This window comes from Homalodisca vitripennis, chromosome 4 (genome assembly GCF_021130785.1).
Source record: "Homalodisca vitripennis isolate AUS2020 chromosome 4, UT_GWSS_2.1, whole genome shotgun sequence".
NCBI classification, from domain to species: Eukaryota; Metazoa; Arthropoda; class Insecta; order Hemiptera; family Cicadellidae; genus Homalodisca; species Homalodisca vitripennis.
In genome coordinates this window covers 134,610,636-134,754,814 of record NC_060210.1, presented here as the reverse complement: position 1 = coordinate 134,754,814, position 144,179 = coordinate 134,610,636, and the positions used below count along the sequence as shown (strand labels likewise).

Below are 144,179 nucleotides of genomic sequence, written 5' to 3'. Positions count from 1 at the left end.
TTTTGTAAATATACTTCCTACACACTATATTCACATCCGTCGTAGCACTGTATCCTCATCAAGGTTAATTTTGTAAATATACTTCCTACACACTATATTCACATCCGTCGTAGCACTGTATCCTCATTAAGGTTAATTTTGTAAATATACTTCCTACACAATACATTAGCATCCGTTGTAGTACTGTATCCTCATTAAGGTTAATTTTGCAAATATACTTCCTACACAATAATAATTTTTACATCTGTTGTAACACAGTATCTTTAAGGTTAATTTTGTAAATATACTTCCTACACAATCGTATTCGCATCCGTTGTAGCACTTTATCCATATTCAGTCAATCATCACATCCTTTAAAGTTTCTAATTTATGTTATGGTTATGTTTGCAAATTTTATAATAATGTCTGCATGCAACGCAGTATGGAACACAACTAATATTCTAATACTGAATGTGGCAGGTAAACTGAGTCTATGGAGACAGGACTTGAAGAGACCTGGGCAAATTGCACGACGTACAGCAATTGAGTTTGTTGGTACCACATTCCTCATGTACTTCGCCGCTACAACCTGTACAGGGTTCCCAGATAACGCCAATGTCCTCCACAAATCCCTGACCATGACATGTACATACGCTACCCTCATCCAGGTAATCAGTGGCAAAATGTGTAAATTAATCTGTACGTTTATCAAAGTAGATTTAAAACCTAAAGATAAATATGGAAAGGGCTCTAATACAGTAAGCCCAACATGATTATGCAACAGCACTGATCATCTATGCACTATTTCAGGCTCTGTCTTTTACTGGAGGATGCCACCTGAACCCGATGGTTACTATCGCATTTGCAGTGCTGGGGAAGATCTCTTGGGTTCGAATAATGGCCTACACTAACGCTCATTATGTAGCTGCGGTTCTGGGTACTTACATTTACAAGGTAGATCAATTTAAAATGTACTCTTTAAGTTCGTATTAATTATTGTGAAGGTAACAAGCTTTTACATTGGTGCTCAGTCGTACCATATAGTGCAGATATATTCTTACATGAATTCATTAGTTAAGATTTAATAATTTATGTTAAGTTAGTGTCTTACAGACTGGGATCATGGAGTAGACACAAGACCTGTTTATTGTAATTCTTGACTAACGCATGTCGCAACGGTTTGTCAATCTCCAGTCAAATCTCCTTCAATCCTTATTATGCTCGTCCTCATGGGCAATACAGTAAGGGGTTATTTACCCACAACTATTACTAGGAACGTCATAGAGATGTTTTTTCATGCCATTGTGTTTATATTAAATATACCTTTAAAATGATATGTCACAAGATAAGGGTAGCAGTTTAAAAATTTAAAGTTACTCCTTCTATCTCCCCTTTGAAAAGGGGGAGATGTTTTTATCCTCGATATATTATATTGTACATCGATATCTTAATTCGCTTGGAATATATCCAGGCGTATCAGGACTTAATTTACACTATAAAATGTAAAGGATTATTTGCTTATAACTCTTGCTAGGAACGTCGTAGAGATGTTTTCTCTTGTGATTTTGTTTATATTAAATAGACTTTTAAAATGACACGTCACATGATAGGGGTTGCAGTTTAAAAATTTAAAGTTACTCCTTCTACCCCCCTTTGAAGTGTGGGGGGATGTTTTTATCCTCCAATAATCCATAAAATTATTTTAATAAGTATGGTGAAAATTGTACATTCATATCTTAAACAGTTTTGAATATGTCCAGGCGTATCGGACTTAATTTATACCCTGTATACAGACAGTATCATGTCGCGCTCCGTGTATTTCATTCCATACGTTAACATTTATTTGATAATTTGACGTCGATTAGCATCACATCACATCGCGAGTGCGTTGCTGTTTGTGTATATGCTCCCTTACACAGCTCAGGCCATTAGAACTCCTAAATCCTGTACCTTCATAAAATTTACTATAAGTAGATTTGTTTTAAACTATTACTGCTCATTTAAATATTTAAACTATCTGTATAATGCAATATGTAAATTCTCTTTTTATTACTTCGAAATCATAAATCGAGCTATAGGATGACGTGTTGACAGATAACTACACCGGAGGATATGCAGGGGTTTGCCTTGTGTGCAAACAGACTGAACGAGGACGCGGGGGTGACCTGGTGGCAAGGGCTGATTATAGAAGCTGTCGTGACCGCTGCCATGACCTTGGTCGTGCTCACGGTCACAGACGAGCGGGGAAGGCTACTGCCCGGCGGCTCCGTGGTCATAGGACTGGCCTACGGTGCAGGACATCTCATGGCGGTGAGTGAGAACTAAGATTAACCACTCTTACAAAAACTGTTTACAGGGAACATATTTTATACATCAAGCATGGTGCTTCAAACTGCAGAGACTTTCTTTATTGCGCATAATACAGTTGTATCTTTACCTTTAAACGTAGGATAAACGTTTAGGGAATCACTCTGTGAGAAAATCACTTTGAGCATTAAAAATATTGAGTTTCGTAAAAGGATTGAATCTTGTATTGAATTTTGGGTATAATATTAGTGTTTCCAGATATTTTACACACCCTGTATAATGTATATTCTCCCAAGTAGTTTTATTGCTCTTGCTATATGTACACTCATGCACACATTTTTTTCTTACACGATATTTATTGAGAATAGTTCCTGGTATTTGGATTTGAGGACTTCTCCTACGGATGGCCGGAAAGACTTCGTCCTCATTACTGGTAGGTTTGTGTTAGTGTGGAGTGGTTTTATTAATATTTAATTTCTCGAAAAAAAAAAATTAATCCAGTTTCTACATTTGCTATTTTTGATAATGCCATACAATGAATACTCATGTAATTCAGTTCAGATTGTGTAGGAAAAACTATTTGTCTTCTACACGCACGTACTATACCTGTTGAAATAACAAATTTTAATTTAATTTACAAAGTTTAATATTTTTAGAAATGATCTTATTTTTCAACATTTTTAACTGTTCAAGGAATCCATACTGTAAATGAAAGGATATTTCTTTAGTTCTGCTGTTCTGAGTAGTACAATAACCCTGCAGCAACAACTAATTTTGTTTGTATTGCAGATTCCATACACAAGTGCAGGCATGAATCCCGCACGTTCCCTGGGTCCTGCTATTCTGGCGAAATACTGGATACACAACTGGGTAACTCTCCTTTAGAGCTTTATATAGAACCAGCTGTTTCCCACACCTTTCTAGTCAATTTACTGCTGAGTAACACAGGTGTCCCATATATATGTCCATATATATCCATTCTAAATGCCATACGAACCACTCTTGAGATAATTTATTGTTTTGGGAGGATATTACCAACTCTTAATCCATTTTAGAATAATTTTTCCCTAAGGAAACAGTAAATCGGAGAATGAAGCGGGTTCTTAAAAATAGTGAGAATATTTATGAACATTCCAGTATATTTAATGTAATAGCTCTAACGATTTGAAGACCACCTAACTAGTTCAGATAGTGAGGAAGAATGCTACAGTACGAGTAGCATTCAGAGGGGGGGGTCAGAGAGTTTTTACCCTTTACTTTTCGTTCTTGGAAAGTATTAATATCTGTATAATACATTGTACGCTTTTGCTTTCCGATCTCTGTTCACTATATTATTCTACTTTCTTGGTTTTGTTACCTTTCAAAATAAAATGTGTTGCAATCATAATTTAGTAAGTAAGAAGTCTCCATAACCCAAAATTGGGAAACTAAAGAGTTCATGCAGCGAATTTAGGTTGGTCAAAAAGTGGGCTAGGTATCTACTAGTTGCTTTAAGAGACCTTCTCTAAGAATATCTTTGTACTGAGGCAGAAGTACGACACACCACGTGTCACATAACAGGCTTCGCTGATGTTGTATGCGAAACTTCAAGTCAGTTGCTTATTTCATTAGGCTACGTGTGTTACTATAGCACATGTTATATGATTGTACTTAGTTTACTTACAAATGTATTTCTTCTGAAATTTTCTCTTTTACCATCATCTAACTCAATGTTGTTTTTAAATAAATGAAGCTTCATTAAAGCTTCATCAAGCCTTTTAGTTAAAGGCTTCATTAACGACCACTTAATAAATTTTAATATACTTCAAATATGCATTTATTATGATTCGTCAAATCGAGTTTCTGTGTTCCAGGTATTCGCTTTTGGTCCACAGATCGGTATCAAATTTGCAGCTCTTGCCTACTGGCTGTTGAACAAACGAGCGGAGACCCCTGCGCCTACCGCCGCCGACCAGCCCGTCAAGGGGGACGAGCAACTGTGATCCCTGTAATAGTGATGTTAAAAAGGCGATCGTTCACAAAAATTGTGTGAGAATTGTGTATCACAATAATGTCCTTAACCAAGAACATGACTTTACAGCTATGATTTTGACATGTATTTATGAGTTTATATCTGAAATCTACTGAGGAAAATTTTAAATATTGTTTTCCGAGCTCAGTTGAATAACAGTTGATCAAGACCTAATGAGGATAATGAAATAAAGCGAAGGACAGAAAATCCGAAAAGTACAGATTAAGGATCTAAGTGTTGCTAAACTACATATTATACGAACATCGTGATATGGTAATCTTTTATAACATAATTTATACATACATATTTCATTATTTGACATGGTGTATACATAACGTTGTATTTTTTGGATGTTATAATATCCAGAGTTCTAGTGTTCGTTATGTATATGGTATTCGGGATTAAATTAAATTTTGGTAGATTTTTTATATTGATAAACTTAAAAATGTTCTGACTTTTACTGAAAGTGTTGAAGGAACAAATAATAACAATTTCTCTTTATGGTTAATGAAGTTATGTAATGATTAATGAAACCCCTACACTAAGAATTTAGAACCAGTCTTCTGAAAAATGCGTTTAGGCTAATATTTTTAGTTTTGCGACTAGATAAGAACAAATATTTCTTTTAGGTTTGGCATGGTCAAAATATGCAAAATTTAATATTATTTGGATTTATGAAAAATAAATTAACAAGAGAAACTGTTGTATCATAAAAGTCTTAATGTTTTGCCGACGTACAAATACGTTTTACTTAAAATTTAATCTACTGTTGGATAATGTTCTTTAACCTTATATTTCTTTGGTATTAAATACAAATGGATAATTAAAAGTAATCGTGAATGTAAGGCAAGGTACTATACAAATCTGTAATAAAGCTAGTAGCCGAAACAAAATATTAGTACTAAAGGATTTCTTTATTGAGAACATAATACGAATAACTTGTGCAATACATTTTTAAGAGGAGTTTTAATTTACGACAAAGTGAGGAAAAATGCACATTATATGAACCTATTGTTTTGTTATTTTGAGAGTTAGTATATTAACATGCATACAATTACTCATATTATTTGTTCAATAAGCAAATAAGGTAACATGTGTATCGATTGATAGTCACAAGATTTTAAACATTTCAGTACCCTTTATATTAGTTTATCTAATACATGTAGTTTGACTTGACTTGTTAATGTGTCATGCAAGCTATAGTGTTTTTATAAAGAAATACATTTTTTATTATTTTACTTGTGTTCTTATTTTACATTCCTATATTTGCTCGAATGTTTTACATTTAAAGTATAACATTAAACTGTGTAGAATCGTCATGCATAAAAATATCTAAATTCCATTTTTAATATAGTTTGCATTGTTTTATCTAGTTTATTTATGGTCTTTCTATATAATTGCAACGAAATGTTAAGGATTTATAGATAAATATATATATATATATATATATATATATATATATATATATATATATATAACAAAATAAAGGTTCCAGACACACATTCAAAGTTCTAACATAGATACTTTTTAAAACACCATAAAAGGTTTAGAAAACCATACATGTTTCTATGACTTTTTCAGAAAAATCTAAAAATAAATGTAAAATTAAATAATATTAAATGTGGTAAAAGATAATCTTAAAAACCAAACAGAAAACGTTACAAAAGTATTCGAAAATCTAAAAAAATGTATTATTAAAGTAAAAATAAATCTAAAAAATAAAAATAAAATCTATTCTTTATTTTTTTAATCAGAGATTAAAGATCATCCCAAAATAGTTGTTCAATTACGACATTTTTAGAATAAATTTACGTAAATCTCGAAATATACATACATATATATATATATATATATATATATATTATATATATATATATATATATATATAATTTCCAAGTGGATTAAATTTGAGGTGACTTAGTCAACAAAGTGAATTTATAAAATTAAATCATATGTTTACCATTCTACATAATTCATTCTTAATTTTCATTTTCTGTGTTGATGTTTTGTTTTATTTTTATTATGTTCTTATAGCCCTATTTATATGTTTGTAATTTCCTGAAGACGGCTTAAGCCGAAATATAGGAACTGTTAATACATTTGAAGATTTCTTATTGAAGAATTAATATATATATTAATCTTATATATTAGTCTATATATATATATATATATATATATAAATCTTATATATATCTTTTATATATATAGAGAGAGAGACTTGCAATTGCCCGCGACTTCACTCGCAATTTCCTGTTGAAAAACAGTACACTATATATTCACGTATTCTTTTCCTATCACATTCTAAATACTCCTGACATAATTGATAGTCGTTCCTTAGTGAGCCTCTTGGCACATTATGAAGGTAGGTACCATATTTCCTGCCTCTATCTTTCGTGGTTTTTGTTAGGTGTTGATAAGTTATTCAGTACAATTAATTTAATTTATATAGATGCATTTCGATAAACAATCAGGTTATAAAAAATCTAATTAGGCCTGTTAAAATTAATTTTCTGTCTAAGATATTTCCAGTATTATTGCGGTGTTTGCCTTGTGCTCTGATCAAGAAAATGTATCAACGAAAACCAATTTAGATCATAAAGCGTCTTATTTCGGCTCTTTTCATTTACCTTCGGTACTAACCAAATTCAATTACGTTATGAACAGACATTTACGGCTTTTTGAGGTGGTTTTTATAACATCTTTTAATAGTATTTTCATTGCATTAGATAGTTTATTGATCATTAGTGCAATCTAAATTTAAAATTAGCCAATGATTTCGTCTATGCAATCTGCATTGCACTACTGATCAAGCACTTTACAGTCATAATTTTCTAAATTTTAAATGTAAACACATGTTTTTGCCTTTTGATGAACTTCAGCTGAAAGTATTAACAGCTTTTAAGTATCAGTTCACTTTGTATTACGTGTTGTAGCGCAGTCTGCCGGATCGAAGGTAAAACAAAATCAACAACAATTTATAAATAACAAAATAATTAAATAAAATATTTAAATAGGACCAAATCATGAATCTAAACCATTCTCGAATCCCCTTCAACACACATACAAAATTTCATCAAAATCGTTCCAGTCGTTTAGGAGGAGTTCAGTCACATACACACGAACACAATATATATATATATATATTCTAAATTTATGTCCTTTAATTAAATATTATCTTGTATATAAAACAAGAAGATAAATATCGTAATGTTTTCTTAACAGTCTTAAACAAACTCCTATTTTCTCAGTTGCTTAGGAATACAAATTAAAAAAAATCATGTGTAGAAGATGTTTAAGCCATGTGTACAAAGCAGAGGATAAGATTAGATCATTTAGAATGTTTTAAAACATGACGTTTGTAAATTCAAACTCCAACAAAATAAAAATACTCCTATAAAAAAACCACTAAAATTCCAAAACATACTCCTATGATATTAAATTATATCTAGTTTCAATAATGTCAGAAATAAAAAAAAAGAGTAACATCTATAGAAGATTTACCGAAGAAAATTATTGGAAGAACTCAATTAATTATAAAAAAAACAAAAATATAATTCTAAAAACAAAATACGTATGAAATTAACTGAAGAAGAGGAAAATATACATACAAATTCAGACATTTTTAAATTTGCGATTAAATAATTATTGAAAATATTAAAATTGTCATTTAATGTGGTACATTTAGAGGAGTAGCTCACTTATCTTGTGTAATTTAAATTTAAACCTTAAGTTTACTCAAACTATTCCTGTTTTCTGTCATATTTTGAACTAAAAAACTCATTTACATATAAAATAATTAACAAAACAATATAGAGATATTGATCTATTTGCAAACAATGATGAATAAATTATTTTATAAATTCTGATTTATGAATATGAGTGATAAACCGAGAAAATTTATAAACTTTTTTTCATTAATACATTCAGCAACAATAGTTATATAACATTATTTTAAATATTGATAACATTTTAAATGGTATACTAGACGATCGAATTCTTTCAGGTAAAGGAAGTTTGCCCTATGAAGTTATCGATAGTATTGAGACCTTTATAATAAAAATAATTCAAAATTCAAAACTTCTATTTAATTTTAACGGATTGAAGCATTATGAGAAAAGATTACCAACATCATTTAAGTGTATTGAACAAAATAAAAGTTAAAACTATAGGAAATTATTATAATTTATACAAGATTTAAGTTCTATTGTTTTCAGATTGCATGTACATTTGAGAAATTTAGATAAATTTGCTTCAATTGACACAATTTGGATCCAATAAATTATTTCATTACTAATTATATCTTGCGACGCAATGTTAAATTTAATGAAAATCATACTAGAATTTATTGATTTATGATTACATTATGTATTTAATGATTGAAAAATGCATTATAGGTAGAATTTCTCAATGTATTAAACAGTATGTTGTAAGCAAATAATAAATATTTAAAAGATTCTGATGAAACACAGTCAGAGAATGTCTTATTGTACGCGATAAAAATAATCTTTATGGTTAGGTGCATTTGAATAATATACCTTATGATGATGTAAAATGGATGAATTAAAACAATACAATTGCCTACTTATAAAATATCTATAACTTGATTAGAACATTAAATTAACTAAAAATAAATTATGTACATTATGTAATTATGTCTTCTTAATAAAAATGTATATTATATACAACTTGTAAATATATATACAACTTTATATTTTTTGTGTTAAATGCTGGTATTTGCCTTCACAACATTGTCAGACCAACAGGTTGCGGTAGTGTAGAGCAATAGTGGAAAATAAAATGAAGGATTATTCGCAACGTGGTGTGAACTAAATTATTATATTATACAACTACTACAGTACTACGTTATAATAAGAACAGAAAAACTGGTATATGGCACGTAAAATACTTTATTAATAAGTTTAAATGCCATTATTAAAGCGTATATTCACGATTGATTCGTATATTATATTTTGAGATAATAATACGAAATATTTTATTATGCATAATATTATTACATATAAACTAAGTAACATAATCATCTAAACCATTTTTGTGTATTGATTGCTGATATCTTACTTTCAAAATTATTTTATTTAATGCTGTATTTATATATTTAAATTTCACTACGTTTTGCATAAAACAGTCTTTTAAAAGGGCAGGTATATGTTTAAAGTAACTCGTACAATTTAGTTACTAGTTAGTTAAATTTATAGATTTTAATTAAAAACAAATATTATATATCTAGTGACCCTCATCACTGGAATGTACAAATATTATATATCTAGTAACCCTCATCACTGGAATGTACAAATATTATATATCTAGTAACCTCGTCACTGGAATGTACAAATTATTATATATCTAGTAACCCTCGTCACTGGAATGTACAAATACAGGTTGGTTATAAATTATTGTACACATTTTAAGATTGAATAAATTAAATAACCAATCAACTTAAAAAACATGGAAATTGTTTTATTAAATAGCAAATTTTTTAAAACAGTTTTATTACCAATGAAGGACAAAAAAGATTACTGTTACTCATACTTTTACAAGGAAAACTAAACTAATTTCACGTGCTCTCCGAGGTTTGCACGCAAAGTTTGTAGTCTAAATTCAACCTCACACCATGTGTTTCTGAGAGCATTGCTGGAGTTATGCTTCCAATAACCTCTCGAACTCTATTCTTGAGTTCCTCAATATCTTGAACTTTTTTGGCGAAGACTCTGTCCTTGACATAGCCCCACAAAAAAAAGTCTAAAGTGTGTAATGTCTGGGGAACGTGGAGGCCAAGGAATTGGACCATCCCGTCCAATCCAACGACCAGGAAACGTGTCATTTAGGTAGTCACGTACTATCTTACCCCACTGTGGAGGGGCACCATCTTGCTGCCAGTAAACATTTGGTTGCCTAATGCTCAATTTGCGGTATTGCAAAAAGTTCAAGCATGTTCAAGTTGCAAGTTCAAGCATACCTCTTTAGTTACTGTCGGTTCTGCGAAGAAAGAAAAAGGGTTCCTATCACTTCATCTATAGCCAATGCACCCAAAAACGTTTATTTTAGGGCTGTCTCTTTCTTGTTTCTCGAACATTATGAGGATTTTCAGTACCCCAAATCCTACAATTGTGTCTATTCACCTTACCAGAAACATGAAAGGTTGCTTCATCAGAAAAAATTACTTTTTTTCTAGAAATTGCTTTCTCCAATGTTTATTGTTTGTTCTTCGAGGTCAAGTAATCTAACAACAAAATCGTAGGTAGCGTCGAGGTTTATCGTTAGGTTTTAGTTCATGTAATAAACTGAATTTTGTATGGATGGAGCTTAAGGTGTTTGTGCAAAATTTTTAAGACTGTTGATCGAGGTAATCCTAATTCCAAAACTTGCACGCCGAGTAGACTTACCAGGGCTCCTCGTAAACAATTCTCTTACTTGATCAACAATAGCTTCAGAAAATGGAGGTCTACCAGCACCTTTTCTAGGTTGGGACACTTCCCGTCTGTTCAAACTGCCTATACCAGCGTTTTATAGAATTGTTACTCGGAGGATTGCGGCCATACTCTAAACGAAACCTTCTTTGAACAGTTATTACAGATCCGCTTTCATGAAACCAAAGAAACACACCTTGCTTTTTCTTGCACACTAGCCATTTTGACACTGAGGTTTGTTTAGTCAACTGTAATTAACAACTGGGGTGGAAAGATCCATTGTTGACCAGCTGACTATGACACAAACACAAGTCATTAAGAAGAATCATACCTTACACCCACAGTTTAAGTGACATTTTTACTTTCTTTTAAAAACTACTTTTTATAATTATGTAATGTGTACAATTATTAATTTTAAGTCAGTATATAAAACTGTTTTAAATTTACAATTTAATAAAACAATTACCATGTTTTTAAGTTGATTGGTTATTTATTTATTCAATCTTAAAATGTGTACAATAATTTATAACCACCTGCATTTATATATCTAGTAACCTCATCACTGGAATGTACAAATATTATATATCTAGTAACCTCGTCACTGGAATGTACAAATATCATATATCTAGTAACCTCGTCACTGGAATGTACAAATATTATATATCTAGTAACCCTCGTCATTGGAATGTATACAAATACTATATATCTAATAACCCTCGTCACTGGAATGTACAAATAGTTTATATCTAGTAACCCTCGTCACTGGAATGTACAAATATTATATATCTAGTAACCCTCGTCACTGGAATGTACAAATACTATATATCTAGTAACCCCTCGTTCACTGGAATGTACAAATACTATATATCTAGTAACCCTCGTCACTGGAATGTACAAATACTATATATCTAGTAACCCTCGTCACTGGGAATGTACAAATAGTATATATCTAGTAACCCTCGTCACTGGAATGTACAAATATTATATATCTAGTAACCCTCGTCACTGGAATGTACAAATATAATATAATTAGTAACCCTCGTCACTGGAATGTACAAATATTATATATCTAGTAACCCTCGTCACTGGAATGTACAAATATTATATATCTAGTAACCCTCATCACTGGAATGTAAAAATTTTCTCATAAACTGCTCAATAAATTGAAAGCTTATTGGTAAGCTTTCTTACAATAAGTTGAAACCACGATACAAGGATAAAAAACTTTTTGTAACAAAAGGAGTATGTATGCAAATTGACAAAATTCTAATAGGCACACATGTAGGCTATCACACATGATTAAAATATTAGATAGTTGAATAGAAAATAGATTTTCCTGGTGACTATGTTCTTACTCTAAATCCTGAGCTGTATAAATAGGTACAATGTAAACTGTTTTAAGGTGGTGCAATCGGCTTTTGGTTGGAAACAATTGTAATACAAAGTCATATATCATTTTGCTGAAAAAGCATAAAGACGATAATTTTATTACAAGACCAAAATAAAATAATAAAACAATAAAAAAATCTCCTACATGAAGTGTTGTTTCATGTTGTCACGCGTTTTCAATGAGTTGTGGATTAAAGAAAAATTACATTTTATTACAGACATTTAACTAAACAAATTAAACTGTTTCAACGGTTTTTTAATAAAATTAAATTTTAGTGTAAATAAAAAATATATAACTCCTTCCAGTGATATATTATGTATATACTGTAAAAATGTTTGAATTACATTTTTAGGGAGAACCCGTAGTGGAGACGTAGACGTGTCAGTAGACTGCAGGTTTTGTATCCGCAACAAAAACAGTTATAGCGGTCTGATTATGCGTTACTGACATAAATATCATTCAATCGATCAGGGATTCTATCCGGTTGTAGGATAGGATGAAATTAAATAACGGAAGTAAGCACTCATAAACCAATATTTATGTTTTAATTTGATGTTCAGGACTAAACATTGATGAAATATGGTATTTGATTTTGTTTTAAAGTTATTTAACAAAAATGTTTACTATTATTCACGCTATATATCCTTTTCGATTATCCATATTAATTATCCATACCATTCCTTAACTACATATTCAGGGAACGTAATAGAAGTTTATCATATAAACTACTATAAGTATCATGTCATAATGTTCTGTTAGGTTTGAATAGGCAATTAGGAAAAGGTAGGAGTACGCCACATCGCTTATTGGGTAATAGGCTTCGCTCAGCTCTATTACTCATTTCATCCTGCGGACAGACAGACCATCGAACAGAAAATACATTTTACAGCCCGCAAGCAGACAAAAGCGAAATATCGATTGATACACTTCAATAACACTCAGTGAAATCTCATGGATAGAGATGTACCTTCACTGAACTAATTCTTGTCTATGTAAGAAAAGAATGTACAAACTTAACCCCACAGATGAACTCGTTCTCGAGGTATCCTGCAGGTAGTTAGGCCCACTCACTTGCCCGTCATTAAACACGACGCTGCTTACGTAGAAATAAAACAAGAATCAAATGAAACATTGTTTGCAGCTTCACTAGTTTTTAAGATGTCCATCGAAGAAACAGCACATAAGCAGATATATATTATACGTACAGAAAAGGGATTTTGCCAGAAGCCTCAGTGATAGCCAAGAGGCAAAGAAAAGTATAAAACATTTTCAAGTTTACAACTGAATGCAATCTTGAGATATCATCATTAAACTGTCTACTTCGTACAGAAATTTGTAAACATATCAAGACTAATTGTATGTTCGTTTTCTAAATATAAATATGGAACAACAGGCAGTAATGAAACTTGTCCAGACCCTCGAGTGCCAACCAATAAAAAAAACGTATATAACGTACAAGGTGCAACACACTGATATGAATTACGTAGTTCCTATACATTACTCAAAGCCTCGTCATCTGCCGTCATTAGAGAAGTAACCTGAGTTTTTGTACTGTTATGACTTTTTAAATGATCTCATTATACTCCCAGGAAACCTTTAAATGAACACTCTGGAAAAACTTGATGTATCACGTGATTACCTTTTTTTCAAACTACTTAAAACCAGCCTGTACTCAGTTCTGATTTGGCATGAACAAATAAGTCTGAAACGAAAGTGAAAATTGGCATTTCTGCATTTAAGAGAGTGTGTACTCACATTCATTAAGAATTGTTACTGTTACAAGAAGAGAAAATATCCTAAAATAAATGTAATACAAGAGAATAAGCTGTTAGTATCAAAATTTGTGGTGATTCCATGAAAACTAAATGCCCTAATATATTGTATTTATTTGTTTATTTATTGGATGAGCATTAGCAAAGTTTAATTATCAAGAGCTGCAAAATTTGATTTATCTGTCTGTCTGCACGATAAGTTGTGAAAGAACTGACCTACAGACCTGATATTTTGCATGAAAGTTCATTTCTATATAGAAAACATCGAGTTCGATGGTGGTACATGTCACACCATGGGATTTGACTGTGTTAGCGAACATTTTCAAACTGGCCTTAAGGTTAACCATGATGGCAACGCGAAATATGCAGAATAAATTAATTGGCAGACAAAGTGATTAAAATCATATGTCATTTTAACATATGCCGTAGTGACACATGTAGTCTATTGGAATGAGTGCAACAGTGGAAGTGAAGTACTCCTGCCTTGTTTTAAATTAACAAAATTAAACAGGAGAATGCTTACAAACATTTCCAGAAAAAAGTGAAACAAGTAAGAGTAAGAGCCCCCCCCCCACACACACATGTATATATATATATATATATATATATATATATAATTATAAATGTCACCGTTGTTTGTTTTATTTACACACACACACACACACACACACACACACACACACACACACACACACACACACACACACACACACACACACACACACACACACACACACACACACACACACACACACACACACATATATATTTATACGTAATAAAGTTTTAAAATTTGAACTTTGGTACAAGGACGGACGTTGTAACTGAGCTTATGTAACAGGCATTACGAATACATGTGAGTAATGCATGTTTTGCTTCAACAAGTTTGAAGGCGTCTGCTAGAAATAATAACACGCTTTATTTCATTTATGTTATTATCTAAACAAATTATTACAAATACATTACACACACACACACACACACACACACACACACACACCACACACACACACACACACACACACACACACACACACACACACACACATACAAATATATATATATATATATATATATATATATATATATATATATATATATATATATAAAATAAACAACGGTGACATTTATAATTAGCAGAAGATCCTTTCAAGCTATATATTGTTTGTTAATAATAAAATAGTACGGCCCTAAGGCATTATTAATACAAGACAAGCTGCAGTCAAGCGTCTTCAGTACTAGTATTAAATCTTGTTAGACAACATTCTGTTCCGATAGGTCGATAACTGGTTTCAATAATTCTCAAGTTGTCTATAGTCTGTGATAACTAATCATACCCGTTATATGTCATGTATACCTCTACAAAATATTTAAGATTAATGACTAAAACTCGTGTAGTGCTCCAGAAACTTGCCGTGCTATACTGGGTCTGTATTATAAAACTCATTTTTTTGAAACTATTAATACTATTTCTTTTTATTCATCTTAACATTAAAAATGATATTTTACTCACACGATACTTATTAGGCATTATTTATTTTTTCAAGAACTTCTTTTCTTGTTGTCTCTATATTAACTTGTCATTTCGAAAGTTCACTTTTACGTAGGAAATGCCGTGCTCAATGATGGAAGCGTCCTTCTGAGGAATCTGGTCTAACGTTTGCATCCGCAGGATATGTAGAGAACGATTTAGTATACTTTAAATCTAGACGACCTGTATACTCTAAATGGTGGATTAAGTTAATTTCTCCATATACAAGAATAAGTTCGATGATGGTGCACGTCTATCCATGGGATGTAGCTGAGAAGCATTGAAGCCTATCACTCAGTATACGGATAAAATATCTTCTCTCTGCCTTGGGACTGTAAAAATGTCTTTTCTATCTTAAGGATGAAATGAGCTATAGATATGAAATTTTGCATGCACACTTCAGCGAAGCTCGTTTTACATGTGGTCTGGTGTACTCCTACATTTAAGTGTTGTTGAATGATCCTTTCACTACCAAGTGTTACTTAGTATATACATGAAAATTACAAAGCTTATTGGGCTATGGATCAGAGTGCTGGGAAGAGTTATTTCTTAAATGTACATACCATTACATAGAAGCTATATTAATGTATGACAGAATAAAAAAAAACGTTCTTTAAAAGTACAACCTAAAATACCAACAACATTGAAAAGAAAAGATTACAACTAATAAAAACAACTTGTCTAACAAAAAAAAGCAGGCCTACGTATTAAAATTAATTGCTACATATTTAAATTGACAGGTGCGAAGTTTATGCAAAAATTTAAAAAATAACTAAGTAATAAAACAATCCATTAACAGAGTTGTTATATTTAATTGACTAAGTTACAAAATATGTTCTAACTTATGAGTGAGGTATTGTAAAACTAACACAGAGTATGTTCGGAATTACGGTTGTATTTTAATTGTAGCCTACATACGGTTGTTTTTTTCATACAACAGAAAAGTTTATTTTGAAAAATTACTGTAATATGTACTAATTATGATCCTCTCAATGTACTCTACAAAATATGCATTGTTCACTCATGCTTATATGGTATATTAAGTTCATACTCAAAACATAAATACACAACATATAATACACTTTTACTTTGTAGAAAATAATTGCAGTCATTCGGTTCAGTTATCAATCATACAATTTCATATAGTAGTAAATAACATTAGGAAATTTTTAATTTGCAAATGCAACTTCTCTTAAATACCAACAATATGTTACATAATTAACATAAGTTATTAATAATATGTATGTGTTAGTTACAACATATACAGTTTGATATAGCTTTCACTAACTGAACTTGTTAACAATCCATGAATGAAGTTAATTCCTCAATAATTGGACTTATTCAATGGCTACTGCTGACCCTGAACTCCTTGCATGTTTGCGTTGTCCTACTGCTGCTCCAGTCTTCTTGTTTTTTATTGGTGTAGGGAGGGGGAGCAGCTAGATACAGTTGGCCAGAGAGTAAACCTTCACCTCTCAGACTGGCTTGGGTGATCGCGGACCAGCTAGGTAATTTGTAGTTTAGAATTTCTCTCCTATCACGTTAGAACTGCGCAGGACATTTTAACACCAAAGCATTTAAATTTTATTTTATATTTCCACTTAGAAAATATAATCAAGTGAGTCGCAAAGACTGATTCCTGAGGTGTATCTTGTCCGACTCCACAAATATATATTTATTTAAACAGCACAAAGCCAAGTAAATTGGTACAAATAAATTAATAAATAAAAAACTAACAATAAAAATAATACATAAATATAACAACAAAAATAATGTAATAACAACATAAGTTAATGTAACAACAACGTAAGTTAATATAGCATGAAAATAATGTAACGACAATATATATATATATATATATATATATATATATATATATATATACTTATATATATATATATATATATATATATATATATATATATATATATATATATATATATATATATATACTTATATATATATATATATAAGTGATATAAGCTATAATAACTATTTCATAGGTAACAAATTACACTAGAAAGCAGCTCCAATACCATTAAATAAATTCAGGTCAGCTGGGATAGTTTAACTGTGCCTCTGAATCCTGCTGATGGCTGTGATTATCGCGTAGGTTGTAGTAGCGGTTGTTCTTGCCCTGAACTGGTACACATGGAATCTGAAATTGACCCTCTGAAACAGATCTGGACAGTCAAGCTCTGATGTGACGAGACGGCGAAGAAACAAAACATCCGGAATGAAGCGTCTTGTCTCAAGAGATGGTAAGTTCAAGAGGTCAGGAACATCAGCAAGTGGAACATCCATATATCTATACCCCAGGAAGGCCCAGCTAGACGAAGGGAGCTACGCTGAAAGCTAATTAATTCGCTTTATAATTGCGAAAGGATTTATTTATTGCTATACATGTTATGCGGCTTAGACTAAGAGAACGCTTATGTTTTAAGGTTAGACAATTCGGAGGCCATTTTGTTGGTACTCCATATGGTCAATTATGAAATGTATTTTATGGAAAACTTACATAAAAGAAGTTATGAGTCTGTTTCGTTTGGAAGATGTTCAAATTATAAATACTGAAAGATTGCATACAGATGATATGTCTAAAACGACAATGAAATGTTTCGACATAAATTATTCTTTTACTGAAAGACTTATCTGCCATAGTAAACAACGTTTTAACATTCACAAAATAGTAATAGTTAAATTCCAAATATAGACTGATAATTTATAGTAACGATATTCATTGGAATATAATTCACTGCCAAATGTAATTGTCTATTAGAACACCAATACAAGTACAATGCGTGTAATCATACCGGATGCTAGCAGAGTCTGGTGTTATTATATGATGCAGAAATGTCCAACATAAGTAGGCGATTATCAAAGTCTGAAAGGTAATAAGGTATGCAAGTTGATAGTTGAAGATATATAACGTCCGATTTGTGGAGACAGACGAGGTACACGCCAGGAATACGTCTTTGGAACTCGCTTGTTATAAACTATGTGTGCTGATATATAATACTCGCCTTCGGCGCCCCAGGCCCCCATGATGTACGCTTGCAAATTCGGGGATGAGCGGTTAAATTCACGCTTGCAAATTCGGGGATAAGAAAGATTTGGTGATTGTTAAAAATTCGGACATGAGGTCATGCCAGGAAATTCCCTGGGGGGGTTTAATGTTACTGGGGGGTTAAGACATCAGGGGGTTATCTGGTTATACCAGGAACTTCCCAAGGGGGGTTAAGAGATATGGTGATTGTTAGAATTCGGACATGAGGTCATGCCAGGAAATTCCCTAGGGGGGGGTTAATGTTACCAGGGTGGTTAAACACATCGGGGGGTTTAATTTACTCAGGAGATTATATGGTCATACAAGGAAATTCCAGGGGTGTTTAATGTAACCTGGGCTAACGCTCAGCCAATTTCACGATGTGCTCCAGTAGACGTATACTAGTCAGTCGTTTTACTAATTTTAACCAAAGTTTTGATTTAAAGAGCATTTTACGGCTTAACCGTTAGAGATACGACAAAAAGTGACTGGACCTTTCTTGTCGGGAAATTGTGACCTCAGATTTGATCTACGACCTATGGTTTAGTCGGTACAACGCTTGGGATAAAAGTCTGCACCGGTCAGCTGCTGTGTAAACAGATTTAGTGTAAATAAATTTAAAACTGCCTTTATTAGATTATTAAGTTGATCAGGGGGTTTGCTTTAATCAGGAGTGCACAACCAAGAAATTCCCGGGAGGGGGGTTAATGTTATCGGGGAGTTATTAGAACGCGTGGTATTTTTCTGGAAAATATGTGTCTGTGCTACGAGAATATGTGTACAGTAATTTTTATCAAATAAAACGTTGATGAGGGGGTTTATATTACTTCGGAAATGTTCATTCCATACCAGAGTGTTGATAAGGAATCACTATTTCATTTTTAAAAAGCACTCTGTCCCTATCTACTATTGAAGCTTCACTAACGCTCAGCCAACTCCCGATGTGGAGGGGGGGGGTTATAGTCACTCGTTAACGGAGTAAGTAATACAAGTCCAATCTGGAACCAGCATGATTCGCACTAGTTATAGTTGCAAAATTTAAAACACCTAAAATTGACGACAAAGAATTAGCCATTTAGAGCATTTATCAGGCTTACGGAAAGATAAACGATAGAAAGCTACTGGACCTTTTTTGTAGATCCTATGAATAGCTACTTACAAAAAGTTTTACATTTAAGCTAGGACCAACAGTTCGGCCACTATTCGAGCACGAAAAGTAAGTTTTTTTTTTAAGTGAAATTTACAATATAATTACGTTTTACGGCTAAATCATGGAAGATAGAGTAAAAGGTTACTGGACCTTTTGTGTAGATCGCATTATTTTGTATTAAAATCAAATTTTTACTCTGGGCTAGAACTAATGTTTTGTCTGAAATAGAGCCCAGAAAAACAAAAATCTCACAAAACTCAAAAAAATCAAAAAACTTTAAAACGCGTTATGCGGCAAACCGTTAAGAATAGGGCAAAATGTTACTGAACGTTTTTTTGTAGATCACGTGATTTTATAAATCCACATGAAAATCTGATTTGAGCTACGACCAAACCGTTTAGCCGCTATCAAGCCCGGAATGTAAATTTGTAGGCGAAAAATTTCCAAATATTTTCACTTAATCGCGTTTTGCGGTCAAACTAATGGAGATATAGTAAAAAGTCATTAGGACCTTTTTTGTAGATCATATTATTTCCTAAAATCTAACCTTTGTTTTATTTTGACCTCCGACCAACTGTTTCGCCGCTATCGACCCCAAAAACAAAGTTTTCACGTGAAAATTACAAAAAAATTGCACATAATCACGTTTTTAGACCAAAATAATGGAGATAGAGCAAACAGTTACTGGACCTTTTCTGTAGATCGCAAAATTTGCTAATTTGATGGGTCAATCAGATTTGAGCTACAACCTACCGTTCGGCCGCTATCGAGCTCGAAACTTTATTTTTAGCGAAAAAATCTCTGGAATGTCAAATGTTCAAGCGTTTTGTCGCTTAACCATGGAAGATAGAGCAAAAAGTCACTGGCCCTTTTTTGTAGTTCACTTCATTCCTGACCATGAATTTTTCGTCAGATCCGAGCTAGCTCAAACGGTTCGCCCGCTATCGGGCTTACAAAAATGCCTGCAGGGGTGAAGAATGCGCGATTTTTTGGGAATTTTTTTTGAGGGGTTTAAAAGTAAAAAAAGTCCGGTTTTCAGACTTTTCCTCCGGGTCATATTGCAAAAAGGTACCTGCATGCCAAATTTCAAGTTTCCAGCACTGCTAGAACTATGTTAGAATTTGTATCTATATATCAGTGAGTGAGTCAGTCAGTCAGTTTCACATGCGGCTGTATAAGTATTTAGATAGATATGTTTGATATATTTATTTGAAAATATATATCAAATATAAATGATATTTTTTTAAAATATATATTTGATATATAATATTAAACTCACTCCTTAGATTGTTTCACATCAACGATAGTGTGGTAGACAAAGCTATTCCACAACTGCAGGTTAGACAAATAAAAATGGACTGACACAAATGAATAAGACTAACGGTAATAAAAACTATAGTAAACTCACTAAATTTAATTAATTTCATCATGCTGTATGTTTCTGTTTACTAGTCTTGAAAACTACCTTAACCCTCCAGTTTCCATTACATTTATTTATGGACTCGGCTCAGTTATCAGATAGTAAATGTGCTTTAATTTCCTGTTATAACCAAGAATAATAAGTTTAAAAATTTATCACATTTTAAACAAGTGATAGTAAATGTTTGATGAATAAGAATCAAAGCAAGTTACACTTTTATAATGTCATTTTACATGCTTTTCTTTGCCTGTATTTGTTTTTTTTTTGTTTCATATTTTAATCAAGGACAGTAAAATGCGATAACTTATTACATCATAACTGTGTTAACCGGAAAGCTCAGAGCTTTGACTTTATAGCCTCCTTTTAGACTTAGAATTTTTACACACTGTCATAAATAGTTTAGTTCTTACTGAAATCGTTAAAAATATTCAATGAAATATCATTATTGGAGAAAAATTTAAGAAATTCCAGATGTACTTGTAAATAAAACGGTTCTCTCTCAAACCTCAGGGCACACTTTTAAAATTAAATCTAAAATTGATCTAAGAGAGATATATTATATATAATAATTATATATAAATATATTTCAGTGACTACAATTTATCTTAGGTTTGTTTGGCATGCTATTTAAAAAGAATTTGCTCATGGTGTTACAAAATGAAATTTCATGCACAGCTATGGCTAATTGCTAGTTTATTTATATTTATGTGTTGATATTTGTTTTGTTTAGTATTATGATAGCCCTATTTAATATTTGAGCCAATTAGTTACACTATTCTAATGACCGTTCAAAATATGGAAATCTTTTCGCAACTTCTCACAGTACTTACTAAATTTATGTATATCTCTGATCACTATTCTATTGGTGTTATTATGGAGTGTGTTATAAAAATGAACTGGAAATAAAATCAATTATGGACACAAAACTAGATGAGTTAATATTTGAACTAGAGGGCATTGACTAGGAAATGTTTCTCAGTGATAAAGAATGAAGCCTTTACTATATAATAAACAAATTCAAAATATCAAATGAAAAATGTAGGATTAGTTCCAAACAAATCCAGTTTGAAAAAAAAAAAAAAAAAAAAAAAAAAAAAAAAAAAACTGTTTGAATAGAAGAGTTAATAAGGATTGGATGAGTAACGAATTAAGAGATCTTACGAAAAAAGAGCTAGGTTATTTAGCAATTGGAAATCGAACCCTACCAATTTAGCCTACAGTAGCAATATGCAAACTTTAGAAATAGAGTAAATAGAGAAAAAAATAAAGCCAAGAAATAATTACTACAATGTGTATTTTATGAATGCGCATAAAGATACTGGAAAGCTTTAGAATAAATTAATAGAAGGGTTTTAAATAAGACTGTGGATACTCAAATTGTAAATTCCCTAAGATCCTAAACTGGTGACATAGTTAATGGTTTCGCCAATAAATTATACAGGTATTAAAATTATAAAACGTATATGCACTAATAAAAAACGTATACTGACACAAAGAAGTTTATGTACAACCCAAATATTTTATATTCCTAAAGCCACAGACAATGAAATGAAACTATTATTGACAGCTGTGTTGTAAAAAAGGCACCAGGTATGGATAAAATTAGGTATACTGACCTAAAATAGTTTCAGGACATCTGGCTCCATTTTTAGCAAAAGTCGTTATAAATTCACGTCTCCAAAGTAAGTAATTAAAATAGAACATCTGTAAAAATCCCTTAGTGCCAGGTTGTTAGCCATTCTAAATATGTGTAACCCACAGTTGGTTTTACTAAAATCCAAGTTATGGATAAAAATAATGTCTATATACTATATATATATATATATATATATATATATATATATATATATATATATATATATATATATATATGTGTGTGTGTGTGTGTGTGTGTGTGTGTGTGTGTGTGTGTGTGTGTGTGTGTGTGTGTGTCTTTGAGACCTGAAAGACTACCTGGCCTCTAACAGCCTCAATTAGCTAAAACAAATCTCACAGACGTTGCAATATTTGTTTTGACATTTTAGTTATGACTATAGAAGTTGTCACTTACTAAACTTCTCCTACACCGGAGAGTCCTAGATATAATCCTCCTAATCTGCTAGATCATCTAATTTATACTAACCAAGGGCTCCGCATTCTGAGTCGACTATAAAACCACACAAAGTTATCATTTTCGACACTGAATAATGTATTTTCAATCCGGTTGGTTTTAATGGACGATACTTGTCCACCTTTACAGCGTGGATCAAATGAATCTTCTTCTTATACACATCATATCGGCAAGCCCAGCCAGCTGGCGTGGTGCAAGCAAAGATACTCACTTTTTATGATAATACCATGGCTATCGTGTGTATTTTTTTAAGGTAAAACTCGATTCAAATCAATACGAACTCAATATGATCCGCACACGGAGTCCCAAGGGAAGGAGGAGTATCCCAAACCATGGGAAGTTGAGGCAGTGTAATTGGAACCTAAGTTCAAAATGTTTGTTAATTTCTTACACTGAAGAGTGCGGTGAATCTCCAATTCTGAGACTTAGATTATTCTATGCTCAATGAACCAATAAAACTTAAAACTTTCCATGATATTGAACTATGCTCACTTTATTATCGTTTTATAGGAATGCCAAGAGATGGAGGAAAAGTTTGAATTATCAACATTTTAGAATTAAAAATTTTAAATTGTCCAAATTCTTAACAAAATTCTCAACAATCGTGAACGTGGACTGCTAAAAACCCAAGCATCACACCCCCGAATACTTACAATGAACCAGTGTTATAACGAGAGGGTGCAATGAATTGATTGATTATACGTGCAATTTGTGATGTCTGTCTAGCATCAATCAGGGATAGTGAAAGAGAGGGTTCGTACAAGACAGCGTGGAAAATCACATTCTTCGACAATCGTAACCATTATCAATCCGACGCACGTACAGAGAGATTAGGTAATCTTAGCTTTCCCATGGATACTTTGAAGCAAGCATAAAGCTGTAGTAAGGATTAAATGAGCGCAAAATCATCAAGCGCTGTGGAGGTTTCAAGTGAGCCTTCACTATCCCCGTTAGATAGACAAGTGAATGTCTCCATCCATCTCGTTCGGTCCCGACTAGGCCTTGAAATCATCGTTAGGTTAACGCATTTCCCAGAATCAACCGTCTTAGAAATAAGTTCATCCACTGTAATAGTGAAAGTGCGAGTTGTAACTACTTTAGTCCTGTTAACGAGAGGCAAACTATCGCACTTTACCGACTAAGGCAGTCCCCACCTTGAATTGTGGTTGACGCCGACTGCCCTACTTCCAGTCAGCAAACAAGAGAAGGTCTTCATGGAAAATAGATAATTGGCCCGTTAGCTCCCAGTCTCTTCACAAAATCTATGACTCTACGGTATGGCTTTGATATGCCTGTGTTATTAAGTGATCTCGGAATAACGATCTAAAGTATTTAATCTCTTCTATGCAATATGGCTGTAATGAAATATGGGTAAAATTGTAAGAAATATAAACTAATATTCTGTTGTAAAAACTAAAAAATAAAAGTATGTCAAATTGATCAAAACTCACTTTAAATGTTGATTTTTCATCATAAATCTTGAAATGTGTGATTTAAAAATGGATTTGTATTAATTCTTAGACCAATAAATTCTAATTTTGTACTTTGGTTTGCTTACATGCCATTATTCTTTAAAGTTTGTGGCAAGTTCTTGTTATAAGATTGGATGTATATCTGTTCCCTATTTAAGTATGGACCAATTAGCCCACGTTATAACTGTTTCACGTTCATGCAGCTATTGACAAGACAAGACGGATGACTACAGAATTTAAAGCAAAATTGGTTTGTATATTTTAATAAAGCAATGCATTTTGTATACCAAAACTGTTGAAACTCTTTAGAAACAACAACTGTATTTATACAGGGACACAAACACTTTTCCAACATTAGCAAATTGGACTGCAGCATTTTGTTATTTTTAGACACATATTTCTATTCGAGATTTCAAGCGATTTGATCATTCTCGTCTGCGTCCAAATAAACTGTACCATTGCTTCACCCGCCACTGTCGGGTGTAAATAAAATAAAAATGTTGCTTTACAAAAATGTTATAAGTTGATATGTTTTAAACGATTTCGGTTATATGATAAACGGTTAAATACAAGGACATTGAACATTTGTACAGTATAAACATGATTACTTATGGGTAAATGTTCTCTATTAATTATTTAAATTATTAAATAATTAAATATCCTCATGACAAAATTCAAGATTAAAAAGTATTTTAAATTATAAATATAACTTACTCAAGTAATAAATTAATAAAAGGATATTTCATTCCTTTATAGCACATATACGTACTGTAAACATTTCAAATTTTTATTTACGCCCGATTAAAAACTGTTTTAATGTCTGAAATTCCTCGTGGTGCGCTCAGAAAGTTTTTCTATCTTTAGAAAGGTTACTTTAAAGACTAGGAAGTTGAAAATAACACATTGTCCGACATAACATTAATTTTTAGAGACATCCGTAATATCTATATTAACAACCCTATTTACCTCTAGTAAAGAGCGAAAGTTACTCATTCGTTCAGTCACGAACCGATAAGGTTAAGCTTGAACAACAAGAGTTCCCAGACTTCTGGGTTTGAGACAGTGGCGTAGCTACCTTGGGTGGCACCCGGTGCGGTAGTTTGTGTTGTCAAGCCCATCGAAAGCAAAAAGCAATAAACTTTATATGATAAGGGTCGTGGATAATTTATTATTTATAATATCGCCAACCAAACACAACAAAGTCATGAAGCAAATGAGAAATGTTGCAACTGAGACGTCAAAGATCGCGAGTATGGGACGGGGAATCTCCCACAACAGCGTCAGGCTCTTTTGCGGGAATCCCCGAATTATACATAGAGCTGAGCTAGTGCCAGTGGAGGAATCCCCGAAAAAGAAATTTTTGTGCTAGCGATTTTTTTTGTACATTGTTCTTAAAGTTGAGAGACCGGGTGGGTGTCACCCCAAAAAAAGGTGACACCCGGTGCGGCTCGCCCCCGCCTCCCCTTTGCTACGCCACTGGTTTGAGATTCTAGGTAAAGGTCAGGGAAAGATTAACCAATGGTTTCACAGTTCAGAACAGCCAATGAATGAGTAAGCCATCTAGCGGCGGATGTGTGAACTATGTGGACCACTGGCAGATTACAGAGCTCGTGTTACAGTTACAGAGGTGCACGACTCCTGGTGCGGTGCCTAACTAACCGACTTGTTTAATTTGATAAACTGCTCTGCCTGCCCTCCTCATCATACTGCGTGACCTAAATAGTCCACGCCAGTAAGGAGACGGGTTAATATTTGTAAAGGTTAACGTGTCAAAATTAAATTGAAATAAACCTGTAACTCGGATGGACACATACATAAGTATTCATCGTTTTCTTTTACGGTAGCTCACTATGTAACTGGATTGTAAATGCTATTAAAATGTAATTAAAAACGTAGAGTAATCATTTTTAACATCTTTCTGGCATTAATCTTTGTCATTAATTAGCTGAGCGTTAGCAAAAGCTTGAGGGGCTAGATAAATTTAATGTCTATCTGTCTCTGTCTCGAGAAAGAACTGACCAATAGATTTAACATTTCGCACGAAGCTTCAATTCTGTATGAGAAACAGCGAGTTTCATGATTATGAATGTCTTTTGATGGGATTTGGTTGAGAGTTAGTGAACATTCTTCCATTGGTTTTTATAAGGGTAAACATGATGGGTGAACAGCCTACAATCATATGTCATGTTAACATGTGACATAGTAACATATGTAATCTAATGAAATGAGCTATACACTTGAAACATTGCACTCAAACTTAGTGAAGCCTGATATGCGACACTTGGTGGTTATAATTCCATCTTATATTTTGTGAGATATATTCTGAGAGAAGGCCTTTCATTAAATTTCAGATTTGGAAAAAAAAATGTAGTATTAATATGCCTAGTAGATACTCAGACCGCTTCGTTGGCCATCCAAAATTCGCTGCAAAATGATTTCAACTTTCCCACCCACGGGTTAAAAAAACTCGCTTAGAATTGTTAGACATTTCACTTTGAAAGGGCGCGTACAATGTATTATATCAGAATTACATATTTATCCTGTTACGTAACACGTAGTTGGTGTACTCCTACCTTGTAAAATGTACGTTGTATATTTAAAACATACAATTTGCCTCCATATGGAAACTTATTTTACATAAACATAAACCTTGTTAATGTAACAAGGGTGATATGTTTATGTAACAAGGATGTAACATAATGTGTGTTATGTACGAAAAGGACCAAAGAGTTCGAAGACTTTTGGAATAAATGGTTTAACACAGTACTAATTTGAACTATTTCAATGATGCGGACATGTAATTTATCAAACAATGAACAATTATTAAGGTAAGCTAAACCAATTTTCTTAAGTGTAAGATACATTGTACACATTGTTTTGCTTTGCATGCGTGCGTATGTGTTTTTTTCCTTGTGAAGGAATGCATTAATTTCGATATAGTGTAGGTTCCAGAAATAGACAACAAAAAAAAACGATTAGTTTCTGTCTATCCTTTTTTTCTATTCTTTTCCATTTTTATACCTCTTAAAATAATGTTTCTTGCCCACTCTTTAAGCTCATCCCGTATGTTGTCTTTACACATATAGCCATATAACTTCATATAACAGAATTTGTTGCAACTTTGTCATGTAGTTTCTATGTCAAACTCATCAAATTATTAATTTTTACACTGCTTGTAGTTAACATGCATCCAAACAGAGTATGTTACAAATAGCTATTTTTAGTTATCTTTAAATCATACAATTTTAATTTTGTTCAAAAATTTACATTGTATATTAGTACTATTTGTAATTGCAAACTCGAGTGAAGATGGACTCGGTTCTCATACACAGGCTTTTGCCCATGTGGGTACCTTCTCGTGTATATTATTATCACTATATTTGTATTATATGTAAATGAGATAAATAAATGAAAATGTAATGAAGTGAAATAAAAAGCCCCAAAACTTGCAATTTACATCACATAGCTTCCCTGTCAAGGTCCTTAATATCTAAAATTCTCACCTTAATTAACCTCACAGCAACATCGAATTTTGTCTATTGAAGCTTATTAGTAATGCATATAAAATATTAATTACCAACGTCCATTAAGGCTTTCTACACAAATATATGTATTGCTTTTGATTTACATTGTTTTTGAACAATTTTAACATGTTGTAACATGCCACTGCGGTAAACAAACGCTTTATGTATGGCACATGGTCAGAGTGAGAGTACAGCAAATCACTCTCTATAAGTATACAGCCGCAGTGAACGTCGTAACTACGTAGCCTATTATAACTACACAGTTATTGTACAGTAGTTTAAATTATATTCATAACTCAATAATAGGCGGACGCCATCTTCCTCCTGCAGCAGCTTGGATTAGAAAAAGGATTCCATATTATTCACCCGAAATTTATAATTGACTGACCTGAATTATTCCTAATTAAATAATTCCTTACTATATAAAATTATTCTTTTTCCCATATTTGGTTTGCTACAAATCATTATTTATTCTATACGTATTGGTTTTAAATAAAAATAAAATCCATTTCAAGTAAATAGTAAGGCGAATTTAAAACAAAATGTGCAAATAACCCCTGCTTCTGACATATTCCATTCACCACACTAGGAACACAACAGAGGAATGTCATAGACGACTTTCTTAACAGTTCTATAATATTTACTTACGTTATTTCACATCAGATAAAAGTAGTTATAGACGTGCAACATTTATAGTTAATGATTAATGGTTATTAATTAATATTCTAATATAGGTTGATCTGTAGTCTTAAAGTTATGTTATATCATTCAGTCATGCTGTAGAAAATGTAATCACAAACGACCTTACAATCCTATTAAGTTATCTCAGAACCTGGATGCTGAATCCCAAGCTCTTTGAAGGCAGAGGTAGCCTGTTAAAATAAGCCTCAATGGAGTAACTACCTTAGAGTCACTTCGAACTGATCTTTCACACTTAATTCCACTTAAAAAAGCAGCAGAAGTGACAAAAATTCGATACACCATCGTGATGATTAGTACTCCCGGTACACACTCACTATATACTATATGCTACATATTGTACTCCTTTGTGACTGAACAGTTATCATGTACGAAAGGTTAACGTATAGCTTAATAAAGTCGTGAGGATAATGAGTAACTCCCTCATGGAAACTCCCCTTCCTTGGCTGTATAATGAAGCAACACCCGAGGTTACTAATATATTACCTGCCCTAGGTCTCACCACGGCTCAAAATTTTACACCTCGCGAAAGTCGACAAAACACTCTATTTATATTCCAACAAATTTCATCTTGTACCAACTACTGTACGAACTCGATTCAGAAACGTCCACTCTTTCTGAGGAAGGTTTTCTACCGCGTTTCTTTGGCCGAAAACTATGCAATTATTAAAAGCCTCGAAGCTTTCCTAGGATGTCTTCCACCTGGTTTCAGATACAAACTCATTTTCATTAAACCGGGAAGCTGAGGTCAGCAATGGTGGGCAAATGAAACTTATGGGACCATACATGGATATTGTGAGAAGACACAACATGTGATTGTGATTATATAAAACATATTTAACTGCCCTTAATGCTTCATCCGGAGATATTGGGTGGTTTGCATAAGTTGAGAGAAGTAGGGTTAATGGTTGAAGGTGTAGTGTTAGCTTTGTGAGGGAGATCAGGCCAACATCGCTACCATTTAGACATTATTCAGGTACTTTGAGTACTGATGTTATTTTAGTATTAGTTTTAATCCTATTTTGTATTGTTACTGGACAAAAAAGGCACTCATAGAGAAGCCTTATGATATTCATCGAAAACACACATCATTATGGATGATTTTCCTAAAAGGAATAAAAGTCCTCTTTCCACTATATTCATCTTTATTTTATACTCTGAATGTTTCTATAGTCATGGCGAGGCACTTAAAGAAAGTTAAAAAAAATAAATCGTTAGTTAAATTGCAATTATAAATTACAGTGCAAGGTAGGACGGTATTCAGATTGTAACCAAACATTTCATAAGCATTCTGTTGGTGCAATAAAGTATACGCGTATGAGAGTTATTAAACTACTTAGTATACACTATAGAGTTACGTAAGCAGGATAGCAGTTCAGGAACTAGGCTGAAGATGTTAACACATAATATCGAATACGTATTTTCCTCTAATATCTAGGCTTTCATAGTCTTATCTTGAAACAACCGTTCCCTAGATGTATTCTCAAAGTAATTCACGCCAGTGGAGTGGAATGGTCCTATAGTGTCGAATATAATAGAATAGCGTCGAAAACATCTGTGTTCAATTTAGTTTGAGAATAGCTTTTTCTTGTTTTAAAAACATGTTATCATTGTAAATCATTGTGCTGGAATAAATTGAAAATGCACAGTCTGAATAGTGTAGGAAGTTCACTCTGCGGACAAGAATTTACTTGGTACTCTGATTAACTAATACATTTAGCAAGCTTTTGTATAACCCACAACGGAACGTCTCACAGTGTCGAATACATCAGTCTGAAACTTATATTCTGTTTGTGTTTTTGTGTTTACGAACAGTAACCCTCGCTCTGCTATCACTCGTTTGATATCCTCAGTTGAAGTAGCTCATGATTGGCAGACACATTTCTTCTGGTAATTAGATTTCTATCACCGGTTCCCGTAGAGATGGGAGGCCTACTAACTGTCTACTGTTTAAACTGAGGCGCGTGGGCCGAGGGTGCGTAGATTCCTTAAGGTGATGAAGGTGATGTAATTGCTTTTCTGTTAAATACTTTTTTATTTTTTAAAAGAAACTCTGGCCACAACCCTTAAGGAATTACTAACATAACTTTTTTTTACAAAAAACATACCATTCACCAATTTAGAAATTACATTAACAAAATCAAAATTTAAACATTTTAAACTAACAATCAGCTGATAATAAAACATTTGATTTGACACTAATAGCACTCCTATACTTTCCTCCCCTTCTTAATAAGTGTCATCGACTGGATGACATATTGGATCGTTGCCTGTTTTCATCCATGGCACCCACACGTTTTCTCGATTGGTTTGAATGCTTCCTTTTTACAAGTCCACCAGCAAGAACTTCGTACGAGTGTAATTCATTTTGTTTCTCCACAACTCCAGTCGGCCAACCACTGCCATGTTCTTATTTGTCCACACTTCTTGTGGTATTCCTAGTTTGATCTCTCCAAAGGTTTGCTTCAATTTTTCTCTAAGATTAGGTATCATATTGTCAAATATCGTGGGCAATTCTGGTCCAAAAAACATTTCAGATAGAGCCTTTCCAGTGGTTTTTTTCTGGGGAATTTCTGTAGCTAAAGAGTACATTTTGGAGAACTATTGTACTATCTCCTATTTCCTTTTTCGTCGAGTAGTATCTCCTCTTCAAGGTTCTGATAAGACAAGCTAAAAATGTAAACATTCTCAACTAACAATTTGAGGCGGCATGGGATTTCCCGAAGCCTATTAGCCTAGAGCAAAACAATTATAGAAGAAACAAAAACTAATAATCAGCCGATAAAAAACACGTGATTTGAGATTAATAGCAATTCTACAACCCTATAAAATAATTGTTCTACAGAATATATATTCTTGCAATTATTCTACGAGAAGTGTAAGGCATTTACGCAGCATTTGGCAGAGGAATTGAATAATTAAGCCCAACACACGGTTGAGTAGAAATGTGTGATCTTTTACAGTATGCATATGAAAGATAGCTGGAGGGAATTACGTGTTTTTTATTTATAAAAAACAATTTCATAAGAACAATATTATTAAAAAATTTGGCATTGAGTAACATTTTAATACAAATAACTACCCTCAAGGCATAAATTATTGAAGACCATGTGACTCACTGGAGCTATAACTAACTTACATACCAAAGTATTCCCACATTTTGGAATTCAGCAGTTTTTACTTAGGCCTGGTTGCAAAATTGTCTAAGTCCCTACTTTGAATTTCTGTTATTCCTTGCGGAGAGATCAGAACAACATTTCTAAAAACAATAACTGATAATGCACCGTCTTAACAACTGTTTAGAAGAGGAGGGCATGACATACTATGTGATAGTTATGATATAATATTTAGATAAAAATTAGATGCCAAAAGTCATATAGGAAAGATATTTGGGATATATTCTTGATAACTATAAATATAAACATTTCCAATCCAAACTTATTTTCTTAATGGAACCAACATTCTTATTTGTCTTAGTGACTAAAAAAATGCTATGTGATAGTTATGTTATAGTATTTAGTTAAAAATTAGAGGTCAAAATTTGTATAGGAAAGACATGAGTAGAGTTTGTGGGGTATGTGCTTGATAATTATAAATACAAAAAATTTCAATCTAAAATTATTTTTTAATGGAACCTACATTTTTATTCGGATTAGTGACTAAAATATATTTGTTAACTCCGATGTTGTTACCATATTACAAAATATAATAAGGTACGTTTTTCAATAAAATACAAAGTTTCTGGACAAAATGTTTTGTTCACTTAAGAAACCATATGAGGAAACAGCTCATTGTACTTAGTTCAGAAAGAGCCTTGGTGCTTGCTTCCCGATTGACCAGACTTTACTGATGGGTAAGATTGGGGGTACTGGCCGCCCCCCTGTCGAGATCCTAAAAGAAGGGTTAGCGGGTATTATATCTCAGTCATGTTAACTTAGAAGAAGGGAAGGCAGCACTGTCCAGTCTCTTCGAACCACAGCGGATAGGGAATGATACTTCTCATTTTTAGGCTTGCAACAACCATTAATAGTATGGAAGCTCCATCCATCCTGATAGTCGTCCTCTACATGAAACTAAACCTATCGAACAACCCTTTCACCCAAATAACTTGACACAATAACGGTTCGTGATGTACCACTCCAGGACGTCCTTGTGGTTGTCCATATGTGAGTACCCAGTGTAGGAAGTATCAGACCAGCAAGAAGTGAAACCTCCTGGGTTTTCTGGACAGCATGGTATAATATTGCATCATGTTACTTGCATTTTTTACACTGTCTAATTGAACTATGATGTATTTATTTGAATTTCAAGCTTCGGGAAGATTTCGTTTAATGTATTTAGGAGAAAGATGAGTAAAAAGACTAATCGAAATCAAAATATTTTGTCCAAGTATAGCCATTTTCTAGACGATAACAGACGATGCAGAATGTAAAATGTTGTCTTTTATTACTATACATAATTTATGATCCAGATTTGATAGATAGTTTTCAGTTATGCCCTGATCCAATACTTCCTGTTAAAGATTACTATGACTGAGTGAAGCCCGGAGTGTGGTCTATTGTGGTGTGCAACACAAGGGCCATAATTGGAGGCGAAATGTCGTGCCGGGCTGCCAAGAGAGATCATGTGGTTATTGGAGTTGCATTTACAACAGGTGATTAACGGCCGATGCAGCCTAGACCTAGTGACACCGGCCCGCGCTGCGCTAGAGGCTAGGGCGTGGGAATCGAACCCGAACCTACCGCCCAGCTGTTCGTGTCGACATCGATATCGGGAGCACCGCCGGGCGAGAGTTCTAGTGCTCATTGTCGTCAATTGTGTGGGTGGTGAGCCGAGATGTGTGATCTGGCCCACGGCTACTGCCAGTCTCTCGTTTTCTCTTCCTTATTCATATATAGTATCATCGTATTACCATCATAAATGTGAAAATTTGTGAAGATGGATGTTCGATACTCAGTCACGCACAATATAGTGGATGGAAATGGATGGATGAAGGTTTTCTCCCGCGTTTGTTTGGCCGAAAACTATGTAATTGTTAAAAGCATCGAAGCTTTCTCAGGATGTCTTCCAGCTGGTTTCAGATACAAACTCATTTTCATTAAACTGGGAAGCTGAGGTCAGCAATGGTGAGCAGATGAAACTTATGGGACCAAACATGGATATTTTGAGAAGACACAACATGTGATTGTGATTATATAAAACATATTTAACTGCCCGGGGTTAATGCTTCATCCGGAGAGGTTGGGTGGTTTGCATAGTTGAGAGAAGTAGGGTTGGAATGGTTGAAGGTGTAGCCTTAGCTTTGTGAAGGAGATCAGGCCAACATCTCTACCATTTAGACATTATGCAGGTACTTTGTGTACTGATGCTATTATTTTTAATATTAATTTAAATTTTATTTTGCACTGTTTTCTGGACAAAAAGGTACTTATAGAAAAGCCTTACGATATTCATCCAAAAAAACATCAATTTGAATGTTTTTCCTAAAAGGAATACAATTCCTCTTCCCACTATATTCATCTTTATTTTACCCTCTGAATGTTTCTACAGTCATGGCGAGGCACTTATAGAAAGTTAAAAATTAAATCGAATTTGACATACGTTTTGGATATAAGAATGTTACATGTGGTGATGAACATTTGTGTTAATTTGTACAAATCATTTATTTATTTTGTGTCTTCCGAGTCCCGTCTTGCCTTTTTGGAATTTCACAATCTGTAACATGTCAATTCCTACTGTTCAAATCCGTGTTATAATATTTCCAATTAATTATTTCTATGGCGTTTTTATGGAGATCACAATCTTCAGATTTTTAGTCAGGCAGGGATGTATATGAGATTTGAAATACAATGACCACTTCTGACTCAGTGATGTGTCACCATCTATGCAAGAATGTTCGATAATGTCATTCCTTAAGCTCTATTTTTACGTCAGTTTAATATTTTATATATAAACATAAAAAATGGAGGATATAAATTCTGTTAGGGAAAAGAATGACACTCTTTTTACCATTAATACTGTTCCAATAGTTAGTCTACTATGGAGGAATGGTAGAATAACTAATCGGGTTCAGAATAGAAACTAATTCTCGGGATTAAATTAGATTCATCAAGCATTACCATTATATTTTGTGGCTAAGAAATGCTTGCGATCGTTGGAGGAGGTGATGTTTGCTACGGAAAGAGATATCTCGGATTCTACCATGATTTTCACGAAATCTTTGTTTCTGACAGATTGAGCTCTTTATTTCACTAGAATTTGAACCCAAAAAAGGAACAACTCAGATTTTATTTGGAATATTTTTTATTCAATGAAAACTGCTTATCCTAGCAGTGATTTGGATAACGTTTCAAAAAGGGCCTGAAGCTTCCTGCTATACAATGGAAGATTTTGCATACAATTCTTGTGTAACAAATTTTGAAATTACTCATAAACAAGTTTTAGACAATTCAATTCCTAAAAAAGAAAGTAAATACATAAAACACCTTGAAATGAAGGAATTTGTATATAATTTTGTAATATTATGTATTATGTACCACAATAAATATGGTATAATATTTATTTAAACTGTTAATAGAAACAATTACGCCAAAAAAGGTATCGATTTGTAACGCCTGAATTATGGAACCTTCTACCAGTACAATAGTCAACTGTCTGTCCTAATCAAAAGTAGCCCAAACCCAAACGTGCTGCTGAACTTAATAACTAGAACCAGTCATAAGAATTCGTTAGTACCGTCAATTATAATACTAGACAAGGCCGTCGGATTGTGCCATGACTGTTCCAATAGAAGCTGTTTTAAAAGAACAAGAGAAAGTAAATCATTCAGACAACAGTATTAAAGTACGTACAACTTACGAGTAGAGGTGATTGAAGAATCGTCTCAATCGACTTACATGTATATATATATATATATTTTACACAGGTAACGACTAGAATAGTACATTAATTAGTAAGTCAGTATGAGTGTACTCAAAATTACATGATACATGTACATTTAAAAATACCGATAAGTTTCCATGTAGAGTGGCATTGTCTTAGTGAAATTGGTATTATCTTAAAAAATGTATTATTTTTTATTTGATATTGCAGACAAAGTATCTTTGCAAAACGCACAATTTGTAAAGGTTCAGTATAGAGTTAAAACTAGATGTATTTTATAAAACCTCATGATAGGTTTAATTCATTTCTGTGGAATAATGTATGAATCAGTTGTAATGGTTTATTAATTAAATTTAAATGTCACTTATCTTCCACAAGATAAGTGACCCACATATTTGAAGATTAGAAATTGCAACATTTTAAAAGTCTAACGAGGTGAAAAGCAAATTTAGTCCCGAACAAAATTAAGATTATTGTTTGTAATTGTTTTTTTTTTCAATTTAAATATATTATTTTAAGGTGTTCATAACCCTTGGTTACGTCTAAGAAGCTTGACATAATTTGTCTTGTCTATACTATCGTATTGAAACGCATACCACACCATCTTAAAAAGGTAAATATTCGCATATAATTAACTATAATCACAAGTAGTTGGAGTTATTTTTATACCAGTTACAGGTTCATGCTTAATTACATTACTATGCCATTACAAATATCAGTAGTCTCGTTCATAAAAATAGTGGGCTAATTATTTAATATTGGAAATGAAAAGATTAATGTTAAGTCTTGGTAGGCCTATTAAAATGTATTGGTAGTATTTGTAAAGTATTGTATTTATAATTTTTTACCATTTAATTACTATTAGAATCAAACAATAAGGAAAAACACAAAACCTAACCTACCTTAGTCCTTGTCCACCTCGTCATCAAAATAGCATTAAGAAATTAATTAAACATTAAGCGTTTGGAGCAGAAGAAGTTAATATAGAGAGTTAAAATTGTTTCTTAAGTATCTACAATTTAAATGCTGGCTTTACTGTTAACCTTCAAGCACTTATACAATATTAGTTTTAGTCGTAGAAGTATGGGATGTGTATCATGTTATATAAATATATAATTAACACGCGTTAAAACATGATTTATATTATTATAATTTTATTTTTTATTAAATAATATTTCAACTGTTTTGTATTTCGTGTTTAAATATTAAGAAGTTTACACCTTACACGAAAAACCAAATGTGTTTGGATTCATATTAAGATTATCTTGAAAACGAGGCTTTTCTTATAATTCCACAAACTAAAATAAATAAAGGTAGATGACCTTAAGTTATCACGATTACTCGTAAATTAGCTATCATCAATATACTCATTTACTTCATTGTTACCCGTCCAAATAAGGAGAGAAGGAGAATACTAGTTTATTTTATATAGTTATTATGTCCTATAAAACTTTTATATCTCTGTTTTATGATATATTTTATAAGTAGAAGTCACTTTCACTTTAACAATAGTCTCTTTTAGATGTCAATGTTAAATTATCAACGCATCATGACAATTGGAATCTATAATTACAATATTACATGGTTTTGTGATATTTTAGGGCTTCGGGGAGCGCAATACAATTTTTACGTAACTTGCAATTTTGAAAAGAATTTGGAAAAATTATTAAAATTCATACAATTAATTTTTAATACAATACAATAAAAATCTTTAAACATACCTTTTTTAATGAGATCCCTCATATACATTTTAAATCAAACCTCTTAACAGCGCCAAGAAGCATAACAAAAATTATCTCCCGAATAGATCTCAGTGTTTAGTTTACGTTACTTGCTCATTTCAACACACATTTTAAACTGAGTACTAGATATCTTCTTTGAAACACGTGTTATGTACTATAAAGCATACAAGAAAACAATTATTGCGTATCTGTAATAGCTATTATGATGTAGTATTACATCTAACTTCTGAACAGCCGATTTTATCTCACAGCGGTTTTATTCAAAATAATAGGACTTAGCTTAACCTTTGATCCTCTTTACAATTAACATTAAAATATTATGTACCTAATATATGACTATTTCCATTTAAAGATCTCAAACGTTTTCTTCATTCAACGTGCGCTACATTCTTTAAGGAGCGCATAATGGTTTTTAATAATTGAGTGAGAAATGAGCAAGCAATAGAATATCAAACGTGTATAAACCTCTTCGTGGTACTTTAATAATTTGTGTTAATAAAGTACAATAATAAGTATAGGATACTGAATTTGACCACGGGGATTCTTGTCACATTGGTGATCCATCGTTTCTAAGTTCTCCATGAGATCACCTGCGAGAAGAGAGCGCGACCGTCAACACACAGTAACCAAAGTGCAATGTAAACGTATAGTAACAGCATCAAGGCTACTGAGGAAGATCCATCCCAAGGCCGGCAACCATTTCACCGATGTTATCAGATGTTAACCTGTGACCGGGATATCGGAGTTGGGCAACCTCGCACCGCCGCAGGCCTTGTCGCTGAGTCACTCTCACTTCGCCTTATAGACGTCTGGCACTTATCTCACACTCTGCCGGGGGATCATGTTCTTGGTGAGAAGAATTACTGCAAATTTCGACCTATTTCTGTCTTGAAATTAAAAATAAATTATTTTAAAAACTTGTAGACAATTTCAACGATATTTAATACAAATACCCACTCAGTAAAGCCCCTCTTCAATCTGTAAATCATTGTGAAATCGATAGTGAATAACCATCGAACTAACCGACCAATTTCACATGGATTACACAGTTGAGAACATTAGGTTAGGACCAAGAATTCTCGCAGATTAAAAGTTTTGAGTATTCCAAAGCTCAGACTGAAGTTAAGAAGGGAAAAGCCTCCTTAAAATGATAAGGTTTAAACTTTTTTTAGGAATTAATACAGCACATTTATTTAACAAACACTAATCAAAATCCACGAATATGATTAAATTTAACCCAGAGAGTTGATGTAGTTACGAATTTGAGAGACTTTTAGAACTGAGATAAGTTTCACAAAGGTTTGATGGTGGTATACCTTACCCAACTGGAGCACAGTTAGAGAGGTCTGGTGCCTCTGAGGTGGCCACATACGTCATACTCCAGCAAGCCTCAAATAGAGCGTGGGCTCTATCAATTAGTGTGACATAAAACTTTAACTGTCTTTGATATTGTGGTCAGTCCAGGGATCAGTTAACTAATTAAGACATTGCACTGGGTGCTCGCACTTATTGCACACGTTATTCATACCATATAAAGGGTTGATGCTGCTTACGTTAAACATTTTCGTGATTTTGGCAAAAAAACAGTATATAAGAAAATTTATATGAGAAATTGAATAGGTGTATCAAGAGGATTTAGTAAGTTCAAATTAATTTTAATACTTTTAAATTAACGCAGTATATGCGTGGTAAATGTGTGGCGGAACTTCTTTATGAAGTTCGATTTATCAACGTTCTGTAGTTGTGCTTTTAAAATGTACAAAAAGGCAAACGTGTACGTAATTAGTTTTCTCAGACTGAAAGCACGACCCGATCCTAAACGTTAACGAAAGGCGTTGAAAGAAGAGCCGTACTTGTCTAAATGACCAAACTAGTTCAGGTCGTTTTCAATAAAGCTATGACCGTACAACACTCGTGCGGAACAATACTAATCGCTTGTTTTGTTCAACTGATGTTACCAAAGATTGTACTTTACATGAATACAAAACTGGGTATATCCGAGGAAAAATCATTTGAATCTCTTCTGTGTGATCTCTCACATGTGTTATCCTGGCAGGGATAAGCTCTATTTACGTACTTCAAATATATGTAAGGAATTGGAAATAACAGGTCTTAATTTGAAAGTTTAAATTAAAATTCTATGTTCTGGTGTTCAAAACAGTAATTTATTCTGTTAAAACGTCCATGATACACTTATATTGTAAATGAAACATGTTAATATTACATCCTACCTTCCTTGTTTTTATTTTGGTACGTTCCTAATGGTATAACATTTAAAATTAACAACTTTCAGAATGCTTTAAACAATAATTACTCCCATACTACTACATGGCCTCACTCTTGAATCTGGTAACCTATTGTTTGCAAGTACGTTTCGTTCTGTAACATTTGGTCACAAATGTCAACTAGAGATCTTTGGCAACAACAGCAATTGTCAAGAACGGATAGGTCAGGTCAGGTCGAATGGGATCCACAGTATCGACACACGAGTGGGCGACACTTTCACTCCCTTTGTTGTCGGCTTTATTGTCCAGTGATTAGTCAGAGATAGTCTGCTTCTGTAGGGCAACGTCAAGTAACTTTCCGGCTGGACAATGCTCTAGTTGATTAAATTCTAAATCTTCAAACAATTACAGTAGCTATTGAAAAAAAGAACATGCAATCTCTTAGATTAGAGGTGCACTGAAGAACTAATCTAAAATCTGATGCCTGTGCCACAAAGAATACGTTATACTACATGCGTGTATTACACTACGGAAGAAGCTATATTGCTATTCCATGACCTGTCTATTAGACGTGTAACCAGCGATAAACTGCTATGAGGTACATTATCTAGATTACATTACACTACCCAGTACTCAGGAGGTTATATTGCTATGCCATGACCTGTCTATTGGACGTGTAACCAGCGATAAACTGCTATGAGGTACATTATCTAGATTACATTACACTACCCAGTACTCAGGAGGTTATATTGCTATGCCATGACCTGTCTATTGGACGTGTAACCAGCGATAAACTGCTATGAGGTACATTATCTAGATTACATTACACTACCCAGTACTCAGGAGGTTATATTGCTATGCCATGACCTGTCTATTGGACGTGTAACCAGCGATAAACTGCTATGAGGTACATTATCTAGATTACATTACACTACCCAGTACTCAGGAGGTTATATTGCTATGCCATGACCTGTCTATTGGACGTGTAACCAGCGATAAACTGCTATGAGGTACATTATCTAGATTACATTACACTACCCAGTACTCAGGAGGTTATATTGCTATGCCATGACCTGTCTATTGGACGTGTAACCAGCGATAAACTGCTATGAGGTACATTATCTAGATTACATTACACTACCCAGTACTCAGGAGGTTATATTGCTATGCCATGACCTGTCTATTGGACGTGTAACCAGCGATAAACTGCTATGAGGTACATTATCTAGATTACATTACACTACCCAGTACTCAGGAGGCTATATTGCTATTCCATGACTTGTCTATTGGACGTGTAACCAGCGACCTTTACGTACTCAGTACCCATTGAGAGCAGGTGTTGACTGGACCCACAGCCCACATAGCGACAATGTGCCTTCACAGACACGCACTGCGCACTTGTTATGCTAATGTCTCGGGCTGCCGTGGCAGTGCAAGGAACGTGTTTATAGCCTAGAGCTCAGCTTCGTTTCTCACGCGCATGCGAGCATTGCTCCATAATTGACTCTTAATTCACCTCTGAAGCTGTATCTGAAATAAGGTGCCGAGTTCAGATACAGCTGTTTTATGAATTCAATTTATAAATCGTTAAAACCTTTCAACACCTTTAAAATCAAGTATTATTTATATTTACATTAGGCAATGGGTGGTTTTTTAAAACGTATTTTTTATAAAACATAGATGCATTTTCAACCCAGAAATGATAGGCAAAGTAATAGTTAAAATACTAATATTAAGCAAAAATGAAAGTACACTATTTACTCAGATAAAAATAAAAATCTAATATCTCTAACCATCATTCCGTGTTTGAATGTAAAAAAATGTTGCTTATACGAGTACATAATCCAACTATAAAAAATATTAAGGAACAGGAACAGGAACGTGGTGCAACAGGAATATAGCTAATACGGATTGAGATACAAAACACCATGTCCTATCAGCTATCATTTAAGCTGTAATTTCTATTATTAGTGTAAAAAATGTATTGTATGAGCAAAAAATGAATCTTCGCCACAAAAAAAATAGGTTCAAGAATATGTTCAATTCGTGTACCTCTCAGTTCTTACACTTAGCTGCAAAGTTTTCATTTGGTAGCAACAACTTAAATGTAATGTCCTCAATTTATATTCCATAAAATATTCCAGGCGGTACATGTGCATGTACATGTTTCCTAATAAATTGACTTGAGATTATTTGGAGGTTTGGTTATGTTATCTTCAACCCGTTTGACCGATTCTTGAGAATTCCTTCCATAACCAATAAGACATCCCATAATAACCAACACCAGATCCCCATTCACTGTCTTTATGTAAAATTGTTTTACTCCTGCCCACACTCCATTTAAAACAATCGCACGGAAACATATTTGTTCTATTGAGTAAATTTGTTTATCTAGAAAATAAAATAAATTCATCCCAAACTCACAAAAATTGACTTATATACACCGTGCGCATGTTTAATACAATGTAGCAAACTGTAGGAAATTTTATATTACGTAATCACTTCCGTAAGAAGAACCGAATGACTTCTTTTATAATTGGATCACGATCGAGCAGGAGAGCGATACGATGCCTGATATAAAAAAACAAAGGCTTATCAGCTGTGATTTCTATATTTAGTGTAATATTTAAAAATTGTAGTTTCGTCATAGAAACAATACGTTCAATTCATACTTCTTAGTTCAGTTAGCTTCTTTAGCTGCAAAGTTTTCATTTGGTAGCAGTTACTTGAATGTAATATCCACAATTATACCATGAACTTTTTCAGGCGGTAGTACATGTTCCCTAATAAAACAGCTTGATATTATTTAGAGTATCGGTTATGTTATCTTCAACCCGTTTTACCGATTCTCGAGAAATCCTTCCATAACCGATAAGAGATCCCGTAACAAACACCAGGCTTTTCCCATTCAATGTGTCTTTTTGTAAAATTTTCATGCTCCTGCCCATACTCTATTTAAAACAAACGCACTGAAACATTGATTATTCTATTGAGTAAATTTGTTTATCTAGAAAATAAAATAAATTTATCCCAAACTCACAAAAATTGACTTATATACACCCTGCGCTAAAGATGCGCTTAAGATACACTGTAGCAATTGGAAATTTTTATATCACCTAATCACTTCCGTAAGAGGAACTGAATGACTTCTTTTATAATTGGATCACGATGGAGCAGGAGAGCGATACGCTGCCTCAGGGACTTACCTTGGCCTGGCATAGGAGCTCTCGGCCTCTCGGCGTTCACTGACCTTTACCGATGTGTGAGCGATCCACGAAAAACCAAGGTCTGAATGTCGCATTAAAATGGCCGATATTTATTCGGTATTTAACGACATCACGACGCCTGACTAACACATTCCACGTAATTGCAAACTGAACGATGTTTAGCAACGTCGGTGTTGTTGTGGGAATCGATTTGGTTACATTACCTTTCTGTTTCCTTATAGGCACTATTTGTTTGGCTAAAGTTACATTCTATCACTCTTGCCGATATAGTCTGTTTAATCATATGAGTGATTTGTGTGACTGGAGTTAAACGAAAAAAATAAATTATTAGTCGAACAAACTTGGTTATTTTAACACCATTTTAATTGGAATTTATCAAATGTCTTGTCCCTTTGCATTAGTTTACTTAGAGAGGAGTGGTGTGTGTTGCTCTTGGACTTGTGTCTTCATCATACCAATAAACTAAATAATAATAATTAAGTGATGTTTGAGACTTAGAGGTAACAACAATAAATGTAAGTATCAATGTAGGTTTGACTAACTAACAATACATGGATCACTTCTGGCTGTTTCATACTCGCCAATAAAATCTACACTAGGTACAGTGAAAACCAAAATGATCTGGGAAACCTATGAATTTTTCAGGAATAGCATAACCACATATATCGAGATACTGAGGTAAAAGGGTAATTTATTAATCCCTTGGTTAGTTTGGTCGCGACTTCTTTAAGGTGATTGAATCGATTTTGGGTTTGGAAAATATTTTTGAGATAATCTCATATTCCTCTAAGATAATTTGTCTTAATAAAAAAGTATCAATACCTCTTTAAGATATAGCTGTGAAATATTTACAATATTTAAATGAGATCTAGCTTTAGATATTACAATTTTTATTTACTGAACTTACTGTAATTAAAAAATAGTATATTTAATAAAATAGATTATTTTTTAACAGTTTTCATTTTTATTATCAGCAGTTTTTATTAGAGCTAATTAAAAAATTACCTACTTTAAATGCCTGTAATTTCACAAGGAGGGATCAATAAATCTTTTATACTTATTCCATATTCAGTGAAGTTACTAAAAAGAACTCTTGAATTTAATATCAAAACATATTTTCTAAACACAAAATTGATTGCACGATCTTCAGAGGTTTTAGCAAGCTTTACATTAAGAGAGAACCTTGCTCTGCTAGGATGATCACTTCCGGTAGAGACTAAAGTAGGGTCTCCGTTTTCCAAAGTGACACCGCTTAGACAGTGAGTATATTACGGGTTCTCGGCAGGAGACGGATCCAAACCCGTCCCGAATAACCGGAAACTGCACAGATATTTCATGTATAGTGCAATAATTGTTCACTCAGCATATGTACGAGCTGTTTATGTATATAAGCTAAAATCTCTTCTTTAGTGTAGTAGTTTGTCAGAAAATTAGACATCAAAATTAATGCAAATTCCTAATTTATACAAGAAACCTGCCACTTATGAGAACCATATGCTGGGCGATGACGTATTGTATTACGCACAAGGTCCTGGTCTGTATGAATCCGTAATGCTGAATTGAGAATCTGCAGTACCAGGAGCTGTGCACTTAGCATGTGCTCAGAACGTTCCTCAGGGGTAGTCGGCTTTCGACTACACGGGAGGCCTCCCCCTTTCTTCGTGGAGGCTGGCGCCCCCGGGGCTACCTGAGCCTAGCTGTGAGAATCTCCTCACAGTCCTTCTAGAGCTAAGGTCTTTCTTCTCTCTTTTGGATCTTAGCTCGACATCTTTTATCTTTTCTGGGCAAAATCTCGCCCACCTCTTCTTTTCTTCGACCCGACGTGGGTGTCACTTCCTCCTTCTTTTCGACCGGCGCATACCGGAGAACTCGGGGGAGTGTCCCTGAATTGTCGCAGGGACTGATGTGTGCTTTGCACTGCCGATGGTGTTTTCTCTGGTATGACGCCAGGACCAGCCCCTTCGGGCCCTAGTCAGGAAGTGCGCCATGGATGCAGAGGTCGGACTCTGCATTGCTACGGTCGGCCCCCGGCACGTCTGGTTTCCCGGTGCTGGGAGTACGGAGGTCGGGCCCCAGGGAACTGGGCTCAGTCCTCGAGGGTACACCCGTTCCCGATTTTTCCGGGCCGCCCTTGTCGCACGATGCGCTGGTAAACTTAAACTATGGAATCGCAAAAACCCATCGACAACGATACAGAGAGGTTGGAGAAGGAATTCCCCCACTCTCCCTTCGTGTACTGCAGACCGTTTGCTAAGAGTAGTCGTTTATTGAGGTCCCCTCCTTCGCGACCTCATAGCGAGACTCCGCCTTCGGCATCTGTGCAGGCCATGGCTTCCTGTGCCTCACAAGAGACGGGTACACCGGTTGTCTCTGATGAGTTTCAGTCTGAGGAGACACCAGTCAGAAGTTCAGGAAATATCTTTTCCCTCTTGGTTTCCCCCGATGGGAAGAACATGGAGTATGCGGCGGACACCATCTTCACGGAGGTAAAGAGGATGAAAGACGTTCTTCTCGACATGCGTGCAGCTACGTCGAGACAGAAGAGCCTAAGCACGGCAGTCAGGAACGGCATGATCTCTCTGGAGTCGTCTCTAGATCTGATCGATACATTTTGGCAGGTCTGGAAGATATCGATGGAGAGACTGCAGAGAGAAAGTTGCGAAAAAAGAGACTCAGGCCCCATCACCATCTATGGTGGCAGCAGCCCTCTACCACGGCTGGGAAAAGAGCGGCCGGAAGTCCCCCTGAACATCCAAGGAGGAAAAGCGGCAGAGAGACGCCGGAGAGCCTGCTTCTGTCAACGCGACAGAAGAGAGCGAGTTTCACCCGGTAGTCTCAAAAAAAGAAACAAAGGAAAGCGAACGCCGTAGATAAGAGCGGGAAGAGGCAAGAACCAACCTCCACTCCTCCCCCACAAGTAAAGAAGCCGGAGAAACTCCCGCGTTCCAGGCCTGGGAGCAGGTGGTGATTGTCAAGCCTAAAGCTGGCAAGTCATACGCCGAGATTCTTGGTGCAATGAGGGCTGGAGTTTACTCCCGAAAGAGTCGGGCACCGTGGTACGCCACATAATAAAGACTGTCACTGGAGGATTATTACTGGAAATCGCAAAATGCGACGACAGAAGGAAACTCCAGGAGGCGATACAGAAGGCGGGTGGGCGACAGGGGCGATGTTCGCTCCATTGTTCCTAAGGCAAGGCTAGAGATCCTAGATCTGGACGCCTTAACCACCGAAGCCGACATCTCGGACGCCCTAAGCAGGGAGTTTCCTGTCCTTGGTGGCGAAATTAGGGTTACCCTCTTCAAGCCTAACCGGCAAGAACAGAGGAAGGCCGTGGTTGAGCTGCTCGAGAGCGACTCCTTGACAGTACTCCGAAAAGGGAAGATCAAGGTCGGGTGGGTCGTCTGCCGGATTCGAAGCCGTGTGGAGGTGGACAGATGCTTCCGCTGTCTCGGCTACGGTCACACTAGAAGGAACTGTTCCGGACCGGATAGGAGCAGTAACTGTTGGAAATGCGGCAGCGCCGAACACAAGGCGGCGGTTTGCACGGGGGCTCCTTCTTGCGTCTTATGTACCGGAAACCCTGGAGCAAAGACAGATCATGTTCCAGGATCAGGTGCCTGCGGGGTTTTCAAGAAAGCCCTGGATGACAGGAAAGCCCGTGCTAGGCCACGAAAATGATCCGGTTTATCCAGGCCAATCTGCAGAGATGTCACGCTGCGGACGCAATCCTTGAACAGCTGGCCTGTGAGACCAAAGCCCAGATAGTGATTGTCAGTGAACCCGTCCGAACCAAAACCAGCTCATCTTGGTTTTATGATGGACTCGGCACTGCGGCAGTTTGGATCGCAGACAGTCGTGGGGTCCGCGTACTGAATCATGGTTCCGGTGACGGTTATGCCTGGGTTAAGTTGAACAGCGTTACCATTTACAGTGTGTACCTCTCCCCCAATTACTCTCCGCGCGAGAGTACCTGGAAAGATTGGAAGCGCTGGAAGACAGTCTCCGAAGCGTCCCTGGGCGTGTGATAGTGGCGGGTGACTTCAACGCCCGTGCGGTCGAATGGGGGTATGCCCGTGACTAACGTGAGGGGAAGACATATTTTGGAGATGGTCTCGAGACTCGATTTGGAAGTCGCGAATAGAGGGACAAGGCCGACCTTCCGAAGCACTCTCGGTGAGTCAATACCAGATATTACGATGGTATCGGCCGATTTGCTTCTTTTAGTAGCGGAATGGCGAGTGATGGACGTCTACACTGCTAGTGACCACGAGTTCATCGCTTTCCATCTTATCGATAATCGGCTGCCGCGGCTAGCGAATACCCGAAACACTCTTGGCTGGAATCTGGCTAAGCTGGGACAGGGGAAAACTTCTCGAGCAGCTAGATCGTTAGTATCGAGGCTGGTGTTCCGGGGTTTCCCGATTCCACTGAAACAGCTAAGGTTGAGGCTTATATCGGACTCTTCCATGAAACTGATAGAACACACGCTTGCAATTCGTCAATGCCTCGGAAACGACCTTACCGGGGCCGTCGCCAAGCCTTCTGGTGGACGGACGAAATCGGCGAGCTCAGGAGAAACTGCACTAATGTGCAGACGTAGAGCGCAGCGAGCTCGAAACCGGCCTGAAGCTATAACTAAGGGTCGGCAGAGCACCAAGGCTGCTAAGAAAGCTCTGAGTGCAGCAATTCGTTTGAGCAAAGCACGATGCTGGCGTGAGCTCTGCCAGGAAGTGGACTCGGACCCTTGGGGGAAGAGGATACAAAATTGTGCGAAAAAAAGCTCGGAGGAATAGGGAAAAGCACGGAAATGCCTGCTGGAATGATTTCGACAATCGTGGAAGCTCTCTTCCCCAAGTCATCCTGTAAGGCGGGAGGGAGAGAGTAACGAGACCGGTACCAGACGTTCCCCATTTTTACGGAGCAGGAGCTTGTAGCGGCGGTGTCTACCATGCGCAACAAGAAGGCTCCTGGACCTGATGGCATTCCAGCTGAGGTTTTGAAGATTGTAGCGGCGAGTTATCCACTCTTGCTGCTGAACATGTTTAAATGCATGTTTGGGTAGCGGGTGTGTTCCCGTCGCGCTGGAAGGTTGCTAGGTTGGCGCTGATCAGCAAAGGCAAAGGTGATCCGAACTCCCCGTCGGCATACAGGCCACTTTGTATGCTTGACACCGCGGGGAAGCTCTATGAAAGGTTGCTGAAAACCCAGGTTGCAGTCGTCCATCGAAGCCGCCGGAGATCTCTCTCCCCGGCAGCATGGCTTTCGAAAGCGACACTCAACTCTGAACGCCATTACAGAGGTGATCAGTGCCGTCCAGCAGGCCGAAACAGCTTGTCACCAGGCTCGGCCGATTGTGCTGTTGGTTACACTTGACGTAAAGAACGCGTTTTAACTCTGCTCGGTGGAGGACATGCTAGAGGCGTTGCAGCGGGACTTCAGCGTGCCCGACTATCTCCTGGTCATTGTGCAGGACTACCTGAAGAACCGACGGCTATTGTATGAAATCAAAGACGGAAGGAGAACAAAAGAGGTCACTGCCGGTGCGGCTCAAGGGTCTATTCTCGGGCCCAGACCTATGGAATGTTTCATACGATGGTTTGCTTCGCCTCGAGATGCCCCCACGACGTCTACCTCGTGGGTTATGCTGATGACGTGGCTGCAGTCATCACGGCGAGGACGCCGGACTTGGCACAGTTACGCCTTAATCAGGTAATGATTCGGGTCAATGCCTGGATGGCGAGCCATGGACTTGAGCTGGCGGTCGCCAAGACCGAAATCGTAATTCTCACTCGACGGAGAATCCCCACTCTGATCTCTATGAATGTGGGGGGTGTCGAGGTGCGGACAAGAACTGCGGCGAAGTACCTGGGTGTGTTACTCGACTGCCGTCTTCGGTATTGGGAGCACATTCAGGCGGTGTGTGACAAAGCCTCTAAGGTGGTTATGTCTCTCGGCAGGCTGATGGCTAACGTAGGAAGCCCTAGGTCAAGTAAGAGACGCCTCCTCATGTCTACTGTAAACTCAAACCCTTCTGTATGGCGCAGAGGTTTGGGCGGGTGTCATGAGGATAAGGCGATACAGTCAAAAGCTGTTATCGGTACAGAGAAGGAGCGGCACTTAGGGTCGCCTGCGCCTATCGCACCGTTTCCGGTTCGGCCGTGGCGGTCATGGCTGGGGTGATTCCTATTGACCTGCTGGCCATCGAGAGACAGACCGTCTTCCGGGAGGCTGCCGAGCGGGGTAGAGAGGATGCCTTGGCTGCTGCCAGGGCGGAGACTCTGCAGGTTTGGCAGAGGAGGTGGACGGAAGGATCGGACGGTCGCTGGACCTTCCGTCTCATTCGAGAGCTTCAATCCTGGATAGATCGTGGCCACGGGGAGATAGATTTCTACCTGTGTCAGTTTCCTGACGGGGCACGGTTACTTTAGGAAGTACCTCTACAGGATGGGAAAAGTCAGGTCGCCTCGGTGTGCTTACTGCCCGGAGGAAGATGATGATGTTTCATCACACCTTCTTCGCTTGCGGGCGCTTCACCGAGGCCAGGCAAACGCTCGCCACCACAGTTGGTGATGTTACGGCAGAGACCATTGTGGAGATGATGCTGCAGAATGAGGACGCCTGGAATGCAGTTACCACTCATGTACATGCGATCCTTCATCAGAAGCGTGAAGACGGATGTCTGGCTGACCCCTAGCTTCCGAAACAAGTAGTTTTGTCGGCAAGATGTCATCCGAAAGGGTTCCGGCCTGGGCTCTCCGTGGCCCGTAGGGGGTTTAGTGGGTAGTCCGCAAGGGAGTCCCCACACTCCGTGCGCAAATGCATTCCCCCTACGTAAAAAAAAAAAAAAAAAAAATGTGCTCAGAACAGGATGTTTCCCGTCTGTGGCGAGAAGTTACTGTTATATTGGTATACAATTATCTACAACAGCCTCCCTCGTTATATTAGAGTAGGTTATACATTTGTTAGTTTTAAACCTGTATAGAAAGCTTTTTATAGCCTAATAGTTATAGTTATTCGCCTTTGTTAATATTGAAATTTTATTATACTTTGTATTAATATCAGATTATTTATTTGGTTTTCCATACACAAGGGTTATTTAAAAATCAAAGATCAAATAATTATATTTTTATTTTTTAGTTTGTAAGGAAAACCTCATCAGACCACTATAAGTGTGTCATAAAAAATAGAAGGAGGTAAATTTTAATAAATAAGGGATGTATGTCTAACATGTATGTGGAAAATAAAAGCAATATTTAATTAGATCCAAAAAGGTTATGGTAAAACATGTTCTTCAAAGTAGAAACTGCTTTTCAAACGTACAGTTATTAATGGAAATCCAAAATAAAAAATCCTCAATGTTATAAAACTATTGTTATAACAAATGAATAATATAGTAATAAATCAGGACCTTTCAAAAATTCACCGTAACTGTTTTTATCTAATTAAATATTTACTTTTTTACATTAGGCATACATTTTTTAAGTTTTACCCCTTGTAGTTATTTTAATGGCGTGTTTTTCTCTAAGCAAACATTTGATAATATTCATACTGTAACCACTTTGTTTTCATTTAAGTAGATCATATGTTTTCCTTGAAAAAATACCTTACAAAATAATTATTTGAGTGTTTGACGTTGTACTTAACGAATAATTAAAATGCAATAGTTATCAACAACTTACAAGAGTTGTTTTAAACATCAAATTCAACTGTAAAACGTTTGAAACACACACACACACACACACACACACACACACACACACACACACACACACACACACACATATATATAATTTTTTAACTACTATTTTTACAACTTATTTAGTATTGCTATACCTACTAAACTCGACGGACTTATCTCCGTCATGATTGTTTTTGGACCACCCTGGTCTAAAGGACTTCAGAGACAACAAAAATTTCGAGTATTTTATTTGGGGTAATTATTTTGATTGTTAACATTTCTGGGGTACTTGAACGTCCTTTATGACATGTGTTTATGTCAATTGACACCAGGGCAATGTCAGCGGGTATATCGACACTTAACCGTGACATACCGGCGTGCCTGACGACTGTCGCAACACGGTATAGTTCAAGTACGAGGCTAATACACTAGTTTTTCTTGGGTTTACATTCACACAATTTCCTTTGACATTTGCTCCGATGGAACCATTTCATTTCAGATTTGACGCAATCACTCGTTCAAATAACCCTAATACACTAATGATACCGGTAACCGTTGAAGTGCAACTGCTCGGCAGAAAATTATTGGCATTACATCCACGTCTCTCATTCGTGTCCGATTGGTAACAAGGGTGTTAACTGGAAAATATAATTTTTGTGTGGTGGTACTGGATATAACCAGATCCGGATTTGTAACCATATGTTACCATACAAATTATCGGGATAAAAGCAATACACATCAGCCGTGTCAATTTCGCCACCGATACTTAAATTGTCTTTCTAACGACCTGTGAGTGAAACTCGTGTTGCGTTATATCACACCACAAAAACGACCTTTTACAAGTTATTGAGGATCAAAAAGTACTTCATGAAATCGTGTCATCAGTTGGACCATGCGACAATTGTGATGAAAAAGGTTCCAGAGAATAAGATGTGGTGCATGAGTCCCTCTTACCTAGGAAGAACGCTGGTTTTGGAGTACAAAAATCTAAACAATTCTAAAGTATATACTTTGTACTTACGGGTAACTGTGCGAAGGAGAAAACCGCTACATTATATTTATTAAATATACCTTCAAATAATATCAACTACGTGTGCGTTAGAAATAACAAGCAATGTGTTCGTTTAGGGCACTATTTAGAGCTGAATATATTATGGAATGCGTTGAGGAATAACGTTTACTTCCTAATAACCCTTCACCCAGGGTGGTACACTTCTGGATGGCTTATGGAAGTATCAGAAATTAACTTACATTGGGTACGCCAAAATCGATGCGTCACTTTTATCTGGGCAACCCCATGAAGAAGGAGAGTCATATCACTAACCAAAAATGTCGAGATATACAGGTAAAGGAGTGAATCCATTAAACACTATATTGCGGATGATGACTATCGGATTGAGTAAAAGTCTTATAATTCCTTAGCACCTTATCTATTCAATAAAATTCCTTTGAAAATCAGTTTCTTATTTTCTAAGGGCAGTGTAGACAATTTCTTGAATTGGCAAACAAGCACGGCATGAGTTTTTTAAACCTTGTAATGTATTCTTATATGTATTTTGTATTTTTAATTCTGATTGTATTCATTGTTTTAAGACACTTTGTATGTAGGCCTAGTGGCTCTTTGTTAATGACAAATAAATTAATGAGTATTTTAATTTAAATTTCAATATATTTAAATAATGTTTGGGATTTGTTTTCTTTTGTTTTCATGATAAAATCGTCTTATAAGTGTGTTACTATTTAAGCCTATTTCAAATCTTTTACATTTAAATTGCTCCTCCACACAGGCTTGGCCTTGGAGGTACATCTTTATTTTCTCTTCAATCTTTTTTATGTGATTTTATATCGTTGTTATATTAGTATACTCGGCTACATTGTACTGGTCAGACTTGGCATTTAGGTTAAGTTTGTACTATAGTAATTGTTATGTACTATTATAATGCTTGATTGAGAAAATAAATATGTTATTATTATATTTAGTTTTGTACATAGATGACCTAAACATAACGGAGCAAAAGTTCACATTTTTATATTCAGCAGTTTTTATTTGGACCTAATTACAAAATGGCCCTCCAACTTTAAATGCCTTTAGTTTCACGAGGAGGGATCAAAAAATCTTTCTACTTATGCTATATACAGGTTTTTAAAGACCTACGGATTTAAAATTAAAAATATTTTTAAAGCTCAAAATCAATTGCACCTCCTTTAGCAAGCCCCCAAAGTGAGGGAGACACTTCCTCTGCTAAGAAGATCACTTCCGGTATAGGCTCGAACAGAGTTAGTTTCCCATTTTTCCAAGGGACTGAGATAATATAGAGGTGTGAGATGACGACAACAAGCGGTCCCTACATCAACCTTACTAATGGAGGTTTTCTCAGATTATTGTCCTAAAAAATGTATTTAACATTTGAATACAACGTTTCGTTGTCTAAACAAACTATACCTTTTATTAGATTCGCAGTTTTGAAAAACAGTTCATAAATAAATCCATTTGTTTGAAAAGAATAAAATAATTATGATACAAGAGATAATTAATTTTTTTTTGTCTCTTTACAATGTGAATTATTATATTTCGCTCCAAACCAAATGCATTAATAAATTCAAACGTTACAACCTCATTGAATTTCCCCTTTTGAGTTTTAAGAGTAATATATTGAAGGTATAAATTTTTAAACTGACATTTTGTATGTTAAGTGGCACAAGTACCCCTAGTTCTTTCGCAAATGTTGAAGTGAATGCGTTAGTTACAATAGAATTACTAGTTATTGAACACTTCTAATATATTACGATAATTGAAAGAGCAATTTAGTCGGAATTAGAGATCAGCTTGGCTATGAAATTGATTGGAAAACGCATAAACCTCTGAATTAATTCAGAGATGAACAGTTTTGGAAAGTATAGAAAACACCGGATAATACATTCTAACTTATTGTAATTTGTATTCAGTAAACGTTATTAGACTGTTAGGTATTATATAGGCTACATAGGAGAGAAAATTAAAAGACACAGTTTTATTTACAGTTTATTTAAGACACCAAGTGTACCGTTATTGTACAAAGGCACCTCAATAACTACTTCTAAAGGACAATGTAGATAGTATACAGAGAAAACAGCCGAAAGAGTGAATTAAATTAAAGACATATTTACAAGTAAATATAAATTCAGCCTCGTTGATTTCTTGAGTTTTGAAAAAAATTGGTGTGAAAATATTAATTTTTCACATAAACTGGTGTGAATAATCATGGGTTGAACCACGTTTGGCGCAGGCACCTTCCTGTTATCTTTGGTACTTAATTAAACTAAAACTTGTCTTTATTCTAGTGTTTCAGGAATGTTGCAATCTGCCAACACAGTTCAATTTCTGCAAAAGTGATTACAAAGTTGGGGGTGTTCAATATTAAAGAGTGACGTGAGAGCTTGAACATTCTAGATATAATTTACAGGCACATTTTAAATTAAGATAAACCCTCCTTATCAGCACCAGTTGCACCCTTCTTGGAATCAGTTACGTAATAGTACATAGCAGAGATAAGAGCATTCTTCACAAATTTGTTTGATAAAAGTTCTAAATACCAAGCTAGTGTCAATACAAACAGTTTTAAGGCTGGCACATCTTGTTTAAATATGATAATAATGGACTTATCTTGAAACTATCTATAAATATTGAATCTTCCATGTTTGATTCTTTGCTATGACAAAATAATATGTATTTACTACTATTTACAAGCTATTACAAATTTACTTAATTTCCACTTTCAATTTGTTATCATACAGCAATATAATTAAAGATTTAACATTATCTGAACTTTACAGAATTAAATTAGTATTAGCAAAGACAGTATTTTTGCTTTGACAATTTCGTTCGATACTTTACACAGTGATAAAAGTTTTGTAACTGGAAATAATTTAATTTACAAATTTCGTAAAATTTAAAAACAAAACTTTAAAGTGGCCATAATGTTGCAAGTTTACAGTGGACGTAGGTCGGCCAGGCACAGGTAACTGATCATAGTCCATGCACTACAGTCTGGAGCTTGCTGCTGGTGGGTCTGAAGGAACGTCTTGTGTGGTTTAGAAGTCGTAGGAACTGGCCTCCTCATCTGGCTTCCTGGCTCTGAAGAGGGCACGGTACGCGATGCCAGCAACCACTCCCCCCACGATGGGGCCCACCCAGTACACCTGTGGTAAGAAACTTATTACCTTCAAGAAATATTCACAAACAGTTGAACGGCATAGTATTGTATGAAAGAAAGTATATAAATGCACTGAATTTTTGTTGTTTAGAAAAGTTTAACATTACTAAAATTGATGTTCATAATGATAACCATGAATGGTTATTATAATCATATAAGTGTGAATGGTATAAACCTTCACTTGTTCAAATTAAGTTCCACACATTAAAAATAACTCATATACTCGTGTACCCTATGTTATGTTTCAGGTTCCTGTTTTCAACACACTTTCCCAAATATCACATAGAAACTCTGATCCGTGACAAGTGGATCTCAAATTAATTGAAAGAAGGGGCAACAACGAGTAACGTGAATAAATATTAACTATCAGCTGTAGATTTTAAAACAAATCATGATGGAAAGGTTTATAATTTTTATCATATTTTAACTTTGTGAAAAAAATAACTGCAAAATTAAATCTGAACATTGTGGTTCACATGCATGTAAACATTAGGAAACTCGCATATGAACTTGGATAGTAAATCAAGATGTTTTATGATGGTTGGTTGATGTTCTTTTGACACAATAACAGCATTGACAAATGCCGAAAATATATTTTAACTGCATAACTTGCAAATTGCTAAAGGTTTTGAGGATTATGGGTATTTATTTTTATATTTATTTATGTTATTTTATTATTTATATATTTATTTTTGCAAAAATATTGTACCACAGTGTATTATTACATGTCAGAAAAAAGTAAGGTTTCCATCTTTGGTTGATATAGGAATAACATTTCATCACAACGTACATACAAGTAAATATTGCTTCTTTCATTTGATTGAGATTATGAATTAATTTACATTTTAAGCATTATGTTGACTTACCCAGTGATTGTCCCAGTTGTTGTCACCAATGACTGCGGGCCCGAAAGACCTGGCGGGGTTCATGCTTGATCCAGTGTATTTTATCTGAAAATCAAAATGTATTATCATACTATTTCACGTCCTTGAGAAATTCAAGGTCTGTAAAAGTCTATTATAAATGAATCAGCCCGGATACATCATTTTAATATATCATAGAATTACAGAACAGGGATGGATGAATTTAAAACGTACATGGCAAGAAATGGTGCAATTATGTTGCTTAATATTGTATATTGTTTATTGCATTTTGCGGAACGTGTGAAGCACTGTATAACATGATGCATTTGTAGGCATACAGTGGGAGGTCTTTAAGCAAGTGATATTTTCGTGTTTTAAAAATCTTACTTAAAAAATCTTTGTCAGCTATCTACTAGTAGTTTGTTTTGGAAGAAAATTCCATTGTATAAGCAATAATGTAATGTACATATTTAAGTTTTTATGTGCCAGTTAAAGACTTTCATGAATACGTTTTCTGTGTAACTTAGTTCTAAACTACTGATAACTTTACGTATTTTGCTTGTCAAACAAAATCATGACTGCACACCTCAGAGTATGTAAATATATATATCTTACAGTAAACTGCTAAACTAGTTTAAAATCGATACCACGTATGCAATGACAAAAACGATGTCCTAATAAAACGTAGCCTCTCATGTCTGTTGCTCAACCAAAGGGGTCAAGAAATGAACTATGATAATAATTAAAAGGACTTGACCTTTTTGCAATGAATTATTAATGAAATATTAATCTTCGGTTTATCACAAGATTTATTACGGCACTTTTAAAGGGGAAGTTTTATTGATAATTTCAAATGATAATCTGTGTCTATTATAGTCAAACATAGGCAAAAATTTTAAGATGTCTTGATTAAAAGCTCTGAATTTTAGGCTTAAGGCTTAAAGTGCACCTCGGTTATTTGAGGCTAAGACAATTATCAAGTATTTTAGTTTCCAAAAATGTCTTACTGCGGCGAGATGGCAACAGGTGATGGCGAGACCGACGGCCACGGGGGCGGCGTTACCCAAGTCCTTCCGGCGGTCATCACAGACACTCTGGACCAGCAGGACCAGGACGAAGGTGATGCAGGCTTCCACCAAGAATCCCATCATAGGAGTGACGCCAGTGCTCAGAGTAGTCATGCAGAGGTTACCCCTCAGCCCCTCAGGAGTGATGATCTACGGAAATAGATTAAAACGTTATTTTAGTAAAATGGTCAATGGAGCCGTCCAACCTGTATTTTTTGACGAAAAACATGAAGGTGTTAGCTGGACAAATGTTGGTCTTACCATTCCTAACATTTTATAATCATATTATTGTAATTCAAGGGACGTTAAAGTCGCCAGCACTATAAAGTAATTCTAATAATTTTTACTATTTCTGTGGGCCAGTTTAAAAAGAAAACTAAATATCAACGTCAGTTTGCTTTCTGATGCTGGTACAAACTATTTTTGTAACTCGATAAATTTAATTAATAAAAAATATAAAATTATATAATGTTAATATTGTAATTTAAGGCAATAAGTAGCATCTACAAACACAGAGCAGTTAGAAATGTTGTGGCTCCTTTCAACTGACTCGTTAGAGAGAGTTGAAATCTTAACTCGTACTACTCCATCGGTAACAGTCACTAATACTATTGTCTATTGCTAGCCACTAAAGTATAATACAAAGTATGGTCAGTATTAAATCTCAGTTCATTTGAAATCTACAGGGACTCCTGTTTGGTATGCCCCCACTTATGATGAGGGAAACGATCACGTAGCTGTCAACTGCCCGAGGACGTTAACACGTTCCTGGGTCTATAGGGTGGCGCCCTCTATCCACCCCGACACGATCCAACCCAACATCGCAGTCCTGCGTTATTCTTCTTCAGTGGGCGTAAGTGATATTAAGAACCTTTCTAGAGATATCTTTGCTAACCTTGAGTATGGCAGAGCCGCCGATGGCACCTATGCACTGGACGATGACGTAGAAGATAGCCTTGAGGATGCTGATATGGCCGGTAACCAGGAGTCCGCAGGTGACAGCAGGGTTGATGTGGCACCCGGATACGTGGCCGATACACTGAAACAAACCGACCTTTGTCAGAGAACAGCTGAGGTGGGAAATCCATATTATGTCTGTGGTAAACGTTCGTGCGGACGAATTTTCCCATGTAGAAAGTGCGGTTTGTAAATTATATTTCTGAAATACAGTGGGAGAAAGGGCAAATATAATAAACAAATTTATTGTAAAACAGAAAGCAAGTGGACACGCGACACACGCTTGACTTAGCCAACCGTGAACAATTATACGAGTGGGTAACATTATGTCTTTCGAAAGATTTCTGAAAATTCATATTGGGGAAGTATGTAAACAGTGCAACAAAATATTCGGGATGCAATGGCATCGAACAAATAACTGAGTGTGGTTGTCAAATCGATTATTCAATATATTAAAGTATCTGGTAGTTCATTGTACTTGTCCTCGCTAGCAGCAACATCAGTTACTCCTGCAATGAAACATGTAGTTCAAAGTCCACCACTGGGTTCATCTGGTTATAACTGGTTGCCATAATTTGTGTCTGTAAATCTTATAAGACACCAATATATTCAATATTATAACTATAATTTAAATATATTTCATTCATGTAAAATGTGTTGCTATCGGAAAACAACAGTTCTGGATATTAAAAGAAAAAGATAATTTATACAGAAGGTTAATTAATTTGGATTGCATTTGTATTCGGTATAGACTATACAACAACAAGTAAGAAAAATATTCTTCTTTTCAGTTTCTTATATCAAAGGTACTAAATTTAAGAACAGCTATTTTATTCCTTATTCAAATCAGCCATTGTCAATAATTACGCATATTGTCAAAATACTGTTTTTAAAAACAGTATTTTGTTTTTCTGTTCTATAAAACAATAATAGAAAACAAAAAATAGTTAGGGACAATAAATTTAATGTTAAACTTATTAATAAAATAATATTACTAAGAATATTCCGAGTCCATTTGTAATTTTAGACTAACAAGCTTAACGATAGGTTACAAGCACGTAATACCTGTTATTTTTATCGCCGAGTATTTCTCACTGTTTTCAACTACTTTATCTAACTTAATTTACTTTAACAACGTTTACTTTTACTGTCTGTATTATCTTTCTGTAAAGTGTGTACACGTTGTCTAGATACATTTAGTATCGTGTTTTCTACCACTATCCTTTCTTATAGCCTTGCTATGTTCATTTGTTTTAACAATAACGTTAAAATTAAAACTTGTTTATCCAGAAAATATAAGATATATTAGTTTATGGACACCAAGTAAATTAGGCTGATTAGTATATTTTGATAGGTTACATAACATACATTTCATTTTGGATATTGTATTACAAAGTATTTAACTGAAGATTAAAAATTAAAATTAAACCCTTTATGTACATAGGAAAATTTAATACTCGAGGGGAGCTCTTAAAATTCATTTGCGGCATACATTGAAATTAGTAACGTGCAACAAGGTGTGTAACAGGTAATATAATCCAAGTACTGTGCGTACAAACCTATAAGGTTTTTCTTGTTGACGTATGTATAATTTGAGTGAAAATTATGATATTGCCCCGATCCCCAAGTAGGTGCTTCTCAAATATACTTATTCTATTTTAGACATTATCAATTTTGCCATTAAACACGAACAGGTTACATTTCCACTTAAGTGTAACATAAAACACAATTTGATAATATAGAATGTTTTATTATTTACGGCTTAAATACTACGAAAGACAGGAAAGTTATTTAAAAAGAAATACAAATGTCTTTTTATTATCAGTGTCACGTGAGTCTGCGATTAGTCGGTGTCAAAATACAGCTGTCAATGACAAATCTTATCAATGACCGGTTAGCCAAGACAGCATTTGCGTGAAAGCAGCCGAACAAAAGTTGGGCAACGCGACCACGACAATTTCATGCTGATAGCTACGGACTGTAATTAATGCCGTTATGTATCAGCAATTAGTGAATCCAGTATCTATTGAAAATTAGCTGTCAGTGGTGGTTAATGTATGGGTGCCAAAATTTAGCAAGGTGAAGCGAGATGGGGTCCGTGGGCCGCCCACGTGGCTCTAATTATTACCCCGTGCAACTCATTTGGCATTCTGTGCACACGCTGAATCATTCGCTGCACCTTGCGACACGGACCCGTCCCTCAGGAGGCCCACCTCTCAGCAAAGTGGCCAACACTTGCATAGGTAAAATTAGTTAAATCTTTGAAAATATTGGAAGAAATGCGATAGGACGGCAGTTTTATAAACGACAGTGGAACCGGTAGATGTATGAATCACTGGTGAAACTAGGGCAGGAAAGGCCTGGGGACTCAACCGCGATCAAAGAGTTGTTTCACCTGCGAAGGACACAAGTTCAAGCACCTGTTAATGGGATTACGTATTATCCCTCGCTCTATGTCTTTCTCTCATATGTGTTAGAATAATGTAATAACTAGAGATAATTTGTGTTATGAATTACTCATGTAAAAAGACTCATTATTCATTTTATATCTTTAAATAAATGTTTTATAGAAGTAATACAGATCTATTAGCATCGATATAATAGTGTTTTGATCACCATTCAGTAATTTTTTTTGACTTTTTAGTTCGTTATCGTTACTCCCAGTAATATCATATTCTCAGTCGGAATATTCCTCAAATTTCAGTTAGTGCAGTAATACCCAGTCTATTTAAATATGCTCCTTCCTAAAGACCTTACTAAATTAATAACAAATAGGAAACCTAAAACTAAAAAACGATAATGTATACAAAACATGTCTTAATTTAAGAGTGAACATTGATAATAAGAAGAAGATTGTTATGAACTTGTTATAAATTCCTGACTTGAATATATTGTACTACGTTATAAAAAACAGTTATACAGACAAAAGTTAAAACAATGCAAAGAAGTAGCCTGTCAAATAAAGAGACAAGTACATTAAAAAGTAGCAATTTAATTTTAGTGAACACGCCTATTTTCAGACGCACACTAATAAATACTGACTTTGTGTTTATCTTTGCTGAAGTGAAAATCTCCATCATGACAAGTGTTTGATGTGATATCTCATTCTTGTACATGAGCTTCTGCCTTAGTTACTATAACTCTTAATCATCAGAAGTTTGTGAATCATGCAGCATTTTATATTTTGCAAGATGTAAATCAGTAGAAGTTTAAGAATTGTTCCTGACACGCCAGTCAGGAAGTGGTGGATTCTGTTAGAATATTTCCTAGAGATGCTGTTTCCGTCGGCAAGGAAGAGTTGTAAATGATGGCAGGACTAACAACTGCATAAGTTGAACCACATAATTTGGAGATGTCATTAAAAATTCGTATATACCCCTCAATTTGCCAAAACACCCCGAATAACGTGAATTATATTAATGGTAAACGCGTATTCGAGGCCTGATAGGTCATTGAGTCTTTTCACACTGCCATGCATGGATAAAGGAGCCCTCATACGGAACTATATGTAACGTCCTTTTAAGGTACCTATTTTTTTAAATAAGGTTATGAAAGCCAAATTTCGCAAGCGCTTGTAACTGAAAGACTGACATATCCACCCATGGAGAAAGATAAACTTGCATTATACTTTAGTAACCTGGGGCCAGTGAGGGGAACAGCTTAGAACTGACGTTTTGCAGTATCCTTGTACCCAAGAGACTATGCACCTGCAGTAGATAAATCATAGTTACGGTCTGCTCACTAAAGGTTTATGCCAGTGAATGCGAGCCTCGCGAGAGTGGCGTCTGTAATAGTCCAGGCTCTGAGAGATTGCCTGCGCTCAAAGCGATTGAGAACGTTTGAGATCGCCATATTTGGGATTAATCATTGTAACAATTTTAAGTTCAGAACATAGCTTTTCAATATTTGTAATATTAAGAGTGTTTTATGATTTTTGTTCTGTGATTTTAAGCGTTTACTGTGGTTAATTATGGTGAAAACTTTTTAAATTCTCTTAGTGTTTTTCTGGTATAAGTTAAGATGCATGGATTTGGTCTATAGACTTCTCTATATTATTAAATTCCTTAAGTTTTGTGCGGTTAATTTAGGTATTATTTTAGAAACTATTATTTTATATGCATACATTTTAAATCCCAAACAATTTAAATCTCGATTAAAAGACCTCCTGATGCCAAAGGAGTTTCACTCAGGAAGAAAATACATGAAAACTGTAATTGATAGTCAATTGATAAAACCCCGGGCATGGACAGAACCAAAACTGAACCTGAATGAAAATTTAAGACAAATTATAAATTGGATATTGAGAATAAACCTAATTGTCTTGAAACTGCAATTTACAAGTTAAAGTGTACATGTCCTTTGCATTATATTGTAAGATTAGCCAGGTTTGGCCATTCTGCTAAATATCCTGTGAATAACGAGAGCGGAATGCCTCACTCCAAATGTTTGACAGGATGCAGACGTTGTGCTAAGTATCCAGACTATTCAGACACCTACGTAAGTAGGATCCTCTGACTACCGAGAGGGAAATGCCTCACTCCACATGTTTGACAGGATGCAGAAGTAGAGCTAAGTATCCAGACCATCCAGACACCCACGTAAGTAGGATCCTCTGGCTACCGAGAGCGGAATGCCTCACTGCTCACTCCACATGTTTGACAGGATGCAGAAGTAAAGCTAAGTATCCAGACCATCCAGACACCCACGTAAGTAGGATCCTCTGGCTACCGAGAGCGGAATGCCTCACTCCACATGTTTGACAGGATGCAGAAGTAAAGCTAAGTATCCAGACCATCCAGACACCCACGTAAGTAGGATCCTCTGGCTACCGAGAGCGGAATGCCTCACTGCTCACTCCACATGTTTGACAGGATGCAGAAGTAAAGCTAAGTATCCAGACCATCCAGACACCCACGTAAGTAGGATCCTCTGGCTACCGAGAGGGAAATGCCTCACTCCACATGTTTGACAGGATGCGGAAGTAAAGCTAAGTATCCAGACTATCCAGACACCCACGTAAGTAGGATCCTCTGGCTACCGAGAGCGGAATTCCTCACTGCTCACTCCACATGTTTGACAGGATGCAGAAGTAAAGCTAAGTATCCAGACCATCCAGACACCTACGTAAGTAGGATCCTCTGGCTACCGAGAGGGAAATGCCTCACTCCACATGTTTGACAGGATGCAGAAGTAAAGCTAAGTATCCAGACCATCCAGACACCCACGTAAGTAGGATCCTCTGGCTACCGAGAGCGGAATTCCTCACTGCTCATTCCACATGTTTGACAGGATGCGGAAGTAAAGCTAAGTATCCAGACTATCCAGACACCCACGTAAGTAGGATCCTCTGGCTACCGAGAGGGAAATGCCTCACTCCACATGTTTGACAGGATGCAGAAGTAAAGCTAAGTATCCAGACCATCCAGACACCTACGTAAGTAGGATCCTCTGGCTACCGAGAGCGGAATGCCTCACTGCTCACTCCACATGTTTGACAGGATGCAGAAGTTGAGCAAAGTATCCAGACCATCCAGACACCCACGTAAGTAGGATCCTCTGGCTACCGAGAGCGGAATGCCTCACTCCACATGTTTGACAGGATGCAGAAGTAAAGCTAAGTATCCAGACCATCCAGACACCCACGTAAGTAGGATCCTCTGGCTACCGAGAGCGGAATGCCTCACTGCTCACTCCACATGTTTGACAGGATGCAGAAGTAAAGCTAAGTATCCAGACCATCCAGACACCCACGTAAGTAGGATCCTCTGGCTACCGAGAGGGAAATGCCTCACTCCACATGTTTGACAGGATGCGGAAGTAAAGCTAAGTATCCAGACCATCCAGACACCTACGTAAGTAGGATCCTCTGGCTACCGAGAGCGGAATGCCTCACTCCACATGTTTGACAGGATGCAGAAGTTGAGCTAATTATCCAGACCATCCAGACACCCACGTAAGTAGGATCCTCTGGCTACCGAGAGGGAAATGCCTCACTCCACATGTTTGACAGGATGCAGAAGTTGAGCTAATTATCCAGACCATCCAGACATCCACGTAGGTAGGATCCTCTGGCTACCGAGAGGGAAATGCCTCACTCCACATGTTTGACAGGATGCAGAAGTAAAGCTAAGTATCCAGACCATCCAGACACCCACGTAAGTAGGATCCTCTGGCTACCGAGAGCGGAATTCCTCACTGCTCATTCCACATGTTTTACAGGATGCAGAAGTTGTGCTAAGTATCCAGACCATCTACCCACGTAAGTAGGATCCTCTGGCTACAGAGAGCGGAATGTCTCACTCCACATTTTTGACAGGATGCAGAAGTTCAGCTAAGTATCCAGGCCATCCAGACACCTACGTAAGTAGGATCCTCTGGCTACAGAGAGCGGAATGCCTCACTGCTCACTCCACATGTTTGACAGGATGCAGAAGTTGAGCAAGTGTGGGCCAGGTCAGACCTTGACACCGATAACCCGGAATAAAGACGTTTGTTCAGCGACGAGAGGTGAGCCATTACCCAACTAAGGGTACATAACCCTTCATTGTCCATATGCTCTGCCGCACCATGCGGTTTCCATTGTTAGCAGAAAAAAATTAAAGGGATGAAATTTAATTATAGTCCCTTTACACGTAGTTGCATAAAATGTAACAATAACGAGATACCATGTTCAATCTCCATCACTTTTATGGAAATTGCTAACACAAAGGTTCTCTGTGATTAAATATTTAAATCTGGTACGTTCACTTTAATAGTGGAACTTAAAAAAATATAGTTCTAACATTTTAACAATATTATTCTTTTAAAACGTAAATCAAGAAAATAAATGCATTTTTTTATACAAGTTTATTCAAACAATGTATTATTACAAACAATGTCCAGAATTAACTCAAAATCTCCATAAACTCTTCCTATCTAACTTTTGCAAAATTTAATAGTTTGGTTACATATATTTCAGACTGTTAATATTCCAATTTTATAATATTGAGCCACCTTGTGTGAAAAATTAAGCATAGGTTCTCAATTTATAAAAATTCCATTTATCGTGAAATATCGTATCGTATTTTAAAAGGACGAAAAGATGCCAAAATATTTACAGTGTTACATAATTTTACAAGTTAGGTAATTGTAATTAACTTATCGAATAAATAATCTCAAATAGTATTACCTTTTTTCTGATCTATTTCTAATTCGCTAATTTAAGTTATGTTAAACCTATTCATAAATTGATCACAAGAGTTAATTTTTTGTTTCTTTGAATTAATTCTACTATCTTATTTATATTAATTTATTCTTTATGGTTGCTATATTTGTTTAGTAGACTTTTAGAGCTCGTTCCCAGCAGACAGACATATGCCTTTGCTGGGAACATATTTCACTTACAAATATGTACGTATATATATTGTTTACTGTGTGAAATAAAGTTTCTCATTTCTCTCTCTTTCTCAAAAAATGTCATTTAAAAATACGTAATGTGTATAATCTCGTATTTAACATACTGTTCCTTCCTTAGAAGAGACTAAACAATTTTTTGTTTATATATACTTTTAACATACAAACACACAAACAAATATGCACATTTTTTACATTTATTATTACATTTACGGTAACTCAGCAACAAGTATACCGTGTTTTGAGGAAGAGAGATTCCCAAATAAAACGATGGTTGGTATCACCTAGATGTATTACATGACCGAACCTCTGTCTGTCAAATCCGTGGCCTTCGGAGACGAAAGTTCACGTACTCGCCGATTACGGCAGAGGGAATTACTTGGCAGATGAGTGAAAGATTAATTAAAATGTTTTACATCACGTATTCTTTTCAGTCACGATCAGTGGATGCTGAAGCCAGGGATCTAGGCTTGTTAGACTCTGCAGCACCGCCACGCCCTCTGACCCGCTTCCTCTGCACTAAACCTGTTCCCGTGTATCGCACCTCCTCGCTTGCTCCGCTCTCAATGTCAGCTATTGCCAAATCTCGTCAAGGCAATCACCGTTGCTCAGTCTATGGTACGGCTTCTTTGATCTCTTGGGGAGCAATTTCGCGCAAACAATGTGGCAAGCTTGATCGTAGAGTTCTGCTGCTTATTTACTGAAAATATGTGTCCGTAAGACGATAATTTGATGACTCTTTTTGTCTTTCTCATGGAATGCAAACTTTGTGTGGTAATACTACGAAACAACTAATAAATAGAATTCCCTCTGTGATCTGGCAAGCCGAGACATAGGTCCTCACTTTTTCACCATTTATTGTCAAATTTAGTATTTTAAAATTACATTCGTAATCAAATTAACAACAAAACTTCTGGTTATAGTGTTATATGCTTCTGTTATATTTGTATACAGTTTCTTGGCTATTACAAATATTTAATTTACGTTATATTGTTGACTAATTGTACATCTTGCAACTATTAAAATGTAAATGAATTAAAAGCACAATAATTTTCCTTAAAAATTTATTTTGGGCTTGCGCAATGGAGAAAACGATCACTACAATTGTGCCAATTTTGGTTCAAAGGCACAAAGTACAGAGTTTACATCCTAGAATTGAGCCAATAACCATGCTAGTTTTCAACTTCTTAAGCAAAGTTTCCACAAAGAAAGGTGACCGAAATGATCAGTAATGTGTGAGCGGATATTAGGCAACTCGAACTGCTTTCGTCCCGATGATGGATGTCACCTGTGTAGTCTACTGGCAGCTCTAACAGATGTGACGTCATCTGAGGTGAAACAATGGGCTCAATGGCCCTGCAGTCCACCTGTACAATACACCTTCGGTTCTACAAGGTCCATCTATCAACTGAGTCACCAGCAGCTTGACAGGTAGAATGCTACAAACAGCGATTGTAGAGAAAAATTAGGCTGAAATTGTCATTCTTTGTCTGCATTAGATAATCATTTATTGTTGTTGTTCTCTTACTACTGCTGCACGATTATAGTTATTTCTAAATTTCTGATTGCATTATCAACATTACTCGTAATGTGCAAAAAATTGTTTACTGAAGTACTTTTAGCACAACACAAAATAATATATTAAAAATATTCTAGATAGAATAGATAGTGTCAACTATTTATCCTTGGATGTCAGACTATCTTGAAAACCTTAACCATTCAAAATATAATAGTAGCTAATTGGATTTTAACCTAACTGAACCGGAAAATATTAGAATAGATTACTACGAAATTCAGCTGTAATTTTCAATTTCATTTAGTCTTAAGAGGTTTTCATTTGACAACTGTCGTACAAATAAATAGCATAGTGTCGTAATGTTACAGTTCCATATCTTGCTCAACTGTGCTACTGGACCAACTTGTCCTGGAAATCCGCAGGGGTGTTTACTTGCGATGCTGCAAAGCCACATAATGCCGATGCCCCACTTGATCTCAAATCTTGTGATCAGCCGTTCCACCTTGGCACCGTTTAAAGCCAGATTAGCATATAATACCTTCCACCTCGGGTATTCCACGCAGTATTACACAGAACTACTTCGAGCTAAACTGAGCGATGAACTGACCAATTTCGTACCCTTGAAGCAACCACGTTTAGTATATTTAAGAACAAGATATACGTCTGAGCAGTCATAAAATCGAGATGTTTGAGCTTAGGATCAATCAGTCGAAAATTAAGGTGATGTAAACGATTTTGTGTTTGAAAAGTATATTTCTGTGTTAAATTCAGCGCTGTTTACGTTAACTTTCCTGAATACATAAAAAAGGAATAAAAACAATTTGGATCTCTCCAAAGTAAAATTACAGCATTTTGAACATCATGTAACTGGTGTAGTTTAAAAACTGCTGAAGAAAATGTAAAATTTTTACATAAGTAGATTCAGGGATTGACATTTATGATTTAATAATACTTGTTTTAATTAAATGCACATTTTTAGAAAATTTCATGCTATTTTGTTTCTTAAAGAAATTTTGTCACAAATAAAAAACATGTCAACCCCTAAAGTTAAAGTTTATGTACATGGTGTAAGAAATGAACATTTTTAACGTCAGCAGTGATTATTAGGGCTTGATTTTCAATTTACAACTTGAAATCAACAGGATAGTTTCAGGACAGTTATCTTAAAGAACTGAATCACACACAGTAAACTATAATCGATAACAGAACAACATACAGCCTTTATTTTCACATCAAACTTGCAAATTGCAAAGATTTGCAAATAAATTTTAAGTCGATAAAAGCGGTCTTACACTAGGTGGCTAGTACAGGTTTCATCACCGGTAGTGGTGGTAATACTCGAGATCCCAAATAAGGGATAAGTACTTCACCTATGAATTGGAACAGTGACTGCCTGAGCCAGGAGTCCAGGACAGTACAATAACTGATGGCGCATCTCGCCCCTAGAAGGATAACGGAGCCAAGGCGAGAGATGATGGCTGATTACTACAATTGCCACTGCAACTAAAACAGCTGAGGGCTGGTGCCAGCGGTCATCCAGCTCTTCAAGATGTTCAAGGACGGAATGATGAGGAGTGTGTACTTAGTGGCAAATACGGCTCATCAAATATTTGTCATAAAATTGTTGTCAATACCGATAATTTGAATTGATCTTAGAAGAAAATTCTGGTGACAAATTAACTCCATAGAACTGTTACGCATAAAGAAAAATCCAATCAATGTAATTTAACCTTAAATAGGTATACGTAATGTGTTTAGTTAAAAAATGGACTAATAAGAATATACTGAGTACTAATAGTTTGTCTAAAATTTAGTTTCCCATTTTTAAGATTGTAAGCAAATTTTAGTTTGATTGGTTTTCTTGAAAACTGAAATAAGATTTAAAAATATAGGCAAGAACCCTACTTCCTCTCCCTCTGGCACGACTGTATGGGCATCAGACTCTCAAATGATTAAAAACGGACAGCTGATGCTGGACAGGGAAGGAATTAAATGTGCTATACATAGAACAGCTGCCACTGTATGATAATTCAACAAATTTTAAAATCGGTTTGTCCAACTAAACCGTGTGTTCGGAAATTCGCTTCGGTCACTTTTCTTTATTCACGGTTTTGTTTACCAAACAAATTCGTTTTGCAGCCCATAAAACGCAGTACAATCTGTATTATCTGATGATAAAAGATAGATTGTAGTTCAAGTCCATACTCAGGGGTGATTGTGGCATTACCTGTCACAACAGAAGTATCCTGGAAATTCCGTGCTCTCTAGTAATTACTACGATTTCTACAGCGACATTAATCAATGAAGGGTTCTTTCAGTGCCAACCGTTCCCAGAGTGACTGACACTCGATGGGACTCTGAAAGGACATCGAGTCGTGATGTTTATGTGGAGGTTGACATCTCCCGAGTATGCTGTTGGCATTTACTGCGATCAACAAAGATATCTGCCAGCCAGCTACTACCTTCATTACACGCCCGGCGCTGCGCGAGCGCGGATGTTACGTGCCCGAGACCCTGGCATTGATGTGCAGATAATCGTTTGTTTACAAGGTCCTGTCGGCGTGCGAGCCGCAGCGGTCAACCGTGACGGCGCAACCTGCCTATCGTCATGACACAACCTGCTGACCACTGGCAATTAGATGAGAACGAAGGTCCTTGACCGAAACAGAAATCTATCAATGCGCAGTTGTATAGAAGGCTTAACAATCTCGATCAGAACAAATAAAATTGATTAAATAAATAATTGATTAAAATAAGAGTCCCTTAACCATGGATCCTATAGAACTAACTCCAACTTTTAGACTTCGTTTAGAATGTGTCCATTCATTTTAGATACCCTTAATAAAAACTAACTTCAAAATAATTACCTTAAAAGTTATACATATTGAAGGATAATATAGTAGTATGTACAAAAGTAGGTTTTAGAGGATATTTACTTTTTTCCTCTCAGTTTTTTTCCGATGTCGTACTATTGTCAATTCCAAAAAAGTTAAGCGTCTAAAAATAATTTATTATTAAAGACCCGGCAGGTTAACTGTTTTACGCATAACTGTGCGATAACAATTAATATGAAAATCCTAGAGAATTGAAAACTGCTGTACAGTGTGTTGTCTTGATTCAAGAAAGAGTCATATCGACTTGAGGGTCAAGAGGTCAAAGGGCAGTAAAGTGGTAATAATCCGGGAAAAAAGCTACAATCAGTTCAGTAAAATCGGTTATGTTTTGACGGATCTTTAAAATCTTTCCTTTGCATAGGCGTAGGAACTTTTAAATAAAAAAAGTTGTAGAATTAGATGAATTTATCATTTAGGGAACTACTGGATTTTATATACATATTTATGCAATTGAAAAATTCTTAGTAAGCTGTAATGTATCGGACAGGTGATGCAGTAACCCTATGTCACCAACGCTGCCAACAAGAAGGAGCTACGCGATCGACGACCGGCGACTCCTCACACTACTGACCATCCGCTCGGTCCCGCTGGGAACCAGTTCAGCACAGTAAGTAGCGGACGATGCAGACGACTGTGCCACATTTGTTGGCCGCAAGTTGTCCAGAAGTAGGCTGAGAACATCCGCTTGTCCTTCAACTAAGTGTTCCACTTTAATCCCTAATTAAAATTTCTAGCGGAAGAGGAAACCAAGGGGTTATTTAAACAATTCTCGCTCATAATTATTACACGAGTACAGTATTCATATTGCGGTTATTCAACTCAGAACTCAAAATACTTTAAACAATAACTAAGACATTTAAATATTTCGTTACCTCCTAATAATTATTAGGAAGCATTGCTTTAAGCAGTTCTCTTTAAATTTGTTATTTTTACTGTATATCCTTAAAAATCGCCCCTTTGATTGCATAACACAATGGAAGTCAGTTATAACTCGTTATATGTACAATTGAATATAGTAAAACATATTTCCAGCAAGAAATAGACTTTGCTCATTTTAGTTTAAGCATTTAAATAAATCAAATCTAATGAAATTCAATCGCCAGTCAGTCACATTAAGTTCCTTTCCTACCCAAATTTCTATACCATTCTCTGGTTATAGTAGTAATAAAGACAGAAAAATGGGGATTTCATAGGTTATAACTAAATAGTGTGAACGAAACTTCGGAAAAAACCTAAATAAACCATATTTTTCATAAATGTCATTCCCTAACTAATCAGCACCGTGCAATTTTGGAGGAAGTTGGATCTAGTTGATAAAGTCATTGTTATTAGTCTTTTACGCGGTTCTTCCTAAGTTTGTTATTAAAAATCACCCCTTACGTAAAGTTACACAATAGCAGTAAGTTATGACTCGTAATATAAAAAAGGCAATTGAAATAATCCTTAAAAAAAATATTTTAATTTTGGTTGAAAGCGATCAAATTTAACGAAATTCAAGCGCCAGTCAATTAAATTACAGGTAAATTACTCTCCTACTTAATTTTCCACACCTTTCTCTGGTTATAGTAGAAATAAAGATAAAAAAGAGATATAACCTCATAAGAGAAAACAAAAAAAAAATACGTAGATAAACCGTATTTTTAATAAATGTCTTTTTTTAACATCGTGTCTTTTTAGAGAGAATTCGGAAGTGATTGAGCAAGTAGGCAGGTTTAACCCTTGTAACCCCTCTATATAAGTACAAGTGAAAGATTTCCTCAAGCAGCGGCGTGGCACCGGTAAAGTGTGAGCTAAGACACAACCTTGTGGTATCACCTGAGAGACAAGACGCCCCCGCAGACCCTGAGCTGTCTGCAGTCATATCTTATTCAGTCAGTAGTTCAAACACACCGGCGCACTGATAGGCCTAATTGTTTACTGTGTCAAACATGCGACGTGCCGCATGCCGGCTGTTCTACAAGTAGGTGAGACTACTAGAGGTGATACATCAAGTGGTGTCTTGTATTACATCTTATTGCACTAATTCACTAATATCGTTCAGATACACACCAATAGAATACAGTTTAATTTCCTTCTAATTATTATAAGGACACGTTATTTTCAGTAATTACTGTAGCAATTTCAAATTGTAATTGTATGAAAGACAAGATTTTTCATTAACAGTTTATGGAGTCGGTAAATACAGCCGTATCTCACTGTTAAGTCAAAATTTTGATGTAAAGTCCACAGCAAGGAAAGTATTTAAATTAGGTATTTATTTAATTTTTAAATAACAAATTTGAGTCTCCTTACTCTTAAATTTTTGAACATTGAATTTTATACTGAATGAAAGGAAATAGAAAACTAGGAATCCATGAAAAACAATGACGTAAATTAAACACATAGTCTACGCAATAATTATTTGGTTGTATTGTTAGTTTCAAAATACAATTACTAAAGTACAGGTACATAATGAATAGGTTCTTCAAGACTAGAGAAGTCCGTGTATGTCGTTTCGGTGTATGTCTGTCCGTCTGTGCGATAGCTGGTGACAGAAAGGTCATTGAGACTTTGGACTTGGGTTTGTCTTTGGTTTTCTTAGTCCAAAGACAAACCCCATTGAGTTGGGTCAAAAAATGAAAAAGGCAAAGTACCAATAATAAGGAAAATGGTTACATTCAGTTCCGTAGTTTCGTAAATTATGTCGGTCCCTTCGATACTGCGTTATGTAGGTATATTTAATAATTCTTTAAAGCTGGACCAACCAGAAGCATTATGTTACCAATATGTACCTTGTACTGACTATCTTAACAGCTTCTCTATTAAAGGTTTTAACATTATTTTATATGTTAATTTGCAAACATTTTAATGATTAGTCAATTTTTTCAGTTGGGTTCTCCCGACTGAGCTATTTACTTGTGGCTGTAAAATCTTAAGGCATTACTAATCAAATTCGGTTTGGAGATAAAAGATCTCCTCTTCTACAAAAATGGTCTTTTTCGTAAAAAACACTGTTAAAAACTACTACACAGTTGATTACGTACATATTGTGTAGTTTTACTGATGACTACAGATTTTTACTTGAACGAATGACGAAATAAAGAGTAGCATTTTATTCAGATCTTTACCGTAAACATAGCTTCTAATAAAGCTTCGATTCTCTAACCGAGAGATTGTGAGTTCAATTCCCTTAGAAGTAAATACAAATTACAAATGGGTTTACACAGGTACTTTAAAAACGTTTAATGTAATTAATTAAAAAGCCATTGGCACAAAAACCCCTTTATAAAGTGGATCGTTCGTACGAAGCAAAATGGTTATTCAATATCCACTATTAACCATTCTATGCACTGAAAGAATTTTTTGTCAGTATTGCGGTTAGAATAACCCAGAGGTGTCGAAGTCCGTGTATCAATTGCCGGTATTTAGTTCAGCGGTTGTATCAATGGAAGAACGTGACCCCCCCCCCCTCCAAAATACTCACCATCCACACATTACAACACTGCAGTCGTATAGAGAGTTCGATGAGGGTTACTTTCAGCAATAAACAACTGGAACATGAATTGACGTAATAAAATATTTTATACGTTTGGACATATGATTTATGAGGTGAGATAAAACTACTGCTGACTATTACACATTGACGTACGCTGGTAAACTTATATAATAAAATCACTGATTCCGTCAACTTCCACACACACCCAACCACCGTTACCTTAAGGTGGACCACAAGTGTCTCAGACCAGTGTCTGTCACAAGTGTATGACGTGATAACATATTTTATACGTTTGTACATATGATTTATGAGGCGAGATAAAACAATTACTACATTAGTACAAAATGGTGTGCGGATCTCTTTACTTTATAAAGACTTTATGGCATCTGCTTAAAATCGCGTAGTTGCCTATCCCTCCTTGCGATAGCTCTAGTGAGACAGACTCTAGAGACTTGTATGTAGCTTCTGGACCAAGGAAGAACGCTACTGATTTTAGGATCAAAAGGTCAAAATTAATTTATAAATAAATAAATTGAAGGTAAAAATAATATTTTACAATATTCTGTTCTAATAGTTAACTAAGATGATTACAAGAAAATTGCAAAGTAAATAAATTAGTAAACCAACCGAATATAATCATATTATATTACCGTATGATATTTAAACACATGTAATGAAGGTACTTTTGTGGATACATCCTGAGACCTTCGTTACGTTCCGATCGATTAATTGTATCGCAAAAATACAATTTTCCCATTCGATTACACTTAAATTTCTATATTTTACTCTTTACGAACCAAACAGCAACATTACAAGTGTTCTTTACCTACAGAACGTATTGGAATAGTAAAAATTTTTGTGAATTTCGTTCCTGGACTGAAGATAAATTATTATTATAATTAAGGTTTAATTTACTAACAAATAAATGTCATACAAGAGCTCGATCTGTGTTCGACGCTCGATCTCTACCCTAAGGCCATTTATGGTTGTATGCGGCGTTATATTTTATTACATTTCATTTTGGTACATTTAAATTAGTTTTTATAATTGTAAATGAGTCTGAAAATGTTTAAATTTATGAAAACATGTTTATGTCCCCGTAAACTAAAAATTATATTCGCACAACTATAATTCTCAAGAATCTAAAAAATTGTAAAGTTATTGAAACAAAAAACCTTCACAGCCATTATTTATAAAACTTACATGCAATTTTTAAAATACTTCTGAAATTATAGCATTGCGGTTACAGTGTGTGAAAAATGTCAACTCAATCTGTAAAATGTTCATATAATTTGTCTTTTTCTAACGCTGAATAGAATGTAAATGTGTGGCAAGTCCAATGTATTAATCAAATAAAACTAATTTAAATGCGCCTGCGTGGCAACAGTTTTAGAAGAGATGTGTTCACGAATTGGTGTTATGATCTCAGTAGCGACATCTCAGGATAAACAATCTCCCCTAAAACAATTCAGTTTATACTTCGTATTATTCGTAGATTATAAAAATAGTGACGGATGATTGCATTATACTTTATAATTTGCTTGTAAACACTAATCTTGTTTTTGACTGAGACCGAATAAAAGTTCTACTTCAAACTGGGGTACGCCCTGAAACGGTCAGAAAGGTGGTCTTGTTTAGCCAAGCCTAACAACAAGCGCGGTTAGCCAATTGACCATTGTGTGGTCTGATATGTGTTCTAATTACCAACACCGCACCTTCCGTGGCCCGGGTCGACTCTCGCGCTCCCAGTGTGGGTAGGAGGGTGCGGCAACACGCCCCGCGCGCACTCGCGCACTTGACACAAGCGATCCATTATAACAGAAAAACTATTCACAGTTCATAAATAATACAGCGTTCACAACAATGAGACCTCGCAATTATAATAGTTACAACTAATAAGTATTGAACGTTTACATAAGTAATGGGGTCGGTTGCCTAACGCCCAGTGAAGGAAGAATTATGAAACATTTGATGAGGGTTCACAATCGTCTTTCAATTGAAGAGTGGTCATACGTCCTGGATCAAGTGAACTTATGGATGACTCATGACGTGAGAGTGGACTTTATCTTTTCACCGATCTCTCGCACAACACTCGCGATGGCAACTGATAAGGGCTGGCCGCAACTGAAGAAAGTTGGTCGCGTAGGTGTATTTCATTTTCAGAGACGATTATCTGGTCTGCACAATGAAGTCGTTACTGCAGGCCCCCATCAATCCGCCTGTCGGGGTATAATCACAGCTATTGTCTCACGAAAGGTTACAACTCTACAGATTACGGACGTGGAGAATACACTGATGCCGGCCGACCAGAATGTCAGGAATCGCTCATACGAGTAGTACATTTCAAGATCATCGTTACGAGAAGAACGAGGGGCAGGAAGAGTAGAGGATTCTTTACCTGGACCATGGTGGCGATGATGAAGCCGAAGGTAAGAGCGATCCTGACGACGGGATCTCCGGTATTGCTGACCTGCACGCCGGTACAGGATCCCGTGCCGACCAGCACCAACAAGAGGGTGCCGATTAACTCGGCTGCCAGACACCGCCATATGGTCTTGGTGTCGGTGATGTCATCGATGCCGATGATTTTCTTGGTGTCTGAAACAATACATAATGCTCGTCAGTAGTGGAGACGGTGAATGCAAGAAATCGAATAAAACTGCATTATTTGGAATCCATTGTAGCTTTCTACTGGGGTACACTTCAGCTACCTCACCGATAATTTTAATATGGGTGGAAAAATATTCCCACATTATACTATAGGGCTCTTGGATTTTAAAGTTCAATTATCTTGTATGAAAAATATTTGTACTTGAATAAAAAATAAGTTTGAAAAAAATTGTGTAAATAAAACAATTTGGTATACAGCAGATTAAATATTAAATTTGGTATACAATAAGAAAAAATGTCAAACGAGTATTAATGTATCACTTTACTACAAACCCTTTCTCGCTGAAGTCATCAAAAGCAATTTTTAGATCATATTTTGTAAAATATAGTTTTAATATAATATAGTAACTGATATAACGCATAATTATTATTGAATATTAAAAAGATATGTTTGTTACTATTTATATTTTTCCTATAAAATTAATAAAATATTGACTCTGAATCTGTTAATATGACTCATTTAACTACGTGAATTTTATACAATTGAAAGAAGCAAAAGAAACTTTCATTATGGCTTAATTCCAATTAGAGCTATTACGCTATTTTAAATTGGCAGAAAGAAGACCTCAGGAGAAGTAAGAATAATAAAATAATATTGATTTACAGTGTAGGTTTCCCTCCCCCCAAACATATATTTTTTTGTAACTAACACACGATATACCTCACATTTAAGTTTAAATTTCTGTAATATATTATTTAATACAGAAGTTAAAAACACTATATAAAATAACTCGCTAAACGCATAGAGGTAGGAAAACCTCCACTTGTCGAAAATAAGACAACTAGGTTACTGCAATTGTGCTGTAATGTAATGAATGGATGGATGGAATCTCCAACGCCAATCCACCCAAATTGAGGGGCGATGTAATCTTCGTTCAATCCAATTTGGTAATGGTGGAAAGTAATAAAATAAAGAGCTCTTCACTTTTAGATAATGGCACAGATAACGATTCCAGCACGATCGCTGTTGCCTTATCATCTCGTCCATCTCCCTTCCGGCTCTCCAGATCAGCTGATTGCCCTCCGCCTATAGTCTAATTGAATGTGGCTGTTTGCAAATTTTGAATTTGATTCCTGGAATCAGTATTACCTTTTGCATGTATTGTATGATCCATTGCTATTTATAAAGCTGAGAGTAGAAAAAAATACAAGGGCAACTAGAGATCGCGATGTATGAAATCTGTTGTGAAGTTAAATTAATATTCGTTCGACAAAAGAGTGTTGCGCATAAATATAATAGATAATTTTACCACAATATTCCAAGTAGAAACAATGCTGTACTAAAGCTATACTAAACGACCTTACTTTGTACGAGAGGGATCGCAACACATTGGAGCACAAAGGTTATTTAAAGGTATTCCTATTAACCAGAGAAGTGTAGTATGTGGAAGTACACAAATGATTCTGGAAAAATATTGCTACTCAATATTTGAATTTGTATAAGATTAAATAAATAAAAAAGTTTACAAATAGATTTAATTTTGAATGTATTTTTATCTTTGTGATTTATTTTAATAATATAAATGCTAAAGTGCCTTTGTTTGTTTGTTTTGCTTTCACGCGTAAACTATTCAACCGATTGTTCTGAACTTTTAACATGAACGCTTATATATAAATATTATATATATATATATATATTATATTATATTATATATATATTATATATATATATATATATATTTAATATTATATATATATATATATATATATATATATATATAATATGTGTATATAATATATATATATTATTGGCCAGGAAATAAGGCAAAATTAAGCATGGAAAATAAACATATTAATAACAAAGTAAATTACAATGGCCATAAATATAATCTTATTTACGTATTTTCTCAACAACAAGATTCACTCAACATTTGCGTCGGAAATATAATTCACTCGTACCAACAGTGGTCATACACGTGCAACCATACTAAATTGCGTGCAAAGGAGCGGGTCACTGCTAGCAGTGCAGATACAAGGGACTTTTAACTTTACATCAAAAGACTGTTACAAAAATGAAATTAGTTGTCCTTTAACAAAAGTAGTCTTCTATGTCTGTATATATTTTCTTAATCAGGGAAGAGGAAAAATTAGCTATGGAAAACATCGAAGTAAATTACAGTTACCATAAATATACATATTTGACACATTTTCTTGATCGTGGGAATAAGCCAAACTAAACATTGATGTCGGAAATATAATTCACTCGGACCAGAAGTGCTCACACAGGTGTAAAACCTACGGAATTGCGTGCGAAACCGCGGGTAAATGGTAGTAAATAATGTTTGGCATATTTGTGTTTCGATTTACATATTACCAAATTTACAAACAAAATATACTCTAGACTTCGATTCCAAATTCCCTCTTCGCACATTTTGAGACATTAATTTATTAATTGCTATTATTTTTAGCAGATATACGGATAAAAAGTTAATTCACTGATGGGTGATAAAGTCTCTCTAAAGGGAAAAAAATACATACTCATTGATTTAACCATTTAGAATTATTAAACTAAACCACATATTATCTACGGTATTCGCATAATCAAAATCTGACATTTAATTTTGTAGTTTTTAACACAAAGAAACAATTTACTCTGAATTAACACAACACGAAATAAAGACATTTTAGTTAGTTTTTTTTTGGAAACATTGTACGTGTTTATATTCGGGGCACGATTAGCTACCAAATCCTTGTTACAGAACATCCAATCTCGCTATTATATAGCCAATTTCCATAATGAAATTTGAGGCTAAATTATCTGCAAACAAGATAAAACTGCTTGTTAAAGCCATTACAAAACCCGAGTGGGTAGCCAATTTTTGAGTGAGCCAAAAGTGGCAAACGTGTGCCATTTAGCGAGATAGCGGTGTAGAAACAGCGGCAGCAGCAATAAATCTGGCTGGGAGATACGAGATAAGGTACCCTGAGGGCCCGGCCGACTGTCGACTACCGAGGGCTTTCATGTGACCGCGGCCTCCGGCAACCAGCACTCCGATAGTGATTTACTCGAATATAAACGCTATTGGCTGAAAATTAATAAAGTTATGGGTTACTAATTTCTCATACCACTTGGAGAAACAACAGTTTGTTATATGTGTATTATGAAGCGTACATAGGTTGTTACCTTCCTACTACATTACATTTCTATACAAAGCTTGTATTTTGAACCGGAAGTTTCTGTAAAATAAAAGTGAGTATATTAATTTCGTATATATTTATGCAAGGTTCATAGGTAAGACAAATTTATGCAGGGCCGGACTCATGTCCCGCCACCCCCTCGTCACACCGCTTCACCCCCCCCCCTGTGTAATAGTCACAGTTTCTTAGAAAATGTAATACACGATATAAAAAATTTAGCCTGTAATAGCATTAGTGATTAGATTGCGCTATTTCGTCTGCCGACACGATCCCTGCAAATAGACGTGAGGCAGGATCTGGGATCGGCCCCCCCTAACTGGTTGCCTGAAAAAAGTTCGGGCCTGAATTTAGGTGTCCCTGTTGTCGAAACGATGCTAAGAGTTTATTTTAAGCTACTTGGTCACCGAATCTTTTTGGATCTCCAGGATCCAGATTCCAGGAGTCATGTCTGTGACAGCGTTAGATTCCAGACGCTGCACTAAGAAGGTGGATCGGATTTAAACTCAACCAACATTCACAAATTTAGTGGCATAATGATAAGAGGCCGGTTGTAGTGCTCCGACCTTGAGTTTTATATAAGGACAATGTTAAACTTGAAACACCTTTAGTCCTTATTTTGATAGTAAAATTATAAAATTAGTAAGAATACAATTAATACGCATCCAAACGCATTCTAGTTTTTATTCGAAACTGTATTTAATATTTTAACGATGGATTATAAAAATATTTTAATTTCCTTGAAAACCAATGCAAATATTGAAAATATTAAAAAGAGCTTGGGTTTGTTTTAATTATGTCTTTAAAATGAGACACCTCCCATAGTTTTAAGACTAAAAATAAGAGCTTAAACTTTTCAAGTTATAAAATTATGAAAATAAATTAAAGATGGCCCCAGTACAACAAGTTCTTAATCTCTAAAGATCCACAATTCTGATTTCCAAAGAACACTTAGTCATATTGTCAACTAAAGGACTTCTACCCTAAAATACTAGTTGGTTTATTGGTTATATTCTACCATACTTTTGTCTATTCTAGATACTGTGTAAATCCTTCTTCATTAAACTCACAGACTTATGTCTGTCTGTGACCACCGCTAAGGATACTAGTACGGAAAACCTGTTCACAAGTAGCTGACAATATTATACTGACACGTTGGAGGTGAGAGGCCAGCGCCTGAGCTCATCGCCAAAGGATCCGGGTTTGAATCCTGTTTTAAGCATGGTATTTTTACAAAGTAAAATTTATTATCTGAGGCTAGTCCGTCATAAATGATTCACTACTCATAAAAAAACTACCAGGGGTAGACAAGTTAAAACTCAGGGTGATTTGATAACACATACCATAAACTTCATCTTAGAAACCAAAGAGGCAACTTCATAACAATTGATTATTCCTTATTTTTTATTAAAAGAATTAAATGAAACTAAACCAATGTAACTAAAGCAATAAATTCATTTCAAAGTTAATACCAAACTTAGTTTTAATAGGTAATTAATTTCCAAAAAAGCATTTACCGTATGAGAGACATTTGAATTTACGAGGATATTACGTAACATATTCACCGTGTTTTCTGAATAATTTCAAATTGGACTTCCCATCTTTATACTTTACAATATGGATTTGTCAAGTTTCTCTTATTGGGTTTATTTTGTTTCAACTAACGAATTAACTAACTCAATGCAAACATACTTTGAAGTGCATAATGTGTTTATTCAGGAACCTCTTGACTTGAATTAAGTACCAAGTGAACATTAATAGCTTTAGATTTTTAACAAAGCACAAAAAACATTTTAACGAACTATCGAAATGTTTGACTGGCATAAAATAGTACTCATATTGTTGTAATGAGGCTTCAATTAGTGTTTGTTTGTTGTACTTTGGAAAATAAACCTAACTAGAATATAATTGAGGACTTCTTGGAAGCTGAAAAGGGGATCAGATGAGATTGTGAGCGAAATTATAAACCTATATCTCATTTTATTAGGCAAAATGTGTTACCATGTCACATATTAAAATTTCATGAGATTATACTCAGTTAGTTTACAAATTTATGTTATGCAATCATGGTTATCCAGTGCAAACATGTTTGCTAACGCTCAGCAAAATCTCAAGCTCACTTAGAATCTCATGGACTATAATCTCGATGTTTCCTTATCCAGACATGATGCTTTATGAAGAATGTTACGTCCATAGGTCATTTCGTTTTCACGATATTGCGCGAGCGGACAAACAGACGGTGACAAAAATGAACATTTTTCAGCCACTCAAGTTTTGGGCTTCGCTAATTAATGTGCTACTATTAAACATCATTTGAAAAAATGTTGATTAATTACTAAAAAGAATACACTTTGAATACTTTTGTATTCTTTATTTATTAAATCCTACTTTCGGATTCGAAGAATCCATCTTCAATTACTTGCAGGTTAAGGTTAATAAATTAAGTAAATAAATAACTAAACCAAATTGATATATGTTTTAACTACCTTGGGGGCTAAATTTTATATTACATTTTTGTAAGTGATTCATTTATATAGTTTAAAAGGCTATCAAATAACTTTTGTTAACAAAGCCTTTCCCGAAATGTACATTGTACAAAAAAAGTACAAAACTGTTCTAAGGTGAATTCTTGTTAGTTATATTAAATCAATTTCGAGGCTATATTTCTAACAGTTTTCTGTTCACATGATGAGATACTTATGGCTCGGAGACAGAAAGTGAACGTAATGTTGAGCATGAAGAAGACTTCAGTGCATTAGATGTGGCTGATCGAAGGTGATCTTGTGATGTGGCCCGAATCAGATTTGTTCACTGCGAGTCGTTTTCTCATGGCCATTTAACCTTGCATTAATGGGGGGGGGGGGATTGGTAAAGTAAGTTTAGGCGGCGGTGAACATGTTTAAGAAATGGTGTGAAAATGGAATTCGGAACAAATTACTAGTTATGTAAATAAAACATCATCATACTTACTCATCAAAACTTGTGAGGTTCTAGTACTAATATACCAAAGCTAGAATTATTTTATACGTGATGGTCGAAAAGCTATGTGACCAAGTGTAATCCACAAAATTGTAAATAGCTATAGTTTTTGGTTAATACAGAAAATGACCACCAGCTTTTGTGAGGGTATATCTGGATAAAAGCAATCAACGACTCTTTATAATTAGGACCATAGTGATGGCGCCCTAATGATTACAATACTATGTTGAGTGCAATTTGACAATGACAAATAAAAATAATTTTTACAAATATACTTATTTCCGTTAGGTGCAAAGAGTATCAATGTCAATTATTATCCCCTTAGTAATTTTAGGAATTTTTTAACACGTATCAGCCTAGTATAGCTACATGTACACCGCTGTACGCGGAATACTTACCGAGCGTAGTCACCTGACCGTGTTAATCTGGTCTGTGACGAATTAAACTATGTAGGATATCATTTATTTAAAATAGTACTTTTTCGGCGTAGTTTACTGTGTAACAACTGTGCACGGTTGTAAACGTGTTAAATGTCATAAAAGAGTATCGAATGAAATTTTTTATTAAGCATAAATTTTTAGTAGCTCATTATGAGGGTTTTAACTTCACTCCTGCAATGTCTTAAAGGCCATACAAAACCCCAAGTTAAGTACGAATAATCATAAACAGGTTACCTAACTAGTGTATCTTAATTATACTGAATTATAAGTAAAGTTATGGAGAAAGCGAGGTATCCGTAAAGGTGATATAACGTGGTATGTTTTTGTAATAAACGAAAGGTACATCTGAAAACGTTAATTTCATCTCAACACGATTATTTACACAGAAATGGACAAAGATTAAAAATCTATTGTATTTAAATAGGAACAGAATTGATAAAATTTTTGATTTTGACCACAAAATTTTATACTATTACATATTGTATTGTTTGCGTAATTGGCTACAAATATAATTAAAATTAATTCAACAGTAATTTTTTGCAAATGCAATGAAAGAGAATATAAAATATTTTATTATTATTTCAATTTGTTGGTAGAGCAGACAATCCAAAAGGCACAAACACAGACACTCACACTTGCCCAGCATGTCAGTCGAGTGAGTGAGAGGGCACGACACTGTACAAGAGCAGGACGCGGACTGAAGCGAGAGAGCGAGCGAGTAGAGCGAGGGGCAGCCGGGAACTGACTGAGTGACAGAGCGCTATCATTTCGCGGGCTGCGGCCCACCGTACACCTCGCCTAGCTGAGCTACTTACCGTCACGTGCGTCAACACTGTTCTGGGAACGTTAGGTACGGACTATTTACAATCAGGGCGCATTTCCATGGTTAAACAGTTGCAGTTTAGAGCCGGTACATGGTTGGGCTGAGCGGAACAATCTTAAAGTCACGTTATGTCACCTTTAGGGCATTTTACTCAGTTGACGAGTTTGCGATGGGTCGCTGGGATAGTCTTCACTAACATTTTAAAACAAATATTTCTAATTCCCCTTCTGATATCCAAGAAAATTCGGCCACTATCGAGGAAACGGCGACAGGTGTCACGTACCCAAAAAGTAATTTTAATTCTATATTTATTTATCTATTATTTTTAGTTATAATTAAAATTGTAAAAATAATCTGTGTTAGTTATTAGATTAGGGCTTTTATTTTTATATGACTCTTGCAATACAATTATTGTTAATTGTTTCCTGCAATAAAGAATATTATTATTATTTAGCATAATATTAGTGACCAAAGATGCGGGAGAAAATATAAAAACCGCTGGGATCGTTCCTGTTCAAATACAACAAACAGGGTAAATAACGATAAGGGGTCATAAAATTACCCAATTTGCATTTAAACATTGAATTTAAATTAAATTAAATTTAAATTTAAATTAAATATTAACCCAATTTGAAGAAACGTAGATTTCATTCTTAGCTTTCACTTAGATGTACGAAATAACGAATGATTTTAGAGGTGCGAAAAGTGGGCTATGCCAATAATTTTAGGAAATAATTAATTAGGTGTAATAATTTTAGGTTGGTTACACTTTATTCAAAAGCTAGCTGTATGGTGTCCATCATGATGTTATACCTACAGGAACAGTTTAACCTTAACACTTTTACGACCTTTTTATTACTTGCAGAATAAATGGGAGAAGTGTGGTATCTCAGATCTCATAAATACGCTATGTAGGCTTGATACATTTACAGAAATGTGTCTTTGTAAATAAATCCTAAATTTTTATGAAAACGGGTTTTAACATGAGGTCTAATGACATGACATTTTTGAATATTTACATGATCCACTTAAACAGCAGGCACACAGATTTAACTATTGGTTAATAAACTGTGCTACATATGTTATATTTATGTTATTGATTAGACTACGCAAACACAAACTAGTGGGAATATATTTTTTAATTTCTTTTGCTCCGCTAATATATTTTGAGAAAGATATCTTAATAGTATTGTACAACTGTTAAATTAGAAAAAGGAATTCTTCATTCTATATAACATAAATAAATCATTGGATGAATATGAGGTCCCACTATTTTAAATATTTCCATCAATGTAACATAACGAAGAAAAATATATAGTGAACTCCCAGTATTTCATAACTAGTTGAATGTTGCTGGGTAATAGATTTGTTTGTCATTTGCAAGCTTTATTCATATGCAAATTTTAACCAGTAAGAAAATTACGTCAATTGTCTTAGTCACAAGTACAAGTTATATTGCATCATATTGTTGGGAGTGGTTTGGGATCAGATTATCATTATTTTCAAAGATATTGCATTTTTTCCGAATTTACGTTATTAGTAAGATAGAAATAGCGAAATGTTTAGGTTTACCTTAATAATGGTCATCGTATCGACTGTGCTAGTAAATCCGCCACAAGTCTTGCATTAGTTAATATAATTATCTTCATTATGGAAACATTTTCATCTTTTTTAGTACTAAAATTTGGGCTGAGAATGGAATACATATTTAAGTTGAAAAAAGGTTGAAGAGACGGCTGTAGGGAATAATCTTGGATTTTTATTTTAAAGTACAGAATAGGCAGAAGATTGAGAAGTTTTTAGAATAATCAATAAAAATATCGAGAAAGCCTTTGAATGTATTAATCATATAAAAAATCATCTTATACAGGTCTATAAATAAAATGAAGGGCGTAAAAGTGTTTTAAGTTGAACATTGTTTTTATAAAACTAAAATTAAAACGGTAGTCATTGTTGCTGATTCTTAAAATTAAACAAGGGTCTCTTTGTATAAACAAAATTCACTTTTATTTTAGAATTCAAAATTTTTATAAACAAAATACACAAATTTACCTTGGAATGTGTATTCGTTTATGTCCAATTTATAGTTTCACATTGATAACAATATTTCCTTGATGGTAATGTTCTGGTTAAAGTTGGTTAGTTAACCGTGTGTATGAACATTTGTCGTGCAAATTTACAACCTTGACGACAGCTGTCACTCTTACAACAAATAGGTTATACTTGTGCTACTAACAAAGTCAGCTTCATGACTGAAGCAAAAAGTTTTGGGGTATAGTTTTTGGGTTCATATATAAATTAGCTGATATTATCATAGATCGATATTGAAAGCGTTGAAAATAGAAAAAAACCAACATCCAACCAAATAAAATATGTAACCCCATTTGCAATATATGTAATTGTTTTTTCATCACTTATTCGCTGGGAGGATTGAAACCAAAAATTCTATACTGAAGACCAGCAAAACAAATACATTAGCCGGGCCTGTAAATTGTGTAAAAGAGGCGTGAGTGATATAATGTATGTCTGAATGCTCTATTGTCAGAATGAGTGATTAAGTTAGGTAGGACAATTGTGATACAATGTGTGCATTGTCTGTTCGCAATAAAGTTTATTATTATTATAAATATTTCGTTATATATTAAACATTGCGTATACTAGACCTATATACTTATGTCAAAGCGTTACACATGAATATTATTAGTCTAACGCCCGGCACAGCGAGACTATCAGCTGTTTGGAGACCGTAAACGTGTGAGCCAACGCGCCTACTGAGCTTCGTCTTATCTTGCTTGAGAACAAATGCATGTATACTGTGTGGTGATATGCCTCTTTTATTCTTTACTTACAGAATATTTTTCTAACAGCCAGCATAGTTTTAGGGATTTTTAGGGATTTATGAAGGCATATGCAATGTTTAAGTACACCTACATAGGTCGACCTATTTATTTAATTTACGTCAGCATCTTAAATTTTATTATTGATTTGATATTATACGTTCTTTATTACTGGAGTATATTAAATGACTCTCTTAAAAGAATTGAAATTCCTCAATAATTTTGCATAAATATTATTACTCAATTCAAATAGAGATGAAAAATAATTTTGTAAAAATATACACACACCCTACCCACCTTACCTTTGTAGTTTCCTTTAATAAAAAAACTAAAAACAAGAACGTAATTATTTTCTTTTTGTAAGGATATGTACCTTTATTTTAATAATTAACAACACGTTTTCTACAGCATAAAAGTGCTATTCCTTTTTTAGATCTATGTAAACTTTATAAAATAGTGTTCTTTTCACAGAGAGAAAAGGTATGAAATATATGTAAGTGTTTACTAATACCAGGAAGTAATGTTAAACATAATTTATGATATTACCTACTATTAAAATTATTGAACAAGTAAAGTTTGGATTAGAATGAATACAATTTGAATATTATTGTCTTGATAAACGTTTTTTAAAGAAGGACAAGGAGAAGGCTGTATTTTTAGGTTGTCATATTTAATCGTTAATTGGATTACTCATCTTGCCGGATATATCAAAGGCTCTTTGCAACGAGTGTTCTCTTCCCGAAACAGTTTGGCGGTAAAGTAAGACTAAGGCAGTTTATAACGTCTCAGTGCCGGGGATTAAGATTACATCTAAGACCCTAGATACCAAACCAACAAAGATACGCCTTATCGAAACAAAGGATTTAAACTTATGAGACAGAAAGAGATAAATTTAGAACAGCGTAAGAGTGTGTGTTAACCTAGATCTTTGGTTCAATCGTGAACGGTGTCACAACCCACATGAATATCTTCGGAGAGGACTGTTCAAAATTTGATTACCTTCTATAAAACCAGATCAATTCTCATCGAATGCCAGGTGAAATATTTGATCAACAGGTTACAACAAGTTTGTTCCAGATTTGATGGAAAGGTTACAATTTAATTAGACCTGATCTCGTAGTCGATCTTGTAATCATACAGCTCTAATTGATCAAGTTCGATCTGAAATCGTCCATGGATCTGTCAAATTTTGATACCAATAACAGTTATTATCTTAATTTCAGAATATTTTCATAGATGAAGATAGTGCATTGATATTGCAACCGGCAAAGAAAAATCGTTATCTTTGATTCTTGAAAAATATATCATTTTATAATTGATTACTTTAATAAATGTGTTACCAGGTGACGCATACATATTCCTGTCTAGCCAGGCCTCTCCAAAAAAAGTAAAAATACTTGAAACCAACTCCAAAATATATGCCAGATATATGTAGCAACTCAAAATGTGAATTCCATAACGGAAACAGGATTTTTCCGGACATTTGACATCGTTCAGTGAAACTAAACAAAAAACCTGTAACACTACGTTTCGAGATCTGCAATCTGATCTCTTCTTCAGGTAAATAACTAACCTAATACATCAAAAACTTCAAAAAAGAAAATCCTTAGCACTGACCAACGGTGAATAATTGGGTTCCACAAGACACTCACGCATATGTCGATGTATCGTATATTTTACAAATAGAATAACAAGCAGAACACAAATATATCACCCGATCTTTACTGTAAAAAGTCTGGTAGTGAACACGCTAATTTTTGCTAGTTTTCCTACCTACATTATCAAATGAAAATAACTCTTGTAATATTTCGACATGATAAATGTTACAATGACACTATATAACACTACAGCTGACAATATCAGTTTAAGAGGGCGTGCCGTACACAGTGCCGTAACCTTGGTTTCTAAAAAGGGTGGCTGGGACCTTTTACAAGTGAACAAATTTAACAATCCCACAAAAAACCAAGTTGCGAGTATTCAAGTATCAGTTCAAGTGTGAGAATCGTCACAATGCTAATAAAGGGTTAATTATTCAAATACATTTTTCTTTATATATATTTTAGGATGAGCGTTTCATTACTCGAAATGACTTCATGGTTACGGCACTGGTCGTTAAACACTATACTATATTAAACTGCTTTATGGTTAATGCATTACTATCGTACAAATTACTAACGTACAACACATAAATCTCTATTATATTATGATTATTATATTTAATAAAGCTGTGAGCGCACTACATGATTCGTACAGGACGTATAAAGTTAGACAGTTTCAATTCACGCTCTGATTTTCCTCACAATTTTGATGTCAAGTGTACGCCCGTAACGATGTGGTCAACGAAAGAGAGTCAAGGATGGGTTGTGGAAGGGAGGGAAGCTCCTCGGGGGAATCAGCTGACATTGTACCTCCTAATGTCCCATCGTTTTGTAAAATACACGGCATTATCCCGCCGTGCCGGGAAGGTCGCAGGCGGCGGTGGTCGTGACGCGGGTATTTGCGTCTTCCGTCAACACAAGGTGCATTGTAGCGACCGCCCGACACGACCTCCGGGCTTTCTACATTATTCGGTGTCCGACGAGAGTAAAAGCGCCAATTTCATAGTGACCACCGAACCGGGGAGAAGCCGGATCCTCTTTCTTTGCTGAGCAGAGTCGTGCTGCACAGCTGATACAATTATCGCCGCTCCACTCCTGATGAATTACCTCTAGTTACGGACTCCAGGTGAAGTAACGCTCTTCAATTAGTGAAATTTAATGACAACAAGAAGAATGAGCAGCATAAATCTCCATATCTGCGATGGAACACTTTTCCTGGTATTACGACAGATGCTGTACACAGTTACAGCTTTCATCTAATTACTGGCGAATAAATGCGAAATTAAGAGTTACTTTATGGAAACACGTAAGATGCTTTAAATAAAGTCACATGAAAATAAAAATTTATCATACACGTAACTACTGGTAAATAAATGCGAAAATAAGAGTTACTTTATGGAAACACGCAAGATGCTTTAAATAAAGTGAAACATGAAAATACAAAATTTTTATACACGTAACTACTGGCAAATAAATGCGAAAATAAGAGTTACTTTATGGAAACACGCAAGATGCTTTAAATAAAGTGACACATGAAAATAAAAAAGTTTTTATACACGTAACTACTAGCAGATAAATGCGAAAATAAGAGTTACTTTATGGAAACACGCAAGATGCTTATAAAGTCGCACATGGCACAAAGCTATTATAAACGTAACTACTTATTAGGTTGGGGCAATATAAATACCTATTATACAAACATACGTACAATGTTCGGTTTACAAATGTCGCAATAAATAATGGAAGAACAAATATACATTGAAAGGATAATAGGGATTCATATATTTCCCCCCTTGTGTTACAAAATTATTACACAAAGTTTCGAGGATTGAAATCCATCCTCTTCGTCCGGTGAGGATACAATTATAGAATAGATTTTAATTCTCGAAACGTTGCGTTATACATTTTTTAACGTATAACTATGGTAAATGTCCGAAACCTTATTAACCTTTTAAACCTTTCATTGTAATTAACAAACTTTAAACAAAGAAATATAGAATATTTGGTATTAGATATAATGCAAATAAAACTCCTACATCCACATTACAGAATATTTTGAAAAACGCCAGTTAAATAAAATTAAATTTGTAGACACCAACAAAATAAGTTAAATAGACTTGAAATTTTCCAGTTCAAATTGGAGTTAAACCATTAAATTGTGCCTCAATAGGCTATATAAACAAAATAATCGACATTGACTTAAAATATAGAATAATAGAAAAAGTTTGTAGTGCCAAGAACTACATCAGTCTGATAGTACTGATGAATTCGTTGGGTCACAATAGAAAAAATATAAAATATAATTTAATTCAATACACGATATTATGGAAATCATACACGACAAAACTATTGGTTACTTTAAACATCAAACTCACAAAAAACAACTTGGAAATGTCTCTCATTAGCGAAATTTTATAAAAAGAGTTCTTATTAGCCTTTCAATTTGTTATTCGTAAATATTGATTACACGACTTTATTCATGAATTTATGAATAAAATATTGCATTTTATTATATAAATGTGTCAGTTACTTATTATATATTTAGGGGATATTATTGGATAATTTATTACTCATTTCTGATAATGTGTAAACGATCTCTTGTTCTTATTTATGAAACTAATAAGAAAACATTAACATCTTGTAATTTAACTTAAAATCTTTTTTATTTTCATACTTAATATATTTTGTTAAATAAAACGTTTCATTGTGAAATTTGTGGGAAATAATTGGATTTTTCGCCACAAATTTGATGTGACAGAAGAGAAATAACATCGGTATACTTCAAGGATCAACACTGGCACCCAACGTGTTTCTTCCACGTGACGTCAGCAATTACATGCCCAGACATGACAAGGGGGACTCGGCTGCTGACAGTTGCTAAGATAAAGCTGTTACTGACAAGGACTGGTTATCGCACTTTCATTTAAAATATGCGAACACGCACGACTGACATGTGCGTACGTATCTCGCACAGGTTCGCCAACGCTTATAAAATGTTTGACTCACACTAATTTTCTGAAAGGACAAAATTTAATATAATCAGCGGTACTATAATAGTGAACCACAAAAATAAAATAAAAAGCCAACATTGTTCACTGTCGGAGATTTACTTTCAAATATAACTCACACTACATATTTTACAACATTAATTCCGTTATTTAATTACACTTTGATGAGTAGCTCAACCTTGAACGCACGTGTACTTCAAACACTGTCAGCTACGTTGATTAAAGTCAGGCTATGATGACAATCAATTTCATTGTGCCGTATTTGATATCAGTGCCGCCCAATCTTAATACAAGTCTCATACTTGCATGTCATCCACAAAATTGTTTTGTGAATTCATAATTGTTTTTTAAACTTCGATTGTGTTTTGAGATCTCTATGGAGATTTCGGAAATATCTTTCCGAAGTATCTGTTTGGGAGATTAAGCCTTACTTATACAGAGCCGGAATTATTTATGTTCTTTTACTTTCTGATCTTTACAATTATATTAATTCTTAAGTTTTTTTTAATAGATACGTTATTTAGAGTACGTTAGTGTTCAATTTCCTATTTCACTAGTCAGCCATTCCTATTAAACTTTTACGTCACTAACTAGAATGGGCGGTGAACATTTAAACTGGAGACGCGATAATAATAACTCCTAACCTGAGAACTGCCATGGGAATGCACTGATAGAGGCGTTTAAAACACAGGATTGTTTCTTTTTAATTAGTGGATGCCTTAATGGTTTAAATTATTATGTAAAGGACACCCATCCTCTCCGCATACTACATCTGTTCTCCAAGCTCCTTTTTTCCGCGTCCGGCAAGGCAAATTTCGTTAATTATCGGCTTTCACGTCGATTGTCCGAGTAGAGCATGGAGAAAGTGTTTAATTGAAAAAAAGATTAGATGTATTTATATCCATCGCCTAATTCATATAATTGAATAATGTTTCAATGTAAATATACATTGTTTTAATAAAGTTACTGCTAGAATTTTGGTTTTGAACACATCGAGCTGATACACATATACGAGTATGTAAATTTTTGCGCTTTATTTTTAGATGCAGGACCAGTATAATAAACCAGAAGTGCTATCAAATTGTATATACTCCAGTGGAACTAAGATGCTTGGATTATCCCACCCACCTGTAGATTGATGGGATTTTAATGCGGGTGTGTTGCAATCCTGGACAGGGAGGAAGCACTGATTGCGGCTTGTTCGCATGACCGAACCCCTAATTACTTCTGGAAGCCAAAGAAGTCACGCCGCTCCAGGCGTTATAAAACGCGGTGAAACACTCATCCTAGGTAGTCAGCCGCTATCGTTACATCTCCCAGGATTGAGGACATCCGTGTGTTGACGCGAAGTATTAATTGGTATAAAAATAAAACACGATCAACACAGGAGATAAGCTGTTTACTTATTCTGCAGTTGCTCGAGCCCAAGGTTTAATGCCAAGGTCAGTCGTGTTTTTAACAGGATGGCTTAGATGATTTATTTAAGTGCAAATATCACTTCATATTCTGCACTTGGATATTTATATGTTGGATATGTAATATATTAAAAAAATATAAGTATAATTTTATTGTATTTACATGTGGCCTATTATTATGAAAAACAATATATATCTCTTACTGCGGCATTGCACGCTATTTTGTAGGCTTTGTACGTGTATGATCACTTCTGCTCCGAGTGAATTATATTTCCGACTCCAGTGTTCAGTTCCCTTTGTTGCCACAATCAAGAAAGCCCGTCAAATATGTATGGCCATTTTAATTTACTCCGGTCTTTTTTGTATTCTATAGTTGATTTTGCTTTGTTTCCCGACCAAAAAAAATATGTATATATGCACGAGAACCCTAAGTCTGTCAATGGACAACTAAGGTGGGTTTTATAACAGTCTTTAAATTTATGGTAAAAGTTTGATTGGTGTATTTTATATTTGAATTGCAGTACTGACCCAGCACTGCATACTTAATATTTGCTAAAATAAAAAGTTGATGTATATTTTAATAAAACTTTTAATTTTCATATCTGAAAACCTGTTTACTCTGTGCGCAAGAGCGGTTGCAAAAAAGATTGAAGTAAGAAGTGTTGTTATTATTAAACTTACTGTATGCTTCTACTCTATAAATGTCAACAATTTTTAAACGGTGGTTAAATTGATAAAACATAATTATGGTTGTTAAGCAGTGTTTACACAGAACAGCAGATTACATTTTACACCCTTTTTCAATAATTAATAATGTTTATTTGCTGTAATGCAAATTTAGAGAACAGTGCGGCTTACCTCAAAGGGATTTTCAAAATAAGGATAGGCCTGTATCATAAGAAATTCCATGTAAAATTTCAAAACAATTGGTTTAATAGTTTACGCGTGAGAGCGTAACAAACAAAGAAACTCACTTTCACATTCATAATGTTAGGTAAGTAACAAATTTGTAATTGTAATTTTTCATTCAACTGATTATATATATTTCATTCGCATTTTCAATAAAATAGACACCTTGAAAGGAATATCAAATATATTTTATGAATATTTGAAAACTAAATCAGTCCATATTATCAAATGTTAATATAGTATTATAGTGTTATAGTAATATTTATTATTATAATGTACTAAACATAACATGATATTTTGACAAGTGTTTCATAAAACATCGAGATTAGAACAAGAAACTTGCGTTCTTCATAAAAGGACGATTAGATCAAGTGTTTGTTTACATATTTAATACACATTAAATTCATAAAATGATCATTTATTGATTAGGTTATCTCAGTACTGTTTAGTAGTTTTAAAATTATATCTAAATTGACCCTTTTACATATCAAATAAAGGAATCCAAGAATTTTTTGCGTGTATTGAGTTTCTCTATTGCTTCATTGTAACTTCCTCGAAACACAACTATAACGAATGTGATATAGAACATAAAATATCAAGTTTTTGCGGTTGGTAGAAGTTAAGTTTGATATTTCATTTATATTTAAGTGAAAACTTGGTGCATGAAAATAACATTAACTTAATCATACTACCACAAAGAAACGACGATTATTGTATTATAAATTAAGTTAAATACCACTTCTTTAGGTTTCAATACCATCCAACTCGTCCAACTTAGCTTACTAGTTCCTTTATGAGGAACAGAAATCTTCCCCTAATCTAAACTCGATATTTAAATGTTCAAATGAAATCGTGTCAAAGTATCACCGAATCATTAAAATCAGTTGTGAAATAGACAGTAATATTACTTATAATACGATACGATTGAGAAAAAATTTGAACGCCAATAGGAGGGTTTAACTACCAACCGCATTATAATAATACACAAACAAGTCATAGAGGATGATTAACCCAGTAAAGAACCAGTTCCACGTAATGAGCGAGTGTGGCAGAGGAGTGCACAGGTGACCTTATTGCACTCGCCTTTGCCGGTACAGGTGCATGTAACTAATGTTGGGTGTACCACAGGTGTAGTAGATTCTGCCAGTGATGTTGCCGACCACTATTAGTAGCTAATTCCCTCATGAAAAATTAGCTATTGCGTCCCTCTTAGTAAGACACTACATAAGAGGGTGCAATATTTACTAGTTCTAGCTTCTAATATTAGTTTAGAGTGGAATATTATGTGTCTCTGTGCAAATTTGGACGTTTAAGTTCTATTTTACCTAGTAAATAATATACGTAAATTTTTATCAGAAATGCCTAAAGGTAGATTACTAATTTGTTACAATTTAAATAGTTAACACAATACGTTTTTGAACACAACTGGAATAAAAAATATCCTTAAAATTATATTGGAATTTAGGGAAGTTCTTATTTACATATAAACAAAAATCTCTCATCTATCCATGGGGTTTTCGTTTATTGAACATTTTTTCCTGTTCAACATATAGTAGTTTAATTTCAACTTCTAGAAGGCAAGGTCGTTAGCCATTTTAAAACAATCATTAAGATACCTTATTCTACTACTATGAAAATGGTAGATAAGTAATTAAAAAATTAACCTTCAGCAAAAGGGTGCTTCTTTACCTTTTCTGATAAAAAAGTGAGAAACGTGTCGTAGCAAAAATGTAGTATATAACTTCCAGGCACCGAAAGACGTATATCGTCCATAGTTTAAAGGGTCTTCATAATAAAAGATCGTCTGAAATAATGCAATCAAATGGGAAATCCATAAAACTAATTTCGAAATAGTTAACAATTTCGACTATTTATACCGAAAATGAACACCGTTGTAGACACTTTTACTGTCTCAAAATTAGTTATATTTAGATTTTGGTTTATTAGACTAATTTTAAAATGTATAGTTTTAAGGTTGTTTATTGTTAGCACCACATGAGTACTTCCTTAATTGATGGCTGCATAATGTTTTTGCAAACATTAAATATTTTGTTAAAATTAGTTCAACACACATTATTCATTATGTGATAGATAATGCAGAGAGCTATGTAGCCTTGGAATTGGTATATCAAACCTCCTAAGGCACTACAGTATACTGTAGAAATGTATATAACACGAATATTACATATATTTAATCGTTCATTTTTCATCAAGAACTAAATATATTTAAAATATCGATTATCCGATAATCCATTTTAAAGTATCTGCAATATCCCGGGATCTTTTTGAAATCTAAGTTCGAGTTGGTGGTGTCATTTGATAACTGAATAAAAATTATATTGATACACAATGAATCGTGAGTTTATATATTTCTTCCATCCACTCATATTAAATATATTTATCTGAATTAAGTCACTGATAACAACTTTCTATTAACGACATTTTGAGGTTATAAAGCTATTGTTCTGTTGTCTTAGTCCACCGCTTTCAAGTCACTTTTGTGATAAATTAACAAGGAAAACTTTTGGTCTAGTTAAACTTTGTATTTCAAAGGGATTCTAATAGGGAAAACTCAAATTTTCCTGTTCTAGATTAAGGTTACAATTTTCTACACTCTTGACTCTGATAAGACACAATGCTTCTGTTTGTTACGCTTGCCATAATTAACAACGCTATTGTCAATTAAAGCTATTGTGTTTTGTTAAAACCACATCTACTCCACATCCAATAATGATGTAATTTATGAATGGCTGTATTGCGAACAATAATTTCTTATCGATGTTTGTTTCTTTCTTCAATGAGTTACGCATTGCGCTCATTACAAAACTTGTTTAGAAATGACTATAAAATATATTTTGTGATATGTGCTATTTGTAAAGTAACTGTGGCGTAGCCGGATTTAATCTTGGATTTATGGGAGAGGGGATAAACCTGTCTATTTCAAAGGAAAGGAATATTTAAATATTTTGGGCTTTAACCATGTGTTAAAGGTAGGAGTTGCTTGCACTACGTGGCTTAATTAATTATATTGAGAATAATTGTTCTTCTATTTTATATTTATAACTCCTTTGTTTTGTGCGTCTTTCTATGCACTACGTCGCTACAACGTAAAATGTACAATACCATGGTTACTTTCCTTGCTCTTATTGATATATTTGTAAGAGTCGTGGTTCTCTCTTGGAATATATCCAAATTGGATTTCCAGAAGTTTAATTTCAAAACTACAGCGTTAATACGGAAGCAATGGATTATATAAGCCCTATTTCAGTCCAAAGATTTGTTTGAGTAATAATTAATTACTAATTTTACGAGAGAACTTGGGCATTTACAGCAAACTAAGTAATGATTAACATATTTAAATTTATAAATCTAATTTATTACTAGCCTAATGCATGTTTCAAGCCTCCCTCCCCCACCTCTGGCCAGTCCCAACTATCTCAGGGGTTTCGAACCAGTTTTAAAGGCAAAAAAAAAAAATTAAACAAGAATCTATAACTATCAAATGAAGAAAACTGTTTCCATCAACTTTTATAACTGAAAATACACAATAAGTGAATGAATATTAAAGTCAATAGTAAAATTATATCCCTGTCATAAAACACTAGTATATCATATTTTAAAATCATTATATTCAAGTATTAAACTACTTTGACCCAATAAGAAGATTTTAAGCAGTCTCACATTTGTTTACTAAGCGTTCAATTCAAGTCGATTCCCAATAGACTATATTAGATTCAAGGGACCTGCAAAAACTTCAATACATATAATTTAAATATATTTATCAGTCTCTTAAACATTATAGTTCTAAATGCACTCGCGTATCATTATCAAACTTTTATTAGATATACTCTAGATTCTAAGTGAATTTTATCTAACGACGCAACTATACTAGAAGTGTACAATACCCTGCCCACGAGGGGTTTAATAACAATTACGGCGCTGTTATTGATTGTAAAATCGTTCATAAAAGGCTAACTACCTATTATGTTAACTAATGGGCCTGTTACAAGCAATTAGCGTGAAACACGATAACACGCGATTAATGTAGCTGCAATAAGTCGCACTCGGACAGAAATATTCGTGTTTTCAAAACACCAGAAACACCTTTAGGCAAGAACATTATTTTTTTAATTTTTGACATTTCAACACCAGACTCGCACTACACGACCTCAATTAATTTAAAATTGTTTTCTCCAAATGTAGTTCACTCAAGAAACGTTTTAATAAATTAGTTAACAAAGTTTTAGGGTTTTACTATTACTACACGATCGTAACTGTATTTACCCCTGACATTAAAAACCTGAGAATATTTTCACAAATAAATATTTAAATAAAACATAATGATGTATTACTTATTAAACCAAGATATTAACTTTTGACTTATTTAAATAATAAAAATAGATTTTAAACATAAAATAACTGCTAACCTATTTTTTAACATAATAGCTTTATTATTACTACAACACATCTCAGCGGAATGTCTGTTTAGGAAAATATTGGTCAAGCTACACATAATTTTGAAGAGCGCCAAAAGACGGGAACTATTTCTTACTCTTACTTTACATATTTTTTGTTCACTGCTATATAAAACACTAAGCATACGAAGAGATTAGTACTGGAGATGTTATATTTTTATACACATTGTATCACCCTCTCTTCTTCTAACGTATGGTGGCTAATAAAATTTTCACCCTTTTTAAAGCGTCTTGGTAAGGATTAACGAAGTGTTAACATATTCAGATGTTACTATGTACAAAAGAGTAAAAACATTATTAAAACAAATACAAAAATATTTTTTTAATATAAAAAATGTTTAATAGAAACATATGTTAAAATTATTAAATAAAACAATTCTCTTGAAAATTGATTAATTTGTTTTATAACCTACAATTAAGTTCCTATTGATTTAGTTCGGATACATTAAGTCAGTTACTGTTATTATATTTAATTTATTTAATTCAACCTAACTGCTCAAATGCTCTATTAATTCCTATAATTTGGAATATTATTAGTTACAGTTAATTATTCAATATTTGAGATGATTACGGTTCATTAATAAGACAATTCTTTGAAAATTCATTAATTTATTTTGTAACCCTACAATTAAGTTCCTACTGATTTAGTTAGGAAACATTGAGTCAGTTACTGTTTTATGTTAAATTCTTTTTTATCCAACCTAATTAAACAAATTTTCTATTAATTCATATAATTTGGAACACTATTAGTTACAGTTAATTATTCAATATCTGAGATGATTTATGAGGATACTCACTGTCCGCGGACTTATCCCCTGCCATTTCTACACTGGAGTCCTCCTACTGTATACCTCACCGTAGTCACTTGGCCACTGGAACCTCGCTGCAGACGACACACTATTCATACACTACACCACAATAAAAACAATCCCACACCACCTCTCCTCTATCAGTCCTGACTCGTTATCAGCTGCTGATACCGGCTCTATTTCAATCCCGCTCTCTTTCATCAGCATACCGTCATAGCCCATGGCGCTATTCTTGATCGATAAGATAAACATCCTTATCGATACGCTTTGGTTACAATATTTTTACTGACTTTAAAATTGAAAAGGTCACTCGATATTGTTTGAAACCTACTTAAAACGCTGGTTATTTCCCGAGGGTATCGAATCTGCAAATCAGCTGATTCCAAAAATCTTGTCTGAGTGTTTCTTCACTTGGTTCCCTCTCCAGTTCTAGACCAGTCTGTTAGACTATCAGTGTCTTTCAGCATTCTGATATCTACAGAGGACTTTCTACGTGATGTCAATGAAAACATTAATAACATACATAAATGAAATTGAATATACATAAGCTGAATTTTATTTGTAAAAAACTATGATACATGGTGCCATGTTTGAAAATGATAATTTTGACGGTGCGTCCCTGCTTTTTGAAAATGTTAATTATGAGCAAGTCTCCTTAAAGTTGACATAACCTAAATTATTTTTAAGTTTAACTTTGTTGTTAAGCTAACTTTGTTTTACGTTCCTTCGAACAATGATGTAAAAACTGTTTTATAGAGTTCTTAATGAGACCTCCTTTATGAAAATTAGGAAGTAATGTCAACATTTTTGAAAAACGTTAGTAAAGTAAAACTCTCTTGAAGTAAAAATGTAGAGATATTTTAAATATATAGTTCAATAGAAGACGCTTAAACATTTACGGTTGACTCTGACACTTGAAAAATGAAAACTTACACACACACACACACACACACACACACACACACACACACACACACACACACACACACACACACACACACACACACACACACACACACACACACACACACACACACACACACACACACACACACACACACACACACACACACACACACACACACACACACACACACGCACGCACGCACACGCACACGCACGCACACACACACACACACACATTGTATATATATATATATATATATATATATATATATATATTCAAAAAGCAATATGAGAATAATTAAAAAAAGTTATTTGGTAAAATAAATCAATTTAAATACGAGTACTCATAGGTCCTCCATACTTCACTGTCTTTCAAAAAAATCTTACGTACTTCACTTACAATCTTAAAATTAAATATGGGTAAACGTTTTTTCAGTGCTTATTATAAATTATAAAGACCAAAGAAAGCGCTCAGTACGTTACGGGAAGAACGTCGTAAAACATAACAACGTAGAGCTAGGATCTAATGGCTCGCTTAAATGGTTTATTCGATCATTTGCATTCTTAGTGCCCTTTCGCCGACTCGGCAGCGCTCGGGTTGACTAGTCTTCCCATTCTCTTTCAGGACACGGACAGTACTTTGCTTACTCGGGAGTTTATTGTACAGATTTCAAAATGAACCACAATTTGCAGAATACATAGGTGTAATGGAAATAAATGAATTTATATCACTTATAATTAATTTATTGGTGATAATGTTAAAAGTTTAAGGTCCTATGAATTCAAAATCGTGTGAAAATTACAAATACCATTAAAAAGGAACAGTATATAACTAAAAATACACAAAAACGTACACAAGTAAAGGTTATTATAATTTACAGAATAGGTAGATCTGTCAATTGACGTCAATAGAGTTTTTGTTTAAAATCGTCATTTTGATCTGTCGTGACTACCGTTGGTTCAAGAGATAAAGTATACATGCTATTTATAATTACTAATTAAGCACCAGCAACAACAGAGACGTCCTTAAAAGAAGTTGTTTTTTGATTGTATGTTTGTTTTATAATCGTTCCAGCTAATGTGCTGCTAATGTTTTCAAGTGTAAAGCGTTTACGTAGTACTCGGCTGTGTTTCGAACTGTGGATAAAACTTCCTCATTCCCCATTTTAAATTTTAAAAGTTACTGTTCCTGCATAACTTATTGTTTGAACTGTCTTTATTAGCTAAACACCTCAATAGGCTAATACTTCCGTCCTGTGATGCCAGTTCGTCTGTTTTACTTGGTAAATAATTATTGAAGTTCAAGTAATGAAATCAATCAATAAATTAATTATTAGTGACCTTTTGTTGGAAACCTGGAAATTAGAGACGGGCTTACAAGTAACAAGTTACAGGCTTACTAATATGAAAATAATATATTGAAGACTAACGTGTGACGCTACCCACATATCTTTGTTTGTTTGCAATGAGTAAGTAAAAAGTGTTATTATATCTACCATATATTTTACAGAAAACTAAAAATATTCCTCCTCATATGCTTCTGGTTTGCACGAACTTGACTTATTTTAAAACGGTGTGCACCACATACATAAATGTAAGCCAAGTAAGGAATTTGAATTGAAAAGAACATATACGTTTATGATATTTACACCAAATGTTTTAATCTCGTATTTTATAACCAATTATTCTCTCTAGCTAGCGTGTCTACTATATTTATGTTTGTCAAGAGAAGTACCGGTACACGTGTGTGAAATAAATATTCTTTTACGAAGCAATGCTTTTATACCGAGTACACCATGTTACACTAAATATTTACTCACATGTCCTCAACATGTGAGTAAATGTGAGTAACATGTGAGTAAACCCCTCAACATCTGGGTTTCCGAATTACCAATTTTAAAACATTGTTTCTACATTTCATAAATATTGTTAATGTGGAATTGTTTTATAGAATTTATTTCTAGATGCCTTATTTTTATATTCCAAAACTTAATAATTACAGGGTTGACAGTGAGGTAATGCCAATATAAACTTAAATGGAACTAATAGTTACGTGTTGTAATCATCACCAACAACTCTAAATTATTTGTAAATACGAGTATATTGAAATAATAGCACAAACCACTGTAAAATAACTTAACGAACGCCCAAATAGGCTTAATACTTGATCTTTTGTATAATGTTAGCTTTCTTATAATTAGTTAAAATTAGATTACTTACTAAACTTCATATGATGTTTCAATACAGCAATAATTATTAATTTATGCATATTCCAGGAAGAATCATACTCGTTTTTTATACCTAAATATAAATGAGGAAAATTTTTAAACCGACTATTGCTTATATCGGAATTGCATAACAATGATAACAATTAAGTTTACATGCGTCATTTAATGGATAAAGTATTACTAAGTTAGGTATTATTTTGTTTTAGTACAAAACAATTGTTGCAAATAAGTAAAACTCATGTTTTGTGCTGAATCTGGATTCTCGCTAAGTAAAGGGTACTATTGCAACAACAACTTGTATTTTAAAATTATGTAACATTGTTATGATGGTCGAAAATTAAAGGTTATCTAGCAATGAGTAGTAAAGAGTATAGTGCAACTGCTTCTCAAGGAGTACTAATGACGAAAGTACTGCTTAACGTTTACTACGGCAGGCTCTATTAGTAGGATTAGTTTACATTTGTGTTATTTTAAACAGAATTGCCTCCTGACATTTATGGTTGTAATTGCTGTACTAGCCTACTACAACTTAAGGTTGTCCCTATGACTGTAATGCAAGAGCTGACCGCTAGGTCACTGTAGTGATGCTCTCGTAGCTGCCATGACTGCAATATGCTGCTCCGTTCCCTCTCGAACTACTTTACACCCTACAAAAGAATCTTCCACCTTTATCTATCTGTCTCTCTTCCTCCGCTATGTTTTTGCTTACATCGCGTGATTATATTGTTGTAGGTTGCACTAAATTTTCGCTGCAATCACTGATCACACCGAATTCAGACCTGAGCCCAAACAGCCACAAGGAAATTTACAATACATTGTATTAGCTTATTTAGAAAGGTTAGCCCTACGAAATGCCTCCCAAAACTGACCTTTAAAGTTACAGTAGTTATTGTTGGAGAAAAATTTCCAAAGTAGGAAATATCTTCGAATAACTAGTATTTGGAATATTTATGATGACGATTCCATGGGAATTCTAAAGACAATCCTGTTTTTGTAACGCCTTGAGGACGCGGGTAACTAGAAAATGCCACAAAAAATTGACAAGTATTAAACAATAACAGTTAAATGTAACTTTTTACGGTGCTGCTTGGATCTACGTAGCTGTTGTAGATAAAATTGTACCATTTGGTAGATATAAAAACACTCAGTTGTGAAAATTGACAATTCTGATATAGGTCGAAAATTACTAGGACTAAGTAATTTAACCTTTTAATTTAGCCATGCGTCTAGTAGTGAAAATTTATAATCATCATATTAGAAATTTTCAGTACTAGACGCATGGTTAAATTAAAAGGTTACTTAGTCTTAGTAATTTTCGACCTATATCAGAATTGTCAATTTTGGAACATTGCTAACACAATAAAAATATTGAGATATTTCGGTCTCGCTGTGGATTGTCTTTAGTCAAAAACGTTTCATAGTAGTTGGCATTTTGAGCGAGAGTAAAATATCTCAAGACTATTGTGCTAGTAACGATTTAATGGTAAGAACTTCAACATTTACTACTCATAGATGTTTTCCAGTAACCACTGATACTGTTTAAAAGTGTTACTCTATGTTTATTGGATGAATAAGTTATCAATGTTAAGTATTGTCCGATGGAAAGTTATAAAAGGAGCCAGGTATTACTAAAATTCGGTTTTAATCAAAATCAAAACAAGAAGGAGACATTTCATGATTTGATACAGCAGGCGACTCAATGAAAGCAAAATGCAATGGAGAAGTAAAATATTCCATGACGTCTTTGTATAACAGCACAAGTTAGCAACAAAACGAAGCAAGCGTGCAGGAGTGCATTTGCCAATAGGAGCTCATCAAAAATAGTTAAACGGTGGGTGAAGATTATAGACACTCCCGGATGCGACGTAAGCGTGCGTCTCCAGCCGGATAATTTAGTAAATTGAGATTGCGTTCAGGGCGACCTTGGCTGGAGGCGGTCGAACCAGACTGAGGACGGGCGTCGGGGCCTGCCATGCGCGGGGGCGGGGTGAGCCGAGCGTAAAGATGAGCAAGGAGCGTCGGTTGTTACATGCTTCCAGGAATTCTCCTGAAGTCATTCTGGAAAAATCCACGTTTCGTAGACCTATAATTTTCCATTATTAGTAACAGATCTAGAAGAGCTAGCGAAATTTTGCTGCGTCATCTGGAAATTGGTGTGCAAACCCCCTTTTATTTAAGATCTTTAATAGTCAACGTTGTGAAACTTTGAAAATATATCAGAATGTTTGATTTATAATTCAGTGAACGTTTTACATTTTCCATTGCAAGAATTGGCACCAATCTTTACAGTTGATATAAACATTCATATATGTATGTTTCAACTCTACTACTTTTCAGATTCTGTAACTACAAATAAATAATGGGCGTTACTACTTATATTAATCCTGAAATTGGCGTATTCAGATTTACGGTGTAATCCGTATGGTATCATTATTTCAGAGGTATATGGACGTCAATATATCTAGAACCCATGATTCAACGTCTTACATTGCATTAAGCATTGACTTTTAAACTGTACAGTATATAGTGGCTTATTATTGTACTGTAAAGTTTAACATAACGATAACAACTTCGTAAAGAACAGTAAGTATAACTAACTATATTTAATAAATCATGCATAAAATATATAGGCAATAGTCGTCACTTATCAGTTGTACATCGATGGATAGAGATCAAGTAAGACATTGTGTACAATTGGTAACTACGTAAAACTGAATGTAGTTCTAGAATGGGAGCTTGTACGTAACAAAATTTAAAATATATGTAACAAAGAGCGCTAATTTTATATACAAGTGTAAAATAGGTATAATTGACATTTCTGGGAAAGAAAGAGCATATTATTATGCACTTATAAACAAATTATCTTACAGAACAGAGATAATTTAGGGAAAGCTACCTGTTAAAAAAAATATTGTTGAAGATATATCTAAAAGAAAATTTATCAACATAATGATTATTTTGTGACCAAGTGCAATAGTGCCTGATACACAAGTTGAGGACGAGGAATTAAGATTAAGAATTAAGAGGAAAAGAAAAAGCAAAGCCATATAAATCATTGGTGACGAATAAAATAATCTGATATCCCTTGCTTAAGCACGTAGTGATTACAAGTCACGAATATGTTAAATCTTAAAAAATACTAAATGCACTTAAGACGCTGAGTTATCATGGGAAGTTTAGCGTTCATCACACGAATTACGTACTTATGGATTATTGTTTTCATCCACAGATTACAGATTACAGTGCATGGTTGGCTTCATAGCTTAACAATTTCCTACTTCTGTATTCAAGGTTTTCACCTCGATGACGGTTGGGAGCTTACTTCTCGTTTCAATAATTCTCAAACAAGAACAGTGACTTAAGGGCTTTATTCTCACGACTTTGACAGCGACTTCCTTTTACTCTATGGGTGTTATCGCTCTTTTAGAAATTCCGGTTTTCAAAAATCTTCATGAATTCTACCGTATTGATAGGGTAGGTGATTTTAGTCTTGATACCGGTGATTTTAGGGTACCGTCTCTTCTGTTAATTTAAAGTTGCTAAGTGCACACTTGTCATTAAGTCTTCTAAAAATATTTTACTTAATTACTCAGATTTATTTCAATTTTTTACCTTCGGTTTTATATCCAAAGCTCAGTAAAAATTGTGTTTACATAGTATTTAAACGATCATTATTACGTTTGATGTAAAATAAATCCAATAAAAGAACAGATACTTAATAGCAAATAAACTAATTTAAGAAAGAAATTTAATAACTTACATTTTTTATATTACAACGCGAATATAGGTAATATCATACAGGTAAACTTACTTCTACTTCAAAAAATGTCTTTACGGCGATCCAGTATAAAGAAACTCCAATACTAAAACACTAACAAAATAACAACTTATTGTATTAAAAATTCATCAATTGTAAAACATGAACAAGTTTTTGAATAGTTTAACTTTCAAAATAAAATTTGAGTTAATAAATATTATAATGGTAAATGTAAAATTTATCAACAAGAAAAGGTTTTCTCTGGAATGTTTTTTTGTTACGTCTTTAGGTCTGCATGTCTTCAGATGGATATCCACATCCTCAGTTTTAATATTTATTAATCTGCGTTTTTGTCTGAGGCGTGACAAACAATTAAAGCAGATCCATTAAATATTTACGTAACTCGTCCGTAAAGAGCAAAACAACTGTGGCAGCCTTGATCTATCTGTCTTGTTTGTTTACATTCAGAACGCCTTGTTGTTTTCCGTGGCAGTACCAATTCCCACACATAGGAAACTCTTGTTGTGGTCGTAGTTATACATTTGTGTTATGAATAATAGTATTTCGGACATTTTACTACGAATAGTGATATTAAATTACAAATATATTTTGTTTGACAAATCTTATTTATATTGCAACATTTAATTGAACAGAAAGATACGTATTTGTGAAGCTGATAAATCAAAATCAGCATATGTAATGGATGAAAGGATGTTGAGGAATTTTTGACATCCACAAAGATTTAAGTTGTTTAAAAATTGTAATATATCGTTACGTTTTACGGCTTGCCATGGTGCAAAGGAATATCAACATTTTCTAATCAAATTCTCGTCAAAATTGCATCAAAGTCCCGTAACATTGTAATATAAAGAATAGAAAGACAGTTATACAGAATGTTCAAGCATTAATTTGCTGATTAGTACTACAAAAGAAATTAAACTACTGACACCACCACCACATTCCGGTGAATTGAAGTGTTGAAATGTTTAATATAATGATATCTAAACCACTATGTAGTTTATCATCTATCGGTAGTTACCTCCATTATTAGGAAATTAATACTTATTGATAGAAATTAAGGCTTACAATATTTCTGTATTATATTGTCTGTCAATAATTCGTCATTATAATATGTTGTAATTGATAAAGGCATTAATAAAATATCAATGTTCAAAATAATAATTCATGCAAAGTAATTCTTATAACAATAATTTTGTCATTTTGTGTTAAACCTTTCATTATAAATACTGCTAGAGTTCTAATATTCAAAGTGAACAGGGCCTACCCACTTCCCTTTCATAGTTTAGTAACACTTTTATAACCGGCTCTATTAACATTTTTGCCGTCTGAGCTATAAATACGTTTATGGCATAAACAATTCTAAACGAATCTTGTTAATAGGGGCGATTAAAAATTACCTGCTCAAATTAAAAACAACTACAAAGGTCTAGATAATCGTAAATTGTTATATAACAATTTCAAAACCGGTTTCTGAGTCAAAAGACAAAATGCATTAGTTAAACATACTAAGGTTTGTAGTTCTACGCAGTTAGCATCGTGTAGGAGAGACTAACGTACTGCAGTGTATTAGAACCTAGAACCGACATTACAGATGTTAGCTGTGGAGGAGTCGCACGGTCTAAGGCGTCGGACATTGGATCTGAGTTAGAGATAGCGCAGGTTCAAATCCAGTGTGTTACCATAAAACTTTTTATCAGTACCATCGACCTTGTGCTTTATGAACTCCCTCTCATTCTGTTCGATATCACAGGAACGTGGCCCGTGAGGACGGGCAGAGTAAGGTTTAAAAGGGAATCGGTTTCTTCTTAAAATATCTTTATATATTAATATTATATATATATATATATATGTATATATATATTATATACATATATTTCTTTTGTGCGTGTGTATGTCACTGGTAAGTGTTTTTTAATTAAGTTTTTATTTCTAAGTAGTTGTTGATTTTGGAATGTTTCAAATTAAATATGGCAAACTTCGCTACGACACGTAATACAAAGTGAACTGATACTTAATACATTCAGCTGAAGTTCATCAAAGAGGCAGAAACATTTGTTTACATTTAAAATTTAGAATATTATTATTGTAAAGTGCTCGATCAGTAGTGCAATGCAGATCGCATAGACGAAGTCATTGGCTAATTTTAAATTTTGATTGCACTAATGATCAATAAACTATATAATGGAATGAAAATACTATTAAACGATGTTTTAAAAATCACCTCATATTACAAAGCCATGTATGTTTGCACATAAGGTAATCGAATTTGGTTAGATGGAGTGTAAATGAAAAGAGCCGAAAGAGAAGACGCTTTATGATCGAAATTGGTTTTCGTTGATACATTTTCTTGATCGGAGCATAAGGCAAACTCCACAATAATACTGGAAATATCTTGGACAGAAAATTAATTTATTAATAAAATAAAGAGAACGAATTTGGTTCTTTATAAACCTAATTAGTTTATCGAGATTCAGCCATATAAATTGTACTTAATAACTTATAAAAAAAAAAAAAAAAAAAAAAAAAAAACACACACACACACACACACACACACACACATACATATATATATGTATATGTTGATATATATAAGTAAGGATTTGATTTAATCCTAGAACTTGCCAACTGCGTCTAGTTGTCCGGTCGGGATGGACGGGCGGCCTTGAACACTGCCTAAATAATTCATACCCACTCACAGGCCTTGGCGACCATGCTAACTAATATCTATTTAAGGTAAGTGTTTTTAACCGGATTCCGGCAGATTCTCTCTGAAGAAAATAACTGGTTATTTAATTTATTGTTTACTTTGAAATGTCGCGTAAAGAATTATATAATAATAAATATAAATGCAATAGATTACCTGAGTCAACCACTTTCAGTGATCACTTACCGTTTGGGTAGTATTCACCATGAATTAGAGCGAAAACATATTTGTTATTTGTGACGTGTTTAATTATTTTGAAATAATGAATCAGCACAATTATCTTTCTTTAACAAAAGATCATGCAGTTGTTGCTGTTATTAGCCACATATGTTAAACAAAAATTGAGAACTTTAAAATTTCCGGAAAGCAGAAAATTTTTAATGAAATTCTTAAAAGGATAATCTAATGGTACAATTTTCAAAATAATATCAAAATTTATAAGATTTTATTATGATACTTCTGAAAAGTGGGGTAAAGTTTTGAATGCCTTACACTTCATAATTTATTAATGATTTTTCCTAATGAAAAATTTGTAGAACTGTATATTTAAAACGTTGAAAACTATTGATTGTTTCTTAACACGGCATTCTAATTTGAATATTGTATTATAAAACCATGGATGTGTTTTGCAAAAATACATTGAAAAGAAATTTCAGGAAAGTATTTTGAATGAGATACCTTTCTAATATGTTTTCTGCGACTTAAATGTGAAGTTATAATACAGCTTGCAGGAAAATGGAAGTTCACTTAAAAAACTACGAATGGGAATGTTTTAAAAATAAATACAAAGAGAGCATTGTGTTATGTAACATCCGTTCTCATGTGGGAGGAAGCGTGCCAGGAGGGTCTTCAAGGGCGAGGAGGTAGCCAGTGGAAACCGCTCAACTGATACCTATCAGGACTCGGGAGTCTAAATAAATAATGACTGCCAAAATAGAGGATTAGCCGTTTGTCTGGTGTTTTAGAGAATCGCACAGGGAGTGGAATGTATATGTTTGTGAGGACTACAGGAAAACTTTTCTACTTAAACCCACTGAAGCCATGCATTTACCTTCATAACCGTCTCCGTAAGAATCAAGTCCTCAATTCACATGGTATCACATAAATATAATAGGTCAATCGTTAGGCATTGGTAGTGCTGTATTAGGACTAGTGGTTAGGATTAGTACTAAATAATCCTTTGGTGGCTCTCTAAAACAATTTTCCAACAGTACATAAATCTGCATTGTATTTGTTTGTATTGCATCCATTTGTAGCAGTAAATTAAATTACGATCCTGTACATAATACCAGCCGTTGGACGCAGGATGGGGGCGGCCTTAAAATTTACTTGTCGGTAAAGAACGCCGACTGCAAAAAACTACATTTTGTGTACGTATTGAGCAGTGTGAGTTGAGATTATGTTTTCTCACTAGATTCGTAATTAACATTAGGGGTGCTTTGGGATATCTCGTTGAGAGTGTGGAGTTCCAAAACTTCCAGAAGCGAACGAATAGGATGCAAAGATAGGCAGCCAATTTTTGGCCCCATGATTCATTACTTATTTTAGGAACGTCAAAAAGAATATTATTCTTCAAATTATAATGTGGCAAATGACAGGGTTGTTGGGGCCGTCGAGTTTACGTGTTTGTAAGTCAAGAAAGTGTATTGCAGAATAGATTCTGACCTAAGTCCATAAAGGCCCTCACTACAATTTGGTTACATCTCGCATAGTCCACCCACGTCTCTGATGTTGGAGGTAAAGTTTTCTGGTCTTGGTGCAAAGAGGAGAATAGGTATATGGGAAGTTCTCTTAAATTATTAATCATCCCTCTATGCCAATTTTACTCTTATTCTAGTCCACAAGTGAACAAGCCTAGTGCAGCAAGAATATATTTGGTATATTTGAGAGATAACATTTCATCCATGAAAGGATGGATGCCCATTAGCACCACTTTGGATTGATCAGGATTAATACCGTGAAATAGAATATGGCAATCAAGTGGAAGAATTAAAAAAAAAACTTTTATTTCTTTTTTTTAAGGCTTGCAGCCTTCAATGATAATAAATAATGAACTTTGGCAGATCAATTTAAATTAACATCAACTACAACTTTTAAGAGAATCTCTCGTTAATAAAACTCTACTTGTACTTTTTTGCGATAGTAAAACTTAACGTAGACCCACTTTGCACTACCATAGTAATAAATAATTGATAAATGGCCCACATAAACTGAATTATGAGTGGAGATAAAATCCATATTACCTTCCCCCACACATATAAGACCACTGATGTTTCTCGTGATTACCTCATCTCCACTCTAATTGCTACTGAAGACCACCAGACTGTTATGAGGTAATTAGTGTGCACTAAGTGAGCAAGTGAGAGCGGAGCAAGTAAAGTGCACGTCATGTCAGTGTCAGAGGGCGCCGCCCCTACTCGTGCTTGCCATCTACTACTGCACATGATCTGTCACTGCTCCGCGCATGCGCACATGATCTGTCACTGCTACACGCATGCGCATAGTCTGAGCTACATTATAACCTCACTGACCTGTTCAGACTCCAACTCATAGCTTATAAAAACATTACTAGGTTCTTCGATAGTAATTGCAGATGATAGCAATTAATCAGAAAGGGCTTTCTTAAAATCATTTATTGTTAGTTCGTACATTGTTGCTTCCGTACGATGACTGTTGTTTGATAGATCCTAGAGACTTTTAACATAAGTTCCTGTTTGTTCCAGGAAGAAGTATATTGATTTTGGAGAAAAAATCCAAAGTAAAGTTGAAAAAGTACAAATAAACCATAGTTTTACAGACAACCATGATTAGAATCATATATATTGTCAGGTGATAATAACATGTGATAAAGTTACTTAGTTGGATGGTTTGGTAAAACATACATTACGTTATGTCGGCTACTTTTAAACAAAAAGTTCATTTACACAATTGTTTCTAGTACATTATTGGCTGAGCGTCAGCAAAGCCAACCAAATCGAGGGACTGAAAAACTTTGATTTCTGTTTACATCTCTGCCTATCCGCAAAATATTTGCAAAATAAAACTTGAAATCTGCAAACTTGACATTTTGCTGGATGCTTCATTTCTTAATAGGCAACTTTGAGCTTTTTGATAGTGGTGATGCCAATCCAAGAGATCTGGCTGAGTTTCAGTGACCATTTTTACGTTGTTCCTATGGATGCTTACGATGACAACGCAATAATATCGCAGAATAAGTAATTTTTTTAACAAAACGAGTACAATCATTTTAAATTTTAGCATTTGCATTAGTAACACTTGCACCTATAGACTCGGCACGTTATTTGGCATAATCCTACCGAATTAATTGAATAAAAAACGAAAAGTTAAGAAAAATAAATAATATTTTTTAATTATATCCATATTCCTGCCGATTAGATTTAAAACAATCACATTGCTGTTTTTTGTGTATATATGTTGTTCACAAATAGCAATAGCTAAAAAATATTTTAATTCTATTTTCTCGAATATTTACTTAGTTATTAATTGCTTATGTTCAACATCATCATACTTAAGTAGACTTTGCCGAACTTTTTAACTTGAAATGGATTCACTTTGTCAGGAAAGGTTATTAAATATATCTGTTCTTCCTTTGCCAAATCCAGTGGTGAGGTTGAGCTCCGTGAAAAGAAACAGTTTTGAATATATTACATTTAACTTAAATTTTAATGTATAATGCGATGCCAATTTCTAGTTACCTGTGAATGACGATATCTGGTAAGGTACTTCATGAAGGAAAAAGAACACTGTAGAACCGCAACCATTCAAGTTTACGTGGTAAGTATAGTATATTTTGTGTTGGTGTTTGGTTAATCATTTGTTATACATGTAAAATGGTTTAACGTAACTGCTGTAGAGATAGTAGTTGTGGAGACTTGTAGACTTTGTAAACAAACGTGTTAAAGGTGTGAAACTATCCCGAGTCTTACATTTAGTCTGAAATTCCGAGAAATATTTGATGGATACGTTTGTTTTTTTTTTCTAAAATAAAAAAACTCAAAGATCGTGTCAGCATTAGTTGTACTTATTTTGAACCATTTTATTTTGTTTGAATTCAATGATAACAAATTACTTGAATGATTCATTTAGACTTAATAGGGTTTATTTATTTAAGTCATATACTGATCACCGATCTAATAATGTATACTACAGCGTATTTTTCCAAATCGTTGGAAACTAATATTTTAGTTGTGGTGTATATGTTTAAGCACTACATGTAAACAGTGCACATAATAAATTCCTATCAGACATGATAATTTCAGGTCCTGCAATTGAAAATAACTAGATGATATTCCAACCATTTGTTGTGCGTACTTTTTTCTTCAGTTTCATACATTATGTTAGTAAAGCAGGACTTGACCAGCTAAAAATGTTTCGATATTATTTGCAGTTCGCCCTACGACAACTTCGTGTCCTTTGTATTCTGATTAAAATTTGCTGCGCTTGCTATTTTTTTTGATGTTCGTTCTCCATAAATGATGCAATGCCTCCAGTAAATATTTTGTGATCCCAATAATTGGAGATAGGTACCTGAGCCTAATGTAGAAGAAAATGTCTATCTATTCACCGAAAAGCAATATTTTATGTTTATAAGAACTTAATTTTACTTTTTTTAAAATTACTATTTATAACAGTTGTTGTAGTGCGCCAGACTGCTGGGTCCATAACAGGCTTTAAGGTTAGACTAAAAGACATGTTATAAAGGAACCTGCACTGTCATGAAAGTCAGTCTTGCCCGTGTAGAATTCAAGATTAATGAAAATGTTTAATTCATTCTCCAGAAATCACTCTGAGTGATATTACTAATGCTCAGCCAAATCCTGTAGATGCACACATATCACAATTGAACACAATGTTGGGTGTGTATAAATATAAAGGTTCACGCAAAATATTTAATCTATAATTTTACTCGTACAGTAAATATTTGATTGAAATGACGATGCAGGAAATCAATTTACCAATCTGTTGCTGTACTTCATTTAAAAATGACCGTCATGAAAGGGTTTACCCTCATTGTGTGAAAATCTATGGCATATATATAATCTCATAAACACAAAATAGAATGTCTGACGGCTGAAATTCTAGGAAGTGTAGACCTCAGTATGAATGGTTGCAGAGACAGGGATATCTCCTAACAGTCATAACTGACCCCATGTAGACTTAAGACTTGTCCAGGTAAGGAACCCAAACACAACCGTGCTGAAGCACGGATTGCTGCAGCAATATGCTAGGCCGCATTTTTCATTTGGTGGGGTGCAGAAATGGTAATTAACAAAATGATTCTTTTTAATGAAAGGCAGTATCTGTTAAAGTGAAACAACCATAAAATGCAAAGAAATCATTCCAATGCTCCATGCTATTCATTATTACTCGTGTAATTTACAGATGTTAAATTATCCATGTGCGGTGCCTAATGATATTTTTTATGATCACGATGTTTAGAGAGATACGTGGTATGGCGAGATATAAAGGATCTGGAGGTATGGTATTTTCCCAAAACTAGTAAATACTTAGAGGGAAAATATGTCTTTTTTATCATTCATGTGTCGCTACATGTGTAGAAATGTGACACACTGAGAAGGAGTAAAGCTATAGGACTTTTCATAAAACTTACTTAGACCTTAGGTGAGTTTCAGTAGTCTCGCAGTCACATTGCTTCTGGATGAAACATTTTTCACGTTGCTACAGGATATAACAGAGGGTGCCTGTTTTACTCTCTGAGAAATACAATATATGGAAAAAAAAATTCTGTTGAACTCCCTTCTAAGAGTAAGGCTTATTATTGAAGAATTGCAAAAAATGTATCGAGTAAACCATTGTCTGTAAAATGTTTCAACTGTTCTCGAGCAATTTTTTACAACCAAATCCACGTGGTGGAGAATATATTAAACGCTGGTAGATTGTAATTTTACAAATCAGAAAGTTATGGTCTAGGATATTTGAATAGTATCCAAAGCTCTCATATACACATAACGTAGCTATGATGAGACGGGTTGATCCAATGTGAATGTTGAGTTTAACGAAAGCTAAACTGGAGCTAAAATAAAAACTGTTGCTACATCCTAATCTAAAAAAATACTGTAAATGCAAAAGTGCATTTTGTTTGTTTTGCTTTCACGCATAAATTGTAAAATTAATCTTTTCAACTGATTTACTAAAATTTTACATGGACATTATTAGAGTCCCTGGTATGAATTAGGCCTGTTATTATTTCGAAAATCACTCCGGGCCCCACTGGTCTCTAAAGTATAAAAATTCCCATCTTGGTCTCTTAAGTTGCGAATTTTTAACTGAAAAAATCTGTTACATTTAATCAACTGTTCTGTGTAAACATTGTTTAATGATAGAAAGTTTATGTTGAATTAATTTAACCACTATTTTAAATTTGTTTACATTTATAGTGTGAAAACATAGAGTAAGTTTGATAGTAATAACTCTTCTTATTTAAACCTCTTCTGTAACCGCTTTTGAGCACAGAGTAAGAAAATATCGTGATAAAAAAAACTAAAACTTGTAGTCAAAATTTACTTATAAACTATAAATTTTTATTAATTATTATGTATTAGATATAAAAAGTAAAGTTACTATCCAACATTTACTATAAATTTAAAAGAATTATGATTCTCAGATCTGTATATGTATATATATATATATATATATATATATATATATATATATATATATATATATATTTTTGTTCGTAGCAACAGGGAAAAACTTAACATTGGCCTCGGAAATATAATTCACTGGAAACAGCAATGCTTCTACCTGTACACGTGGAAAGCTTATGAAATTTGGTACGAAGCCGCGGGTAAATGCTAGTATGAAAAAAAACAATAAATAATGTTGAATTGCTGAAATAAATGAGTAAATCAACCAATCAGTAGCCCTGTTTCCCTAACAATTTTAACCTGACTTTCAAAATCTTTCCAACCACAGTAAATTTACGTATATCTTACATAATTCTTTATTGGAGAAAAACTATTATTATGTTGTTTTTGCCAGAGTACATTCTATTATTAAGTTCCATTTCTATATTCGAAAACAATTAACAAAACTAATTATTTGTGAAGTGCCTCATGATGGTCAATGGAATCATTGATTTCGGAAGGCCTTTCGCAAAAATAAAAGTGTTGTTGGAAGATGTTTTATTCATTAATACTAGTAATAGAAAATAACTAATTAGTTAAATTTGTATAATAAATAAGAAACTCCAGTGTATGCGTTAGTCTGAAAGAACAATTCTGTAGTTATTTGAGAGTGTTATTCATAGTTGCACAACATTTTCTGTTCTGAGTAACAAAGCAGAATGCTCATTCGAGACAAGTGCTTTTCCATGCGGAACTATCTCAATTGCTGAAGCGTGACATATAGCATGTTGTCATTCTTTTGAAAACGGAAGGCAAACTGTGTAATAATAAATATAAACAATCAGATTAAATGGTTGGAAAGCACTCCCAGATTCACCCACAGTTATACAAGAGGCGCTCTAGAGTTCTAACACGTCCTTGGCCTTGAGTCCAAAACGAGTCAAACTGCCCAACATGCAAATGTGAATTCCGTTACGCTTCTGATGGTGACAACTGTGGATATAACACGCAGAATACTACTTATTAAAGGAATTTCACGATTTCCTTCGTACTATCTGATAGTGGAGAATGGAGAATATGCAAATTGTTATGGAATAACATTATGTATCCTTGAGTGGCTTATTGGCTTTGAAATAACGGAGAGCGAAGTGTAGAGAGGTTAACTGAAATGTTAATGTGCGCCAGGGGGTAAAAAACTCACGTCAATCATACCGACTTTTAGTACCGAAGCGGTTTTTGTTTTTATGGTGTGTATACAATAGGTATTGCCCGAGTCAATGTTGTGGGTTTTGGAGCCCGTCAAAGAGTCATCGTATTCTTTGTTTAAAGTTTGGATGTGACGATGGCTAGTTTGGTAGGATTTCGTTCATATGCCATCGTTATACATTACAAAATTAGAACACTACGTTTCGAAGATTGGCATCTACTATAATGCATAAGGTTAGGCGTGCATACAAAATAAAAAAGTATATATATGTCGATGATAACACCAAAGTCGTATTACAATTTCAAGAACTACAACTTTTTTTAGTTGTTATCAATGACTTCAGCGAGTTAATCACCATATGGTTATTTGATTTCTTAATTTATGTGAAGGCTTAACCTTACGTGTTTTGACACCTGATGAAGAGTATCCAAAATTAGAGTTGTAAAACCCAAATCATTCCGATAGGAAACTTATATGCTTGAAATTTCTACAGAGCGTATTAAAGTTTAAGGGGTTTGGGGTTTGAGAGTTTCAGTGCTTGATATTGAAAGGTATTTATAGCGAATTCCTTCCGTGAAATGTTCCTATTTGTTCACAGAGTAATTGATAACTTTTTATTCTCACCTCCATTCGTATAATAAATTAATTTTTTATTATATGATGGCGTACCTAAAGATCTTTAGAATTCATTAAGAAGCCGACTTTCGGCCCGTATGCATAGTTTTAGTAATTGTTTGATAGCTTTACAGATATGTTACTTGACTTTAGAGAGGCAATACACCATTGTGTAAATGGATGTACTGATAAGGTTGCAATCCTAAGGATTATCTTGTCAAAAACGTTGCATAAATTGTATTAACAACACTTTTCTTTCCAAAAAGTGTGGAACATTGGTACAATTTTGACTGACATATTATCAAATTAAATATTTATGAAGAGTGTGACAGGCTTTCTATCCGTCCAGATAGCACCGTGTACTATAGTTTTTGAGCAGGATCCATTGACATACAGTTTGTTTAGGGTTGGTTGGGATATTGTTTCAAGGATCGCGTCCTTTGACACATGCATTGAAATAGAATTAGTTCATTTATTTTTTTGCGTTTGTTGTAACTTTTCTATTGTTTGCTTTATATAAATACTTTTATACAATTCCAAACTGGACAAAGCAAACAGCATCAGCACAAGAGAAGACCTTCAATCCAGTTCAATGTATGGTATATGTTTAGTATCTTGCCCTTAATGAAAAAAGCATTAAAAGCAGAACAATATTATAGCTCTCGTACCCGTCCTGAGTAACGTGCACGGGTTTTACAAATTCGAGCTTGTCAGAAATGGATTTATTTGTTTATATACGCTTAAGGCCAAATTAGGATCAAATACTGTAATAACGAGACCCGCTTAGAAAGCTTCCCGCTTTATCGCCCTTATGTTTAGTACGTAATGATGAGAACGTGAAAAGGGAGTATACGATGGTTAGCACGTCCGTAGGGGATGTTGTATCAGAAATTGCAGTATCGAGGCCAATAATACTGACAATAAAAAATTTCATACATTAACAGAGGTTACAGATTAGTCATCTGTAAGACAAATGTATGTACTGAAGTAGAAGAAACAATCAAACATTAACAACAGAGCAGCAGGTTGTGTATAGGGCAATAGTTGAAATAAATCAGATAATCTTTATGCTTTGGAATCCGTTAAATAAAATATAGTCAACATTACCTTTTTCTCTCTTAGAATTTCAACCATATTTCTTCGGCTTTTATAATCTCACTATTTTCTATTTACAAGATACTATAATAAATAAAAAAAAAATAAAAGTGGATTCCAATTAAAATTCAATGAGTTAGTTTCTTGTAAGAAATTTGCATTGAAAATGTACTAAATATTCGTGGGTTAGCAAAGTAAACAATAATATCATTCGTGCACTAAAATATGTAAAAGCATATATCTATATTATTTTGTAACCGATTATTAAGATCTACGTATTACAATATTCATTATTAAACGAAACCAGTTTTATTTTTCTTTAAAGATTTTATTTTTAATCTATTTGGGATTTTAACAATTTAAAAAAGCGCCATCTTGAAACGTTATGTGACGATATTGATTTCTCCCTTGATTTAAGAGTGGAAAATTATAAAAGTGCCAAATTGAATATTTTATCTTTATTGGTTTCTGAAATAAAATAGAGATAGACATTTGGATAAGTAAGCATTTGTGACCCTTATTTATAGTTCATCTTTGTTGAGATTAACCCAAAGAACAAATCTCACAGAAATCACGAATATTAGTACATGTAGTATGTAGTGAAGGGATTTGCAGTACCAAAGTCATGTTATACTCGGTGGAAAAGTTCAGTGTACTAACTCTGTTATATATTATTGCTGGATCTATGAAGACAAATCCAGTAACTGTACGTTCATTCTACAGATCTGTGTTCACAGGGACAGAAAGCGCTGCCGAAAGCGCTACTATAGTTCTGCATCTGTGAACTGACAAGCTGGTACACGCCAGACATCAGTCAATTAGCCAAGGGTAAAAGACAAACCTTGTCTCACTTTCTCCACTTTCGTCGGTCTGACTAACCGTGACCGGTTACAGAACATGCTAGCGCATATCTGTACACGATGCATTAAGGCAGCAACAACTACACAAAGCTATTCTACTGTTGTATACCATAATTGTTTAGATAAAGCATTTGTATTATGCAGATAAAAATGGAATATGCCGTAAGTATACACTCGGTGCTTAGACCTCTAATCAGCCATCAACGGATATCAGGCTATTACAGATCTCTTAACTTTGGTAACTATCTCTTCATTTGGTATGTTAATTGGTAACGACCACTCATTTTTGTATTTATTTTTAAGTGCGAAATATAAACCTACAGACATACTGTAGTTGAAAAATAAGTGGATTGTTGAGGTTGAATGATTGCACTTAGTATAGATTTAAGTGACATTAGGCGGATTTTGCTTTATTCTGTGTAGGTTCAACTGGAATGTATAAAACAGCCACAAGTGAACCCTAATGGGGAAAATAACGTTAGGTCATACTATGATTTTAGTTTGTACGCTAATACTAATTGTTGATAGGACAGTGTAGGTATTTTATGTCATTATCTGTCGAAGGTAAGTTTTATTATGTTATTCGCTTATTTTAATTTCCGTCATCGTAGGGCATGTGGATTATTATTGTAATAAAAATGTTATATTTGCTAGGAACTTAATAGGAAGATGTTGTTATTAATTATTGTTCCACTTTTGTGTTTAGTAAATAGTGCTACAATTTGAGTGAACACATTCTAGTAGAAATGAATGTATTTTTATTGATAGCGTAGTCGATAAATATTTGAAGAATGAATTTTAAATCAGTGTACTTTTGAATATTAATAGTCATCATTACAATAACATTTACCCACTGACGGATTTAATCCATTTATCAATATTTTTGTGAAATACGAATATAGGAGTTTTCACGTTATTTTTTCGGTGGGTAAGCATTACAAACACATTTTATTTATGTTGGCCAAAAATAGGAAAGAGAAATTCCAATGTATGTGAAAAATAAAAGTTTGCATTTAAAGTCAAAGATATATCTTATTTGAGACTTCATGAATATTACGTTTTAAAAAACATAAAAGTAGTAAACTACATAAAATTATATATATATATATATATATATATATATATATATATATATATATATATATATAAATAATAACCACAAAACTAGGCAAGCAGCACAAAAATTGTGCAAGTATTCTTGTTTGAAAATTAACCAACGCCCTAAGATTTGCCATTAATAGTTCACTAGTAACACTAAATCAGTGTATTAAGTAATGCTATAATTCATAGAATCAAGCGTGCATATTAATTCTTATTACCGGTCTTTAGCAGGCTGCTGCGGCTTGACATTTACCGGTGACGATGCTATCATACTTGTAATAACGGTGGTAAATTAAAGTTTCTAGTATCAATGAACTGGCAACATGCATGGCATCGATGAAAGTTATATTCTGGATTCAAACGTATTTCATATAACGATAATGTGTTCTGTAATATGTTCAGACTTCATTGACACTTGTAAGTAGTAAATAGTACCTCAGAAATGGCACACACATTTATTATGCGTTATATTCAGAGAGAGTTTTAGACCTATTATATATTCTCAGGAATAATACAGTTTTACAAGCAAACCATTGTCTTTCCACTCTCATATCTTCAAAGGGAATATTCCAGCAGTAGTAACCCTGTCTCATCCAGTTTTTTAGCAGTATTGAGAATAGTACTATTGTAAGAATAACTTATATATCCCTAATCTCAAAGCGATATCCAACTCCATTCCGCAAACTCTATACTAGATCGGCAGTGAATCTCCTTTGCCAGCACTTTATCTCGATTCGGAACATACCTATATTAAAGACACCCTGCCATATTACCAACAAGCAGGAGTTAGAAACAGACTGTAAATGCTGGAAACTCTGTTATCATGCACATGACTATCATTATCACAACTAAGAATACATCGCCGAAGCCGGATTGTAACTGTCCGCAAGGTATCGGTAACATACAGACTACGCCGGATTGTAACTGTCAGCAAGGTATCGGTAACATACAGACTACGCCGGATTGTAACTGTCAGCAAGGTATCGGTAACATACAGACTACGCCGGATTGTAACTGTCAGCAAGGTATCGGTAACACACAGACTACGCCGGATTGTAACTGTAAGCAAGGTATCGGTAACACACAGACTACGCCGGATTGTAACTGTCAGCAAGGTATCGGTAACATACAGACTACGCCGGATTGTAACTGTAAGCAAGGTATCGGTAACATACAGACTACGCCGGATTGTAACTGTCAGCAAGGTATCGGTAACACACAGACTACGCCGGATTGTAACTGTCAAGCAAGGTATCGGTAACACACAGACTACGCCGGATTGTAACTGTCAGCAAGGTATCGGTAACACACAGACTACGCCGGATTGTAACTGTCAGCAAGGTATCGGTAACACACAGACTACGCCGGATTGTAACTGTCAGCAAGGTATCGGTAACACACAGACTACGCCGGATTGTAACTGTCAGCAAGGTATCGGTAACACACAGACTACGCCGGATTGTAACTGTCAGCAAGGTATCGGTAACACACAGACTACGCCGGATTGTAACTGTCAGCAAGGTATCGGTAACACACAGACTACGCCGGATTGTAACTGTCAGCAAGGTATCGGTAACACACAGACTACGCCGGATTGTAACTGTCAGCAAGGTATCGGTAACACACAGACTACGCCGGATTGTAACTGTAAGCAAGGTATCGGTAACACACAGACTACGCCGGATTGTAACTGTAAGCAAGGTATCGGTAACACACAGACTACGCCGGATTGTAACTGTCAGCAAGGTATCGGTAACACACAGACTACGCCGGATTGTAACTGTCAGCAAGGTATATCGGTAACACACAGACTACGCCGGATTGTAACTGTCAGCAAGGTATCGGTAACACACAGACTACGCCGGATTGTAACTGTCAGCAAGGTATCGGTAACACACAGACTACGCCGGATTGTAACTGTAAGCAAGGTATCGGTAACACACAGACTACGCCGGATTGTAACTGTCAGCAAGGTATCGGTAACACACAGACTACGCCGGATTGTAACTGTCAGCAAGGTATCGGTAACACACAGACTACGCCGGATTGTAACTGTCAGCAAGGTATCGGTAACACACAGACTACGCCGGATTGTAACTGTCAGCAAGGTATCGGTAACACACAGACTACGCCGGATTGTAACTGTCAGCAAGGTATCGGTAACACACAGACTACGCCGGATTGTAACTGTCAGCAAGGTATCGGTAACACACAGACTACGCCGGATTGTAACTGTCAGCAAGGTATCGGTAACACACAGACTACGCCGGATTGTAACTGTCAGCAAGGTATCGGTAACACACAGACTACGCCGGATTGTAACTGTAAGCAAGGTATCGGTAACACACAGACTACGCCGGATTGTAACTGTCAGCAAGGTATCGGTAACACACAGACTACGCCGGATTGTAACTGTCAGCAAGGTATCGGTAACACACAGACTACGCCGGATTGTAACTGTCAGCAAGGTATCGGTAACACACAGACTACGCCGGATTGTAACTGTCAGCAAGATATCGGTAACACACAGGCTACGCTTGATTATAATTTTCACGAAGAAATCAGCAACATACCGACTACGCTTTATTGTAATTATCAATAAGGTACTGGGAACATACCCACTAAGTTGGATTGTATCTATCTCTCATCGAGGTATCGAGAACAATACAACCTACATGTCGGGATTAGAAGTATAACCCCACATAATTCGAAATTTACATACTTAAAGAATATTGAGTCCTGATATTAAATCGTTAAACTATCTCTATTGTACTTATGGTATACGATATGGTATACCATCTGTATATTTCTATGTATGTTGATTATTGTTTCTTAATTTCTTCTTTACAATTTGATATATATATATATTTATATAGTTATGTACTTTCGAGCGTCAACAGTGGATCTTTTTATATATTAACAATTTTATTTACAATTTCGTTAAGAAAATCTGGTTAATTCCTTTCTTTTAGTAGGTACCCGTAAGATATAAATAATGCTTGTATTAATAAGATGCAAGTAAATGTGAATACATTTTAACCTACTGTAGATTTTGGGCAAACTTTACAGCTCAATGTATTGTTTATGAACGGAAAAATTAATTTTTCTATTCTGTGATTGACGAGAATTTTGAATTGGTAGAAGTCTGCTTCTTAACTAAATATACTAATAAAGTATATATATATATATATATATATATATATATATATATATATATATGAAATACTTAAATTTCACCTCATATTTCTTTTGAATAAATGTTTTTCAATGAGGCACGCATTATATACGTTCGCACGTTCAATGACCCACGTTCCTAATCTGTTACACCTAAATAGATGCAGCATAAAAATGAAAACATCATAATGATTTACAATAGGAGAGAAAATTAAAACATCAAGAAATAATTTCTTAACTTTACATCATACAATTTCAAACCATAAGACTTTCCATTTATAGGCAACATGACGTTTTGATAACCAACAATAAAGAGCTTTTGTACAGGGAACACGTCACTCGCTTATAACTCTCCACCTGTACAATTGATATAAGCATTGTTTTCGGCGAAATATTGTTGATTGTTCTGTTATCGCCACTAGTGAAGGCACGATCGTAGTTTTATTGTTTTTGCGGCAATTTCTCCTGTGAATGACTATAGCGATATCAATCAGAAGTTGCCACATTTTTCTATTCTTATGGTCACACTCACTTACACATCTCTCCAGGATACACTCAGTAAGATGCACCCGAAATAATGACATTTGAAATAATGTTTCCAATACTGTTATTTAACTTGTGCCTAAATGCACATTTTAGAAACGTGTTCTGATTGTACCAGAAAGGATACTTTTACACATTTAATCATTCAAAGCAACCCGTAATATTTTGGATTTAGCATTTCCAAAACAATTTTTTTATCACTAGTCGCGTAGTACTTCCTGAAATACATCAGCTGTAGGGTCAATTAAGAGCAGACTGTGTTAAAAGGACGTTGAGTTCTTCTCTTTAAGAAAACTAATAACCTCATGCACTTTTATATCCTTATTTTACGTACATATTTTATGCGAAATATCTCATTTTAAAGATATAACCATTACGCAACCAAACGCATTTTAATTTTTGAGTAAATTGTTTCCCTTTTCAATATTCAAAGATGACGTACAAAACAGTTAGAGATATACAATTGGTCTTTACAATTTGAGATAACTAATTTAGCTGGTTATAAAAATACCGAAAAGATAAACATGTTTGGATGCGATTATAGCTTTAACATGAGACAATTCCCATTTTTATATGACTTAAAATAAAGTTGTGAAAAGTGCATAAGGTTTAATATTGTTCTAATTTGGAAAACATCAAGATAGCTGCCAGCACAGCTGAGTCTTATTGGAACGAAAATGAGCGCAATGAGTAGCCTATAGGCGTGAAGATTTAATACGGGTTTTAAATACAACTTTCACACAACCATTGATAACCTTGTGGTCCTCAATATACTAACTAGTAAACCTTTACAAAACGTGGCTGTGGTTCGGATTGCAATCAGAAAAGTACACAGTTGCGTAGTAGAAAAGCTGCAACTTATGTAATTCGATATGTTCACATGTTTAATGTGAGCAGTGAGCGCTGTGTGTGGTAACCCTGGTCCTGCTTCAGTCAGCTGGCAACTCTATTAATAACAGCTGTTCCCCTCAGACAGCGACAGCCGGGCTGCTCAGCTGATCCTAGTATCATATCAGTACAAGTGTTCTGCTACCCAGGTTGGCCAACTGCATAGCACACTTGCTCTACTAATTTATCTGTGCCTGGCATATATAATATACGCTCTCGTGTTTATCTACGATAGGCATACGAGCAATTTAAATGTCTCAGTACGTACGGAAATAATTTCTTTATATTATTAGTCTCCCTAGTTGAAGAAATAAAACATACAAACAAGCTTTACATCACTATTATTTAAATAAACCGATTATTTCTTGTATATCCAGCTTGCATGTACGGCACTAATGAAAATGAAAAGTAGAACACGGCTATCAAATACAATCATGTTCGCTGATAAATATATATGTACATAAAGGCACGGTATATTTTTTACCTAAAGAATGAGTTAAATCACATGGATATATTGAACTGCTGTCTTAATACTGTTTCTCCTTTTAGGATTATTTTAAATTATATCATAAAATCTTTTGTAAATACCCCTACATTTACAAATATACATTGACCAATAAAAGGTCTTTTATTGTTTCTCGAATAGATTTTGAGTTTTGTCGCATAGTCTGAATGTAAGGGTTTCACCCTTATTTTTCGTCAGCGTTCGTGAGGTACCTTATCTAAAAGGTACTTTAAATTCAGTATTTTTAAGGAAAATAATTTAGTATTAAAAAAAGTTTTTGAATAAAGATGTAAAGAGCATTTATTTAAAAATACATTTTATAACTTTTAACCAAAAATGAAGAAATTAATACGAGAAGAATTGTCTCATATGAAACCAATCGAGAGGTCCAACAAGACTGTCAGATTTTACTTATATCGATACACATTGAATAATTTGTAGCGTTTGAAATGCGAGTAGTGGAAGTATACTAAATTGTAAATTATAAAAAATCTGACCAGGTCGAGCATATAAAAAACAACGTAACAAAAAAGTCTAATGGATTTTACAAAAACACAACAAATAAGATTACTTCTCAACCTGGTTTCCTCATATTTTTTCCATCCTTGAATAAATCCGAAATGAAAAATGAATCTCTTATTCTCATAATTCGCTTCGTGTGTTTTAATCAGTTGTGAGCAATGTAGCTTCAAGGAATGGCTTTAAACGCTACAAGTGTACTCATGTTCATGACGATAAATGGTTGTAGTTGTAAAGTTATAAAATTGTTAATATGCGAGTAGCAGTTGTTAATGTTTTGTAGAATTTATAGTATAGTGGCACATAGTAAACCTTATAGTACTTTCACAATAACAGTACAACCGTGGGGTTAGGAGCCTGGCTGCTGATAACAGTAGAGCCTATGATACCTTATCTTACATCTGAGACACCGCTATTTGCATCTAATTAACCAGTTTTGTAATCCATCTATAGATTATATTGGCGTTTTACGTTCTAAAAATACTTATTTATCTAAAGATTAGATAATACAGATACTAGTTTGTACTATGGCATTGAAATCGTGTACGAAACTGCATACAACGCCACACAATCACTGATTGTTTTCTAATACAGCATTATAGGAATTCATTTTCAACGTGCAATAGGGTTGTAAAATACTGTTGGATGACTGTGTTGTATGTAGCTATTGCTCTCAAAACTTAAAGAGAGATTTTCCATATAGAAAGTATACTAAGGATATCATCGTAAATATTGTGAGGATTTGAGGTGTTTTAGGAATGAATTTCTTTTTCATGTAATAGAACCGTAAACTACACGCAACTCATAGATTTCTTGCTTTTAATCTAGGAATAGATTTGAGATACAGAAAATCTTATGAAGTTTTAATTCGTAATATTCTTATACGAGGGTCACTAAGTCGCAGATGGCTAACATCATTTAGGTTGAGTAAATAGTCGTAAATTTAAGTTTATTTACTTGCACATATTTTAAAATTTAGTGAATTTCTCATGCTACATTTTATTTCTCGATCGTAAAGAGTATGCTCGTTAGGTTAGATCATTGCTTAGCTCCTTAAAAGTTGCCGGCAACAACAAATTAAATCGACAACATTACGAATAGAACGAGAGTATTTATACGCTTCTTAAGAAATTCCATGTTCCAGGCAGTTTATTAAACCATTCGTCAGGGATTTAATTACACTCCTTAATAAAGTTTGCCCTTTTTAGATATTAATAAAGTAACCTACATAATTTAGAAATAAAAAATCATTAATAGATCTCAAGATGCGTGACGTTTAAGGTGGATTTTGTAAGAACTTGGCCTGTTATAAGTAGCTATATTCATTTTTTGTTATTTAATTCAGTTTAATTATTGAGCCTTACGAGATTTACTTGCGTGTACATCGTGCATTTTTGATCTCCAGATATTTCTGGAAATTCTACAATCGTAGGAGTCTCTGCCATATTGGAGCTTTTATTTCCAATTTTCAGTTCACTCACACTCATAGCTGCATGCTCTTTCTCTTTCTATATTTCTTTTTATAGTCATAATTATTATGCACAATATTAAAATGTATACAATGAACGGCTTTTTCTCTGGACCTGATTTCTAGTTACCTCTAACACCTTTTAAAATGATAATTATCCCTTATAAATTAGCAATAGTATTTTAAAAATTATTTATAACAAAAGGAGAGGCCGATTCCCTTTAAAGCCTTATTCTACCCATCCTCGTGGGCCACTGGCCGTTGCTAGGATCTTATCAAACAAGATAAGGGAAGGACCGATACAGTAAAAGGTCGATAGTAGTGATAATAGGCGCTAAGGTCACGTACAGGATTTGACCCTGCGCTATCTATAATTTATATCTAAGGTTCTACATCTTAGACCGCTCGGACATTGGTACTCCCAATTTGAGTTTGAAAACATATACAAATCTTACCAAACCATAATTGATTGCTAAGCGGTAAAACACTGCAAATAAAATTTTTGAATCACTTTCCTGGAAGGATGTTGTAACCAACGAAGTAAGTAGCTTTAATTAGTGCTTACATTTTTAAAGCACGTACGAGACATAAAAGCCACGCCTAATTGCTTGATAAGGCAGCTCTCAGCCCAGGAACCGGGAGCCAACTGCATTGTATATGCACGACCTGGTTTTCTTGAAAATGATAATAAATTTCCCCGAACAATGAATTGATCGTCAGATGCTGTAGTTTTCATGGATTTCGTAGTGAGAGGTTATCAAAAGAGTTAAAAATACGACACGGTAATGATTTTTTCAGAGAATATTCTTCTTAGCTTCATAGAATTAAAACGACCTTCACACATTTAATTATAGTTATATCACCATCACACAGCTAGATAGAGAGACTGAAAGTTTGACTTTATAGTTAGCGGTCGCTTATTTTATTATTTATTTATGTGTCTAACGGTTGATTTTAAGTGTCGGAAGCTATGAAAAATATGACCTGAGAAAAAAATTTATAATGTTATATATTTAACCCTTTCGATACCCTTTTATTCTAACAACTGCAAAGAAATAGCGCGGCTGTCGATGAATTTGCTTTTTAGGGGAGATTTATCTTTAAATTTTAAGAAAACCCAGGTTGTGTGCTTATATACAGCCGAAACTGGCTCTCAGCTGCTAGGCTATAAGTTTTAAAATCCCAAGAATACAAATGGAATGCTAGAAATTCTTCAGTTCTTGGATTGCAGGCTTAAAGTGATGTGCTGAACAGTAAATCTAATATCAGTACAAACATGTATTTGAATTAAAGAATGCGGTGAGTTAAAGCATTTACGTCAGTGAAAACAAATATTTATCAAATTAAGACAATATTCTTTTGGTTGATTCTCCAAGTAGATGAATTGTTGGCACCTTAGCTTTCCAGCCTATAAAAATTTATTGCCTGGATTCCAATTCCAGTTTGGTAATTGCCAATTTATATGGCAACAATAAAAAAGAAAAGAATTCGTCTTAAAAGACTTACCATCTATGAAAACATAATTTAACGTCTGTTTTTATAATTTGTTTAGAACCAACTTGACTATACATGAACTTCTTCCCCATCTCATTCCATTTTACCTTCGTAACTATTTTGATTGTTTGAGCGTTATCGAAAATTACAACTCGTGGGGTAGAAACATTTTATTTCGGTCTGTCTGCCAGCAAGATATCTCGAAACCGAACTCATATCTCGAAACTTTTGCATGACGTTTCATTTCTGTATGAGCAACACTGAGTTCGATGTTGATGAATGGCACTCCATGGGAATAGGGTGTTAGCGAAAAATTTTATTTGGTTTTATGGGTAACCACGATGACAACGAGAAAATTGCAGAATAAATACACGTGTAAACAGGTTGAGTACAGGCATGTGAGATTTTAACGTTTAAAGAGCATATTTCACAAAAGAGATAATTGAAAAGAATGCTTTGTAGCGTAAATGAGGCAATACATATTTATCTTTTTAAATGCGTTATAACAAATTTAATACAAATATAAAATCTATATTTAACCAAAACAAGTTATAAGTATATCGTGGACTCCGTATTGAAATTTTATAAAGGAATCATGCCTTATATCAGCTGGTGATCTCACACAGCATAAGCCAGGAGATTAGCCACATTTCGACACACACTGTATGTAACTGGCGAGCCGGCGCCATGCCTGGTGATATTGAGGAGCTTAACTTGTGTCGTCACAAGAATGTGCTATGATAATGCTGTGCCTGCAAAACATATAGAATGTACGAGTACATTCCTTTCTAGATTATTGAAGATAAATAATAACGTCTATTAATAAGCTACACAAAAATAGGCCTGACTTCCACATACTGGAAGAATATATGAAGAAACTAAATTGAAGCCTAATTGAAACTAATCATGAGATCAACATAATTATGGAAATTGATAGTGAATTAAGTATAAATTGTATTTATGTAGACCGGTACAATTCGATTACTTCGTCCATTTGCTACCAATTGCAATCTTATAAACTTGATAATTTTGATATAATGAACTAAGCATATAAAAATCTTGAAACCAACTTATCATGATGAACTTTCTTCATCGAACGTTATAACGTAGTGAGTGGAACGATGAAACCTGCAGTGTAACTTTATCCAATGACATAAAACGCAATATGCACAACTCGTAGGCTTTATATCGGTACATGCTTGATGTAAATGTATATAACTTAGATAAATTTGTTTAGAACACGTTGCTAAAGGCCGTATAATAAGGATCCTATTCATGTGTCTGACACACGCACACGCGCAACATGCTCAGGGATAACAAGGTGCCCACGGTTATCGATGCTGTTGGGAAGGAGTTGCCAATATATAATCCTCAGTGGGGGAAATATTCTTTGTGATTCGCCGAGACTTGAGTGATTCTTCTACTATGGGGCGTCAAACTGTCAGGCTCTTAAGTATTCACACCTTGGAAGTATGGAAGTTTTTGATAGTTTCAACAGTCCGAACATACCTTCTGGAGAAAACCTACCATCCTTGTCTAAAGTGCCACACATGATAAAAATCCTAGCGAACAAAGTAAAATCAAATAAGAAGTTTCTGCACTTTCATTTTGCTTCGTTACTTTAGCCAAAAGAGATTGATTAGCCAATATATCAACTAAACACTTTGGCTTCAGACTTGTCATCAATACAAAAGCTCGAATTGAGAGAATTACGGCAGTATGACTGTGTAAACCCTATCTTGACCGGTTTAATCTCAGTTTAGTGTTCCGTTTGATCTTACAGATTATTTGGTATATCATCGTCTTCGAGGTGGACAATAGTTTATCGTGAAGTTTGGAGTTTACGCCCAATCAATGGTGGCTTACTACAAGCTATCTCGTACTTAACGAGAGAAATTGCGGAGCAAAACAAAAAATGGCAAAAGATTATGGCAATTTGATGCACTAACTAGATAGAATGGCTTGGTAAAGGTAACGAAATACAGAAACTTTGTTTGGATCTTGTGTTGGCACGGGTATTTTGTGGATTGTCGATTAAAGATTTATTCGTTCTGAGGGGAAAACCCGAGTACCAATAAACTCTTAAATACGGATATAAAGATTTCCGGAACATCATATATATTAGCCAACTATTATTAGAATCAATATGTTAATATGTTACGAATTCCATACATAAACTAAAGATAATTTGTTCCAAAACTTCTGTTTTATATTCCTGTGTTCCGTGAAGGACAAGCGGAGGGACGGCTGTCAACTGAAGATGACAAACTAACCGCAACTAACCAAGGTCTGGTTGTCGCTGATTGGCTGGTGAATGTGTCCATTACATGTGTTACTCCAGGACAATCAGCTGTTAATGTGTAAAAAGAGTCAGCTTCAACGACTGCTTGACTGGCCTAACCTCAATTCCTTATCTTTGACGGTTGGCCTCAGTCGGTAAATAGAGCGCTAGAAACCACTAACCGAACGAGTCAAGGGTTTTGGAAACTAGCACAACCTTAAAATTTGAAATTAACATCATGTTACTTTTCCTGTTGCACTTTTATTGTACTGCATAAACTATAAGAGCTGTTTTTTTATTCTTAACTGGGTCCATGACATAATTAATAATTTTACTCTTATAAGAGGGATCTGAAAGATCCACTAATACGTTTAACACTTAGCCGACAGAATGACTATGTTGAACTACTAAGTAATAAAATTTAAAATAAACTTATACATTTTGATTTTGTTTTCCATATGACATAAAACTTTCATCATCTGAGCAAAAGTGTTTTTCGGCGCTTAATCGTATTTCTGACCTCAAAATCACCTACAATAAGACTACACATCAAAAGCAACCACTCTTAGTGGTGAAAACCGCTATTTTATAACGAAAAGTATTATGTTTGAATCTTTTAAGGGTACGTGAAGAAACACATGTATTAGTACATCTAATAATTAAACTATATTGTGAAATTATTTTTTAAAATTTCACAGCTTTAGGTAATGACTAAAAATTTAGTAACCTAGTAATGATATAGTTTATATAAAAACAGAAACATGTCATATTTAAGAAAAGCTAATTATGCTAATTAAATTATTTAATAAAATCGCTTTTTATTAGTTATTCTAACCACATCCTCAAATTTTTGATAGGTAGGTGATAGGTAGGCAATATAAAAATGCTATAACATGTTCACTGTTTTATCGTATTTCTTAGAAGGAATTAGAGTCAAAATCTAGAGCTGGACCCAAATTATGGGCGGTTTGTGGTGGGTGGAAATCGTGTGACGTGTTCGCGTTCCCATCTCTACGTACTGGCGTCTCCATGACCACAAAATCGTTTGCAATCTTGTGATTTAAATTTCCAAGAAGTAGTGAAAGCAATTATTTTGCAATTTACACTTTGTCAATTGCAGATTACATGTTTGAAATTTGGGTTAACGTTTTTGAGAAATGGCGATTTCATTGGCAATTTTCACAATCTACTTATTCTATAGCTAGAAATGGTTTGTCTGACTTGGTGTAGCTTACAAAAAGTCATCTAATGTGTGAATATTCTCTAGAGATATTGATAGCCACACAAGGTACCAGATAACTATAATCAAAAGGAATATTTAGTAATTCATTTACAGATGCATTCAAAGCTGTAGTAGTGATGTAAGATTTTCGGATCCTGTATCACAGTGAATTCAACTCTCTTACTTAGGCATGAGTATATGAATATGTATGAATAATTAAAACACAGTTATTTGTGAATACTTCTTTTTATACTAAATATATTTTTAACATTAAGCTTTATGTGGGAATGCCCATACAGAAGAACATAATATGAACATTGTAAGAAGCTACATTTCCCCAGGGGGGGGGTGTTCACTTCTGGCTATATTATAGCTTCCAGTTGAACCGACTCTGAGTAGAGCAAAGACCAATGTATCACGTAAATCTAGAAAACCTATTGGACGTCCAGGAGCGGTACATCACCAACCGCAATGTCAAGATGTTGGTGTGTGAAAATAGATCGACAGGTTTAATCACTGCGGGAGATCATTTTTGAAGTTTGGTGAAGCTCTATAACTTTTGTTTCAATATACTGACATTTAATTAAAATATTATAAAAGATTCTTTGAAGAATTAATGGTGAAGCTTGTGTAAAATTTCAAGTCTACAGGTCAGTTTGTTTTCAAGATATCGTGTTTACAGATAGACAGATAAAAGGCAGAGAGATTTTGACTGGCTTCACTTGCGCTCAGGCAATGAGTAAATTCGTTTAATTAAAATTGTAGTTACAATCAAGAGTTTCTAATTACATAAACCGCACTAGCACATCTTTTTCTATAAGGAAAATGATTACTTGAAATATTTCATAATCATAATTTTAATTTTTAAATTTTTTGACGAACCAATGAATGTAATAATTGAGTATACAAAGCTGTTTATCATTTATCATTATTTTATTTTTATCACATGTTTTATTAAAATACAATTTTTGCATAGAAGCTGATAGCTCATTTATATTGTTTGTAAGAGAACACAACTTTATTTTTCTAGAAATTGATAGGAGAGTTAAAAACATTATCAGTCACGGAAGTTTTTTTTGGTGAATGTAGAAACAGGAGGGTATTTGGAAACAAGAAACAATACTTTTTCTCAGCTCATAACTTTCCTAGGTTGACGCACTTAAAAACGTTATCACATAAATGTCATCGTCAAAAAACTGGATGAAGAGACTGTAAGTCACCACTTCCAGTGTTTTAGCATGTTTAGCTGAAGCGGATTTAATATTTATTTTTCACCTTATGGTTGTTTTTAGTAATAAATATAAAAAAATATGATCGTAAAAAATATCGTTTAATATTTTCTCTTTTATCATCCTCCTATTTAAACTTCCAACTAAAATAGCGTGACATTCAATGTTTCTTAGGAGAAGTTTCATCTATAGAACTCAAGAAAACCCTGCTTTTGCTTATTTAGTGCAAATTGGCTCTGGGCCCCTAAACTATTTTTGTTGTACCGCAGTGTAAAATGACAATATAGTAATATTGTATTGTATTAAGTTAGTATTATTTTTTCAAACATATCAAACAAGATGTTGTACGAGACAATTTGCAGTAATTGCAAAATGAGAATAATCTGTCCACTCGTAGTGTTGATAGCATGAAATGTGAGTCCTATTTCATAGACTGAGGAGGAAATGGGAATAACATACAACTACTTAAAAGAATCCTATTGTCCATAAAGAGTGAAATACCCATACGTATTAGTTGTTACCGCAAGTTTTACAACCTCTGATATAAAGACAGAAAGAGATCCGGAGAATTTACTCCTGTCAATAACCCATTCTAGGAGGCAGATAGAGACTATTAGGCTCCGCTGTAGCAGCAAAGATCTTCTAGGTCTGCTGAAGATAGGGAAAAAGAAATATGGACAATTTCCTAAACCACCAACACTACCGTGAAAGAATTTGATAAATCTCCAAGTCAACTTAAGGTTACAAATTTCTTAACTATAAAAGGCTACGAAAGTCTGTTCCTAGTAACGCAACCAGGAAATAATTCCAGGATAAGGAGTCCATTCAATAAACCTTCAGTAACCACAGGAATACTTAAGGTCATTTGTTAATCCAATGATGTTTCTAGTCAGTGTCCAAAACGTTAAGCGAACAAAGCTAGGTTATGGTTACAAAATATTTAGGTGATATTCAATGGCCTAAGGAATACATTGGGAGAATATTAGAGTCATTAAGAAATTAATAATGACAGTTCTTTGAAAGGCTATTAATGGTATAGGATAAGTTTGGCCAATTAACATGAACGTTTACTTTATTGATTCACGATTTCGAATTTAAGGAGGTATAAAGTTACATCTTAATACCCATTACTTTAGAATAGTTTTCATCGTTAATAGATGTGAAACCATGACATTTTGTAGCCTAAACTACATTTCCTGTAGCCAAAGTTCCTAAAGTCATTTGCTCTCCTTACACTATTTGCAATGTCTCATTAAAGGACTTAGCCTACGCCATGGTACTCTCTCACTCATAAGAGAACCTACAAAGCAATCATAACTTCTGTTGTGTGTGTACCTTCTCTTCAATACCCCACGGGACGACTCAAAGATCTGAACTGTCACCCTCCGTCGGTCCTTTAATTTCTGGATTTATAAAATAATTTTTCAAAGTACATATGATCGATGGACCGCAATACTGAATCGGTGTCTACATAACTGTGCTCATAGTGATATATTGGCTAGTTTTGAGAATATTATTTTATTTCGCTAATTTTCGATAGGTTTAATAGTTTCTTGCATTTCCAGAGGACGTTTTGAGTAATTCGTCACACGTTCATAATAAACTGAATTACGACCATTACAATAACAAATGTATTATAGTGTTCAAGTAACTACAGCGGTTCGCACCAAAATAGTCCGATGACGTATGAGGCAGTGTTGCCATATCGCTACTGACCACCCGATGTTCCCTGGTATTGAGACGGATCAGTAACATTACAAAAACGTAAAACTGCCAACAGTGTTGGGCACGGGGTGTAAAAGGGGGGGAGGATAAAAAACGCAATTATCACCATTGGACTATTTCGGAACAAGCTGCTTTAGTACCCCACAATTTAAAATGTTAATCTTAGATTGCTGTGTAAGAGCTTTGAGTGTTGAAGCTAATTTATCTTTTGTTTTAACACAGTTGCGTAATAATTAGACGATATATCATGCCATTTATAGATTATTCGTAGTCTAGCTTCCTTATATTTAATATATCGCAACTATCATTGTAATATGGTAATTTTTTTATTGTAATGAATGATTTTAAAATTTTTAACAATGGAATATACACTTGGCGTGTAATAAATCTTAATTAGTTTAAAATTTTGCTAATAACTAACCATTTATTATTTACAGACCCAAAAATGTAATACAGTATTGAGCAAGCAGTGCTTGTAGTTCTTAAGTTAGCAATGATTGGTATCGTCAAAGGATCTCAAATTATGAATGAAATGCCGTAGGAATAATCTATTACATAAATTTAAAACAATCACTTACCTAAATTAAAACGTTTGGCTAACCACGTAAGCATGTTGTAGAGATAACTAAAACAAGTAATAGATAACACAGGTAAAAATATCTCGGTAGGACTCAAACCACGCGTCACCTAGGCCCTGGTGCCGGTTGTAGTGCAGAAAATAATCCGGGCGGGATAATCCGTTGGGTTGGCTGTACTGGTGACGCGTTGGTACGCTTGATTGGTTGATAAGTTGCTGGCATATTGTGGTTTATTACAGATACAAGAAATGATAGGCGCTCACAAACCTTGGCTATCTGTGTTCAAATCTTGCAATGTTAGAAAAATCCTCAGAAGATTGATTTCCAAAGAAATAGTAAATGAGAGCTATGTTTCAACATAATTGTATCTCGAGTTATATTGCAGAACCTCCTGCAAAAACATATCCAGGAAAGTCCACGTACGTCGATGGCGGCTATGTTGCATGATACCAATTACGCTCTAAGCTGGTTAAAGCCGTGGAGGAGTATCGTTTGTATCGTTTGGACACGCTAATTGGCCTTGACCTTGCGGCCATCTTTTGATTCACACAATTCCCAGGGAAGTGCGCAGGTGACCATCAAGTTCGCGGAATTTTGCGTCAAATCAACTGTCGGTACGCTATAACAATACTGACTAATCTTGTATCCAATGTAATTACAGACAGAATCCATGTTTTTTTGTCAACCCAATTACATAATATGACATTGGCATCAACCAGCAACGCCTACAACAATGGACTTGAATGCAATGAATAAAATGATTAAGGCTAAATTTTCAAAAGAGGCAGGAAAACATCAAAATGGCATACCATACGGAAAAATTATCTGGACAAGCCAAGAATGGGCTAAACTAACTATGGTAGAACATTTGGTTTGTTTATTTTCGTTATGATTCAATATGATGATTGTTTGGAATCAAGGAGTCCAGGTCTTAAAGGAATGGAATTTGATATTGCCAACTGAATTTTAACAAAATATCGACATAGCCCGCTTTCGGTATCTCCCTGTTAAATACGAGGTCAAAACGTAGACAGCTCTCTGGTAGCATGGAAATAGTAAAATAAAATTAGTGATTGTCAAGGAGATAAAGATTTCACCTTCATTCTGTTGGCTTTAATCCAACTAGTACTTAGTTATCCACCACTTCGTTTGTTATCTATATACAAGAAAGGAATATAATGCTAAAATGTAATAAATATTATAGACAACATTTAAACAAACTTCACAGTTTTTGACTTTTCTGAAACTTTCCTTGATCATTGAAGTTTAGTAGTACAATTACTTTTACTTGTATTTCATACTTGTTAATCGAGTCCGTAGGTTACGTAGCAATTAAGAACTTTCTTCATTCTTTATTATTTTTAGATCTCGTAAAATTAAACTATAAATAACAAAATTCCAATCATGTTTTGCACACCCTCCAGAGCATACGTAGATTCTTATAACTCCCAATAATATATATTACGGCATCATAAAATAAATTAAGATATATATATATATATATATATATATATATATATATATTATTTGTAGTAAATTACTTTACAATTAAAACAAAGTGTTTTTAAAACATTGGCACTATATTTCGGTGAAAACCGTCTTCAGGTGCAAAAATTGTATAAAATATAAAAATATAAAAGAAAACAGTACAAACGAAAGTAAATAAACAGTGAATAAGTAATAATAATAAATACAGATGACACGAACTAAACAATTGTTCCATATGTTGATTTCAAATTTAGACGTTTTTGGCTAAGTTATCTGATGTTGAGTCCATGTGGAATTTTGCTCTTTAAAACCAATTGGTGTGCTTGTTCTAATGTTCTGAGGTAAATTGGGTTTGAATTTGTATGTACTTGCCGAATAGGTTTGACTGAATATGTATTTTCAAAAGTTTCATTGTGATTTATACCATGAGTCACGACAGTTTTCTTTAAATCTTGGTGTTTATAATCAAATCGGTGTCCTGTCATTCTTGTCCTCAAGGTATTTGTTGTTGAGCCAATATAATCTGCTGGACATTATTTACATTGAATTTGGTAAATCACATTTTTAGATTCACAAGACAAGTTGCCGATGATAGGATATGTCTTGCGTGTTTTACTAGTAGTGAATTTTGAAGAATTTGGTAACATTTTACAAATCAAACATCTTGGTTTATTACACGGATGTGATCCTTTTTGTTTTGGTATTGATTTTTCATTGGTGTTTGTCATTGGTAATTTAGGTTTGACCAATATATCTTTAAGAATAGGAGGTCTTTTAAAGATTACTCTAGGAGTTGTTTTACAAATATCATTAGTTGAACTAGAATTTTGTAAGGTAATAAATGCTATTTTAAGAATGTTATTCATTTATTACATATATATATATATATATATATACAAATCACCATATTTATGTCGGTAAATCGTTTGGTTGTTCATACTTTTTCTTAGATCTTATCAGTAGCAGCGGATTTATTCATCTGTCTGTCTTGATTCATGAAGTTTTATACATGTCAACTAGAATTTGATTAAGGAGATTGCCGACAACAATAGTCTACATTCTTCTTTATAACGCTCTATTATTTTACTGTCTAATCTGCAGAGACAGCATTGTACAGGGGAGCTTGAATCAAACTGATTTACGCTGATTTAGTAGCCATCTTCTCCATAGCAGACTATCATTGGGTACTTAATACAGGCAAATGTGTCACACTAAAACGAATCAATTCGACTCGATCTTTCGAAGAAACTGTGGAGATTATATCTCTCTTATTGTTAATTAGACTAACAATGAGAACTCCCACTTATCTTCACTTGGGATCATTGAAACGATCTTGACACACTCCAAAAGTCTTTATATAGACAAAATTCATTACTTAGATACTCTCGTATATTATTGTGTTAATGCAAGGTACCAGGCTAACCCTCATACGAATGAACTTCTCATTATCATCCTTATTAATGAACTGTATCTTGAATAATAAAAGACTGGATTTGGTTTAGTTCCATTATGATGCTGCCTACGATGATCTTGCCTTTGAATCTTGACAATCAGCGTGGTATTTCTTCCTTTCTTTTTTCCAATTCCAAACGAAGTAATTTAAGAGCACAACTATAACTCTGTCTACGGCTCCATCTGATGGATAGTCCTAGTAAAGCTATTGACATAGCGTTATAGTAGCGAGCTCTGTTGATTGGTCCTTATTAATATCAGCGATTAGTTTCAGTTTTAATTGTGTAGTCATTGTATTGGTGATAAAAGAGAGTTTTTCATTAAGAGAAGATGATAATTGAGAATATTATTAGTGTCGAAAGCCAATTGGCATTGTATACCGACACTATCTAGTTTCATATATATATATATATATATATATATATATATATATATATATATATATATATGTATAAAATATTTAAGAAGAGGAAATTTTAAACCACTTTATCTAGTTGTTTCATAGATGGTTTTAAGGTAAAAAAGTAATATATGAGAAAAATCATTTTTATACCCTTCTATTTCGACCTTAATCCAAATTAGTGTTTATATCACGAACGATTTTTCTAAGGACCATAAATCCATAGAAAAATCGGGTTATATCCTTGTACAATATAAATAGCTTCTCTGCTCCTTGAATGTTATAGAGGTTTATGCAGGAACAAGAACGTAGCCAGGAAAACATTTTAGAGGGGGGAGGGGTCCAGACAACTGATATTTTCCCACAGAGAATAAGGCCCCATTTTGTTCCTTAAAAAGTTCTTGACGCGTTTATTTGTTGAGAACGACCTTGTAGCAGTACATGTTAGTAATATAGTTTCCATCTCCATGTTATTAAGTATTGTTCGTAAAAAATCAATAAAGCATATTTGATTAGCCTTCAAGTGTTATAAACCAAACTTACAGTTATGGTCATAATGTTGTGAAATGGAACTATATATGAAATATATATTTATAAATGAAAATGATGGAGATAAAAATCTTGTGACTAAGTTTGTTGAAACTTTCTCAAATTGTATACATTTAGTATTTTATAACTATAAGACAATTTAGTAATAAAAGAGTAGGAAGTTGTTAATTTTGTCATGTTAAATGTCATGTTTAATTTTATTTAAATTTAAAAGTAAAGTGTTAAAGAAAAGTAGGCCGAAGGAAAACAATTATTAGGCTATAACCAGGACAAACTGGCCTTCAGAAAAATGTCACGACCACAATATTTCAAGCCACGGTGTAATTGACCAGTTCAAAGAAGTAATCCATCTCCAGCGACACTAGAATCTATCTCAAGATCACAAAGACAGGTTCTACAGCTCTGCTTCTATACTCTTTGTCAACAGGGAGATCAAGTTCAATGTTTCTACGCCATTTTTTCTGATGTTTTGAACAAGGTTCTGTAGCCGTATAATTTATTGCTATTAGTGTAATATTTTAATTCAAAGGTGTTCGTACATATAAATTGATTTAATGAAAAATAATCTAATAATCACAGAAAATTATTTAGATTAATTACTTAAAAATGATTTAATTTAAACACTCATATTTACTACTAATAATAAATAAGTGTAAAATAGTACCTCTATATACTTATGACTGTGTTTTGGTAAAATTCTGTCAGCTTGTTACGATTTTTTCATGTCGAGGGTACGTTACATTAAAAATCGTCTTGGAGTGGAAATTAATTATAATTCAATACTTTAATGATTTAAAGAGTGCAGTCAAATAATTAGTTTAATACATTATTTAATGGTTCCATATTTTTATACAACGTAATCTGTAATTTTCTGTAGTTAAGATATATGTTAAAATACTGGATGTGTGTATGGATTGGACATTAATAATATTTGATAAGAAGCCAATTAAGTCGAGTTGTTATATTAGATACTAAAACATTATTCCATATACTGAAATATCTAAGTAATACATAAAACAATTTATATATACATAATAAATATATATATATATATAAAACAACTCGATCCCTGTTCATCCACATAGTGTCTGGTTATGTACATCCAAGTATAGTTATGTGTCTGGTATCATTATTTAAAGTCTTTCTCCTCTCTGCTTTGCTTTTGGCTTATCATTTATATGTCCAGATCTCAGATTCTCAAATACTTCCATGTGGCTACACCGGTTTTGATTTTATAGGGAAAACTATTTGTATGACTTTATGGATGGAAATTGAGTTTTGGGCTAAAACCTCCTAATAATTGTTATTGATTAAAATAATCCCTTGATGAATTGATTTCAATATCTTATTATAACAAGTTAAAAAAGGTGTCGTAACGGCTTGCATTCGTTTCTTGAATCCCAAGTCCATGCTCAAGTACACAAAATGATAATAGTTTTTCATAAAGCCATTACACTAAACAATACTCTAGGTACACTAAATCATCCAAATTCATTACCTGAACTAGTTCTTATAACAAAGTTACAAAGATTAAACTGATAAAGATATCCTAGGTCAGTTCCTTCACGAAATAATCCAAAATCTAAAATAGAGTATGATTGAATTTGGAAGGAGTACCTAGAGTTAAATATGTGGCCTAAAAACTTTAGTAACTTTAGGCCAATCTGACTGTCTGTCAATGATGTAAAAGGTAAAGCACCAACACGATCTTTCAAAAGCTAACACTATCATCTGAAAATTATATGATATAATGCCTACAAGCACAAACTTAGGTTTATTAAAGCAGAGAAGGCAGAGTAAAGAGGAGGCTGCTTATTGTGCTAATTCATTAATTTAACCTGTATAAGTCTTGATTCTCTGGTAGTACAATTTAGTGTTTAAACGAAATGATTATTGTGTTCGGTGTTTTAGTTATATATTGAATAGGCTATGAGAAAAAAGGGATTTAAGATTTGAGTCATCATAAGTTCTACTGAAATGTCTTATTAACTTACCCTGTTTTAACTTATGTTTTACCTTTTGTTTACGAAAAGGCATACAAAATTGCAATAGTAACCTATTTAAAATTGCAATAAAATTACGATAGGAACAGATATTAAAATTTATTTTCTTATTAAAACGAAACAAGTTTAACATTTTAAAACTATTACACTATTTGTCATATACATAATAGCTGGGCAATTGATGGAGTATAAAATTTAATGTTATTGTTACCTGACTATCTGGTGATTTCCCCATTTAAATAACATCGAGATGTTAAAGTGCATCTTTCCTCTTGAGATTGGCAATATGTATAACGCACGCTCCAACCGCCAGAGAATGATCATTTCCTGTTTTCTGTCAAGGCTGTGGTAACAGCCTGATAGCCCGTTCGTTTCCCCTTCAACTCCGATTACTGGAAACTGGGTGGTTTTTGAAGTGAAAACTTCTTTAGGCGCGTTGAGCGTTTTGGTAGAGGGTAAAATCCTCGGTTCGCGTCACCGACATGCTAATGATACTAACCTGCATGAAAAAGTCAGTCTCGCTGTCCGTAGACTTGGCCGCGGACTACTAACCTGCATGAAAAAGTCAGTCTCGCTGTGTTAAAATTGTCCCGGCGGAGTATGAAAACAGACTGCGAAAATCAGTGACCTTTACGGCTTCCTCTCGCGATTTAAAAGTGAAGCCAATGTCGTACAATTCTGTAAGATGCGTCAAATTAAAGCTCTTAATATTGGCAATCTATTGGTTACATTTTAAATATTTAAAAAATTTCGAAATAATTTTGATTATTGTTTACATTTTACATAGCGTTTACAATGACAAGAAAAAAGTAGTAAGCGAGGATTTTTTTTTATTTTTTGGTCAGACAAAATTTGTCAGCGAGAAAGTTGTGTGAAAATAGATGAATATTTTTTTTGTAGTTTATCATTTTTTTATTGGAAGTTTAGTTTAGCCTGTAGTAGCGTATGAAGTGATGAGTGAACGTTTCTGCCGGAACTGTAGTTGGCGCATTGGCTCACTGATACCGTATTAACTCAATAAATTAGTTTATTGTGCAATAAAAATACCTTTACGAAAGAACCAAGTTAATTTAACTAATTTATTAGTTTTAAAAATATTGTGGGTTTAATTGTTATTGCAATTATATACTTTATCCGTAGCAATAACTGTATTATTTACAACGGTGTTCCACTCACTGTTGTTCACTCGGTGTTTACTCACTTGTATTCTATGTTTAACTAACTATTAATATTGAGCAATTACAACAAGTATAATGATTGCATTGAACTTTTTTTCATTAAAATAATATTCTTTAATACTTACAGTACTTTTTTATTAAGATGTTGTTAAGATAATTGTATATTAATTATTTTTTCAACCACTTTGTATTTATATTTTGTTCATGATTTGTTTAACCCATCATATGTAACTAATAAATAAAACATAAAAAATTTCATATAATTTTTGCATATAGTTTTAATTACTCTCAACTTAATAGTTCCGTTTTCACTTCTATCGGCAGTCCCACGACTGCTACTGTTTTTTTTTATTATTTCGTGAGGTTTTTAAAACAATTATAGGAATATTCCTTTCCCCAAATTACCCTTTTATTTTAATACTGCTTCGTTAACTTAACACTGGAATCATAAAAATCCGAAATTGTTTTATTAAAGTTCTCCAGTTCAATTTAATTTAATTTATAGCGCTTTCATAGCTTATGATATTCTTCTCAGTGGATTTTAAGCATGCATAGAACAATGTTATAATGCTGTACCGTTATTTAGTTGTATACATATTTTTGCAACCCTGTTACTCGTTACTGGTTAATATAAGTTATATCCGATGTTCTTGGAACTTAAATTCTTCTGCTGTTCCTGCCGAGTGACATCTCGCGCGCCTTGTCCGCGATTTCAACTACGAGTCTCTCATTTCAACTTTGAGTCTATGAATCCGATTTCAACTTCGCTTTTTAGACTTCTAATCTACTAATCTTCACTTTTTCCGACTCCAGCTGCAATTTCGAGATGCTGACGCCCGCGCTTGTGAGTCGACATAAACGTGAAGGGAAGGCAATATTAAAGTTTTATAAGTATTCAAAATTCTTATAGAACATTTGAACTATTAGACCCACCCCCTATGATATCATTTAGTTCATTGTCACTCTATTTGCCAGCAACCTGGCAATACATTTTTACATATATTTAACATCTAGAAGCGGTGCTTTTATATTTATTTTCCACAATTAAACACAAGTAAACTTTGCAAATCGAGTATTCATTACTACGCCCTCAGCAGTATCCAAACCCCATGTTTTTCGTCCATTCGGTACAATGCTAATATAGTTATGGAAGGGATATGTCCTATTTCCTACTAGCAGTTGATAATACATTTTATTATATTGCCTTAAAATATAAGCCGGTTATGTTATATAATACGATGGTTCTACTACATTTTAGCCCTTTAACATCCTATTTCGATATTAACTAAAACTATTCTGATTGACGATTAATTTCTTTCTTAGACGAAAATTCTCTACCAATTAAAAAAAACAGGTTGTGCGGTGCAAAATTAACTCTTTGCTGCATGACTATAAAGCTGCATATTCCTTCCAAAGGTTTTAATCATGCAACTTTGTTAAGTAAGATCCCGAAGAGTACACGGGAAGAAATAAAATATGTAGTTGAAACGTTTTCATTTATAAATTGATGTCTTCGATTTGTAAACCTAAACTATACACCATACTCAAAACCGTAATACTTTCATATTATGTACTTCCCCGTTATTTATTGCTTTATTAGGTTAATCTCGATACTAGAAAAAAATCTTTATTGAATAGCAGATAGTTCGAAGCGTTTGGATTTTATAATTTAGTTTTGTAAGTACGTATTTAAGAGACAAATTGATGTATTTTAAACCTAGAACTCTATCTAATTCCAGATATTTAAACCTCTTTGAGTGTTTTATTGCTGGAATTAAACGCAAAAGGTCCCTAGTTGATAACAATCAAAGACTTCATAAACCTTATTATATAGATGGAAAAATTCATGTTTAATAGATGAAATATTAAATGATTGTAGGAGGTTACAAATCATGTGTGCTACCTGGAGTAGAACGTACCTTCGCCCAGGACTCGCATATCGACTGCTTTGTCCGTGACGGAGAGTGTACGGTGTAACAGAACGACGGAGCGTGGCTAATTTATGTCACGATAAGGTGTTGGCCGAGGTAACTACTGTTTCACTTCCTCAGATAACCGGGTTGTAAGCAGTGTTAAATATTTTACAACTGTTAATTTGATATTATAATAGTTTGGTATGTACTAATAAATAGAAATCTTCAACCTCGTCAAAGAACGTGGCTAAAAGAAATAGGTTACAACAATCTTGTTACAACATGAAAAACCATGAAATGACCACTAAGCATTAGCAAATTAAGTAATATACAACTCGTATTTTATGATTCTTCAAAATTTATTTTAGGTACACATCTACTTGTTCTTTATTTGTTACGCTACTATCCCACTATAATTAA

At 34.3% G+C, this 144,179-nt stretch overlaps 2 protein-coding genes across 5 annotated transcripts in view; one reads left to right on the top strand and one right to left on the bottom strand.

Annotated features, from left to right (window-relative positions):
• Nucleotides 1-5,535, top strand: part of LOC124360216 (aquaporin-like) — a 7,180-nt gene extending 1,645 nt beyond the window's left edge. Inside the window, exons 2-7 of one of the 2 annotated variants that reach the window (XM_046813632.1) lie at nt 460-647; nt 790-933; nt 2,074-2,289; nt 3,076-3,156; nt 4,140-4,309; nt 4,419-5,535. In XM_046813632.1, coding sequence (XP_046669588.1) covers nt 460-647; nt 790-933; nt 2,074-2,289; nt 3,076-3,156; nt 4,140-4,268 — 758 coding nt within the window. In that variant the 3' untranslated portion in view covers nt 4,269-4,309; nt 4,419-5,535. Of the gene's footprint in view, nt 1-459; nt 648-789; nt 934-2,073; nt 2,290-3,075; nt 3,157-4,139 lie in introns of both variants that reach the window. The other variant, XM_046813630.1, reaches the window with a different exon arrangement.
• A 48,067-nt stretch (nt 5,536-53,602) lies between these two features.
• LOC124360215 (aquaporin AQPcic) lies at nt 53,603-134,825 on the bottom strand. Of its 3 annotated transcripts, none has more exons than XM_046813627.1 (6): nt 134,777-134,825; nt 75,349-75,548; nt 57,612-57,755; nt 56,657-56,866; nt 55,653-55,736; nt 53,603-54,772 (listed from the first exon to the last, which is right to left on the bottom strand). In XM_046813627.1, the coding sequence occupies exons 1-6, from the start codon at nt 134,808-134,810 to the stop codon at nt 54,665-54,667; spliced, it is 780 nt and encodes a 259-aa protein (XP_046669583.1). In that variant the 5' UTR covers nt 134,811-134,825; the 3' UTR covers nt 53,603-54,664. The 3 variants fall into 3 exon arrangements, with proteins under 3 accessions (XP_046669583.1, XP_046669584.1, XP_046669585.1); XM_046813628.1 differs by lacking the exon at nt 134,777-134,825 and adding an exon at nt 98,037-98,184; XM_046813629.1 differs by lacking the exon at nt 134,777-134,825 and adding an exon at nt 82,808-82,952.
• Between the last annotated feature and the right edge of the window lie 9,354 nt (nt 134,826-144,179).

Excerpts from the sequence above, each read along its gene's own strand:
- LOC124360215 (XM_046813627.1), bottom strand. The coding sequence starts at position 134,810 with ATGCTTACGTGGTTAGCCAAACGTTTTAATTTAG. Across the intron at positions 57,756-75,348 it reads TCATCGCCACCATGGTCCAG|TGTATCGGCCACGTATCCGG; the intron begins GTAAAGAATCCT and ends GGTTTGTTTCAG. Across the intron at positions 54,773-55,652 it reads ACAACTGGGACAATCACTGG|GTGTACTGGGTGGGCCCCAT; the intron begins GTAAGTCAACAT and ends TTCTTACCACAG.